Source organism: Arachis hypogaea, chromosome 9 (assembly GCF_003086295.3).
Source record: "Arachis hypogaea cultivar Tifrunner chromosome 9, arahy.Tifrunner.gnm2.J5K5, whole genome shotgun sequence".
NCBI classification, from domain to species: Eukaryota; Viridiplantae; Streptophyta; class Magnoliopsida; order Fabales; family Fabaceae; genus Arachis; species Arachis hypogaea.
In genome coordinates, this window is record NC_092044.1 from 4527284 (window position 1) to 4671462 (window position 144179).

Here is a 144179-nt window from a genome sequence, read left to right on the forward strand (position 1 = left end):
GGACGTGAGGTTTCTCGCTGAGGCATGCTGGAGACTTCTAGATTTGCGAAGATCCTTTGTTCTCGGGGCTATGTTTTGGTTTTTATGTTTTGCTTAGATACTTTTATCTACATTAAATAATACAAACTGTGATGACTCCTCTTATGGGAGAATTTTGGAGAATAGGTTTTATGTATTTGTGTCCCTTTGGGTTTCCTTTGGGGTTTTCCTTATTATATCATATGTATATATTGTTATGCTCGGATCGGTTATCTTCGCAGCCGGATCTTGAGCCTTGATATTCCTGTTTTGACACTCCTTTGTATATATATAATCTCGCGTTGGTTATCCTTGTTCGTTACGTTATCGAGCGGAGTGTTGCGCTTTTGAGTTGCGGTTTTTGTTTATCCCTTTTTCTACAAAGGCTCCTAGTTATAATCAATTATTCCTACTACTATATGTATTAAATTTTTTTATTTTAGAGGTCGTAATACCTTGCCATCTCTGAATTATGACTTAAGCATAAGACTCTGTATGGTAGGGTGTTACATTATGGTATCAGAGCAGTTCGTTCCTGTAGAGCCTGAGGGATGGACTGATTATGCTTCTGTGCATTCTCTGTGTGTGTGTGTTATGTGCTATTAGTATATCTGCTTGATATAATTGGCATAAACGTTCATGAGCATGCATTTGGGACTTTGAAGCACTAGACTTCCAATATTGAGACTAATCAACTTAATATCGATTGTTTGGTGTGTATAGGAACCAGATGGCGCCTCGTGGACGCGGTAGAGGTATTGTGAGGGGTCGTACGAATGCTCGTGCGCCGGGGAATAACCCTCATGACCTGGTGAACTTTATGACTGCGTTGGAGAACATGGCTGCTGCTATGCAAGTCACTGCTGAGGCTCTTGGTCAACAGATGAACAACCATGGTAATGATGGAGTTGGAGTTCAGGGCCCGATGACACTGGCAAACTTTTTGAAGGTTAATCCGCCTGAGTTCAAGGGAACTGATAGTCTGACTGAGGCTGATACATGGTTTCAGGCTATAGAGCGAGCACTGCAAGCACAAGTGGTGCCTGAAGGGCAGCGTATCGAGTTTGCTACCTATATGCTTGTCGGTGAAGTGTCGCATTGGTGGCAATGTATCTGACGTCTTCTGCAGCAGGGTGATGACTATATCACTTGGAATGTCTTCCAAGAGGAGTTCTATAAGAAGTACTTTCCGACTTCTGCTAGGACGGCTAAGGAACTTGAATTGTTACAGCTGAAGCAGGGTACCATGTCCATATCAGAGTATACTGACAAGTTTGAGGAGCTGTTCAGGTTCTCTCGTATGTGCCAAGGTACTCCGGTGGAATATGAGGAATGGAAGTGTGTTAAGTATGAAGGAGGACTCCGGAGTGATATTTTCAGTTCAGTGGGACCAATGGAGATTAGGACTTTCTCCGAGTTGGTAAACAAGTGTAGGGTTGCTGAAGAGTGTGTGAAGAGGGCAACCGCTGAGAAAGGGAGTCAAAGGGGATCATTCTCACATAACCGAGGGAAGAGCTTTGCACCTAGAGGTCCGTCTTTCAAGAGGGGAAGCTCTTTCAGGAGGCCCAGCAACAACAACAATTTCCAAGGGAAGAAGTTTGGGAAGCAGCCTCAGAATGATCAAGCTTGTACTAGATGTGGGAGTCACCATCCGGGAGCACCATGCAAGGCCGGATGGGGTTTGTGCTACACTTGTGGAAAGGCGGGGCATAAAGCCGTAAATTGTCCTGAGAAGCAGAAACAAGGTGCTGGAAAAGCACAACAGACTGGTCGGGTGTTCACCACTTCAGCTGTAGGAGCTGAGGGATCTGAGACACTTATTCGAGGTAACTGTGAAATGGCTGGACAAACTTTAAATGCTTTATTTGATTCGGGAGCATCACATTCATTCATTGCATTTGAGAAAGCCCATGAGTTAGGATTGAAGATTGTAACTTTAGGTTACGATCTAAGAGTGTACAATGCTACCCATGAAGCCATGGTAACTAGGCTAGGATGCCCGGAAGTTTCCTTTAGGTTCAAGCAGCGTGATTTTGTTCATAATTTAATCTGCTTACCGATGATTGGTCTTGATCTTATCTTGGGATTGGACTGGTTATCTAAGAACCATGTTCTGCTAGATTGTTCTACAAAGTCGGTGTACTTTATGCCGGAAGATACTGAAGGGCCGGTAGTGGTGAATAATTATTATTTGAATTCGATGATGGTGAACTGTTCTGGTGTTGAATGTCAGGGTATCCTGTTGTTAACCGCGGGTGTTTCGGGTGATGATCAAAGGTTGGAGCAGATTCCGGTTGTGTGTGAGTTTTCGGAAGTGTTTCCTGATGATATTGATGAGTTTCCACCTAACCGAGAGGTTGAGTTTGCTATTGAATTGGTGCCCGGGGCGGGACCAATCTCAAGTGCTCCTTATAGGATGTCACTGTTAGAGATGAACGAGCTAAAGTCTCAGTTAGAGGATTTGTTGGGAAAGAATTTTATACGCCCAAGTGTATCTCCGTGGGGTGCTCCAGTGTTACTGGTGAAGAAGAAGGATGGGAGTATGCAGCTCTGTGTGGATTACAGGCACCTGAACAAGGTTACAATAAAGAATAAATACCCATTGCCGAGAATTGATGATCTCATGGATCAGTTGCAAGGAGCTGGAGTTTTCTCCAAGATCGATTTGCGATCCGGTTATCACCAGATAAGGGTGAGGGGTGAGGATATCCCTAAGACCGCTTTCAGGACTCGTTATGGTCATTACGAGTACACTGTAATGTCTTTTGGGTTGACGAATGCTCCTGCGGTATTCATGGATTACATGAATAGAGTTTTCCGTCCGTTTCTGGATAAATTCGTTGTTGTCTTCATTGATGACATACTGATTTATTCCAAGACTGAAGAAGAGCATGCGGAACACTTGAGGACCGTGTTGCAGATTCTAAAGGAGAAGAAACTTTATGCAAAACTATCGAAGTGTGAGTTTTGGAAGAGTGAGGTGAAGTTTTTGGGCCATGTGGTGAGTAAGAAGGGAATAGCCGTAGATCCAACTAAGGTGGAGGCTGTGATGGATTGGAAGTAACCAACCACCGTAACAGAGATAAGGAGTTTTCTGGGTTTAGCTGGCTATTACCGAAGGTTTATCAAAGGCTTTTCACAGATAGCTTTGCCAATGACAAAGTTAACCCGCAAAGACACTCCATTTGTTTGGACTCCTGAGTGCGAGGAGAGCTTTCAGACATTGAAGGAAAAGTTGACCACTGCACCTGTGTTAGTGTTACCCGAGCCGAATGAGCCATTTGAGGTGTATTGTGATGCCTCATTGAAGGGTCTAGGGTGCGTGCTGATGCAGCATCGTAATGTGGTGGCGTATGCCTCACGACAGTTGAGACCTCATGAAGTTAGTTACCCTACGCACGATTTGGAACTCGCTGCGGTTGTGTTTGCCTTGAAGGTGTGGAGGCATTATCTCTATGGGGTTAAGTTCCAAGTTTTCTCTGATCATAAGAGCTTGAAGTACCTCTTTGATCAGAAAGAGCTTAATATGAGGCAGAGAAGGTGGATGGAATTGTTGAAGGACTACGACTTTGAGTTGCATTACCATCCGGGAAAGGCGAACGTAGTGGCGGATGCATTAAGTCGGAAGTCGTTATATACGGCTTGGATGATGCTTCAAGAGGAGAAGTTGCTCAAGGGATTCGAGAGTCTAAAAATTGGTGCTCGAGAAGTATCCGGAACCTTGTGTTTGAGCCGATTAGAGATTTCAAGTGACTTTAAGTCTGAACTCCTAAAGGCTCATCAAAATGATGAAGCGTTATGGAAGGTGTTACCGGCTATTGAGCAAGGAAAACGGTGGAGAGTGTCGGAAGAAAAAGATGGGTTGTGGAGATTCAAAGGTAGGATCATTGTGCCGGATGTGGGCACTTTGAGGCAAGATATTTTAAAGGAGGCACACAAAAGTGGATTCTCCATTCACCCGGGAAGTACTAAGATGTACCATGATTTAAAGGCAATGTTCTGGTGGCCGGGTATGAAGAATGATGTGGCGGAATATGTTTCAAAGTGCTTAACTTGTCAAAAGGTGAAGATTGAACATCAAAGACCTTCCGGGATGTTGCAACCTTTAGAGATTCCACAATGGAAGTGGGAAAGTATTGCAATGGACTTTGTGTCGGGATTGCCAAGGACTAGGGCTGGTTTTGATGATATTTGGGTGATTGTGGACCGACTGACGAAGTCAGCTCACTTTTTGCCCATTCGTATGACTTACACCCTAGAGGAGCTAGCACGGTTATACATAAAGGAGATTGTGAGACTTCATGGTGTACCTGCTACTATAATCTCTGATAGAGATCCTCGTTTCACTTCAAGGTTTTGGGGTGCATTTCAGAAAGCTTTTGGAACCCGATTAAGCTTGAGCACGGCTTACCATCCTCAAACAGATGGTCAATTCGAGAGGACAATCCAAACACTAGAGGATATGTTGAGAGCGTGTGTTTTGGACCAACCGGCAAGTTGGGATCGGTATATGCCATTAGTGGAGTTTGCATACAATAATAGCTATCATGCGAGCATTGAAGTGGCTCCGTATGAGGCCTTGTATGGGAGGAAATGTCAATCTCCGCTATGTTGGTATGAAGCTGGAGAGAAAAGCTTGTTAGGGCCGGAAATGATAGCTGAGACTACTGAACAAGTCAAGAAAATCCGTGATAGGATGCTTACGGCGCAGAGTCGTCAAAAGAGTTACGCCGATCAGAGGCGAAAGCCCTTAGAATTTGAGGAAGGAGATCATGCTTTCCTTAAGGTTACTCCGACCACGGGAGTAGGTAGGGCGATTAAGGCAAAGAAGTTGAATCCTCGATACATTGGTCCATTTCAGATCCTGGAAAGGATTGGGCCGGTGGCGTATCGGATGGCTCTACCACCTCATCTTTCGAATCTGCACGATGTGTTTCACGTGTCGCAGCTTCGGAAGTACACTCCTGATGCTAGCCATGTGTTGGAACCAGAGTCGGTTCAGTTGAGGGAAGATTTGACGCTTCCAGTGGCTCCAGTCAGAATTGATGATACTAGTATCATACGGTTGCGTGGAAAAGAGGTTTCATTAGTCAAAGTGGCATGGAGTCGAGGCGGTGTTGAGGAACACACTTGGGAACTTGAGTCGGAGATGCGAACGGACTATCCGCATTTATTCTCAGGTAATTGCATTTGAATTTTGTGGGCAAAATTCCCAATTAGGTGGGTAGAATGTAAAACCCGGTTAATTAACGGCTAATTAACCCATAAATGAGAATTTATTCTAGAAAGCCTAAAATGTGATTTTTATGGCTAAATGTGGTAGAGGAGATTGAGACAAGAATTTCGGTACCAATTTTATAGAATTCGGACCAAGATTGGACCGAACGGGCCAAACCGGGCCAATGGGACCCAAAGTGGGCCCTTGGCCCAACATAACTTAACCAAAACCCTAGTTTTCAGCACTCTCTCTCCTCATTTGTTACACACACAAGCTGAAATTAGAGAGAAAGGGAGGAAGAACACTCTCTCAAGTTCTCTCCCTTGGTTGATCTTCAAACCACCATAACTTTTGATCTAGAGCTCCGATTGCCGCTCCGTTTGCGGCCACGCGTTCACCGCGGAGAGCTTTACAAAACCCATACAACCAATCTTGAGGTAAGCCACGTGTTGCTGTTCGAAATCTCAGCCCTTATTTTCGAGTTTCATGGGTGAAATGTTGAGATTTTGGGTTCTTTGATGTTATAGGACCCAACTCTCTTGAAGGAGAAGGTTAATCTTGTCTCCTTGGACCTTGGGTGTGGTAAGGTTCTTAACCCTAGTGTAATTTTGTTGTTTTATGATGTTTGGGTTTTGAGATGTTGTATATGGGTATGATGGTTGTGGCTTAGGTTGTGTGTGTGTGGATATTGGAGCTTGATTGGTGATTTTGAAAAGCTTGGAAAGGGCTTGGTGGTGAAAAATCTGTTCTTGGAGGTATTGAGGCCTTGAGAGCTTGTGGATAAGTGGTTTGGAAGTGCTCCGGTGGAGCTTGGGAAAATCGGCTAAGGTATGGTTTCGGTTTCCCGTATCTAATATGTAATGTGGTAGGAAATACTTAGGCTAGAGGCCCTAAGATAGGCATTGAATGGTTGATGTTGTTGAATGATTGAGATATATGATGTGGTCATATATGTGATGATGATTATTGATGCCTTGGTAGTATGATGTATGAGAAATATGCATGTTGTGATATATGCTTGATTATTGGTTATGGTTGAATTGTGGGTTGAACCATGTTGATGGTGAGTATAATGTTGATTGTATACCATGATGATTTAGTGGAATTGGTGTTGTTGATAATTGGCATGAGAAAGAGTATATGATATGTCAATATGTTTGAGTTTGAGCCACTTGGGTGAAGTGGGTTAAAATGATGAGATAGTGATTTTGTAATTTGTGATAAAGTGTCAATGTGTGAGTTGAGGAGGCTTGATGTTGAATTTGATATATTTTGATTGATTTCAAAGAAAGGGATGAAAATGGCATGTTTTGATTGATTTTGAAGAGAGTTGGAAATGGCTTGTTTGAAAATGGCACTTTGTGGTTTTTATGAAAAATCTGGTTTTTGGGCATACTTTAATGGGACATAACTTGGACTACGGATCTCTGTTTTGTGCCAAATCTGTTTAGAAATGAAATTGGATCCAGGATGTCCATGCCGTTCGAAGAACGGGTGAAAAACGATTTAAAATGAGAAAGTTATGTCCGTTGGAAGATTGGGGTTTAAATTGGTGAATTCTGCAGCTTTTAACTTAGAAAATTTTTAGCAGAATGACCCCTTGCGCGTGGGCGCACTTGGCGCGTGCGCGCCGTTCTTCCCGAAAATGCCATCCACGCGTGCGCGTGATGTGCGCGGGCGCGCCGATTGTGCTGCACCCAATGCCCGGCCATTTTCCAGAGAGTTATGCCAGAACTGTGCCAGTGTTGTGCCTGGGGCACGAGGACGCCCACGCGTACGCGTGGTTGACGCGTACGCGTCGATTGGCAAATTTTTAACCCACGCGTTAGCGTGCATGACGCTTGCGCGTCGATGAGTTTTGAAGCCATCCACGCGTGCGCGTGGAGTGCGCGTACGCGTGGACCTGTTTTCATCCCAAAGTTGATTTTTGAGTTTTAAAAGCCAAATTTCATACTTCTAAGCCTCCGATCTCACCACTTATATCTTAAATCATTATGATATGTCTAGCTATGAGAAGAAAGGCTAGTGAATGTGGTAACTTGCGAGTGAAGCAAGGGAAAATGAATGATCATTGAGGATCACGCATGATTATGTTAGATGCGGAGGATGGTAGTGGAAGTGCTTGTATGCCATTGGCCGAAGGGCCGTAATTGTTTATGAATTGGCTGGTTCTGGATTGAACCGTGAGCCGGAATAGCTGTGTATGCTATGAATATTGGCTGGTTATGGATTTAACCGTGAGCCGGAATGGCTGTGTATGATATGAATATTGGCTGGTTCTGGATTGAACCGTGAGCCGGATGGCTGATATGGATGTTGATCCATGGATGAGAATTCATGCATGTTTATGCTGAATTATTGATAATTGTGATTTGCACTTCCACTATCGGAGATAAGAGTTTCCCTGGGTAGTAGCAGTGACTAGCCACCACGTGCTCCAGGTTGAGACTCGAAGCTCTTTTGACCCTATGTCATAAGTGTGGCCGGGCACTGTGAAAGACCCGGATGAGCTCGCCCCCGTAAATATTCACCAGTGAGGGTGATGGATATAGATCATGATTATGATCAAGTTTATGACGAGTATAACTCGAGTTGGGGATGCATGACAGAGGGACAGTCCAATGGTTAGCTACCAGGACTTGTTGGGTTGGCTCTATAACCGACAGATGATATCATCAGCCACTAGGGACAGGCATTCATCATATGCATATTATGTGAATTGTTTGAGATTGCCTATTTGACTGCATATTACTTGCTAATTGTCTAAATGCCTTACTTGTTCCTAATTGTATATTTCTTGCTTGATATAACTGTGTTTGCTACCTTATACTCCTGTTGGTGGTTGGGAGGTCTGAAGGAATTGGAAAGGGAAGTATTAGTTAGACTGAAGTATCTTTAGTCAGATGCCCTTTTATGGTTTAGTTTGTTTATAAGCTTTGATGCTATTTGGAGGAAGTTCTAGGATTGCCTTCGGCTTTCCTCCATTATTATGTATTATATATGTGGAAGCTGTTACCATGCTGGGGACCTCTGGTTCTCACCCATGCGGATTTTGTGGTTTTCAGATGCAGGACGTGAGGTTTCTCGCTGAGGCATGCTGGAGACTTCTAGATTTGCGAAGATCCTTTGTTCTCGGGGCTATGTTTTGGTTTTTATGTTTTGCTTAGATATTTTTATCTCCATTAAATAATACAAACTGTGATGACTCCTCTTATGGGAGAATTTTGGAGAATAGGTTTTATGTATTTGTGTCCCTTTGGATTTCCTTTGGGGTTTTCCTTATTATATCATATGTATATATTGTTATGCTCGGATCGGTTATCTTCGCAGCCGGATCTTGAGCCTTGATATTCCTGTTTTTGACACTCCTTTGTATATATATAATCTCGCGTTGGTTATCCTTGTTCGTTACGTTATCGAGCGGAGTGTTGCGCTTTTGAGTTGCGGTTTTTGTTTACCCCTTTTTCTACAAAGGCTCCTAGTTATAATCAATTATTCCTACTACTATATGTATTAAATTTTTTTATTTTAGAGGTCGTAATACCTTGCCATCTCTGAATTATGACTTAAGCATAAGACTCTGTATGGTAGGGTGTTACACTTATTAATGGTCATTGCAAAGCATACTGTTAATAGAAATTGTCTCCGTTGGAACTTAAATGGCAACCCTAAATCTGAAGGGATCAAGTTCATTTTTGGAATATACACTTTATCTCCAATATTTTTACCGGTCACTATCGTCGCTCCAATTACGTTGCTACCAAGTTCGTTAACTATTAATCTTGTCCCGTTACATAAACTTGAAGTTTGGTCTATGTTTCGCAGTAGCATTACAGCGACTCCTGGCTTTAAAGTCAACTTGTAATTGGGTAGTCCCGAATATTTGATGTCATTTAGGAACTCTGATGTGAACCACTCTTGTTGTACATCTTCATTCTCATCAACTTGACATGTTGTGTCATAACTCATGCTCCTTTTCCATTCCTGAAAAGATTGTCAAGACAAAATCGTTTACCTTCTCGACACTCTTAAGCGTGGGTGCAAGAATTGCCTTACTCTAAAAATATCTATAATCTGACATGTTTTACAATAAATTTGGATATGCAAAGTCTACCAAATGAGAGAGAGGGTCATCAGTAGTTATAATCAATAGATCATATAAAATTTCAATTTTTGATTCATCACCAACAACAGAACCAATATTTCTATTTCCAACATCAAGTATCCAATTAGCAAATCTCTTCATTTCACCTTCATCTTGATCTGAAAAAAAACATTAGAAGTCTCATGTTCGTATGCAATTTCAAAACCTTACAAAACGACCACAGATGGGATGAGTTAATAGCTGATGTCAATATATCGTGTCTACTCCTTTTTGGAATCACAGGAAGTATCTGTCTGAAATCACCTCCTAGAACAACAACCTTACCACCAAAAGGTTGATGTGTCTTATGTTGATTGGTAATTGACATAAGATCCATGAGCGTCTGATCAAGTATTTCAAAGCACATTTTATTGAGCATTGGAGCTTCATCCCAAATTATTAAGCTAATTTGGATGAGCAACTCAGCCTTTAAACTGTCATGGTTGATGTTGCAAGTAGATCCATCAGTAATTATAACGGGTATTGAAAATCTAAAATGAGCCATTCTGCTTCCAGGTAGGAGTAAAGATGAAATTCCACTGGATGCGACATTTAAAACAATCTTTCCTCTAAACTGAATAGCAAAAGAAAGACTAATCCAAATAAATGTCTTACCACACCCACCATGCCCATAAATAAAGTAAAAACTACCAGAGTTTGTAATAACAGCATTGAGTATTTCATCGAATACTAACATTTTCTCATGAGTCATCTTTTGTTCCGTATATAAGTTTGTATGAGTCAACTCATTTGTGTCATATGCTAACTCCTCCTCTATTAGCTTATTCTGAAAAAGGTGAACATCAGACATCTCAGGATATGGCATTAATTGATAGTCTCTTAAAGATCTCACATTGCTATTGAGTATCGTTTCAATCTCAATAAGACAGAGGTTTTTCAATTTGTCATTAGTCATGTTTAGCCTAGCAAAAGCACATGATGGTTTTATGAAATATTTAATAAGTAATTTCAAAATAAAACTATTAATATTATTAATAAAAATAAAAATAATAAGACAATCTTGATATAAAAAAAGACATAGTAAAATACCTTGATTTTTCAAAACTTTTCTCCTCTCATATAGTATTCTATCAGCTAATAATGTCCAAGTTGCATTCCAAACACGTTCTAGGTTTCTAACGCTATTAGATATCAGTAGCAGCAACTAGTTTTCTTAATTGATGACCAGATGCAAGTTCAACTACTTCATTAATAGCTGTAATAAATTCTCTATCATCGCACAGTAGTCTCATGGAATAGCAAGCATCTTGGAAGGTAGAATATGTAATTCCTTTAACTGTCCTAATAAACTCATATGTTGTGCAATCTCTCTGAACAGCTAACAAAATTCTCATATAATAAATATCACTCGTACTTGGTGGAACATAGTTTAACATCCCGACAGAATACCCTCTTTTGCGTGGATGCCATTCCCTTGCTTTTCTATCATAAACAAATTGATTTGAAAACTCAGCATATGTCAAAATTTGACCTGATTCAAATTTTTTATTGGCCTCCATCCATGCTAAGAACATCGTACATTTTCCTTCCTTTTCTTCCACGGTTTCCTCAAGATCGTCATCGTCTTTAAAGATGATATTTTGCTCTCTAGGCAAATGAAAGGTTAATCTTATCACTGAAGGCCACCTCTGATGAATATCATAAGCTAAAGTTCTCCACACAGCCTCACATGCAGGCAAATACCTGCAATCGTAAAATTGTTTGATCTCGTCAATAACCTGAGCATCCTCTCTTCTGGAAGCTTCCTTTGTAACTCCAACTGCTACCCTATCTAGACCTTTATTCACGTACTTGAACAAATATTTGATAGCATTATTTGATTTGTTGCAATACTCTACATTAACATGCGCTTGATAAGACATAAGCAAATATGCATTATATGGAACCACGTTTCTATTATCCATATGGACTCCCTTCTTCTTAGTAATCACTCATGTGTCTCGTTTTCTATATGATAGGTATCCACTATCATCGATAACTGTGGTTCTACTGAATATTTTGAGATAATATTTAGTGCAGTACCCATCTTTCATACAGGGAGATTTTGAGAAAGCTCTACCACATGGTCCATGAATCATATATGTAGATACAACTTTAAACAATTTTGGGTGTCGAACAGGATCTGGCAATTCTGAAGATATTAACCGATCAATTTGAGTTGTCATTGTTATCTTACGGTCTCCACTTAACCATAAAAGAATATGAGCATTTGGTAGACCTCTTTTTTGGAATTCCACCTATACATCCCTTATACCAAAAAGACAAAAAAATATATGTTATAAATAAACTATCTATTTTATATATGTGCTTTCATAAATTAAGGGTGATAATAAAAAATCAATAATATGTTAAGTAAGAAAATATTTTGGCATTTATTTTATAACAATCTGAAGGAATATTTCTCTAAAAATAAGGTTGGATGATGAGCAATACCTGCATCTAGCAAATGGAGTAAAGAGAAAATTTATTAGTGTGACAAATAAAAAAAAATTAATTTAAAAATCAAAACGGTTAAGAAGTCACTTAATTAAGAATTAGTATTAAAATTTTAAATTTCAAATTTTTAAATAGAGTTTTCTAATTAGCTAGTACAAATTTTAAATTTTTAAATAAAAATTTTTAATTAAACGCTCGTTGTTCATTAAGAATATAGGGATTTGTTGATTTAAAAATTATTTTTATTAGTTTTGTCATAAATAGTATCAATCTTATTATTTGTTGATAAATATAAATAAAATTAAATACAATAAAAAATTAATAACCTTATAAATTACGTAAATTTTAAAAAATATTTAAAAAGAGAGAAAAAATGAAAGTACTTCTATTGTGTAGAAACAATTTAAAATATAACAATGTAAATTGAGTAAAGAGAAAATTTATAAATGTAACAAGTAAAAAAAATTAAATTCAAAAATCGAAACGGTTAAGAAGTCACTTAATTAGGAATTAGCATTAGAATTTCAAATTTCAAAGTTTTAAATAGAGTTTTCTAATTAGTTAGTACAAATTTTAAATTTTTAAATAATTTTTTTTAAATTAATTCAATTTTGTCTAAACAACATTAGAAACAGAATTAAGTATAGAAGAATGTCAAATTAATTTTTTTAAATAGTATAAATAACCTCATATTTTAATAAGACTGGTAATTCTATTTACTAAAATTTTAAAAAATATTCTCAAATTCAATTGCTTACTTAAAAATTAAAAAAAATTATTTGAATTTAAATTTAAAATTTTAAACGTAATACTTTAATTAAAAATTATAATTAGATTTTTTTAAAAAAAATAAGTACACATTAAAAATCAATAACTAACTTAATTATATCAACAATAATTTATATGAGAAATTTATAACTTTATGACATTAAATACTAAATTAGAAATTAACAAAATATCAACGGTGTGAATCGAATTAAAAATAAAACCACAAGTAATAATCAAATAACTTCAATTTATATTTAAAAAATTCTAAATTCCAAACATGAAAATCGAAAAGAACCAAAAGAAAAATAATAACTCAAGAAAAGATAGTGTTTCCACCAAAACAAACATATGCTTGGCATTATTCTATTAGATAGACTCTAAAAGGAATTCTAAAACATATGCATCCAAATTCTCAAGTTTCATTCTCAATCTTGATCTTCTTGCAAGTGGTATCTCCTTACACCTTCGAATCTTCCGACTCCGAGAATAGTCGCTTGGTTGGTGTAATAGCATTTTCCAACACTTCGGATTCATCATTATCCGCAACTTCATTGGAGAATTCAAGCAACAAATTCTATACAAAATACTACGTTAAATTAAAGATTTCCTTCTCACCTTTGATTTTATCTAAATAATATTTTTTGAATAAAATAAAGATCTAACTTTGAGAAAACAAACAAACAAAAAATTATTTTTTGAACAAATACCTTATCACCTTCTACTTTCCCCCTTCAATGATTGAGAATACCTTTGAAGTTGGAAGCAAACCACGAGTGTAGTCAACATCTTAAAATTATAATTAGTTATTAATTATTATTTATAAATTAGATACTACTAATGACCAAGGAAGAGTCAAATAAACTTATTTTTAATAGAAAGTACACTTATAGCTGTACTCACAATTTGAATAGGGTGAGCCTCTTTGAATTTATTTATGAGATCCACATTATCAATCATCTTCTTAACTTTATAAGAAGGTGAAAAATGTGAATTATCAGATATTTGAACTTCAACGATAAAGAGAAAGGTCTTATCAATTAGGTTGAGTAAAAGTGTAGGTGTATTGATAGATCTCCTTTCTGCAGGGTATTACATAATATATTAATAGTAAATAATATAAAAATATAAAAATTACCATTAAAAATATCTTCACTAATATTTTTAGAAATAAATATTAGTTAGAACTTACCAATAGGAGTGGATCAAGTATCTCTATACAGTTCTTTTCCAAAACTTGTTTTGCCTTCTTATCAAAGACTACGAAACATATACAGTCAGAGTCATCAATGACACAAGCTTTATTCGATACCTGCTTAATAAAAAAAGTATAAAAAAGGTTAAACATAGACTTATTCAATATCTAATCCATTGTGATTAGACTTTAAATTAAAAAATAAATAAATAACTTTGGAGTTATGGATAAAAGGAGACGGCCACAACTTAAACATTTGAAAGTTTTTGTAAAAGCATATGTGGACCTGTTGCATTCACATTGACCGTATCACCAGTCTGGAGTATCTATAATATGACTTATAGTAGCCAAGACAACACAAACAACATTTAAAAAAAAACTTAATGATTTAAATTTCCTGAATTCGGTAGGTTTTTAAATCTAAAAGATATATATAAATAAATAAGATGAATAAACAAAAATAATCAATGTACAACAAATTTAAATTAATTTTTTTCTCAACTTTTTTACAAAAAAAAAAATTACCGTATCTAATTCTTTTAACTGCTCAATGATTTTGCCTTGATAAATTTTTAAGAAAGCAGCCTCATTTGGAATTCCGCTAATATTATTCTTAGGTTTTTCAAATCTTACAAAGATAGATAAATAAAGCAAAAAAAACTACGTTAGATAACACACAAAATATTAAACTAAAAAATTAAAAAATATATATATACCCACCTATTTTTAAATTAGATGACATTTACTTCTTTAAAATTGAAGAACATCTTTGTGTCATACATGAAATTCTATAAAACAATTTTTTCTAAGAAATTTAATTTAATACAAAATGAGTAAAACTCACATAAAAAATTAGTAAAAGCTCACATATAAAAATTCACATAATTATAAATAAATATTACTATTATATAACTTCACTCTAACAAATTGTAAGATGATACCAGCTCCATCTTTATTATCGGATCCCAAAAAAATATTTAATTCATGTGCATAATTGTCAAAAAGTGCATATTCCATTATTTTTTATTTCAAATAAAATGTTTAATATTAAATATATTCTTTATAACAAAATAAACAAAAAATAATTACAACTAAAAACGTAACTACCGATAAAATAATATCAAATTATATATTATATTTTAAAATTTAAAAATTAACAATAAAATTAAAATGTCAAACACAATTTAAAAAATTAATAATTAATTTATTAATTATTTTAAACTCATAAAAAACTAACTACGAAAAGAATGCTTTCTATTAAAATTCTTTTTAAAAAAATTAAATAATTTTTTCCAAAATTAATCTGAACATATTTTTCAAAAAATTTAAATACTATTAATAAAAAAATGTTGCCTTTGAATAAAATATTTGTTACCTATTAATAATAGGTTTAATTATTCTGCAGGTCCCTGTAGTTTCACCGAATTTTCAATTAGGTCCCTATACTTTTTTTTCTTTTCAATTGGGTCCCTGTACCTTTTTTTTTTCAATTAAGTCCCTATTAACGTTTGACGTTAAAAAAAACGTTAGTGAGCTGTGGAATGACTTATTTACCCCTGTCTTCTCCCTATAAACACTCGCATTGCAGTATCTGAGGTTTCTCTTCTTCTCCCTTCTTCAATTTCAGTTTTCATATTCTCCAACTTTATGGCTCATAGTCAAGGAACCTCATTCATTCTCTCTTCGGGAAGCTGTGTTTCCAGGAGCTCGTACTCGAAGGAAAGAAGACACCTGTGTTTCTGTGGAGAGGCAGTAACCGTCCGCCTTCCTCAGTCGTTTCTGACCATGGTAGAAGGTATGTTACTTGTGGGAAGATACCAAAATGCAACTTTTTTTAGTGGATTGATGATTTTGATTGGATTGAGGTTGATGATGGTGCAAAGAATGGGTGGCCAAAGGAAAAGGAAAGGCGGGTTCACTGTTTGTGTGGTGACATTCTGAGTCTTTAAATTTCAGGAACAACAAAGAATCCTAATAGAAGATTTGTTTCTTGCCCTAACAGAAGATGCAAATTTTTTGAGTGGGTTGATGAAGTTGGTGCAAGAAGTAACGTGTCTGCTGCTACTGTTGGAGTTGTTGGAACACAAAATTCTGCTAAGCTGGAAGCTGAAATGTGGAAATTGGATGCACAAGAAAGAAAGATAGAGAGGCTAAACGTGGAGATGGAGAGATTAATTGTTGAAGGCAAAGAAATAGATGCTTGTGTGGGTAGATTATATGATGAGTTGAATATTCTCCAAGAACAAGTTGGGAGGTTGGATGACAATATGAAAATTCAATGTAAAATGCAATATATGCTATTTATGTTTTTGCTAGTCTTAATAATTGGAATGTGGTTTGCAAGAGTTTAGAGTTATGTGTGCTATGAAGTTGTAATATAAGAGATTGTATGGCTTCAATCCAATTAAAGTTAATTAAGTTTAGTTTGAATCAATTTTACACTTTGATGTATTTTGTGTGTATAACAAATGATAGTTGGGAAGCAACTTTATCAATCTGAATAGTTAAATTTTCACAATTGACAACAACTTACAGCAAGAAGTGGCTAGAAAATATGCTACATATATTTTCATTAAGTGTTCCTGTAAACCATACTTACACAAAATATCATAACATAAGTGGTCATATAATATGCCACATATAGCTAAGCCAAAATAAAGATCCAAGACTGCAACAATTAAAAGTGGTCCAATCTGATTACAAAATATCAAAATAGTGGTCCTATCCACATAATAAACAGTGGCCACATAGACACAATTCATCACAAGATATACTATTTAACAGCAACCCCAACAACCCTAACTATAAATATAAAGAGACTTCAGTCATCACTTAGGTCTATATGTAGACTAGGTGCTCCTTTTTGCTTTATCACTCCTAACTTCAGCCGCCCACTTCTCCTCACACCAAACACCTTTGTCTTTGGTAAAGGTTGAGAAGATGCTTTAGGTGCTTGGTCAGATTTTGCAGTTGCCACAGCTAGGAGAGGCTGGGAGGCTGGCCCTTCAAGAGGTAAGGCTTGTTGTGAGGTGGCTGTGGTTGGAGCACTGCACCGGTGGATGTGGTTGGAGCCTGAGAAGCTGAAGTTGCAAGTATGGGAAGTGGTTGAGTGGAGGCAGCAACAGCAGGTGTGGCATGTAGCTGTTGGGAAGATGCAGGTGTGGTGGGAAGTGGTTGTGAAGATGTAGCTCTACCCCTTCCTCTACCCCTTCCCCTGCCCCTTCCTTTGCCTTATTCGCTCAGATCTACGGATATTCACACCGGATCTGTTGTCGGCAGCAGGATCAGTGTCAACAGCAGCTGCAGGATCAGCAGCAGCAGCAGTAGGCACAGTGTCAGCAGCGTTCGAACCTTCTCCGTTGGTGGCAGCAGCAACACCAGGTTCTAAAATCAGGTAAACAGCAGATTGCAACATGAATATTCAGCTCTTTTTTCAATGAATTTATAATCCATTTACAATTTATTTATAACACAGCATAATCAATTGATAATCATCTTATAGTCTATTTATAAGGCAGCATAATCTGTTTGCAATCCAAATCAATTCACAACAATTTATAACACAGCATAATAAATTTTCATACACCTCAAATACCCTATAATTTCAAATTTTAAACAGTAAAACAACAGTTTGTAGGTTCAGATTTGCATGATACCTGACACTATTAGATTGGGACAATGCCTTCTATTATGTCCATATTGGCCGTAGTTGCTACATGTAACAGATGAACCCGTCCTCCTTAGCTTTGTCTGAGAACGGTTCTCATCAGGTTCTCTGATCCTCACCATCCGTGGTTTTCCTGGCTTCATCCTAAAGATGGGAGGTATGATGGTGTCACACTCAACCTTCGGCCACATATTTTCTCCATTGTTTGGAGAAACTAAGTTACCATAAGTTACAACATAGGCTGCTGGGCTATAAAAGTTGCTGCAATAATCTTCTGGACTGTCCCCTTTCTCGAATATGGCACAACAAGCATGCGGGCAGGGCATTCCACATAACCCCCAAAATCTGCAGCTACACGTTCTAGCCAACAAGTCAACCACAAACCTCTCAACAATCATCCGGTTCTTATGAAAAACTTCGTATTTCAGTCCTCCAGCCCATCTTGCTTGCCACTCCATAGCTCGCATAGCAATGACATCAAACCTCTTTTTGGGTTTAGGCATGATTGTACCCTCATATTTTTCGGCCTTCTTCTTTTTTTCAGCAAACCGAGACATCCAATAACATCGAATCCACTCGAACATAGTAAGTATGGGCTTGTCTCTTGCCTCCAAGATCCTACCATTGAAAGCTTCAGATATGTTATTCATCAACATGTCACTCTTAGCAAGAAACGTGAAATGGCTCTTGCACCAGAGCTTTGGATCCAATGATGACAACTTTTCATAGCATTGACGGTTGATGTTCATTAGTTGCGTCATCCTCCTCTCCCATTCCTCAACATATGTAGCTTTAGCTATTGATAGAATTAGATCCCGCAAAACAGTCCCACCTCCATATGCTTTTTTGCAATTCGCATACAGATGTCTCAAGCATAGTCGATGCTCTAACGCCGGCATCATCTCTTGAATAACTTGCATCAAACCCTACAGCACAGCATATATAATTCAGATTCATATAGCTGCATCATATCATATATAATAACTTTTTATAGAGCTGCAACATAGCATATATAATTCAGTTATAAAACGCAGCAACATATGAGCTAAATTTCAATTTTCAGTAGCTACAACATATCATATTAAAAGTAAATAAATAAATAAATAAATAAATAAAAAGGTAAATTCTTATATCACTGTTTTTGTTTTTCCCCATGAAAATAACTTTTCAAATTTAGACATAATCAAATGATGAATCGATGCAAAAGAAATGAGACTTGTGCATCTATGATTTAAGAGTCCACCATGATTACTGACAGAACATTTCAATAATCTCAAAAATCAAATAAAGAAACTTGATAAGAAAAGTGACATGCATTATTTTGGTGCTTAATGAGGTCTATACTATAGATATATTTTAACAGCAATATTTATTGTGTGGCCAATGAGGTCTACACTATAGATATATTATTCGCATTCCTTTTTCTTTGTGGCTTTCTTTTCCTCATTGCATGCTCTGTTTTGACTTTTGACTATGAAATTGATTTTAAATTTAGGCAAATGTTCCCCATCATTTCCAATTCTTATCTATTCTAATCTGGAAGTTAGGTTGTGTTCCGTTTTTTGTTCAAACACAAGCAACAAATAATACATCTAATTTTATGGCATAGGCCTTTCTTTGCATTGTTTGCTAACTTATACTATAGCATTCAGCATGGGAGGATATATTTGAATTGTATTAAATGGAAGAAAAGTAAATGTTAACAGAAATTTAAGAGGCCAAAGAGACAAGATCTAACATCTTTTGTTTTTTTTTTCTGCACACAAGTTAGAAAAATCACATTTACCAATGGAATTATCAAACACAAATACAACAGGACAAAGATATACAAAGAATATATATATGTGACATTTTGAAAGCTTGCAGCATGTGCCCGCCTACAAGATTTCAAGAACATAAATCATACACATGCTACATTGTAGCTTTTATAAGCCTATTAAAATAGATTTAAATAGCAAATGCTAACCTTTTGTTGGTCGGACATGAATACCCACTTTCTTTTACTGACATCTCCAATATCATCCAATAACAAGTTTATAAACCAACCCCAACTGTCTCTAGTCTCAGCCTCTACAGCAGCAACAGCAATTGAAAAATAGTTATCGTTTGGATCTCTTCCGACAGCCACCAATAGTTGTTGACCATGATCACCCTTCAAGTGGCAGCCATCTACTGCTATGATAGGCCTGCAACCAGCCAAAAAGCCTTGCTTGACAGGATTTAGACACATGTACATCCTCATAAACCTTGGTTGGTGTGTAATTGAAGGCCTGTCAACCAAAATCTGAGTAGTAGACCTGAGATTTGTCCTTATAATCTCTGCACAATAATCTCTGAGCATGCCATATTGTAGAATAGCCCTGCCATGTACTTCTTCCCGCGCCTTTCTCCTCGCCCAATAAGCCTTTGTGACTGAAATATTAGCCATGTATTTATCCTGAATAGTCTGAATTACTGTTGCAATCTTCATCTCCTCCCCCTACTAATATTGGTAACAATCTTCTGAGACACCCAACTACTTGATGTAAGCCTACCGCTGTAATCTCGTCCACAAGTGTGCTTTCCGTTAAGGGTCTTCAGCCGAAAGCAATCGGAACCACCAACTTTGGATGCAAACGCCATCCACCTACACTTCCCTTTCTTTCCTCTACAGCCCACTCTACATCTAATCTTATCATTCTTGATATACCTAATATCCCTTCCATTCAACAGAGCATGCTCCCTAATAGCATCCTTAAACTGACCAAGTGACTTGAACTCCAATCCCACCTTAAACACATATTCCCTACTCATCTCAGCCTCATTGTATTTAGGATATCTTCTCTTCTTAATCATGTCATTCGAATCTCCCTCATAGCTATCAATATCTTCAGTTTCATAACCCTCGGAAATCTCTCTAACCTCAACATCATCCCTAACGGCTGCGTCTTTCACAGCAGCATCAACACCACCAGTTTGAGCATTGTCATGTTCATTTAAAGGGCCATCAAATCCCCCAAAAGCATTTCCAACTCCACCATCATTTCCATCTTCAACGTCAAATCCAAAATGATCCTCGTGGTCTCCATCGTCTGCACTGTCATCAAATCTATCCTCCTCACTAGACGCTTCTGATTCACATTCAACCTCTACTTCTACGAAACCACTCTCATTGTACTCAGCTTCAGTTGGCACATAGTCCTTATCATTCGAACATATCTCAACACCGTTACCTTCCCTACAGCCATCAACAACATACACCGAGCAATGCTTAACAGTTTGCGACATTAATAACCTACCCATTCTCATGGCATCTCCATCACTCATCAACTCTTTGAGACCCGAGCTCAATTGACAGCCTGGTTCACAGTACCAGATCCTGGCATTCCCTTTGTACACTAACTTTTGCAACTCACTAACTATTTCTTGCAAACTCCATTCATCGAGCTCATAATGCATATCTTCCAACACCTTTCCCCCCAAATATTCTAGCCCGTTCCCTAAATCATGAAACTTGCCACCATGGTGTATGTCTATGGTAAAATCCTCCTCCCCCATCCCTACAGATATTAAAAACAGAAACATAATCTATTTAAAGCAACATCGGCACAGCCACAATAATCAACATTCAAGAATAAACAAAATTCATCATCCAATGCCATAGTAGCTCTATTCAATCACATAATTTGAAAAAAAGGTCGAGACTTTCATAAGCTGAAACCATCAGCATACATTACACTTTTACAAATCTCCCATTGAAAGCAAAATCTATTTAATAAAAATAGAAATAGAATCAATTCAAAGCACCACCATCACAGCAACAACAGTCAAACAATGCCATAATTTTTTTTTGCAAAAAATTAACATAAATATCAACTTTTAACATTGAAAAAATTAGGATTTTTTCTTTGTCACTTACTTGCAGAAACTTCTACTGCAGGGAGATGGAGCAGAGGCGTGGTCGGAGGCTCGGCAACGTGCGGCACGGTGACTCCAGGTGAGGGCCTTCACTGCGACGGAAGGAAGACGCCTTGGCCGGACAAATCGTGGAGAAGACCTCAGAGAAGAACAACGATCAAGGGCCCAGCACAGAGAGAAGGCAACGGAGGGGACACCAGCAACCGTCTGTCGCAGTCGATGGCAGACACACACGCCGTCGACGGAGGCAGGAGACGGAGAAGACAGGAGAAACTTAGGGTTTCTTTTTTTCTTAGGAATGAAATGTGAAGGGTTATTTGGGTATTAGGAAAAAATTCAGATTACTTCACCAAGCCTCTACAGCTAATTGCCAAGAATATTCCTTTTTTATGAAGAATATTCTGTTATCTCAAACGATACACCGACGACAGGGACTTAATTGAAAAAAAAAAGGTACAGGGACCCAATTGAAAAGAAAAAAAGTATAGAGACCTAATTAAAAATTTGGTGAAACTATAGGGACCTGCAGAGTAATTAAACCTTAATAATATTAATAAAAATATTCATAACAATTTAAAAAGATGAAAATATTAAAATTTTTAAATTTATAAAAATAAATATATAATTACCCATCATCAATTTCTAATTCAATAACAGTGTACTTGGTAGATTTGCCATCCTTTTCAAGAGTCCTTTCACTTTCAATTTCAGCAAAATATTCAAAGATTTTGGATGTATGTAAAGAAAGGATTTGATGTACTTTTGAATTGTTGTGTTTCACATATCTCATAACTTATATTTTTGTAGTTAACTCATAACTAAAATTTTTTAAATTTGATTGATTTTAATTTAAATTTAAATTAAATTTATAGATAAAGTAAATAAATATATTAATAATTTTTAAAATTTTAAATTAACGTAAATTTACATATGTAGCTGTAATTTTTGAAAAAAATCTACAAAAATTTTAAAAATATCTAAAAAAATTTTTAAAAATAGTGCTAAAAAGAATTAATAAATTTTTATAAAAATAGTGTTAAAATTAAAAAAATAACAACCTAAGTAAAATAATTTAAAATTTAAAAAATAACAACTTAAATAAAATAATTTAAAATTAAAAAAATAATAACTTAAGTATAACAATCCAAATAAATAATTTAAAATTTAAAAATAACAACTTAAGTAAATAATAATTTATAATTTATAAATATAAATTTAAAAATTTCTAGTGACTATATTTAAATAAATAAACTCCTAAACTCAATGTATGAGCACCACAACGTCAGCATATGAACTACCCATTAAAGATGATAATTTTGACCTTTGACTATAATTCTTTAATAGTTTGCACAACTCAATTACTTATCCCAAAACTTGACACGTAATTGATTTGAATTAAGTTTAATTATATTGCTGATAAAAATTAGTTACATTAATGGTTTACAAAATTTGATTAAAAACTTGAATATAATCAAGTAAAACACTGGCTAGTCATTTTCCCTAGTATACTCGAGTATGGGGGCACATGCTATTGTGAAGGTGGTGTTTGGAGCCGCCACCAAGTGGTCCAAACTACTTTCACTCCTGCTGCCGCCGCCACTGCGCCCACCGACACTACCAATGTTGCCGGCTGAGCTCATAGAGCTAATCCTATTGAGGCTTCCGGCCAGGTCCCTTGTGAAATTCAAGAGAGTTTGCAAGTCATGGAAAACCCTAATCTCCAGCTCCGACTTCATCAAGAACCAAGTTCAACTTTCAATAATGGCGGAACCAGCCATTTCCGAACTACACTTGGTCTATTCCAACCTTCCCTGATTAATCAACAACGAAATTGGATTTATCCCCATTCAATCTCTGTTCGAGAACCTTTCTTTCGGTACCGAAGTGGTTTACTTCCCCGTGGGCGGTTATTACGTGAACATCACGGGCACCTGCAATGGGTTCCTATGCTTAACCGATCTTCCAAGCTTTGATTTCAAAGTGAGGTTGTTGAATCCTTGCATTGGATTGGCATCCGAGTGGTTGACACTTCATTCTGAATATGACCAACAGAGACCTATCTCCAATTTTGGGTTTGGCTATGATCATGTCAATGACAAGTTCAAGATTCTCACGGTTGTTGAAAGTTCCACCAGAATATACACTTTTGGCGCATATTCCTGGATAACCGTTCAGGATATCCCTCTCCATCCTCTCGAATGGTAGGGTAACCCTAACTGCGATAGTTGTTCTTTCTTTCAACCTTGGAAATGAGAGCTATGGTTAGGGCTGGCAATGGGTAGGGTAGGGTAACCCTAACTCTATCCGCGGGTAGAAAATCTCAATAAAACTCTATCCTACCTTACCCGCGGGTTGAGAATCTCTCAACCCGTACCCTACCCGCATCCTAAATTACAAAACCATATTCTATCCTATCCTATCCGCAAAAATATGAATTTTTTAAAAATAAATATAAAACTCAATCATTCTAAATTTCATACATATTAATAAATAAAAAATAAATAACTAAATTCAAATTAAAATAAAAGACAATAAAATCTTAAAGAAATTCAACATAAAATTACAAACATACATATTGTTATATTAATAAAATAAAAAACTAAGTTTAACTTAAAATTAAATACAATAAAGTCCTAAACAAATTCAATATAAAATTACAAATAGCATAATTATCAAGTTCTTAATAAAATTAAAATAACATAAACAAACCAAGTTTTTACAACATTATTCTTCCGTCAGTTCAGAAAATGCATCATCATCTTCATTAGCAGTTTGATAATCAGGTTTTCCACCTAAAAATCAAATACAACAATTTTATTATATATAATTTTAACACAATTATAAAATCTAAACAAATTAAAAAACTTGAAAACATAAATAACCTCTTTTATAATATTCTGCCCACAACCAATTTTGATTGCACATAAGAGCTTCTACCGTATCTTCATGAAGACTACCACGATGAGTAGCAATTATATGGCCACTTGTGCTAAAAGAAGACTCAGAAGCAACAGTAGACACAGGAATGGCAAATATGTCTCTTGCAATTTTCTGAAGAGTTGGAAACCTAACTCCATTTACCTTCCACCAAGCTAATATATAAAAATCAGGAGTTAAAGGATGAACATCTTCCTCTACATAGTGATCAAATTCCGTCTTCACAAATGAACATTTTTCCTTCTTCTTTTGTCTAATATACAATTGATAACCAACATCTTCATCCTCATCTGCATTAACCCTAAGCTCTTGTGTAGATTCCATTGATATATTGCTTGAATTAAATGTATTCTTTTGATATTCATGAAGTAACTCATAACATGCCTGTTTGATTCTCTCAACTTTCCTTGTGCATTCATTAGGATCTTCACATATCCTAGCAAATTTATATTCAAGCCCATCAAACTTATACCTAGGATCTAGAATTGCAGCAACACCCATGGTGCCATGAATTTCTTCCCAATACTTATCAAACTTTCTCTTCATCATACATGCCATGCTACTAATAACTGGATTAGGAGAAACAGCCCATTTTTTCAATCCAACATGTATCTCACATACTTTATTAAAGTAAATGTTGGCCGTTGGAACTTGAGTTCCAGAAAACAAATGAGTCACATCATAAAAAAGTTTTAATTTACCACAAATTTCTTTCGCAAGTTCCCATTCCTCATTACTTGGCACACTTTTATAATTGGAGTCTTTTTGTTTTAGTCGAGCAAAGACATCTCTGTACAGCCATGCAGTTTCTAACATCACATAAGTGGAATTCCATCTAGTCATACAATCAAGAGATAGTTTTTTGGTAAAGGGAACACCTGACTTACTACACCAACTCACAAAGGTTTCATGTCTTTTACTAGTTGAAGTCCAATACACCACACTATTACGAATTTTCTCCACACTTTCTTTAACTAAATTGAAACCATCCTTCACAATTAGGTTTAAAATATGAGCACAGCAACGCGTATGCAATAACTTACCCCCCTAACAACAAATAATTTGAGTCTAGACGTCCCCCCTAACTTACCCTCTTTATATCTACTAAAGTATTGTCAATAAACACTTTTCAATAAAGATTTGTTGCTATTTTCACCCGAGACAGACTCGTCTGGAACAAAATTAGCAGTTTCTTCAACAGGAGTTTCTTCTTGTTGTTCTTGAGCCACTACATCCATGTTGGTACTATCCATTATTGCCTACACAATAGTAAAATAAATAATTAAATATTAAAAATTCAAGCCTGCTGAAAATTCATTAAAATTCAGAAAAATTATTTATACATAAAAAATTTAGGAATCCAATTTTTATACATAAAATTTATACAAGTTTCTATCCTTAAAAAAAAGAAGAATATATGTTTTGCATAAGCTTAAATACACATTGCAAATCAAATAAATAAAGACACAATATCATATAAAGGACTATATATGTTTTGCATAAGCTTAAACTTACACCACTGTATCTTATTCCTCACCCTTAAGAATAACATCACATTCAAATTAAATATTTACTTCTTGTTATTTTCTTTCATGTATTATATATGCTTCACTTGCACACAATAACAAAAGCATCACTTCAAGTTTTACTAAGAAAAAGCATCACAATGGTCAACACTTTTACATTATAGTCATAAGGCTCAAATATATCGTTACATTAACTTATCAAGTCAAAAAGGCTAATCAAATTCTCCATTATCACATTTCAACAATATAGAGTAAGTAGAATTAAATATATTATGATCCTTGAAGTGAGGATTTCACTTTGAAATGTAAATTAAATAGAGAATTTCAGCCTCGAGCAATTCATGAGTAAGGATTAGAAGACAATGAAGTACAAAAAATAATGAAACACCAAGTAACACTACCCATGGATAATGACAACTATTTTCTCCTATAAGATTCACATTGGTAACCAAAGACAACAACCAACCTCATGTTTCTTGCTCTTGAAATTTCAATGGAGCAAACAATAGAACCTCTAATATACTCATCTCTGTTTCTTTGAGGGGAAAAAATAAAAAGAAAAGAAGAAAAAAAGAATTACTTAAATTCAAGTACATTGACACCTACGTGGAACAAGAACACCAAGAGGTTTTCTTTTTTCGCAAATTATAGCTTCCTTAATTATGGGAAGCTTTTCCTGAACTTTCTTCCAGATATGATTCACTGCACTGTCCAAAGGTATTGGTTCAATGCCACCTGGATGACCATTATCATAGACAAAAATGGGTTGTACCTGATCAATTCAAACATTTACATTCCAAGAAAACAAAACTGAGTTGGTTGGGCAGAGGCACACAACAAGCATTGAATAAAACGAAATAATATAGCTACTCCACTACAGCTACCAATCACATCATCTAACCAAACTCTAGCATGAAAGACTTATGATTCACCACCAGTAAAGCCCCAATTTTCACAGATTCAAACAAAAAATACATACCAAGAAGAACAGAACAGCAGCGTAGAGAAGAGAGAAGGTCACGAATCAGCGGCGTTGCGAGGAGAGCACAGAGGAGGAAGAAGAGTGGCGGCAATGGAGGAACGACGAACGAGGAAGGAGAGTTGGGGCAATGAAGCACTGAGGTCCGAGGCTTATGGCTTCGGAAGAAACTTGGGAAGAAAACGGCGCTACCAGAGTACCAGCCTCCCACTTAGTTTTAGGGTTTCTAATGAGCAATGAGTGATTTCTGAATCTTAAATTATATATGATTTTTTATTTTGTTTAATTTTTATTTTATGTAACTTCATAAATATACAAACGCATTATACTATCAAAGTAAGTAGCTAGCTTAGTGGTTACTTGCTTGTTACACATGATGGAGGTCAAGGGTTCAAGTCTCACTTCTTTCACTATGTATATAAATTTTTAAAAACATGTTATATATGGGGGGTGCGGGTAGGGTAGGGTATTTTTAAAAACATGTTATATATGGGGGGTGCGGGTAGGGTAGGGTAGGGTACACCCTAAACCTGTACCCTACCCGTAGCGGGTCGGGTAGGGTACCCGCAGGTAGAGTATGTATTGCCAGCCCAAGCTATGGTCAAATAGGCCTACCCGGACCTCACTCTACCCTACCCGCAGCAGCAGGTCAAATAAGGTCAAATAGGCCTACCCAGACCTCACTCTACCCTACCCGCAGCGGGCCCTAGCTATGGTCAAATAGCATTGCCTAACATTGAAGGCGGGTTGATCCATCGCGAGCCTGGCTAAGGAATTCTCTGTGTGTTTGTCATGGATACTTCGAGGTGGGATTTGTGGATGATGAAGGAGTATGGAAATAAAGATTCTTGGACTAGAATGTTGGTGATCCCACGTGAGGAGCTTATTCCTCATGCTATTGCCATAAGACCATTGCACATAATGGAAAATGATCTTCTTCTTGTTTTGGTAAGACATCCTGCTTATGCTTATCGTAAATGTTTAGAATTAGTTGTGTATAATTCTGCAAATAAGGGTGATAAGTTAGGATATCCTGTGATCAACTACTACTCATATGATGACATGCCAGACTATGATAATCCTCGCAGATACTTCCGTCTTTATCGTGAAAGTTTGGTTTCACCATCACACTATGGTCTTAAAACTGACCATATGTGGCTCTAGGTTGATGATGATGACAATTGATCAACCATTGCTTCCACTTTACAGTCTTCAAAAGGTGTTGCTTTTTATCTTGATTCTTAGAATAATATAGACTATGTTGTGATTGACTGCTGACTACTCATATGAAAATATTTTTGTGTGAAGATTATAATTGAGTAAAAATTTAGATGCAAAGTTGGTGGTTTTGGAGGTAGCGTTTATTTTTGGGACAAGACAAAGAAATATAGATAACTAATGTTTAAAAAGTATTTGGAGGTAGAGACATGTACACTGAATATATTGTCTTTGGGATAATTTTTTATATTATATTTTTGTGTCCACTATTTTATGAAGGACAACGATTGACACAAGACTTAAAAAGTGGATATGGACTTTTTTATTAATTTTTTTTGTCTATAAATATTTTTTATTATTCCACTATTATCCCTTTTTATTTTTCCTAATTTGAGATTAGTCGTTCTCAGGTATTCTTTTCTCTCTATTTTTTCTTTTTTTCATTATTCTCTTCTTCTTGTAGAATTTTTATTGGGCTGTATAATTTCTTCTCTTTTATCATTCTTACTTCAATAACATTTTGACCTTGATAGTTCATCGACCAATTCTTCTTGTAATCCCTCTATACTACGTATTCTTACGTATTTTCTATTTAATTAGTTTATACTTGATACAGAAAATTTGAAATCATATGGCTATTTTAGTTATTTTATATAATATTTAATTTTAGTCTTGTCTATGTATATCCAAACATAATACTAGACATTACATTAATATTTTATACATCGTATTCAAATACAATATACAAAGGATCATTTTTAATATTTCTATTATATTGTCTCTGTTTTAGTATCATTTTATCCTGTCTCCAAAAATAAACGCAGCTTAATATATAGTACGTGAATTTTTACCTAATAATTGAAAATGATGAGATGATTTAACATATTTAATTAAATTGTTAGTTGACACACCAAACGTTTATATATTAATTATCATCTTTGTATTGTGAATCAATTGATTTATTGATGTAGCCTGTGCATACTTGATTGGGAATTTACTTGAAAAAAAATCTGTTTAAAAACAGATTTATTTACCTAACACCAAATTAAAATTAATAGTTTTCTATTTGTACAAGTAATGATAATTTTGATCTTTGACTATAGTTCTTTAATAGTTTGCACAACTCAATTAGTTATCCAAAATCTTGACACGTAATTGATTTGAAAAATGAGTCATAATGTCAGTTTCTTTTTCTGTAAATATATTATTTATCATCATGCTCTTGTAAAATGATTCAGATTATTTAAATGTGTTTTATCGAGTAAATACCGAAGTCGTCTCTGAGATTTGCGTAAATACTCAATGTAATTCTCAAGATCCCGATTTTTTCATTTTAGTCTTTCAGATAGAGTTTCGAGTACTCAAAGTGATTCCTGGGCATATTTCTAGTGATAAGTGATCTCTTATTTTTGTAGTTGTAGATTCCTTTAATTCTTGCATTTAATAATGATTACTTCTATTGCACTCTATGTGTTTGTTGAAATGTCTCTTTTAGTTTTAGTGTAGATTTTGCGCCATTTTGATGATTGGATTTTTGATGGTTTAGAATTTCACAAATGAATTCTCGTTGCAAGTATAGTTTATAAACCAATCACTAATCCTTTCATACAAAAGATTGTTTGTCACAAGTAACAAACCCCTAATTTTATAAACCGAAGTATTCAAACCTCGGGTCGTTCTCCCTAGGAATTACAATAAAATGTCTTGTTATTGGTTATGAGTTATTTTGGGGTTTTGATAAGAGGCATGAAAGATAAATGGCAAGAAAGTAAACTAACAACTATAAAAGGCTCTTGGCAAGGTGTGAGAACTAGAAGTCCTATCCTAGTTATCCTTCTCAATTGTGATCAGAATTGTTCATTGCTACCACTTAGTTAACCCTTACTAAATAAAGGAAAGTCAAGTGGATGAATTGACTTGAGCCACAAGTCCTAGCCAACTCCCAAGAAAAGACTAGCTTTAGTGCACTCCAAACCAATTAGCAATCTCTCCAATTATCAATCAACAAAGGAATTAGATAACTCAAGTGTCACTAATTACTCTACCTAGGCCAAGAGGAACAAAATCTACACTAAAACTAAAAGAGATATTTCAACAAACACATAGAGTGCAATAGAAGTAATCATTATTAAATGCAAGAATTAAAGAAATCTACAACTACAAAAACAAGAGATCAACAATAGAAAAGCAAAGAAGACACATTTAGTATGAATACCTCTTATTGAATTGGAAGAATGTAGAAGGAACAATACTAGATCTACAACAAAATATAAGAACAACATAAAGGAAATTACAACAAAAGAGTAGAAGAAGATGAATGTAGCAACAAAGAATTGAGAAGTAGAAGTGGAAGAAAGCAAAGATTAAAACCTAGATCTAAGAACTAAACCTAATCCTAATCCTAATTCTAGAGAGAAGTGAGAGCTTCTCTCTCTAGAAACTACTTCTAAACTGATCCTAATGAGTGTGAATGATTGGAATCCCCTTTGCTCTTCAATCCTTGGCTTTAAATAGCAGTTTAGGCACCAAAGTTGGTTGAGATTGGGCCCCACAACCCTTCAGAATTTGTTGGCCACGTTTTCATTAAAAAATCATAAAACGGCACCGACGCGTACGCGCACAGCACGCGTACGCGTCTATGGGGTCATTCGCAGGTGCGCGCAAGCGCCAGGTGCGCGTGCGCATCCATGGGCGAGTTCAACTTCTTTGACTTTTCATGATTTCTCCACTTTGCATGCTTTCCCTCTTCACTCCTTTGATCCATTCCTAGCCTTTTCAACCTGAGATCACTAACAAACATATCAAGGCATCTAGTGGAATCAAAGGGAGATTAAAACCATCAAATTAAGGGTTGAAAAGCATGTTTTCACTTCTAAGCACAAATAAGGAGACAATCACAAAACCATGCTATTTCATTGGATAAATGTGGGTAAAAGGTCATAAAATCTCTTAAAATCAATACAAGATAAACCGTCAAAATGGGGTTTATCAATAAGTCATCACCAGAATGCTGATGTGGCCTCTTTTGCCACGCTAGAGGGGTCCAATAGCTATATGAGCTGGCCAATTTTCAATTTGTATCTAAGTTGGTCCCTCCCTTTATATTAACCCTAAATCCCCAAATCGTAAACATCATCTCTTCTTCTTGTTCATCACACTCTCTTCATTCCACAGCAATCAATTTCCATTGCCGAATTGAAGAATGTGGTGAATGGCAGTGAAGCTTTGATGGCAAGAATGTCTGATAAAGATGGCATTGATTTTGTGATGTTGGGTTGGTCGTTTGATGAAGTAGACGAAGATACAGTTGATTCCCAGATGGAAAGAGATATACTTGACAAGTTACGACCTCACGCTAATTTGAAACAGTAACTGATCAAGGGTTACAGGGGTACAAGATTTTCAGACTGAGTGGGACATTCTTCCTACCACAACATCACCAAAATATCAAAGAGTGCTCATCTTGACAACCGGGCTGAAGGTTTTAAAATAATCCATTCCAGCAGTTTGAGTGAATTCTTGAGCAACTAGTTTGGCTTTATGTCTATTTATACTCCCATCAGAGTTTAATTTAAGCTCAAACACCTATTTACATCCTACCGATCTCTTTTCATTGGACAATATGGTAAGTGATCAAGTCTTATTTTTTTGTAAGACAGCAAGCTCTACATTGATTGCATTCTGCCATATCTTATTATTGATAGCCTCAGCATAGGATCTAGGTTCTATGTGTTTAGGCTGTGATGTGAGAGTGATAGACAACTCAGAAAAAAGAATGGTAGAAAGTTAAATTTTTAAAATAATCTTGTGTCAATTGTTGAGAATTATCAATTGTGTCAGTAAAGTTTGATTCATAGAAGTTATATGAGAAATTCAAGTCATTGTTGTGCAGCTCATATGAGGTAGTCATGCATTGAAAGTCCTCTAAGTATGCAGGTTTTCTCTTTTTCCTTAATGATCTTCTAATATCATTTAATTTAAGGTTGTGATATGTATGCAGCATTGTTGTTGTGACATGATGGAGGTGATGATACAGATGCTTGCTCATTGGGTATAACATGCAATGTAGATGTAGTATTGGTGTTAGAATTTGATTGGGTGAATGAGGATTCATCGAATATATTATTAATAGTTTATGCATATGAGATGGTTGAGTGATGTCAGTAACAATGTTTAATTTGGCATTATGCATAGAATCTTGTAATGTGACCTTTGAATTACTTTGATATTGGTATAACAGTCAATATTTACTTCTGATGTAAAGTTAAGGCTCTCATTAGACATGCCTCTGTATATTGATGAATATTGAAATGTTCTATTGGATTATGATTTCAGAAAAAAAATGGCAATGGTGTTGAAGAAGGCTAGTGCAAATGGTCAGATCATGAACTGTTTATTTTCCTCTTCATCTTGGTGTTTTTCACCTAAACTCATTTGAGATTGGCCCTTGTTTGTACATGAAAAGAGAGATACAAGAGTTTTTGCAAGAGGATACAAGATTCTTGGACATGCTTTAGTGTCTATTAATCAACTGGAAGCCATTTTGGTATTTCAAGGCAGTAGAATTTTATATATCGTGCGTCTTCAAATCTATTGTGGTGTCACGCTCTCTTTCATGTCTTCGTTTTTTATATATCGACAATTGTGGGAGTTTGAAATCTGTGGCAATGCTATGGATGGCAGCACCTCAACTTGAACAACTCTCATTAGTGGCTTGCCCAGAGATTGATTTGTCTGATACATGGCATCCACATTGTAGCCTCAGATTTCTTGAAATCAGCAACATCGAGAAACTGGTGAGCTCTGCAACATTCATGCAAACAAAAATTTGAAAATTTAGGGTTAAATATAAAGGGAGGGACCAGCTTGGGTACAAATTGAAAATTGGTCAGCTCATATAGCTATTGGACCCCTCCAGCGTGGCAAACAGAGGCCACATCAGCGTTTCGGTGATGACTCATCACTAGAAATATGCCCAGGGACCACTTTGAGTACTCGGAGCTCTATCTAGAGGACTAAAATAGGAAAATCGAGATATTGAGGATTACATTGAGTATTTACGCGAATCTCAATGACGACTATGGGTATTTACTCTATAAAAGTGCTTAGAACTTTTTTAGATATTTTTTTTCTAAAAAGAAATTATTTTTTTAAAATTGAAAAGTAAAAATAATTTGATACTTAGATATCTATATAAAATATTTTTTGTTTATCAATGATATTTTGGTACAAAAATATAAAATTACTTTTTGTTTATTAATTATATTGAAATATTTGTTTTCATACAAGTTAATTCCCTACACACTTACTTGAATAGTGATGTGGTGTTTGGTAATAAGAAAGTTCTTAAGAAAGAATTAAGTAAAGTTCTGTTTGTACCTTTACAAGCTAAAAATAGAGACACAAAGAGAACTATCTCTCTATGACTAGATGGTAATTAAGAACAATACAAAAATATTTGAGTTAATAGTTAAAATTGTTTCTAAAAGATATTTTGATCTCTATTTTCATCTTCAAAAAATAAATTTAATCAAAATCGTCCTCGAAAGATTTAAAATTAATTACGTTAATCCCTCCGTCTATTCTATCACTAACAACGTTAATTTTGCTGACGTGACATGTTAATTTTTTTGTGTGTCTTTTTTATCATGGGATGTTAAGCCCAAAAAACAGAAACAGAACCCTAACTACCCAGAACCTGACCCACCCGTACCTACCCCGAAAATCTCTCCTCAACTCATCTGAGTAGCTTCGAGACTCCATTTCTGTCCCGCTGCAACACAACCCCGCAATGGTGGCTCTTCAAGCTTTACGCTGCGCACCGTCTCCAGTAACCACCGCCGTCGTCGCCAGATGTTGAAGAGATACCACGTCTATCAAGCGTCTTAAATCCCCTGCTCCATAGCTGCTGCCACCGCCGCATCAATGGTATAATGCTCGCTTTCCACCCCTAATCCAATTCGTTGCCCTGTGGCTTTTAGCGGAAATTTTGGACTTGGGGTTTCCTCAGAAGTATGGCAGGATTACTGGAAGAATCATGTGATAAATGAATAGGACAAATAATTTATCTATGCTTGAGAGAATGATAGATGAGGCATGGACATTGGGCTGAAGGCTTGGGAGAACTAGACACGGCTGATGACATGGAGTCCAGAGAAAAATCTATCATTAAAGGAAAGCTTGAGTCCCGTCTTTCTTGGATATCAATGACTGGGGATGAATTGCAGAAGAGAGATGGCTTATTGTTTCTACCTTGCGGGCTAGCAACAGGTTCCTCAAGCACTGTGGTGGAGACACCCCATTTTGCTCATAAGGAATATGTTCTTAAGCTTGGGAATTGAGGAAAAATGATGGATTGGTTGCAATTTCATAGTTCATGGTTGAGTTACAAGGACTAAAGTCAGTTGAAGGGGAAGATCCTCCGAAGATTCTTCACCTGAATCCTCGGTTAAGAGGGGATTGGAGCAAACGACCAGTTATCGAGCATAACATTTGCTATCGAATGCACTGGAGAACAGCTCAAAGATGTAATGGCTTGTCAATTGAGGATGATGAAGGAATGCTTGAAGAACTATCATTGCAAGAGCTGTGTTGCAGCGACAGGAATGGAGGCTCGAAGCTACTCAGACGGGTTGAGGAGGGATTTTCGGAGCGAATACGAGTGGGTCGGATTCTAGGTAGTTAGGGTTCTGTTTTTGCTTTTTGGGCTTAACAGCCTATGACCAAAAGGACAAAAAAAAAACTAACGTACCATGTCAGCAAAATTTACGTTGTTAGTAACAAAATAACCGGAAGGATTAACGTGATTAATTATAAATCTTTTGAGGACAATTTTGATTGAATTTATCTTTCAAGAAAATAGAGATCGAGCCACAGACAATTTTGATTATTAACTCAAAATTATTTCCATTTTTCAATATTGTCTCTTATGTCCCATTCATAACTCAAAATTATTTCCATTTTTCAATATTGTCTCTGTTGTCCCATTCAAAAGAACAGAAATGTAACTTCGCCCATGTCTTCACACTCATACTAATAAATTTGTGTGTTCACTGAGCCAAACACAACTTAATAGATCGTTTTATCATATGTTATTATTTATACAAAGAATTCACGGGTTTTATTTATTTTTTAATAAATAGAGAAGTTTTTCGTTGCAGCACTTTGCAGAGAAAAATACATCATATAACAAACCATTTACTCTTACTATTTCATCCTTTTGGTCTGATTTTTGGTTTATAGAATAATTAAATTAAATTACCATTTTCAAAGCATATATATATATATTCTTTCCTGATAAACTGATACACAACATCCAAACTAAATTCTCTTTTTAGATTATTAAAGCATGATAACCATTATCCACATCCATAAGGGAAGAATGTGAGAAAAAGAAAAGATTGGAAGCTATAGCATGAGTTCCAGTTTCATATAAATGTGTTTCAAAAACAACTCAAAATCTGAAAGAGTTCTACAAACACTAAAATAGAAAGGAAACACAAACTAGGGTGTAATGCAAAACATCTTGATTCACTTCCACTTCCTGCCACGGATCTTCAAGCCCTGTCTGTTCCTCTTCTTGACACCAGACTTGGCAACTCTGATGCTTCTATTGACGGCACTCAACCTTGCAAGAGCTGCATTAGTGAGATCAGGCCTGTAGTGGTTTTTTGACACCTGCAACACATTGCATAATTCAGAAAAAGAAATCAGGAAAATATAGACAGATGGACATGTAACGTGAAAACTTCAGAATATTCTTCAAAGTCATAGTAGAAGTTCAAAGCGAAAAAATTGCACAATTAGTTAAACATAGGAATAACACATCATTCATACAAGGCCAAAGAAAGCTTATATGCCTTTAAAGGCGAATTAATATTTTGCATAAGAAACATTGGCAACGAAATTTTGTTCGAATAAAACCAAATACATGAAGTGAAAACAATACATTCAAAATACTTTTACAATGATACAAACTCAGATGCCAAGCATAACATGTATATTTCATCGAATAAACCAGACAAGGTTTTTCTTACATATTAGAAGCTCATCACCACTACACACTAATTACAAGTATCACAAGAATAAGCAAAATATTGGTGAAAAATCCCACCTGTCCAAACAACATTGTTTAAGCTAATGATTAATCAGCACATTAAAGAGAAGTAATCTTTGACCTACAACAATGCAAGACTATGAAGGGATCAAAAAGTGTACACTCATGAAAGAATTTATGACCTATATAAGCTCAGAAGCCAAGCGTAACATGAATATTTCATTGAAGAAACCCCACTGGGGATTTTTCTTACATGTTAAAGGCTCATCATCACTAAGGAGAAGACATGTACAACTCATTAAACTCATCACAGGAACTACGGTGAAGCAAACTTTTATTGGAAACTCAATATACCAAACATAATCATTTAATATAATGATTAATCACCAAATAAGAGAGAAGCATCCTTTAATTTATAACAACTCAAAACTCTGAGGAGATCCAATGAGTATAGTTATGAGGCATGAAAGAATTTCAGAATGACAGAAGCTCAGAAGCCAAGCGTAACATGACTATTTCACTGAAAAACCAACAATGGGGTTCTTCTTACATGTTAGAGGCTCATCACCACTAGGGCGAACACGTGTATATGCTCAATTGGTCAATAAGAAAAAATAAAAGGGAGGCAGCCTTTGCTCTATTAACAACTCAACAGTGAAAAGATTAAAAGAATACACTCATTCATGAGGGAATTTCAGAATGATGTAAGCTCAATAGCTCAGAAGCCAAGCGTAACAAGAATATTTCATTGAAGAAACCCAACTTGGGATCCTTCTTACATGTTATAGGCTCATCACAACTACATGGAACAGGTCATGTCAGCAAAGGTTCAAAAAAAGTTTAATTTCAATAAAAAGGGATTCAGAACAGATTCTTGGAACACCAACATATCTAGAAAACCATCTTAAAAAAGTACAACTGATCCAAACAACACAAAATAAAATAACACATGAAGCTTTGCTCCATTATTAACATAGCATTCATAAAGAACTTCTAATGAACAAACTAACAAACGATGTAACATGTAGATTTCATTTTAGAAATTAAAACAGGATTCAGATTACAAGTCGGGCTCCAGATCTCTGGAGAGCACAGCCTGTTGTAAACAGAGCATATATCATTACAACATACAAATGCAAAGCAAACATTCATTTTCAGGACCACCATGGACCTCAACAAACTAATGTAAACATACAACTAAAACATAAAGAAACTATGCACCAAAACATACCCTATTCAACATCAACCTAAAAGGCTTCCTTTAAAATATATAAAAAAATTTCTTTCAATCATAAAAAAATACACAAAATTTTCAGCTAGCGAATGGTGAATCAGTATATAATGCTAGTGAATAATCCAGCATTTAAGTATCAACGAAAAAAAAACTCAGGATATTTTTAATATCCAACCTAGGAAAACAGGGACAGATTAAATCAACATCCTTTTACGGTTTTACCTGATTTTGAACAGCCTTAGCCATCCTACTGAACTCCTTCTTCATCAGAGACTTGTGAAGAAGAGCAGAAGGCTTGTTCTGCTTCTTGGTCTTGGTTGTAGCCAACAACACACCCTGATCCTTACCAGCAGGCTGAATGGTAACAGTTTTCTTGTTTGCCAAACCTACCATGACCAACATAAAATGAATTTTGAATCAACAAACAAGTGAAAAAGAAAGGTTTGATAAACATACCCAACAATAACACCACTTTACTTCTAAACTAGCCTCAGTATATAAACACTATACACATAGCCATCATCATAAAAATTAAATCATCTAAGTAGCAACGCAAGCTCTACCTAAGCAATAATCATCCAATTATTCTTCATTTTATACTTAAAAAAAATTGGCAACTAAAACTACAATTAATCTTTTTCAATTACTCATTTTTACTGTCCCGAATTCTTCTCAGAAAGGAGATTCCAAATCAACCAACAAAGCAAAAATCTTCTTTTTTTTTTCCAATTATGATAATGGTGAAAGGTACCTGAGTATTTAAAGGAGTTGAGATTGTAGAGATTGTTAGGCTCTCTGCTGAATTCAACACTCTGAGTGCCCCTTCCGAACTCTTTCACCAAGAAGCAGTTGTTCTTCTTCACGATCTCCCACACCAATTGCCCTGGAACAGTCGTCATCTTTTCCTTTTTCGACTGCAACACAGAATTAGGGTTCTTATAGACCATTATATAGTACGATGGAGAAACCCTAATTAACATGAATCGGAGTTGATCAGGTCGGTAAGTTCGACCCGTTTATCCGGTTTTAAAATGTCCATGGTCTAAGACTACTACTGATCCAGTTTAGCGGCCCACTACACAACAATACAAAAAATTAGAAGGATTTAGTATTAGGCTATTAGCAATTACTTTTTTTTGGGTAAAAATTCGCATAAAGTTGATAGTTGAAAAATTTTTAAAATTTTGACAAATTTAATTAAATTATTACCTAACAGTTATCAACTATAAATTTTAGATAAAGATAACTACATGTGAGATTCTTCTTTTTTTTATGATGTATTTGAGATATAATCTTACTTTTCTTTAGTATTTTTGGGATTTACATGTTTTATTTTGACGATAGATTACAAAAAGGAGTGAGTATTAGCAGATTGTTATTTATTTACTGCACGCAGTTAGCTAGCCTTATTTAGAGAGGAATCTTTTCCATTAGATTAGGGGTTTGTTAGTTTGTTAGCTAGTTTGTTAGCCTAGTTTGTTAGTTTGTTAGACTGATGTGTATGTGTATATATTTCACATAAAGCTAATAGAGATGCAGCAGAAAATTATTTTTCAGTATCAAGTTCGGAGCCAAATTCTCTTGATGAAGCCTTTGCCTAGCATCTCTGAAGTTTTCTCGTTAATCGTTCAAGAAGAGCGGCAACGAGAACTGACTCTTGCTCCTCCAACAAGCAATGAGACGCAACTGGCTTTTGCCGTGAAGAACACACACTATAACTCCAAGATCCGTCCAGGGAAAAAAGATAAGCCGCTCTGTGCTCACTGCAGTTTACTCGGCCACACCAAGGATAAATGCTACAAGTTACATGGTTATCCACCTAATTACAAGAAACAAAGTCCAGCCACAGTTCGGGTCAATCATGTGGACACAAGTAAGGACATTCCTCTTCAGCTCACTTCTCACTAGTATCAACAATTAATATCACTCCTATCTACACAAGTCCCATCCACAATGCCCCCTATTATCACTGCTGAAGCTTCAAGCGCAGGGGAAGGTAAACTTTTCTCTACTGCTTTAATTTCTGCACTTGGAGTTAAATCATGGATCTTAGATTCTGGCGCTACTTGTCATGTGACCTGTACTTTGGACAATTTCAAACCTTCAATTTGGTTTGCAAATAAATTTGTAGTTCTCCCTGATCATACTCGCATACCTGTGCTTGTTTCTGGTTCTGTTTCATTATCTCAAACCCTCACACTCACTGAAGTTTTGTATGTGCCTTCATTCAAAATTAACCTGATTTCAGGAGTTCCTTGTTGTTAAAGCAGCACCTATATATTCTTCTTTCTGATGTTGGTTTTGTGATTCAGGACCACCTGAACTCCAAGATGATTGGGAAAGGTGAATTGAAACACGGATTGTATGTTTACACACACACACACCAGCTGTCAATGTTAATGAACCTACATGTAATAGTGCAGATTGTGTCAATACGTTAGCCATTTCTGATTCTTGTAATGCAATAAGTGCAAAATTGTGGCACCATAGATTAGGCCACCTTTCTTTTCCTGTTTTGCAACATTTGCCCTTGAATTGTAATTCTTCATCTTCTAATAAAAATTTCCTTTGTGACATATGCCCTTTGTCCAAGCAAAAACGGTTGCCATTCGTTTCCAACAATAATCAGGAGTCCTAATGCTTCTCATTGATACACTGCGACACTTGGGGTCCTTATCATGTTGCTACGCATTTGGGGGAGCGATATTTTCTCACTTTGGTAGATGATCATAGTCGATATACCTGGATTTATTTGTTGAAAGCCAAATCTAATGCTACGACCATCATTAAAGAATTTTTTGCTATGGTTCACACTCAGTTTGGCGCTGTGATTAAGAAGATTCGGTCTGACAATGCACCTGAGTTAGCTCTTACTGATTTCCTAAAATCAAAAGGTTCTCTTCACCAATTCAGTTGTGTTGAGCGACCACAACAAAACTCGGTGGTGGAACGGAAGCATCAACACCTTTTGAATGTAGCAAGGAGCTTGTATTATCAATCCGGTGTCCCACTTTATTTCTGGGGTGAATGTATTGCTACTGCAGCCTTTTTGATCAATAGATCTCCCTCTTCTACTCTTGGCTGGAAGTCCCCTTATCAATTACTTTACAATAAGGCACCCGCATATGAAGACTTGAAGGTGTTCGGATGCCTTGCCTATGCTTCGACTTTACCTTCCTCTAGGAACAAGTTCTCACCTAGAGCCGTTCCAGCAGTTTTTCTTGGCTACCCACGAGGTTACAAAGGGTACAAACTCTATGATCTCAAGAATAGAAAGTTCTTTATTTCAAGGGATGTGATTTTTCATGAATTGAATTTTTCCTTCAAGCTTGGCAGCACTTATTCTTCCTTACCTGATCCTTTTGATGATCATGTCCTTCCTAAGCCAATTGAAGTTTCCCTTAACACACCTCAACTTGTTGCTCCAGCTACACCTGTCCCTGTTGTGACACAGCCACGAGCTGAGAACCCACAGCCGTTGAGAAGAAGTCAGCGACTCCATCGGGTACCTACCTATCTTACAGACTACCATTGCAACAATGTGGTGAATCCTTTGGCGATGGTGCATTTTTGTTCTTATGAGAGATTGAGTCCATCATACAAGGATTATTGTATGCAAGTTTCCGATTTTTATAAACCCCAATTTTATCACCAAGCTGCCAAGTATCCTCAATGGCAACAAGCTATGGCTGAGGAATTACAAGCTATGGAGAATAACCGTACATGGGAGGTAGTTCCGCTTCCGATTGGAAAACATTGTATTAGTTGTCGATGGGTATATAAGGTGAAGCGCAAGCAAGATGGGTCAGTTGATAGATGCAAGGCTCGTTTGGTTGCTAGAGGAAACACTCAACAAGCTGGTGTAGACTATAAGGAGACTTTTTCACCGGTTGCCAAACTCACCATTGTTCGTTTACTCCTTGCTGTTGTTGCTGTGAAGAATTGGAAATTGTTGCAGCTAGATATTAATAATGCCTTCTTGAATGGTGATCTTGATGAGGAGGTGTATATGCAACTACCTCAGGGATATGCCAGCAAGGGGGAGCAGGGGGAGAAGCTTGTATGCAAACTAAACAGGTCAATTTATGGCTTGAGACAGGCTTCGAGGCAATGGTTTACCAAGTTCTCCACTGCTTTACTTGGTGCTGGTTTCACTCAATCCAAATCAGATTATTCTCTATTTCATAAAGGAACAGGTGATTCACTTGTTATGGTGCTTGTATATGTCGACGACATCATTGTTGCTAGTAAACTTGGTGATATGGTTGCCCAAACTCAGCAAACTTTGCAGGGTCTTTTCAAACTCAAGGTGCTTGGCCCCTTAAAGTACTTCCTTGGATTGGAGATAGCAAAATCTAAGGAAGGCATTTGTTTGTCTCAACGAAATTACACCCTGTCTTTGCTTGAAGACACTGGTTTTTTGGATTGTAAACCTGCCTCTGTACCCTTGGATCCAAACATAAAACTTACTGCCACTGACGGGGATTTGCTCGAGGATGCGGGGCAATATAGGAGGTTGATTGGCATGTTGCTTTACCTCACTATTTCAAGACCGGATATTTGCTTTGCTGTGAACAAGCTGAGCCAATACATGTCTTCTCCTCGCACTACCCATTTGGATGCTGTCTATCATGTTTTGAGGTATTTAAAGGCTGCACCTGGACAGGGCTTGCTCTTTTCGGTTTCTTCCCCTTTATCGGTCTAGGCATATGGGGATGCTGATTGGGGAAGCTGTACCGAAACCAGACGATCCACTACCGGCTATTGCGTCTTCCTTGGCGATTCTTTAATCTCATGGAAGTCGAAGAAACAAGACACCGTTTCGAGGTCCACGGCTGAGGCAGAGTATCAAGCACTTGCCAATGTCACGGCTGAAGTTGTATGGATTATGCGGCTGCTTCAGGACTTTGAGATACAAGTTAATCCGCCCTTCATTTTATGTGACAGCAAAGCTGCAATTCACATTGCAGAGAATCCCACCTTCCATGAGCGTACCAAGCATATCGAAATGGATTGTCATTTTGCTCGAGAACGTGTACAGGACGGTACCGTGAAGTTGGTGCATGTGAAGTCAGGACATCAGCTTGCTGATGTTTTAACAAAAGCTGTACAGCCTACCTTGTTTAAGAACTTGATCAGCAAGTTAGGAATCATTAACATTTTTTCACCAACTTGAGGGGGAGTATTAGCAGATTGTTATTTATTTACTGCACGCAGTTAGTTAGCCTTATTTAGAGAGGAATCTTTTCCATTAGATTAGGGGTTTGTTAGTTTGTTAGCTAGTTTGTTAGCCTAATTTGTTAGTTTGTTAGACTGATGTGTATGTGTATATATTTCACATAAAGCTAATAGAGATGCAGCAGAAAATCATTTTTCAGTATCAATTTTGGTTCCTACAGTGAAGACCTTTCCACTTCTCATTAACGATATTTTTACATAGTTGTTTAAAAAGAATAATACTATATATTCAAATTCTTTTTGTTAACAAAATCTAATTAACTTAGTCTAATATAATAAAAATAAGTTATGGCTAACATTAATTTAAATTTTATTGTTTAATTTAGTTAAACTTGATTCATAAAAAAATTTAAATGTGTATCATTACTTATTTAAAATATAACAATTTCTCTGGAACCTCTTGTAACATGGAGAGTAAACCATTTTTTGATGTGCTATGTTATAAGCTCACATTTAACTCAAAACATTATAGTTTAGTCTTTATAAAATATAAACTAAAATTAAAATCTAAACAAAAATAAACATTATTATCAATTATCATTTAAAATTTGAATAAAAATAATCACTATTATCAGTTATCATATTTTACATAATAAACTTTTCTTTTTTTTTTTATATTATGCAAGAAATTTAATCCACGAGAATTTACAAAATCATGCCTTTATATATATATATATATATATAAAGGCATGATTTTGTATATATATAAAGGCATGATTTTGTAAATTCTCGTGGATTAAATTTCTTGCAGAGTGTAAAAAAAAGAAAGGTTTATCATGTAAAATATGATAACTGATAATAGTGTTATATATATATAGTATTTTTATATTATGTTAGAAAATTAAAAATATTTTTAAAATTTAATATTTATAAATATTTACGAGTATCCATCTCTCATGCACCGCTCTTGCGGGAGAGGGGTCCGTGGCCGCATGAAAACCGATGACATCACTAAAAATCAATATGATGTCAAGTTACTAACAAAATCAGAATGATAATATCTATCTCAAATTCAAGACATTTTTATTTGGTTAAATCCTTTTTTCATGATTATTCAGGTAATAAAATAACAGATAATTCTTTTTATTCGATAATCTATAGAGGGTGATTGCGTGGAAGAGATTCACCATCCTTTAACCAAATGACAAAGGTTTGACCTTTACTTTGAAAATCAATACGAGATTAATCATTGTAGTTGATAACAAATGCCCCGTCTTTGAACTGGCAAGAAGAGGAAGAAGGATGGCTTGATGGAAGTTATAATTTATTTTGAACATACAATAATTTAAAATTTTAAAATTCAGACAGCTAAAATCTCAGTCTTATTGAGAGCATCAATTTCGGTCCATGAAAACAGAAGTAATGGGATTTAATCTCATGTATGCCTAGACATTCAATTTAAGCCACTATTTAACCTTCTCAGCCATATCTTAAACATAAACTAAAATAACAAAATCATTATCATTGGCAACTAGAATACCAAAAAGATTCCAACCCAAAGCATAATTATCAGTTGATCACATTTCCAAAAAGACAGTCGTCATCATTAATCATAGAACAATAACAATGGCGTATGGAACAAACAAAAAACATTCTCAACTTCCAGTAGTTCCTAACATAGAAGTTCTAGAAACCTTTCCAACTCCCCCTTTAATAGTAGATTCTGCAATAAATTTTTGCGAAACAGAATTAGAATAATGACAACCGTAGCTCATAGACAAGCAATCTTATCGCTGATTACAAAGCAACCTTGAGAAATGATGGATGTAGGAAGAGCCTGAATCCACTTACATCACAATTTATATTTTGTTGAAAGCAACAATGTCACAACTCTGGACATATTCGTTGATCGGCTCGGCAGTAAGTTGCTCCTCGATGAGAGAATCGACAGATACCAAATCATCCACAATAGTGAGCATAATTTGCAGTTTCTTGATACCATACCCAACAGGAACAAGTTTGGCTGCAAATCAATAAAATAAATCAGAACCACAAATAGGAACAATAAATGAGCTTTGAGATGTAAAATATAAAGTAGACTACAAATTCACAATTACAAAAAAAAATACAAGATTTTACAAGAATGATGCTCATCTCATAATTTGTATTGAATATTTTATGAAATCTATAAGAGTGCTGTTAGCAGAATAACAGAACTCTACAAATATTAATAACAATGTGCAAACTAAAATAAGAAACATAAAGAAAATGTTACATACATGCTCCCCAAAGCAATCCTTCCATCTGAACACCTCTCACTGCTTCTTCAAGCTTTTTCATGTCAGTTTCATCATCCCATGGCTTGATATCCATCAAAACAGATGATTTTCCAGCTGAAAATGAAAACAGCAAAAACAAATGCTCACACAAGTGACAAACTGCTGCAACAAAACTAGAATGGAGGGCAGATCGAAATGAAATTCAGTGAATTGCTAGCTTAGTACAAGAGAATAACTTACACTCTTTCTTCTTTCCAGATGCCTTTAGCGCAGCAGCACGTTCCTCGGCAGCCTTCTTCTCCTCCTCAGTCTCTTCACCAAAGAGATCCACATCATCATCATCGTCATCATCAGCCGCAGCAGCCTGTATTGCATTCTGTCAATTATCATCCAAACAAAAAATTAACAATGCAGCCTGTATCTATCATTATTAAAATACATGCCTTAGAGTCAGCTGGTGGAGGAGTGGCAACAGCTTCCGCGACGAGAGAAGACTTCACAGTGACACCAGATCCCTCACCAGAAACACCCCTAAAGTATCAAAATCACGGAGAAAAGTTACAAAATACAGGCATTACGCATAGAAAATCCAATATTTAGCAAACAATACAACCAAACCACCAAATTGTCACACTCATAGATAACAATCATTACACTACAAACAACAAAGAACAACCAAACTTATCCGGGAACAAATTTCCATTAGTTTAACATATAAATGGAAAAATATATCGAGGTGAAAGTAACTTACGAGATTCTCAACAATGCATCGATATGCTTGTACCACCTGGACACATTCACATATTCATCAGATGGAACTTTTGATAAAGCTGCATACACTGTAAGGTCATCCTTTGAAGCTTGGTACCTAAAAAATGTAAAAGCACAACGCATAAGATACAGTGGTATAAATAATAAATAATTATGAAAAACTACAAAATAAAAAAAATATAAAAGAGACATGCAAAACAGTAACATACCCAGTGATGTAACTGCGGGTGAGAAGGTACTCATCAAGCTTCTTCAACCCAGATGCAGAGCCAAGGTCATACAATGTAACTGCCATCTGCAAAACATGCAAAAATTGTGGTTAATTATTGATAATATTATCGAAAACAGCTCACAAAACAATAAAGCAGTGAAATCAAACGGTAAAATTAGAAATTCGTGAAGATATTTCAGAAATTGATGACCTACAGATCTACTTGGTAAGTTAAAGAAAGCAATTTTTTCCTATCTTCACGCCTGAATCACTACACACTACGAATGACTTGGAACAATTCTTACTAGTGTGAATTATCAATAATAAGCATAACAACGAATAATATTTAAGAAGAAAGGTTTAACAGATTTGCAAGTAGCAAGAAGAATTGACCTTAAAGAAAAGGAATGGCTGCGGCAGCTGCGGTTTTGAGTGAGTGTGAAGAGTGAAGAGTGAAGAGGCAGATCGAGAATGCGCTTGTGAAGGAGGCAAAACAAGAAAGCTCTGTATCTTATATATGTATGACACCCGTGTATGATACCTGTGCTAGGGTTTTCATTTTTTGGATCAAATTGCAGTTACACTCCTATAAGTTTTTGAAATTAAAATCGACCCTAAAGTGGCAAAAAATAGCATAATATGATATATCCCATTTTTTACTTTTATTTCAAAATGTAAACCACTAAAAAAGCACGTAAATTATTTTGGCGTTAACAAAAATAATTTTAAATTTTTTTAGCAATAAAAATATCTTCAAATAATATAAAAACATACCAAAAATACACCATAATAAAAATTTGCTCCATTAACAAAAAAACATGGCGTTTCAATTACCAATATTTCAGTCTCATTTATCACATAAAAAGTTTTATTTGTTACATTATTCTTTTTTTAACGTAGAATATCTCAATTTACATATGTATATTTTTATTATATTTTTAAATAATTTAAAAAGTTTTTATTAATAATAAAATTTAAGAATATTTTTATTAACAATTAAATTATTAAAATGTAATTTTTAATGGTTTACCCTATTTTAAAAACTACATACACAACTACTTCAATATTTGTATAATAATTTTTTTACAAAATACACTAAAAATGAAAAATGCGAGTAAGTTAGGTAATATTAGTATAATTTGAATCCTCTTCTATTTATAACGAGTTGAATTATCAATTCTACATGACAGATTAAAATATATTAAATGTCTACAGATATAGTTAGTAACGAATCTAAAAAATTTTTTAATGTGAAGGTAAAATATGCAATATAATAATATTTTTTACAATTATACAATATAAAACAACTTTGAGCTACCAAGATGCAAGTTTCATATTGTTCTTTATCTGAAAGCATCTTGTAATAAGAAGACCCACAGTTAAAGTTATTCAATTTATTTATTTATTTTTTTATTAAAAATAGAGAGATTCGAATTCACGATCGGATGAGTATAGAAAAAAATTATGCTATTTAAATTAGTATTCATTGACAAAAGTCATTTAATTTAATCTTTAACAGCAGTAAAAGAATATATCAGTATAATTTTTTACTCCAAAAAATCTTAAAGACTTAAACTCAATTGGAGTAATGAGTTTGGATTTAAAAGTGTATAAATTAAAAATTCTTTGTGGATGGTTAATTTTTTTTTACGGTAAAATAAATTGGTTGGTCAAATTTGTAAATAAAATAAAAAATTCAAAAATAAAAAATCAATGAATTAGATTTATAAAATTTAAAAAATTGACTATCAATGAGTTAGATTTATAAATTTTTTTAACGACCCAAAATATAATTATTTTTTAATATTAAAATTAAAAAAATACTAATAAGATAAAGTTGATCATGACTTTATTCTTACAAAAATATAATTTTTTTAAATAAATAGCAGCTTTTTAACATGTAAATGACATCTAAATAAACATTTCTTCCAAAGAATTATTTGAATAAAATTTTAAGGGTGTTTGAATACAATTTTTTTTTCCTTTTAAAAAAATTGTAAAGAGATTTTGATAAATTAAAGCTTTTTATATTAACATATTATATTATATTTTATAATAACAATGACTAAAACGGTGCGTTTGGCTGCTTAGGTTTTAGAGCTTTTCAGCCACTGGAAATGGTGCTCTGAGACTGTGTTCTCTGTTCTTTCTTTACATTTCCACACGCATCTCTCTACCAATTTCCAACTCTCCCAAACTGCAACCATGACCGGTACTCATTAATTCATTCATTTACTCATTTTTTCTTTCTTTTTTTTTTTTCTAATTTTTCATTCGTACAGTGATTAATGTTAGCTTTAATCTATTGTTCTCGTCGTGCATCGAATCATTCATCTAAGTTTCATTAGAATTACTTTGATTTGTTTCACAGTTATGCGATTCTTCGATGTTATTATTTTTTTCTCCTATGATGTATGAAAATGCATCAAACGAGTTATTGAGTTTCTTCTGTTACTGAATTTGAGCATGTGCATTGCACAGACTATACTCAAGAACAGGAGATGGAGATCGAAGCATTAGAAGCTATACTTATGGATGAATTCAAAGGTTTGTATTTTATCCTTTACTCTCTCTTTTTCCAATAATAATGATAATAATATACTTTTTTTTTTATAAACCAATTTTTCGTTTGCTTGTTTTCATTGTAGAAATACACTCCGGTGAAAGTGGCCTAAGTACTTCTAACCGCTGCTTCCAAATAACGGTCTCTGCCCAGGTTAATGTTCTTTCTACTTTTACTTACACTGCACTTTTAAGTAAGTGTAAGACATGAATAATTATGAATGTTGCTTTGTGTTTTAATTGGTTTGTGCAGCTTATATATTGTGGAATATCATTGCGTTTGATTCAATAGTGTTGCAACCAGTGAGTTTTGATCAATGTAGTAGAATTTGACTTTCTTTATTCTTAGTTTACAAAATTATTCTTATTTTAGATAATAGCAAAACATCTTTTTCTTTGTTTGTGTGTGCATGGGGTGTTGTGAATACTGCTTAGTTTAATGTAGTAAATTTGCTACTCGGACATTTTTCTGATCAAATAATTTACCCTTACATTTATCTATATGCTATTCATTTGGTGCAGGATGATGATACTGAGGGATCATTTAACAATCCAGGTTATTTCTCTTTCTCTTTAATGTATAATTTCCCTTCCCTCTGTTTCCGTGAAAGAAGAATAATACACGATAGGAGGATAAGAGATCTTCTTTACAAGAGCAAATGAACAAAAGAAAAAGAGATCTATGAAGGATAATATTCTAATCCTCCTCATAGTTGAGAGGGAAAGTCCTCCAAAACGCTCATTAGCTTTACACTAAATAGAGGCTAAATGCCTAATCTATGCCCAAAACTTGCTTGTTTGAAAAGCTATCACTGAAAGTGTGTAAATTGTGTTCCAATCAAATAATCCAAACCATGGGATATACTGCATTGCCCCAGATTTTGCCTCTTTTCTACTTCCAAAAACCTGAAAACCTAGTTGGGGAAACTGATCTGATTCAGAGCACATCCAACCCTCTCCAAACTTTTTTATATTTTGGAATTTCTTTTATTTTGTCTTCCTAAGATACTGCTATATTTTTTGGAGTGTTAGTTACCAGCTTTTGTACATACTGTCATCTGATTTGCAATTTACAAAGGATGTGATTGATTCTTTTTAACCATTTTGCATGCAGCTCAACTGGCTTTGATCTTCTCACATACAGAAAAGTATCCTGATGAACCTCCTCTTCTGAATGTGAAAAGGTCACTATTGCTATTATAATGATCTATTATTATTATTATTGTTGTTATTGTTGTTGCTACTGTTGTTGTTTGTATGTTCAGTTGATTTCAACTGCAGTACTTATGGTTTTGTTTTGTTTAGTATACACTAACATTAATATGCTAATGTTGTGTTTCATTTATGCTAACAGTTTACAAGGAATAAATACTGAAGATTTAAAGAATTTGAAAGAGAAACTTATACAAGAGGTGGTCTATTTTCCATGTTAGTTTTTTAATCTGTTACATGATTAGGCATTTATGCTATTATAGCATTGATTGGTAGCCATCCCATTGAAAGACTTTGTAGTGCTCGCTTTGAATTAAATACGTTTCTAGTTATGAATGCATCTGTGCACAATAACTGATGGTGATGGAATTGATGACTACTTGTGGATGAATATTGATGCGCCCCATTTTTTTAACAGGCATCTGAAAATCTGGGAATGGCTATGATCTACACTCTGGTTACCTCAGCTAAAGAGTGGTTGGCTGAGAAGTTTCAAGACACTGAAGCTGCAGAGGCTGAAGCAGAAGAGGCAGCCAAGGATGATGTATGACTTTTCAATTTTATGAATTTTGTTTTGAAACTTTTACTAGTTAATTGCCTTCTTCATTTCAAGTATTAAGTATTATAGGTTTGACTTTATATTTATGAGATAACCCTTACCTCTGAAACTAGTATTTGGGGTGAGTTAGGCCCACTTACTTGATTTCCAATGTGTTTTACGACTTCTGATACAACTTGAATTACTTAAAACATCAATTTTGTAATTCTTAAAATTTCTTGCAAAATCATGCATGTCTTGCACATGGACTGCATTTTTCTCTTTTCCAGTTGCCTTTTGTTTAAATATTTATTTATACAGTTACTTGTATTCTATTTGAGTATGCTCTGAGGATAACCTTTTATTCTTAAAAATTGTAGTAGTAAAGGCATTGGTTTGTATCTTTTCATGTTTTTGCCTTAATATCAATTTAAGATTTAAGATGAAAAAGCATTTTGTTCAGCAATATATTCATTTTAAGGTTCCAAGCATTAGCCTGTTAAATTTTGTACTGAAGAAGCTATTTGACAATCTTATCTTTCCACCTCTATTAGGTAGTGGTACCCCATGGGGAACCAGTTACCCTTGAGACATTTTTGGCATGGAGAGAAAGGTTTGAAGCTGAACTGGCGCTGGAGCGAGCCAAGTAAGCCCTTCAGTTACTTTTCTTCTGCGGGATACATTTCTAAATAAGTTTTTAAATACAAAGGGTTTATGCAAACAGATGAATATTCTCCATTTATGAGTCCTGATTATTATTCAGGGTGGAGATTTCAAAAACTACGTATGGGAGGGGAAAAAAATATAAAAGAGAGAAGGGTGGAGGGTTTAATTGAGTTGTAGGTCCTTATAGTTTAGTTGGACTAATTTTTAAGTAGGCCTCTATAGGTTTAAAATGTTTAATCAGGTCCTTATATTGAAAAGGATTTTGTAATCAAATCCCTAGAGCAATATATTGTTGCGAATTTTTGGTTGAATTGAATAGATTTTTGTGTTTAATCTTACAAACTTTGTTAGTAGTCTGTAGAGTTATTTGAAATCCCAAGGATTTGAGTTCAAAATTATATTCATATTAAGACTTGGTTAAAATTTTTAAACTATAGAGATCTAATTGAAAATTAAGTTAAACTTTAGGAAGATGCAATATGACAACCACCTTTTATCAAATAACATACTCCTAGAGTAGAGGAGATTTACAAAGGATTAGTCAACACAGTAATTAGTGATTTTATCTAAAAAAAATAGTTTAAATTTTGATGTAAAATTAAATTGTCCTAATTGCAGGTTAATGCCAGAGTCTGCACTTACAGCTCCCAAGGAAAAGAAGCTCAGTGGTAGACAGTGGTTTGAAAGTGGAAGAGCGGTATGCTTTTGTCTTTACAATAGCTATTCCTATCTTTCATGTCTTAAACCTGAATTTTATTCGCTCATAAGTTCTTCAAATCAAGCATCTAAGTTCCCTCTAATAACTAAAAGTGTATGATCAAGTGAACCTTAATTATTTAATATTTAATCATATAAAAAAAAGCAAGTAGGATATGATATTGTAACAGAAAAGGTCTGCTAGCAATCTGAAAAAACAAAAAATTTATCTTGGTACTTCAACTCTTCAAATTAAGAGAAGTTAAGAGTGACTTGGTTAAAATTAAGCCGTATCCACTGGTTCACTGCATGTCAAGATTAATGACACTTGAATATGTTTGAATCTTAAATATCATGGTACTAATCGCAATCTTAATTAATTTGTAAATACCGCCTCTACCAATACTTGTCAATAATTCTCCTTAAACTTTCTAAGTATATATATAATACCAGTTATTTTTTTCCCTTTACAGAAAGGTGCAGTGGCTGTCAATGAGGAATCTGAAGAGGAGGATGAGGAAGATATTGATTTTGATGATGACGATTTTGAAGGTCTTTGATTCTTCCTCCCCATCGGAATCAAACTACTTTTCTTGAAAAAAAAAATTTATTTTTTCTATTATTTATAAACAAGAATAGAAATTGATGTTTGTTTTGGGTCATGGCAGTTGATGAAGAGGATATGCTTGAACATTACCTGGCCGAAAAATCTGATTCATCCACACATTCTTCCAAGAGAGCTAGTTAAACTGTGTGCACAGCACTATCAGGCATTGTTTTACAGTTCAACTTGCAGACTTTGGGGATTTTCTACCATCCTTGTAGGATACAAGAGTATTTGGTTCAATGATATTATTCAGGGGAAAATGAGTATTCATCACAAAATGTTAGATGTGTGACATTTCCTCTCACTAAAAGCAGATCTCAATCTGATAAATCATTTTTGTTCGTAGTTGTCACCCTTGAATTTTTATAAAAGCATTAGTAGCTGATGAATGCACAAACATTCAACTCATCAATTTGAAGTAAAAGAAATTGGATGCATTTGGTTCATTGTGAATGTGTGTATCAATGTAAAAATGATTCTGTTAAGAAACTTACGAATCCGTGTTTGCTCTTTTTGTTTACTTTCTATTCTACATGCTTGAAATTTAGATTTCTTAGAAGTTTGGAATGGGATAATTGAACCTCGAATTTTAAGATTGTTTCTCATTTCCCTCTTGAAAAATGTTTAGGAAATGATGTGGCATGACATGTTACTGACTCTTGAATGAATAATGGGTTTTATTATCTCATTTTATCTAACTAGTATTTTCTATTTAAAATTTTGAAAGGTTCCATTTTTTGAAAAAAAAATATAAATTGCATTTATAACAAATGAAATTGATTAGTACTTATAATAACATATGAATTGAGTAGTACACTAGTACATATAATGAACTACTTCCAAATTTATGTTCTAGTCGGTTGAAATTAAATTATTGAATTTAATTTTGATGTATTGTTAATGTAAAATAATTTATATATATATTTAATTATGTAATGTCACATTAGCAAAAGTGATAACTAATTAACTATCTTTTATATTGACCGCTTAAATGGTTATTTAAAAGAAAGAATGTAATTAGACGATTGTGTAAAATATTTTACACTGATACTGCATTAAAATTAAATTCTAAATTATTAATGAAAAATGGGATATATTAACCACCATGTGTTTATAACTTGGAAAGAGTCTTATTAACAACCGTATTAGCAAGCCCCCTTTTTTTATTAGAAGATAATTTCATTAATTGAAAAAGAGTTATTACGCAAGACAGATCAATATGGAGAGCACTAAAATTAGGATATCCCACCAAAATTATAAAAATTTAATTTACTAATAGTTCAATATGATTTCTCTGCATTAGTGTTTGAATTGGATGCCATTGGTGATAGTTGGTATTTGTGAAGTAAGAAGTGTTAGATGAGATTGGTTTCGTGTGAATTGTAATTCCGAAGTCCACTAAAATAATAGTTTCCGACTCTCCTTTGTAAAGAAGCACACAACAATCTCATAAATAACACAGATCCTCCTAGAATTAAAGAGCATGATCATCCCCATGAACAAGCACTAAAAGGGTCACAAAGAATATAATAAAACATTAAATATGACCACTTTAATGAAGATTTTTAAACAAATAAGCATGCTCAGTGATAACCTTTTTTTATTTCTTATCTCAAAAGTCCTAATATTTCTCATGTTAGGAACAAGCAACACAGCTTTGGGTTAAATAAATGGGGGGGAAATCACCATTTTCTTGGCAATAATCCAAATACCCTTTTTTTAATCTTGTACAACTAAAACTATATCAGAGGTTTCCTCTAATGGTACAGCTTGTCCTCTAAATCTTTAACCTTTTCTAAAGTCTAAAATTCTTATGTTACATATGTTACATTGAAATATCTTTGATAATTTAATGTCCATGGTAATAAAACTTTATCAGCATGATCCTTGGCTTGCAACTATTAAGTGCATTCAGATTTTCCCTCCATAGAGGCATAAAAATATGAACTTCTATACACAGCCTTGATCAGTCATTGCTTGAGCAATGGTCAGAAAGGAAGAGATGACTGATCCATGTACCAGAGCCCTAACATAATAACAAGCATATACAAGTATTAACTAGGGTTCCATGTTTGACGGGAGAAAAAGAGAAAAGAAACCATTGTCAACTTGAAGGTTATGTATCATTTCAATAAATCCGCGTCGGAGAATAAAAACACATCATTGAACATAATTAAAAAAATCTATCAGTATGTCGAGTTGGGGGTAAATATCGGGTGGAAATTTTCATGGATCAAGTCTGTGTAAATTGTAAACATCAAACTCAACCGCGAAAACTTAGATCCCCCTTTTACCCCCCAACTCAACACCCTGGAAAATTCCGCTACATAATTACAGAATTACAAGAACCTAGCTTCTACCTTAATAAAGAAATATAAGAATGTATAGCAAGCTAGATCGTTGCAATTTGCCTTACAATATGCAGAACAGAGAACTGAGATGTCGTAGTCAAGAAATCAAGCCTATTTACTTTGGCATCCTAGTCAATTCAAATTGATCCCAAACAACAGTAAATTGTGGTCCAATCCCTAATGCATGAGAATCCCACATAATGAATTGCTACTTGTAGGATTGAAACTTGTAAGTTCGGGTCAAAAGGCAGAAAAGTTATATGGTGATGTATGACGTTCATCGCTATTGTGCATATAACTATATAAATATCAGTATCATAATTAATCATGACTAATTAACATGTCCATTTCATGAAAGAGGGAGAAGAGAACCAATCAATTAGGAAGACTAGAAGAATAGCATTGAATTTGGAAGGTAGATCACAAGAAGTTACGAGCTTTCAGCAGTGTTATGTTGTTTTCAAGAAAGCACTTACTCAGGATTTTCTTTTTGATAACCGAAATCAGTTGCAGCTTTCAAAGCTCTCTGATAAGTCTGTTTCATTGCTTCCTAATAAGTGGAAATAAAATAAACGAAAATTTGAAAACAGAAGTTAGCTTCAATCAGTAACAATGGGAGGGAAAAAAAAAAAAGAGGAACAACCCAGTGCACAAGCATCCTGCATTAGCATTTGTCAAATCTATATGAAGTATGAACTCTGATTCTTGCTTAATGTGCACCATATACACCATAATAACATGGACATGATATTATAAGGCTTGATAATAAAATTTGATCGGCAATACAATGTATAAGCTTTAATACTAAATGTTTGATGCACTACTTATGATTTTATAATTTTATACTATCCAATGCAGGTTTGACCTAGAAATTAGGTAACTGAATTTAATGTGCTGTGATTTAAAAAACATCTTGAGCTCATATAATCACATCTTATGGAGATATGATAATTTTATCTCAACATTATTGGATAAAAGGGTAGGGGTACTGAATAAATTTAGCTTATCATATGTCACACCATATATATATATAAACTGCATACTATCAAACCTTATTCAATGTAACAAAAACATCAAATAGTGACTTAAGATCATAGAAAAAAAACTATTGTATTGGCAAACTCACATTAGAGGAGATATTTTCTTTATTTTCATAACTCTAAAAGGTGCACAGACATGTATACATGTAAAATATAGTTTAATTTAATGGAAACTGTATTATATTTTTCAAAATAAAATCGGAGAATATAGAGTTTAATTCGATTAGTATACCCAAAATATTAGATTAAAAGAAAAATTACATATCACATTAAGAAGAAAAGTACATGATTTGTAAGAAAAGAACTTAAAAGAACCACCTGCAATTTAGATTCAAAGTCCTCAGGTGACCAGTGCATCAAACTGCATTCATGATTCAATTCAAGTTCTCCAGCCACAACCTATAAGCAAGGAGAACGAAAGATTAAACAGAAGTTCCTCTATCAACTGTCATAATTAAATGTTGATATCAAATTTGCCCTAAGCTAAACAAAAATAGCAGTTATAAATGTGATGCTAATCAATTTGATATAAACTTGATGTTTTAATTTGAAAATTTATTTTGAAATGATAAATGTGTGAATAAGGCTATTCAAGAGTAGCTTGACTAAAGCTTAATAAGTTATTTATGCAGTTGCGTAAAAAGTAATCCACAAGCGCATCACACCATAGACGCCACCAAGGGGCTAGATAACAAAATAAACCCAATGAAATATAAATACAATGAAACTAATGTACATAGGAGAAAGAAAGTAAATATCTAACCCCTCCAGCACCAGCTGCCATTGCAGGAGCAACAAGAATATTAGCTTTCCGTAGAACTTGAATTGCCTCTGGGGTACAAGGCATGTTTGAACCTAGGATTTACCAACAAGTGGCTTCCATAAGTATATAACAAGTGGCTCCATGAGTATATATTATTAATAATATTACATTACATATGAGAATGAGAAAAAGAGGGTAAAGACCCAAAAATATATTACAAAAACAACTACCTTCTACTAGTATACGACAACCTGAATTAACCAAATTCATGGCATCGGATTGATTAATTTCATTCTGTGAAGCACATGCAAATGCAAGATCACACCTTTCATTCCAGGGTTTTGCTTCATCATAATATTTGGACCGAGCATATGTCTTTGAATAGTCTCTATAAACAAAATCCATAAAATTATGTACAGTTTTACAAAAATGAAGCACAAATGAATGAATAATAGAATTGATACAAACCTCAAACTTCTCTGTTGAGCTTTGATGTCTCTCAGAAATTGTATTTTCATGTAGTCAAATCCATCCTCATCAACCAAATATCCTTTAGAATCTGAAAAATGCTTTTGTTAAGAAATATTCATATTTCTTGACAATAATGAAATGGAGTTAACTAAGGATTCTTAATTATGATTGGTATTAAGATGAATCTAGCAAGAAATAGTGAGGTGAATGGTTATGTTCTTGTTAGAATAAAAGAATTCATGCAGCCTCACAGCCAGTGCAGTAACCTCCTAACATCATAATACAGCAAATCACCTGATACGGAAACGGGAAGAGCACCATAAGCAATTAGCTTCTCCAAAACATGCATTGCAATCTTTCCAGAACCACTCACCACGCATCTGCAGGAAATAACAAATTAGATAAGTATTCTAGAATCAAGAAAGCATTAAATCAGTTTAAGAAAAACCAAATTCAATAGAGTCTAGAAAAAAAATCGAACCTTAATCCTTTGAGTTCTTTATTCATGTCAGAAAGCATGAGCTGGGCAAAGAAAACCTGCAGTTGGATCACAAAGTTGTCTTTAAGACCTTCTGAAACAATAGTTTATGAGAAAACTATTTATAATTCTTGATCATAATTAGGAATAATGGATGAGCATGTTATGACCCCCCCCCCCCCTTCCTCTTTTTTTTCTTGAAATGATAAGCTGGCAGATATACATATAAGTAATAAAATATTTCAAATCTCATTGAGAAGAAGTATATGTAGAAATTCGATATGAACTGTCACAAAAGGATATGTCATTGAAAAGGATATCAGGGAGAAACATTTCATACATAGTCACCCATTTTCGAATCTCAACATGCACTGCACAAAGTTTAAGGATTGAAAGATAAAATTACCAGCCCATAGCCAGTAGCTTCAGTTCGAAGACTGGCACCAGACCAAAATATCCTTGGCCCTGTAAAACTTCCCTGCATAAGTAAGGCATACATATGAAAAATGCATAAAATAAATTTTTTTTTTTTTAATGAAGAGTGTTTTCTGTCATGAATCCAAACTTAATCAATATCTCAACATTTCATGTTCCTAAACTGATTAGATATGTTACACACTGCACTGTATTCAAATCATATTGAGCAAAGCAAAGAACTATATACGTATACCAGGGGAGGGAGGGGAGATGGTGGAGTAAATTTATATCAAACAACTTCAAAGGAGATAATAAGAGAGAATAGTATATTGACAAAAAAAAATGTAATCGAAAAAAATATTGATGCCCACCCTAGGATTGCTGATGCATATTATAACTCCAAATTTGAGGAATAATGGTAATGAATAAACCATGAGAATTCTGCCAACTAGTTAGACAGGACTTGAGAATGCTTTAAGTACCTGAAAATTACCGGCTAGGCGTCTATACTGTCCAAACAGATACCCCATTTCTCGAGTACCAACACCTATTTCCTCTGATGGAAGGTCCTAATATACATGCATTATGGACAAAATGTGAAACATGGCTAGAACATGAATAGTTAAAACTTAATAAAGCAAAAATGGTAAGGGGGGACAATCTACTTTAACTTACCCTGTCAGGACCCAAGTATCGATACATCTCACTCATGAAACTTTGGCAAAATCGCATAACCTGCCAAATTATCGAAGGAGCATTTAGAAACTTAAATATTTGAGTAGGGACTAAATAAGTTGGTACTTTTACCTCATTATCACTTTTTCCTTTTGGATCAAAATCACTTCCACCAGCTGCTCCTCCCAATTTGTATGGTGATAAGGCATTCTTTAATGCCTGCGGAGAATGAATTATGCTGTATAAGATGCTCCAATACATAATTGTATCTCACAGTATAGATTGTTAACTTTGGTGGTAATTGATTGCCAGCATGTGTGTCAAATTATGAATAAACAGACTAAGATCCTCTACATCATTATTCAATTAAATCAAGAAGCTATTACAAGAAGCATGTGTGTGTGTGAGTGCGTAAAATACATACGAGAAACAAAAACAAAGTATCTTAATAGAAATTTTCAAACATTAATACCAAAGATCTCATAATACCTGTTCAAAACCAAGGAACTTGGCAATACTTAAATTCATTGATGGATGAAAACGAATACCACCCCTACATGGACCCATTGACTGGTTAAATTGTACACGAAATCCCCGATTAACATGTATCTCGCCCCTATCATCCAACCATGGAACTCGAAAAACAATCATTCGTTCAGGTTCCAACAAGCGCTCCATGATATTGACATAACTGAAACATAGTAACATTAAGGAGACGTGTAGCATTAAAACTGTGATCTATGGATAAATAAATATGTAACAAAAACCATTTGAAGAGAACTCACTGAGAACTTTTCGCTATGACTCTCTCTAGAGCTTGAATTGCCTCCTGGACTGCCTGAATGAATTCAGCCTCATGAGGATCCCTTTTCAGTGTAGCTTCAAGAATGGATCCCGCTGTTTTTGACATAACAGCTTCAATAATGAAATTGTCAGATAATACTCAGAAATCCAAATAACATCAGCATCTTTTAAATTTATAAGAACAAATAAGATTTCTTGTCATTTCCTCATGATTACCTAGTCTGCAACCAACTAACTTAAAGATATTGGTACATAAATCATAAAAAAGTATTATCACAGAAAAACACAAAGGAAGAGCTAAACTTCACCGGAATAATAATAATCTTCAGCTGGAATCTAATATGCACCTTAAGAAACTTTAAGGATTATTACAATATTATTCTGGACAGCAGCAAAAATGAAGCAATTAGAAAGTGTGTAAAATAACTAATTTATGCAAAGTGGCCACCAAATTAGTGGAGGGATCAAGTTGATACAAGAGAAAAGACAAAGAGGAAATAAATGTGTGCCATATGATCCTCCCAAATCACTAAATAGTTTAATCTTGAAAGAACAAAGAAGTGATATGGCTCCACAGTTACAGTCAGATTTGTCCAAAAAACGTGATGTTTGTTCTTCACACAACTCAAAGGATCAGTCAAACTAAAGAACCATATTCCTATTACCCTAAACTATTGATTAATTACATTTTTGTATCCTTCCAATACAAAACAATATCTTTGTCTTTAACCAGAGAGAACTAATTTAAAATTATTTCGGGCAAGAAAAGCAGTTTACTGATCACCAAATTGTTCATATATATTAAACTCAGTTTAAAACCATCAACATTTCCAAATAACCGAAAATATTATCTACACATGTTAGTTATCATAGCAAGCAAAGATGGCCAACCTTTTACATAAACAGGCTTGTCAGCGACAATTTTCTCTTTCGAGGCCATTTGAAGGCGAAGAGCCTCCTTGTGAAGTAAGCTGTTATTATGTTCTTCTAAAGCACTCATCTGCATATTTCGACTGCCCTCATTCCCATAAGGGTTTCTTCTGTGCTTCCTGCCATACTCCCTGCAGACAGAGCAAAAAATCCTTGCCGTCCCCTCTTTCACATCAACATATGCCCATTTGTAGGTGTCTGCCCATTCCTCTCTCCATCTTTTAACAACCTTCTTCTTACGTTTCACCGGTTGATTCTTCGACATATCTTGAGCATCATTTGGAAGCTGAGAAACCATCCCCATCTGTTTGCTCTCACCATGTTCCTCAACAGAAGATTCCCGCATCGGGGCAACAATTATAGTGTTACCAAACGAAGGATCGTCATCCCCAGGCCCAATTTCTAAGTCAATCTCTTCACCAATCTCCCTCACAACCAAGTGATGCCTCTGGGCATGCTGAATTAAATTCATATCATCCATTGCAGAATTCATACCTACTCCACTTGTTGGCAGCTACATTCAGCATGACATGACTATCCTCAAACCCGAAACTCTCTGATTACTGTTGAGACAAACATGCCAAATCACCAAAGTACCCATTTCACAGTTAATGAAACAATATAAACTTATATGTAAGATAGTGACAAAAAAGAGAAAAACTTTCTGCCACATAAGTTTTAGACAAATTCAGCTACATAACATCATTGCTTGGCCTGAATTCAATGGAACTAACTCTACAAACATAATGCATAAAACTAACTGCCACTCTACTATAAACCAGACCAATGGCATTGACTAGGTAAGCCATCAGTTCTCTAAAACCATAATAAACAACGAACACCATTTCACAGAATCTCTCAAGGCCAGATTTAGTGAATATCCATTTGAATTGTCAACTATTTAAACCCAAAAGGACATAGGAAATACCTCAGAATCTCTAGAAAAGAAAAAAACAGCCCAAAAATAAAAAGAACTTCTTTTCCAAAAGACCCACAAAGTATAATTCGTAGGAGTACCTTGAGAATTTTGGATGAAAATAAAGGACTTGAAAAGTGGAAGCTATGCCTTATAGACATCTCTCTATACTCCCTTGAACTGAGATGATGGGAGGGGCATGAAGGGTATTTTGGAGATTGTAGCAGAGGAAGGAACAAGGAGGAACGAGCGAGGGGGAAAATTGTGAATTTTAATTATTGTTAACTGGGAGTTAATGTTAACTCGGATTGTTCGATGTTGTGGATTTTGCTGGAAAATTGAGAGAGAGAGAGAGAGAGAGAGAGAGAGAGAGAGAGAGAGAATGTGATGTGATGTGTGATCAACAAAATAACTTTGGCAAAGTCTCTTTTGAAGTTTGCAGGGCCAAGTGCCATTAACGTAATTGGTTGTAGAAAATATTGCATGTTATTGTAGGTTTTCAATTTAAATTAAGAAACAAATATTATGATGTGTTTGATATGATTTGAGCTTTTTATCTTCATAATTTCCTATTGTTTAGAATTTTGTGAAATAAAAAAATACGAGGTAAGAATAAAAATTCATTATTCTTTTTTTACAAAATTTTAAAAACAAAAAATATTAAAAATAAAAAAAATAAAAACACAAATCAAACATATTCTTAATATTTCTAATTCTAAGTAAAATTGAGAGTAATTACGCTGCGCATACATGCATGTAAAATTTGATTACTTTCTCTGTATATCTTGACGTGGTATAAGAGAAAAAAACATTTTGCAATAAGACATTCCATTTCATGAAAGTATGGAAGTGAAACAGTTAGGTTTTACAACAAAGTTATTATACAGAATTTAGATCCTCTAAAATAAAAAAAATTAATAAAATAATAAAATGAGATTAATTATTCTTAATTTTATAATTTTTATAAAATACGTGCTATACTATTTTAATTTAAGAATAACTTATTTTTTATTTTATTATTTTACTCATTTTTTCACTTTAAAAAATATTGATGTATCATAATTAAAAGTAATAATATCATTTTTTTGTAAATAATGAATTTTTACGATGTCTATAACTTAGTGTCTAACTTTTATAATTTTACCTAATTTATTTTTTATGGCAAAATTTAAATATATAATAATTATTTATTTTATATTTTAAAATTAAATATTAATTTTTAATTTTTTTGATAAGTTAAACAAATATTTTTAGACGCGGTAACAATCACCTTTGTAAATACTAAATAGTCTTGAAACTTGAAAGCAATTTCTCAGTCTTTAACAAATCTAACTCTTATATATGCTTATATTTTTATAAAATATATTTAATCATTTAAAAAAATAATTATTCTAATATAATTATTTTATTAAAAATATGTAAATAATATATAAGTATATGAAGTTAATTTTTTGTGTTAATGGATTTTTTTTTAAACTTACCTTTGAATCAAAAATCCCAATCCAACAGAAACCAGACAAAACCGAAATCAATCATCTACAAATGGTGGTGGGCAAAAATGAGTTGCTATAGACACAAGCCCAACAAGAATAACATTCGTTTGTAGACTGTAGAACACATAAAAATATTCACACCCAAAAAAAAAAAAAAAAACAGTATATAAAAATATAGGTGGTGGTTGGCTGCAACATTCTAATTTTATTCATGCTTTTTATTTTAGAGATAATTCAAGAGTATATACCAACATTCTTAAATCATCAATATGAAATAAGTGATCCTCATACTTATATTAGTTATATTTCATTCCCAACCTACCATAGAAATCCTATTTAAACATGTAGCTTTATGTATAACTAATATTTTCAAAACATTTAACCCAAATAATTGCTCAGGAAATTAAACCTTTAAACAAAATCCCTCTATCATTTCCACAGTCAACACCTTCGTTGCTGGTTAATACCCATCACTGTTCTCAAGTAAGTTCACTGCAACCATTCTTTCTTTCTCATTTCTTCTATATACAGTTCTATGTTTCGATCCAACAAAATAAAAGGGTTCCATTCTGTCTTGTGAACTAATAACTCCTGCAACTCAGATTTGAAAATTTTCTAAGTGTTAACGTTGAAGCAAGCTGGAATATTCAACGAGCCTAAAAATATACAATTTATGCAGACATGAAAACAAAATTAGGGTCAGGCTAAACCAAAAAAAAATGCCAGACCTATGCACAAGAGCAATGTACAAAATTTAAATATGTACAAAATTTACGATTCTATCAAAAAAAAAAAACAAGAAAACAAAAAAAGCTAATGCACATCCATAATCTACATATGCATTCGTCTACTCTGCTGTTGCTTCATGAATCACCCAAAACTTCCAAAGGTTGGTGGAGCAGGCTAGAATTTTATGCTCAAGAGTGCTCTTGTATTGTTTACTCTTTATTGTATGAGTCCGCAAATTCTCTGATCATTCGCTTAGTATGCTGCAAGTAGCAGAAAAGGTTGGGTGAGGAGCATGTAGAAAAATGTAACAAAACCATTAGTGAAAAATAAGTGACCAAGATACAGCCTTTGAAGAAGATTTAATTGATTACCTCCAGTTCCTCGTGGAGCACAAGGAATATTTTCTTCAATCTCTGGTGTCTCTGCAACTCAAATTAGGTCCAGAAATTTAGTATATACCAAATACAATGATACAACATGAAGTAAATAAACCAGCAATTGTTCAGCAAAAATTGCACCAATTCAAACTAGACAACTAACAGAGTCAGTCAGTATCCATTGGTGACAATTCCTTATAAGGAAGCTAATTATGATAATAAAATCAACCAGCTTAAAAACATCTATAAGACTTGAATCAAGGATTTGGTCTCTGTGTCTTTTGTTTTAGAAATGTGTGAAGTAACAAGTAAAACAATAAAATTTTGTTCGCTACTTCTTTTCTTTTTTTTTTTTTTGGTTTTACAATTTCCTTTAGACTGTTGCAATCATGAAAACTAAAAATCCTGAAAATGAAAACAAAAACCGCTCCTAAAAGAATAATGCCTCCCAGCACATGCAATATGAATAAAGACACTAGACTGTACATACTGCTACTAAGTTATGCTAGAAAAGTGCAGAAATTTTAAAACCTAAAGGGAAAAAATGTTTAAAATGCTTTATATGTCTTATACATTCTTTAGATGCTGTACGAGTGTTACTAAAGTTTATCCTCCAAAACAGACAAGGAAATGATTTCTCTGGCATTTGACCTCTATAAAATCATATTAATACTTCATGCCTGGTTGGAACCAAATAAAACATACCGCTCCACAACGTCGGTAGGATTCTTTCATCTGCCCCAAGAGTTCATAATATCTGTCCATATCCCTACCTTTAGCATTTTCTAAATCCTTGCCCAGTTTCATAAACTCATCCCTACAAATTATGGGCGAGATGTTAGACAGAATCAGACAAGTGATTGAAATAAACATCTAATACAAAGCAACAATAAAACACCGAATTGGAAGACTGTTTACCTGTAACTCTCCAGGATCTTGTTCAAGGAGCAGTAACTATCATATTTATCCCTATATTCCTGCACATATTCTTTATACCTAGTATTGCATAGAAAACATGTATCAGATACCTAAAGTCTAAGTGCTTGACTTAAAAAAGAACCCTACCAATAACATCAGAGACTGCAACAACAATAATAAGGCACAAAAATAACTGCTTACTGGGTGAAATTTCTTATCGGCCCCTTCAGTTCAGGCTCATCCTTTTCATACTTCGAATAAGAGCAACTATTTTCATCTGAAGATGATTCTCTCTTCTTTTGATCGCTGTTATTTATATCTACCAACAGTAAATCTTTTCCTCCATCAGCCATATCTTCCAACAAATTAGGTGTTCGCCTTTTATTTTCTTTGACAGTGTGCAAAACTGTTCCACGTTTATTGTCTTGCTGTTTAGATGCATTAACAGGTGCTCTTCTATTGCTTTCACTGCGACCTTCCAAGTCAGTATCTTGGCTCGCCCCAAAATCATTAATTCTGAATTTACTGCTCCTCTCTGCGAATTTGTTTTGAGACCCAACTTCCACATGGTCAGATTTCAAATGTTGTGATTGAGATGGAATAACTCTAGAATGAGACCTTGTTGTATCTTCAAAATGATTGTCCGAGTTCTTTTTATTGGTGCTTTCCAGATTGGTGGGGAAACCAGAACTAACAAGGGCTGGGGACTGCTTCCCTGAGTCTAAAGATGCTTTTAATGAAGACCTTGCTTTAGAAATATCTGCATTCCTGAACTCTGAAGTGCTACCTTTGTTATCCACATTTTTAAACGAACCCTTTCGATCAAATTGCCTTGCAGCAGGGGCTTCATCAGGAGTGGACTCACGGAGTTCACCCAATTCCAAATCTGAATGCTCTCTCTGAAGAAGCGTACCTCTTCCATTAATTACGGGGGATTTATCAAGACAAGTTCTGTTGTTTTCATTGGGAGATGTTATTAAGTGTTGCTGTGCATTTTTTCGTCCTTCCTTATACTTACCAACCATATTGCCTTGTTTTTGGTAATGTGAATCCATGGATGGTAATTGTTTACTTCCATCACTACCATCTCTGGAATTCCTGGGGACTTTTTTCTCAGTGGCGTGAATGACTTCATTTTGGGCATCTCTATGAGATTTTTCTTTTTGCATAGAAGAAGCTTCAGGCACATGAAAGTCCCTTCCTGGGTGTTTTTTGTTGTGCCTTACGCTTTCTGGTTTTTCCAATGCATTGGTTGGGTTTACTACAGGAGTGTGATCAAAGGTCCTTTGAACTGTATGGGGTAAATCTGAAGTAGGTTTTCCAGGAAACGCTTGATTGAATCCTTTTTGTAAACCAGTTGTGTTTCCTTGTCTATCAGCTCTATTAATTAATTGTGTTGTGGGGCCCTTAGAATTGCCTTCAGCAAATTCAGGAGGAGACAAATTGTGAGAACTCTCCAACATTTGCACATCCATGTCAGGAGAAAATGATCCTTGAGCCAAGTTTCCTGCTTTCAACCTCTTGGTCCGTTCAGATTTCTCATCAATGTTCTTCACATTAGAAGGCCTCTTCTTACCCATCGATAGCCTATCAGAGCTGTCAGACTGTTCATGCCTATAGCTATCCTTAACATCACTTTCCCTTTCATCAAACAAACTCCCAATATAATTTTGGCGCTCTTGGAGCTGTTGCAAATCAGGTGAAAAAGGTTTTGTATCATCTGCAAATTTGCCACTTGCATTAGAGATGGCACCAGTAGTTGGAGCAATTTCAGCTTCTTCTTCTTCAGGTAAGTCTTTTTCAATCTCAACTGCATCAGATTCATTACCATCCTGCTTCTCATGAAACTCATTCTGCATAGATCTTCCATCAGGAGATTTTACTGGACCGGGTAACGATATTCTTGGATCAGAGGCTTCTGGTTTGGGCCTTGACTCTTTTTCATCATCACTAGTCATAATATCTACATCCTCATCAGAACCGTCCTGGATGTCCTTACTGCTGGAAGATGCATCAGTATCACTGTCACTACTACTCCCACTCCCTGTTCCAGCAGGACTTCTACTTCTGCTCCTACTACGGCTTCCACTCTCACTTCCGCTGTCACTGCTGTCACTTTCACTGTCACTGTCAGTTCCACTCTCACTAGAGCTGCCTGCCTGCCCTTCACTATTATCAGCACCTCTTTTTTCATCACCAATATCAGGTGAAGTATGTAGAATGTCAACCTTTTCCAATGTGTTTAATTCTTCTTCCACTTTGGATTTTCCTTGCAAATGCTCCTCAAAATCGTCATTTGAGACTTTCTCTTCAAAGCCACCCTGTGGAGCTGACGTTGAATCATGAAATTCTTCACGTCCATGCATTTGGGGATTGTTATCATCAGGGGAGCTGAAAAATAAGATAATGCACCATAAATGCATGAAAGGAGTCTGTACAAGCAGAAAACTTACACCATTGGTATTCCAACGATATTGTCATGTGAAAGTGAAACTAACAGGTACCTTCCGCATTCATTCTGAGGCTTTTTTATGCTTTCCAAATCCACTCCCGGCTTCAAAATATACTTCCCTGGGAACTGGTATTTTGCAATCTGATGATCATGATTAAATGAAAAATTAGATCAAATATACATCATAAAGAATACCCTCAAGATTCCCAATGCTTACTTTTTTATAATGGGCTCAATTTTCTTTACAGAATTCGGAAGCATGTCGCCAACAGCTTTCTCCAACGCCTATAATCAAAAGAAAGGGGGGGGGGGGGTTTAGAGGGTAAAATTAGTTTAACAAAAAGATAGATACTAGAAAGAGGCCAAGCAAGAAAAATATTATATTCGATATGTATCACAGACCTTCAAACTCATTCCTTTAGGTTTATCCATGAGAAGAGAAACCAACATGCCCTGCAAATCTGTTGGTTTAGATCCATTATTTCCCTTGCCTCCTAATGAATTCCTCATAGCATTGTTTGCCTTGGTGGGGATTTCTTTCTCAGGAATTGCATTTGTATCTTGCTTACCCATCATTTGTGATGGTACAGCATCATCATTTACCTTAGAAGTATTTACTGCCCCGAGTGGAGAGGAAGCAGCAGCAAATGGATCAGGTGGAGATGGAAGAGGGGAAGGAATTTTGCTCTTAGAAGTAGTTGTTGACATAAATCCAGATTTAGGGTTATGGGTAGTTTTTGGGGGGCCTCCGACTGTACATACATTCAAAAGATTAAAGATATACAACACAAATAAACAAAAACTTGTAGGAAAGGTTCCAATACTACTTAGGTCAACTAAATTTTAATACCTTGAAGAGTCTCCACTTTCCTTTTCTTAAGAGCAGCCTCTTTCTTTTTATTGTAGTTCTTCCATGGTGTAGCTGGACAAGTTCAGTATAAATCTCTTCAGTTGGATGATTCAATGTATAAACCTTATTAAACTAAGGCTTTCGGTTAACATAATAGAGCAATGATAAGCAGAAAAACATTCCCAATATCACAAAGAAATAAAATCTTCAAGATTTTCATCTCAATGACAAAATATATATATAGGCCATGTTTCTGGTGGCTTTGAAAATGGTGGCTATAGGTGACTAAGGGTTGACCATTAAATGAAGAAGTGACACTTGTCTTATGTCAAATTATAATTAACTTTTACTGTATACATGAAATGCTGGTTATCATTAATTCTGTGTTGGTAATTTAAAATTTTACTGTATAGACAAAAGTGAAATTTAAGAAAATAAAAAGTGTAAGTGTAATTTTTAATGTCCATTTCTTTAAATAAAAATAAGTTGTTCTCTTTCTTTTTTTACTCTTGGCTGGAATGAAGCCCCAGAAAAAAATCCCCTTCTCTAACTAAAGCAAGAAATCAGAGAACCATAGAATCAAAGAAAGGGAGCAGGGGTGATATCTTCTTCTTATTCTCCCTTTTTATGGAGTCAAGTCGCTAGAGACCACCATCCTTCTAACGTCGAGATAGTGGGTGATGTTTTCTTCTCCCTGGACCTCCAGGGTCGTGAAAGTGACGGCAAATCTGGGAACCTGCTCCTCAACTCAGTTGCCAAGTCTAACCTCAATGGCCCGATCGAAATTCGACGGGAACGCATCTCAATACCAACACAGAGGGTCTTCCACGCCTTCGTCGTAAGTTCTCCACCACCCTAAAGCGGGATCAAACCCTAATTGTTTTTCCAAATATTACACATTCAATCTTTCGAGAAGAAGAAATCTGTGGTTTTTATTTTCTTCTTTTATTATTTTATTCTTTCTTTTATGGAAGTAATTAAACAAAGGAAGAAAATTATTGCACCTGGTTAAGAAAATTACCGCACCATGTTAAAGTTCTTGGAAATTCATTAACAGGATCAACTGGGTAATTTTCTTCCACGTGTCAATGTATGATAGGTGGGTCATATGTAGCCAGCTTAGCCACCAAACATTAAGAGCCACCATAGACGGCACCATATATATATAAGGAAAGTTAATACATAAAGTATATGAAGTCAAAGAAAGTTACCCTCCACAGCAGCTAATTGCTTAATCTGGCACTTCAAAGATGGGTTTCCAGGCTCTAAGACAATGGCTCTGTTGTAGAGAACATATATAAATCAACTTTCAACTTGCCAAAAATAAATAAATAAACTGCAAGAGATATCCACAGATCAAATGCTTGTACTAAAAAGTGATGACGTAATATCTGAGCATAACATCATCAATGGTTCATTTACGTCATTAAATGAGAAAAATTGTTATCCGCATGTTGCTGCCATTGTTTATTGTATCAAAATATTGTATAAAATTAACAAACTCTTTCACTGTTCATGAAACCGCCATCTAAGTACAAGTAATCTGACACACATGTTTGTCTGGTTAAACAATGTGACTTCATCATAATATTGTACAAAATTCACAACTCCTTTGTTAAACAATGTGATCTAAAGAATTCACCACAAGTCATTGAAGCTAAGCTTCACTTGTACTACCTTGGTAAGTGCTTGTAATTCATGCATTCTCAATTGCTTGTGTACGCATACAATAATTAGCATTCATACACATTCAAAATTTTGAAATTTGCATAAAACTTTCCATGAACTGTTCAAAAAAATAAGACAAACATGTAACAGATGGTGAAAACTCAGGTGCAGTCGATTTCATGTGAAGTTGATAACTGAAAGTCGTTAGATAATTTGACTGATTTGACAAAATTTTCATCTAATGGCTCTCAACTATCAATTTCACGTGAAGTTGACTGCACCTGAGTTTCCACCTTCAGTTTTTTTTCTATTATTAATGCCTGGCTCATCCATACTGCAAGCAGCAACAAATTTTAAAGGAAATAGAGAAAAAGATTGTAAGATAATAACAAAGGCAAAGCAAAAGACAAAAACTTGAAGAGTGCATTATATGGATGTATAATGATAAGTAAGGTATATCATCAATATCAGTTACATACTTCCGTTGCTTTGACTTCTTGTCGGCTTCGACTGACCGCATTTTGAGATGATTTTTAGTCGACTCATCCAGGATTCGCTGCACGTTCAGCTTGCGCCATGCAGAGCCAGATTCAACAAACAAACCATTTCCATCTTCACCACTCTGCCGCTCCTCATAAATATCACAAAGGTCACCAAATTCCCTTGACCATGTAAACCTGAATTCCTTTCCACCAACATCAATAATCTGGTACAAACACAACCACATTCCTTTTAAGCTACAGATCCAAAATTTATTCAATGTTCCCTCCCTCCCTCCCCCCCCCCCCCCCTAAACCAAGACAAAAAACTGTACTCTATAAACCAAACCAAACAAACTTCGGATGCACAATTAACCTTTTTGAATGAACTAAAAAAACATTTAGAACTCCACAGTTTAGTAATTATCATCACAATTGTATCGAATTAAGCACAATATTCAAAATATAAAGTCCCTTAGTTCCTAGTAACATAACTCAGTACATGATACAGTGCTAGTCAAAACGAATTTTTCAACACCATCAACACAAAAATTTAAACAATGAAAAAAATAAATAAATAATAATAAATTAGGAAAAGACTAGTCCCAATTCCCAAAGAACAAGGTAGCATTTCAACTAACAACAGAAACCAATATTCTTTTTTTCAAAAACCCTGAAACAATCCTCAATTACTATTCAGTTAAGAAACTTACATTCCCGTTGGGATTGTGAGGATTGGGGTCGAATTTCATACGCGCCCTACCACCTTGTGCCTCTACGCGCCTGATCTCGTCGACGAGGTCAGGCGCAAGTCTTATGATCATCGAGAACGCCAGCGCGTCGCTTCCCGCCACCAGATTAAAGGTCTCCTCCACCGCCGGCGGAGTCTTGGAGGCGGTTGCGGCGGCGGGTTTGCGGGCGGAGCCGCCTCCGAGGGAGAGTCTACCGGGGCCACCACCAGGGCCAGAGGGACGCGGGGGTGGAGGGAAGGATGAGTGGGGGCGCTTGTTGTGGGCGGCGGAGCGGCCCAGCTTGGAAGAGAGTCCGCCGTACATGGTTTGACAGTTGGGATCGTCGTCCTTCCTGGAAGGCAATGGAAGGAAAGCTAACGAGTCTATGACCTCGATGCGCCGAGACAACCTAAACCATTATGAGAATTTCTTTCTCTATATTTACTTTTTGGTCCCCTTTGACGTTCGAATAATTGCAATTATGCCCTGGTCAGTTTTTTTATCTCTGTTTGGATTTGGCTTCTGCCAGCTGTAGCAATTCATCTCAATCTCCCCAAAAAAGAAAAAAGAAGGATATGTACTTGTTACTAGTACTCGGCTGGTTAATGCAAAGTTCTAGAAACTTCGAGCAAAATTATTAACACAGGAATATCATGGAGAACCACGATGGCTCTTCTAGGGTTTCTACTTAAGTCTTCGATCTTGTTTAACATAGTACTAAAAAAGTTAAGGCGCGAGACGTCAATCTCAACCAGCCGGAGGTCGGCATGAAAATCCTTGCCGATAATATAGGGGAGAAGGTCACGAAACCAAAGTTATCTTACAAAGAGTCTTTTTTCACTACACCAAGTTCGATGGACAAAGATAATAATTTTTCAAATAAAACTATCAATGAGGATGAATAAAATCCAGAAGATCGGTGGTATAAAGAAGACGAGGACTTATTGAAAAGAGAGAAATCTTTTGATCCTTGTCCAGAGATCAAAGTACCGAAAGAAAAATTTGATGAATGGTGCAAGCCCTCGCATGCTATTCTTATTGTCAAAGTTCTTGAGGAAAAAAATTCATTTAGGAGTCATAGAGCAACGTCTGAATAGATACCTAACAAATAAATGTAAAATTAGTATTATTGATATAGATCGTGATTATTTCTTGGTTTATTTTGTCGAAGAAGAAGACTATTCTTATATCCTTCTTGTAGGACCATAGATGGTGGCGGGACATTATTTAATAGTACAAAGATAGAGACCGTTTTTCTTATCCTTAGAGCAACAAGTGAAAAAGATTGTGACGTAGATTCGTATCCCATATTTGCCTATTGAACTATACAATCACCACTTTCTATGGAGAGTCGGCTCGGCCATCAGAACTATGCTAAAAGTTGATAGAACCACATCTATTCACTCGAGAAGACGTTATGCTAGGATTTGTGTGAAAATTGACTTATCAAGGAAGCTAGTGTCGAGAATATCAGTGCTTGATAATACGCTTAACATTGAATACGAGTGTCTCTACCTCATTTGCTTCAATTGCGGGGTCTATGATCATCGATCAGAGTTATACGGAGAAACACCGGCGGCCGGGGAGGATCACAGGGCAGAGGTGGCGCAAGGAAAACAGGTGGTGTCCGAAGGAGATTTGGAAGCTGCTAATCATGGGATACGAGAGAAGATCACGGATAAGATGATTATGGATGATAAATCGGGTAATAATCAACATTCCTCAAAATTTAGGCCTTAGATGATGGTCCAAAAATTCTATAGAAGGAAGCCAGAAAAGTCGCAACATGCTAAGAGACAATTTAATCAAATCAAAGATCTTGGTACAAGTAAGAAAGAATCTCATAGTAACAGTAATCAAATAATGGATAAGGGGTCAAGGTTTAATGTGTTATACAATGATAAGGATGAGAAAATCTTGGAGGATATTAATGCATTCATTAATGAGCAAAACAGCCCCATACCTATTAGGCCAGTTATGGAATCGATGATGAATGAAAGGGGGCCAATAAACCCGGTCCAAGTTGAAAAGTCGGGAGTAGATAAAGCCAACGGGACAACATTACAAGAGTAGAAGCAGGTGCTAAAGCTAGGCACAGGAAAAAATCCTTAAGTTTAGAAGAAAGGCCTCTCTTTTAATTTTGGGCCTCAAAAAACTGGGAAACCAACTAAGCCCAAACTAGGGGTGTGTATGGCCCGACCCGGTCTAAAGACTCGACCCGGATCTAAACACTTTAGGAACTAATTTGGTGTGATTTCACCGGGTTTAGGACCAGGTAAGAATCTCAAAAATAGACTCGGTCATTATTTTTTGTCAGGTCCGGGCTATGGCTCGGGTCACCAGAACTCGGCCCGGTGGCCCGGTCATCATACACAATTAATATTTTGTGTTATTAGTGATGGATGATAGCTATTCTTATATGGAATAAGTTATTAGTATAGATATAAGTTAAGTTAGATTATATGTTTTATATTTAAAATGCATAAGATTTTAGACTAATACATAATATTGTGTTATTTGTATTGATTTAAATATTTTGTGTTATTAGACAATATTAGTATTGATTATGGTTATACTTTAATTTTAGAGAAGAGTTGGTTCTTGTTATATTTTTCTAAGTGAATTTTACCATGTCAAATAATGGTTGAAGTCTTGAAAATTTGGATATTTTCACATGCTCGCTTATAAGAAGGTATCAAGGTAATTTAATGTTAACGGCCTAGTTTTCACCTGGTTTTTACCCGGTATAATCGTGGCCCGAAAGTGTATAGGTTTCATTGAGTCTAGGGCCGGGTTCAGGTCTAACAAATAGGCCTGGTATATATTTCGGACCGGAGTTGTGTCACATCAAACCCGATTTCACCCGACCCATGCACACCCCTAGCCCAAACTAAAGGAGACTGATAAAAAAGGCATTAATATTGGGATGTCTCAGAAAGGCTTTGCTAAGGTTTCGTCACAAAAATACGATCTGATGCAAAGAAGCACAAAAAAAGTTAAATCTCGAAAAGCTTTAGATCTAAACAATAATGGTGATAGTATCGAGGAGATTAATGAGAACCATGCAAAAAAAACTGTGATGCAGACCGTGTCGTATAAAGATTCTCTACTCTCTTTTCCAGAGTATCCAGTAGAGAACATGTCGAACCACTCTAATGAGATGGATGAGGACACACCAAATCCTGAAGATATGTGGTATAAGAATGATGATGGTCGATTGAATAGGGAAGAATACTTTGATCCATGCCCAACCATTCCAGTGTCAAAAGAAGAATTTGATGAGTGGTGTAAACCTTGAAAATCGGCGCTCCTTGTTAAGGTTATCAGCAAAAGAGTGCATATGGGATTTATGGAGCACCGAGACTGGACTAAGAAAGGTAAGATTAACGTTATCAATATGGATCGTGATTATTTTCTTGTTCATTTTTCTGATGAGGTGAACTATTTGCACGCTCTCATGGAAGGACTATGGATGATTGCAGAGCATTACCTTATTGTTCAACGATGCAGACCATTTTTTCTATCATCAAAAAATGGGGTGAAAAAAATTGTAGTGTGAATACGCATTCCTAATCTGCCTATTGAATTATACAATCATCACTTCCTCTGGAGGGTAGGATCTGTCATTGGGACAATGTTAAAGATTGAAAAGGCTACTTCTGTTTAATTACTGGAAAAATTTGCGAGAATTTGTGTAGAGATCGATTTGTCCAGAAAGCTTATCGCTAGAATCTCGGTTCTCGAAAGCATCCTTAAGATAGAGTATGAAGGACTTCATTTTAATATGTTTATTGTGTGGTAAATATGGGCACAAAGCAGATGGTTGTGTGGAGACCGTGAACTGTAGCAAGGATTAGCCAGAATTTGCCACCTGTGAAGCTATGGTCATGACGGAGGTAAATCAGAAATCTGGGAGCAATCAAGGACATCAAGCCAATAATGAAAACCAAGGCAATCAATAAAAGATAATTGAGAATCAGGATCCTTCTAATTTTGGTCCTTGGATAATGGTTAGGAGACCTATCCAAAAAAGCAAGAGAAATTCACGATGGGAGAAAAGATGTCATGCATGATACGGGATCTCAATCAATTAGGAAGGAGGTTAATGCGAATCATAATATAAGTAAATAAGGCGAGTCCAGATTTATTATTTTGAGTGATGATACCAGTAATCATGAAGCGGAGAACCATAGGAGTGAGGAAACTAATTTGAAGATTCCCATGCAAAATGGATCAAATGGTAGCCAAGCCCATGAACCTTTGAGGCAAGCTGACAAAGTCTATAAAAAGATCTTAAAACCAGGTGCGGGTAAGAATTCACAAGGAAGCAAACAAAATATACCCATTAGAATTGGGCCAATAATGCCCAAGAAAGGCTTCAAAGCCAAGGCCATGAATCCAGAGAAGCCCATTATCATTACTGACCCGAAACCTTCATCTTCGAAGGCTATGGTATCTTCCTCAAGAGATCTAAATGTGCAATCCATAGAGTTGGAGATGCAAGATAGAATGAAATAAATGCAAAGACAACAGTGGGAGATGTTCGATGTTTCGAAGAGAGAGAATGCCCTTTTTGAAGAACATATTTGCCATGATTCCTTTAAAACTCCAAACCTTGAAAGGTTGCTTTTATTGTTAGGTTCTGAGTAAAAGAGTCAGCCTAAAACTCATGGAGAAACGACTGAAAAGAGATTGAATGAAAAAAGGTAAGATAAATATTATCAATATGGACCATGACTATTTTCGTATTCATTTTTCATATCAGGAGGACTATGAATGATTGCAGGACATTATCTGATTGTGCAAAGATGGAGGCTTTTCTTACTTGAATCAGAGAAGGAAGTAAACAAAATTATTGCCTGAATCTGTATACTAAATCTACCTATTGAGCTATACAATCCTAAATTCTTATGAGTGGTTTCATGACATAGTATCAGAACTCTGATACCATTTTATAAAACCACTTCATGACATTATGGAGAGTGGATTCTGCTATTAGATTTATGTTAAAATTGATCGAATAACATCTATCTATTCTCGGGGTAGATTTGCCAGAATTTGAGTAGAAATTGACCTATTAAAGAATCTTGTCCCTAGGATATCTATTCTTGGGAGCACTCTGAATATCAAGTATGAAGGTCTTAGTTGCGAAAAATATGGGCACATGTCAGACTTATGCACGGAGATGTAGGATGCCATTGGAAATCACTGTAATAGAAAACTTGCCAAAGAAGGTAGAGGAGATACTCAGATGGTAGGACATTTCATTGAGGGGGCTTACGTCAATATTAAAGAAAATTAAGGAGATTACCATAAACAATAAAATAATCAAGATTCTACCCCGAATTTTTGGCCTTAGATGATGGTGAAAAGGCAAACCAAAAGGAGGAATGATAGGGGAGGAACAAATATTAAGGCATCATCCAACAAGAAAGAAATCCATGCTAATGTGGAAAGAAATATCCATGATTTAGATCAAATTTTAGAAGGAGGATCTCGCTTTAATATCCTCTAGGAGAAAAAAAATGTGGAAGGTACATAGGAGAAGGGAGATAAGTTGCATGTATTAAATGACCTAAGCAAAATCATGCAAGATGGGACTATGAATAATAGCCCACAAGAGATTCAGGAGAAGCCCATCTACAACTAGAGAGTCCTAAGAATTTAAGTTGGAAAAAATTTATAAGGAAATAAGAAGATAGCCCATTTGAAGTTTGGCCTTAATGTACAAGAAAAAATCAACAAACAAAAAAATGAACAGATCATGAAAAAAATTACCAAAATGTACTAAAGAGAGCTCTACTAGAATTTTTATTCAAGAGGAAGATATGAAAAAACAGAGTACAAAGAAATACACGAGAGGCCCTTCAACCCGTGTCCGATGATCCTGATACCCGATAGGAATTTAAAGAATAGTGCAAATCTTGAAAAGTTGTTGTTATTGTTAGGGTTCTGGGCAAAAGAGTCAATTTAAGATTCATGGAGCAATGACTGAGAAGAGATTGGGTGAAAAAAGATAAGATAAATATTATCCACATGGACCGTGACTATTTTCTTGTTCATTTTTCATATCAGGAGGACCTTGAATGATTGCATGATACTATCTGATTGTGCAAAGATGAAGACCTTTCTTTCTTAAATCAGAGAAGAAAGTAAAGAAAATTTCTGCTAGGATCCGTATACTAAATCTACCTATCGAGCTATACAATCCTAAATTCTTATGAGTAGTTTCATGACATTATGGAGGGTTCGTTCTACTATTATATCTATGCTAAAAATTGATCAAACAACATCTATCCATTCTCGAGACAGATTCGACAGAATTTGAGTGGCAATTGACCTATCAAAGCAACTTGTCCCTAGGATATCTATTCTCTGGAGCACCCTGAATATCGAGTATGAAGGTCACAGTTTAGATCTGTCTATTTTAGCTGCGAAAAATATGGACACAAGTCAGACTTATGCACGGGGATGTTGGATGCCACCAAAAACCACCGTAAAAGGAAACTTGCCACATATGGTAAAGGAGATACGTAGATTGAAGGATATTCCATTAAGGGGGCACACTCCAATAATAAAGGAAATTAAGGAGATTATCATAAACTACAACATAATCAAGATCCTCCCATTGTCCAACAAGAAAGAAATCCATGCTAATGTGAAAAGAAATAACTATGATTCAGATTATATCTTAGAAGGAGGATCTCGCTTTAATATCCTCTAGGAGAAAAGAATGCGGAGGGTACGTGAGATAAGGGAGATACGTTGCATGTGTCAAATGATCTAAGCCAAACCATGCAAGATGGGCCTATGAATAATAGCCCACAAGAGATTCTAAAGAAGTCCATCTTCAAATAGATAGTCATAAGAATTTGGGTTGGAAAAAATCCACAAAGAAATAAAAAAAGTATCCCATTTGAAGCTTGATCTTAATGTACAAGAGAAAATCAATAAACAAAAAAAATAAACAGATCATGGAACCTCAACCATGACTATGGAGCAGAACCCGATCCCAAAATTAAGTAAACCCGTGAAGGAAAAGAAGGTTGATAAGGGCGTAGAGATTGTGGTGATGGAGATGATGAGGGAGATGCAGTGTCAACAATATGAGGCTTTCAAAATCTCAAACCCAGGAATGACAGCAACTACCCTGCGTTGATGCTACTGAAGGTCGTTTTAATCTCGTTCATATACCTTATTCTAGTTTTGACACTAGAGAAACGAACAAGAGAGCAAAAGCACCCCCAGGTAAGCCGCCGAATGATGGAAAGGTTAGCAATGGTGAGGATGATGTGGGAGCAGGCCATGTTCGTTTTGAACAAGTTTTTGGATCGTCTAAGACCTCAATTGATTGTGTTGCTGTTTGGATTTTATATCCGCACTCTTTTCTATGTTTCTTAATGAATTTAATCTCTTGGAATTGTCGTGGAACTGGAGGAAGAAGGTTCCCTGTCCTCATTAGGGATTTGAAAAAAAAGTATGATATTGGGATGCTCATCCTTCTCAAAACCCATATCAGTGGCGATAGAAGAAGAGATATCCGAAACAAATTAAGTTTTGACAGCAGCTATTATGAAGAAGCTAGAGGCCACTCAGGGGGTATCTGGTGCATATGGTATTCGAGCATCTAGGAATTTGTGATAATTAGTCATAATTTTCAATTTGTTCATCTTAAAGTTGCTATTAAAAACTCAAGTACTAGTTTTATCATGACTGTCTATGGAAGCCCTCAGAAGATTAATAATAATCTTTGGGACAACCTCAGGGCTCTTAGTGCGGGTATGAACTCTCTGTGGTGTGTGCTCGGAGATTTTAATTCTATCCTACATGGCTTTGAAAGAAGGGTGGTAGCATGAGTCAAAATAGACGTGTCTGTAATGAGTTTTAGTTCTATGTCTCTGATTGTGGCTTTATTGATATGGGATATTCTGGATGGTCTTTTACTTGGAAGGACGGCAGCCTTGTGGAAAGGTTAGACAAAGTTTTGAGTAATTTGGATTGAAAATATCATTTCCTAAGGCTATAGTCAGTCATTTGTCTATGATGAAATCTGATCACTCACCCTCATACCTTCAACTTCGTCCTAATCACCCTCCCAATCAAAGAAGACCTCCTTTCAGATTTATAGTTGTGTGGCTCACACACCCTGATTTTGGCAATCTTGTTAGTAATAATTGGAAGATGGTCAACTTATAGTCTAACTGCGTAAATGACTTTACTGATTCCCTCAGACACCGGCATTATGCAGTCTTTGGAAATGTTATGAAAATGAAAATTAGAATCTTGAGAAGACTCCAAGGTATTGCACTGTCTTTGAATAATAATAGCAATCCTTTTTTAGAAGATCGTTAAATTCGACTATGGAAATATTATGAAGATATCTTAATGCAAGAAGAGCTCATTTAGTACCAAAAATCGCGGTGTAAAAAAATTGAATTCGGGGATCAGAATACTAAATACTTTCATGGAATGACTATGGCTAGAAGAAGAATAAAATCTTGTCACTCCAAGACTATGCTGGGAATTGGGCCTTAGATACTAACCAATTGGAAACTATGGCTAATTCCTTCTTTTATAATTTATATCATGATGAGCTGCCTGATGTTCCTTATGTTATTAATCAAGTGTTTCCTTCTTTAAACTTTGATGAGCTTAATTTTATTGGAGGAAATGTGACTCCTGTTGAAGTCAAATAATCTCTCTTTAGCATGGGTGGGATTAAAGCCCCGAGAAGGGATGGAATCCATGCCATCTTTTATTACCAATGGGAAAAAGCCAGGCCTGTTTTGTGTAGCCTGGTGGAGAAGATTGAAGAAATTAATGAATATCTAATAACTTTGATTCTCAAGGTTGATTCTATCACTAATCTTAGGCAAATCTCATACAAAGTAGTCACAAAAATTCTGGCTAGGAGATTAAGGAGGTGTTACGGTGGGTAACCGGAGATTAATTCGACGGATGGCGTTCGGCGGCCCAAGTGTGTGATGGAGGAGATCTCCGGAAAGGTCCGCAACTTTGGAGGCTCCGTCCGACTTGTGCTCGCGCGTGAATGGGGGGTGGTACCTGCAAAGACACTCCGATGCTTAAGTTAGCAAGGGTGTAAACAGGTCTTAGAGAGTATTGGACTTAGAGATACCTGAGGGGTGTCAGTGTATTTATAGTGGTGAGCCAATAACCACCGTTGGTGTAGTGCCGTATCTTTAGGGTGGTAACCGTCCCTATTATCTTGGGGAGGTTAAGATATGGCTTTATGAGGCGGTTAGAGAGATTTTAGGGGCGGTTACTCATTTGAATGAGTGTTTGTCTGCCAGCTAATCTCACATCCGACCTCTTCAGACCAAGTCGTGGTTGTCACCGACTTCTTATGTGAAGGTCGGCACTTAGCAAGGCTCTAATCCTTTAGATTAGGCCTCTTAGTTGGACCTGGGCCTTTGCATTGGGCCAGGGTATGAACAGTGCCCCTACTTGAGCCCAAATTTTCTTTAAAGTTTGGGTTCAAGTATTTAACTCGGGTGTGTAGTCGACTTGTTTGAAAGAACACGGATTTCGGAAACCGACGTGATTTTCGCGACTTTTAGTTTCTGACAGTTACGTCAATTCAAGCGTCGTGTCCGTTGAGGGATCATTTAGGGATCGAGGGCTTTGGTAACGGTGCAGTCTCATTAATGACTGCCGCGTTTTTTACCATTATGCCCCTTAGCCTATTTATAAATACTTTCCCTCTCTTTCCATTTTCCGTTTCTGCAATCTTTCAAACTTCTCCTTATTTTGTTCGTGCTGCATCCTTGTGTTCGAAGATTTCAGTTCTTCTCCAACCTTCATTTTCGGATAAAGGTTAGTTTGCTTTTTCCATGTCATGCTTTTTGTTTGCATGTTTTGTTTTGCGAGTAGATAGGTTGACCCGTAGATTCTAGTTTCGAGTCTTTCTTCTTTAGGGGCCGTGTTTTTTGATTTTCTTTTTCTTTTTTCCCTTTTGTAGGTTTCTGCCACTTTTCTTTGTATAAAAATGGCTTCTGTAGACGTTCTTTCTCAGTGGGTTGACGATACGGTCCTTGGGAGGAACCGTTGGTCGACGCTGAGTTCATCACTCACCTTCGTACTCATCATAGGCTCTGTACTTCGGACGAGGACGAGCCCAAATATGAACTGATAATCCCGGGTCCTGAAGACCGGGTCTGTTTTGGGAGAGTTAATGAGGCGGCCCCTCATTTTTTCTTCATGTATGAATGTATGATCACCCGTTTGGGTGTTTTTCTTCCTTTCTCAGATTTCGAGATATCCGTTTTGCACCACTGTAAGGTTGCCCCTACTCAACTCCACCCCAATTCTTAGGGTTTTTTGAAGATCTATCAGTTTATAAGCCATGCTCTGGACTTCCCGACCTCTTTGAGGATTTTTTTCTTTCTCTTTCACATGACTAAGCCCTTCAGTGGGCTAAACAACAAACAACAATGGGTATCCTTCCGAGCCATTCAAGGTCGGAGGATTTTCACCCTTTTTGACGAATCTTTCCACGATTTCAAAAACTTCTTCTTCAAAGTTCAAGCTGTAGAGGGTCACCACCCCTTTTTTCTGGATGAGCATTCCTCCCCCCGCTTTTCCCCTTTACTGGTTGCCGGCCTCCCCTTGCGAAAAGATTCGTCTAGATGACCTAGACGAGGTGGAAGCGGCCATTGTGGGGTTTTTCCGAGAAGCATGGGGGAGGGTCCCATACTTAGATACGAGAAAAATCCTTCAGGGGACGTCGACTTTTGTTCAATCTTGCATAGGTAGTGCATGCATTTCTTATTTCCGAGTTGTTTTTCGCCGACTTGTATTTTGCCGACTTGTAATTTGCCGACTTGTAACTTGGTTGTTTCTTTTGTAGATATGGCAAAAAAGAATGCTCAAGAGTCCTACCAGAGGGTCCAGGAGGCCAAGGCGAAGTCCCGGGCTAGGTCCGGGGGTGCCAAGGCGGTCGTCTTTCCTCCTCCTCCTCCTCCTCCTCCTAGAAATGTGGGTACTCCCTCTCAACCTATTATTATTTCCTCCTCCTCAAGTTTGGCTCGACCACTCCCTTCTGCCCAACTACTTTCCGAGCCGGAGAAGAAGAAGCGTAAGACTTCAGAGTCTGGCCCTTCTTGGGAAGGTGGTGTTAAGGCGGATGCTCTTGCATTCGTCCGAAAGAACATCTATCCTCTTATAAGTATGGATGATGTTTCTGTTCGGAACCACCTTACCGCTCTGGCCGAGGAGAGCTTTAGGGCGGCGGGAGTTTGTGGCAAACTTTTGGATATATTCGAGAAGACTCCCCTCAGCTCCTTGGGGACTACCTCAAAGGTTGCGGAGCTGGAGGAGAGGCTTCTTTTGTTTGAAAAACATCAAGGGGAATTGAAGGAGGAGAGGGATAAGTTGAGGAAGGAGAGAGATGACCTCCGGGAGAAGGAGAGCCAGCTGCGAGCCCAATGTACTATGGAGGTGAATCTGAGGAAGGCAGCCCAGGAGAGTTATCAAAGCCTATTTAAAGATATGGTGGAGGTGAAGAAGGATTTGCTGAACTCTCGGAATGCTTATGCTGACTTGGAGGACTCTATCGCCGAAGGCGCCGAGGAGTCTTGGAGAATTTTCCTGGAGCAGGTCAGGGTTATAGCCCCCGACTTGGATCTTTCTCCACTACATCCTGACAAAGTGGTTATTGATGGCGCCATTGTTTATCCTCCTGCCCCCGAGGTCCTTTCCGAGTCAGACCTAAAGACTCGGGGACAGAGGATTATAGAGTCTCCTCCTCATTCCAAAGACGCTCCGAGTTCTTCAATCCTTGCCCCGACTTCCTCTTCGGCTCCTTCTCCCGGTCCTAGCGGTGCTTCTCCTGGTGGTGGTGATTCCTCTACTCCACTCAAGAAATGACTTCTTTATTTTTATGGCTATATGGGGGCCCGGCCTGTGGGTACCCCCTTTTTTAAACTTATTTATTTGTTGGTGGTTGTGAACAATTTCCTTCTGGCCTTTTAAGGCCGTAAACAAAATATTTTGTTTGGTGCCCTTTTTGGATAAGGGTTTTAAACAAAATAAATGCCCTTTTTGGATAAGGGTTCTCTAATCGAAGTAGGTGCCCCCTTTTGGATAAGGGTTTAAGTTACTTTGCGCGTGTACATGCTTTTCTGTTTTGAATATGTTTGACCTTTTCGGAAAAACCTTTTGTTAGCTTGCATTGTTTTCTTGAGCCTTTTTCGTGCAAAGGCTTGTATGCAAACTTTAAACTTTTCAGGTTTTCATATCTCTTTTGTTATCCTTTATACTCAACTTTGCTTTAGTGAGTTTTTATGACTTAGGTTACTTTTGTGATGCGTTTTTCATCTACTCGGAGCTCGGTTTTCTTTTACTCGGATTTCCTTTCGACTTAAGAGTCGGATAGTTTCCGAGTTTAATACGATCAACTCATATAACCTCTTTACGCCGACTTGTACCTCGTCGTTTCATCCTGACGACCATGTTAGGTCGGTTCATGGGATTTTCACGCTTTGTCGAGCTTAAGTCGGCGCGTTTCGTAGAAAGGCTTAAAAAATAAAGGAGGATATTAAGAGAGATGTTGTAAAAAAGATCTTTATTAATCGGGAAGGTACCTTTTTGCTACTAAGGGTCTTGACAACATATTTTCCCTTAGCCTCTACTATGATGCCTCGTTAAAAACCCCTCTTCAGAAAAAACCCTTTTTTTGGGAAAAAATCATAAAGCTGGGAAAAGAGTACATCAGGGAGTAAAGTTCGCTTCTAACTGTAGTACCTTTTCATATTACAAGCATGCCACGACCTTGGTAACTCAGTGCCATCCAGGTCGGTTACTTTATAATAACCTTTCCCTAACACTTCCTTGATTTTGTATGGCCCTTTCCAATTTGCGGCGAGCTTTCCCTCTCCTGATTTGTTGACCCCAATGTCGTTTCTGATTAGGACCAAGTCATCCACAGCAAATGTTCTTCGAATGACTTTCTTGTTGTATCTGGTAGTCATCCTTTGCTTTAATGCCGCTTCTCTTATCTGGGCGTTCTCTCGGACTTCGGGGAGCAAGTCGAGCTCCTCTTTGTGCCCCTGTACATTCCCGACCTCATCATGGAGAATTACCCTTGGGCTTTGCTCACTGATTTCTATGGGAATCATGGCTTCTACGCCGTATACTAGTCGGAAGGGTGTTTCTCCTGTGGCGGATTGGGGGGTTGTCCTATAGGCCCACAGCACTTGAGGGAGCTCTTCAGCCCAAGCTCCCTTTGCTTCTTGTAATCTCTTCTTCAAACCTGCCAGTATGACCTTGTTAGCTGCCTCGGCTTGCCCATTGGCTTGTGGGTGTTCTACCGAGGTGAATTGATGTTTGATTTTCATACTGGCTACCAAGCTTCTGAAGGTGGCGTCGGTGAATTGGGTTCCATTATCTGTGGTGATGGAATAAGGTATCCCATACCTTGTTATGATGTTTTTGTAGAGGAACCTGTGACTTCTTTGAGCGGTGATGGTGGCTAATGGTTCTGCTTCTATCCACTTTGTGAAGTAGTCTATCCCCACGATCAAGTATTTGACTTGCCCTGGTGCTTGGGGAAAAGGACCTAACAAATCCATTCCCCATTTTGCGAAAGGCCAGGGGGAAGTTATACTAATGAGCTCTTCTGGTGGAGCCACGTGGAAATTCGCATGCATCTGGCATGGCTGGCATTTTTTCACAAAGTCTGTGGCATCTTTCTGCAAGGTCGGCCAATAGAATCCTGCTCGGATCACTTTTCTGGCCAGCGACCTTGCTCCGAGATGGTTTCCGCAGATCCCACTGTGTACTTCCTCCAACACCTCGGTGGTTCTTGGGGTCGGTACGCACTTCAGCAATGGTGTTGATATCCTCTTCTGTAAAGGATATTTCTCACCAAAGTATAATGTTGTGCTTCCCTTCGGATCTTTTTGGCTTCTTTCTCCTCTTTGGGGAGAATGTCGAATTTCAGGTATTCGACTAAGGGATTCATCCATCCGAGGTTTAGGCCGATTACCTCAAGTACCTCTTGTTCATCTTCTACTTTTGATACCGAGGGCTCTTGGAGGGTTTCTTGAATCAGGCTTCTGTTGTTCCCTCCGGGTTTGGTACTTGCTAACTTGGACAGGGCGTCAGCTCTGCTATTTAGATCCCGAGTTATGTGCTTAACCTCGGTTTCCGCAAAGTGCCCAAGGTATTCCAAGGTTTTTTCCAAGTATTTCTTCATATTGGGGTCCTTCGCCTGATATTCTCCACTTATTTGGGACGTCACCACTTGTGAGTCGCTGTAGATCATCACCTTTGTAGCGCCAACTTCTTCTGCTAATTTTAATCCGGCAATCAAGGCCTCATATTCTGCCTGATTGTTTGAAGCCGGAAATTTAAATTTTAAGGAGACCTCTATCTGGGTTCCTTTTCCGTCCACCAATATTATGCCTGCGCCGCTCCCTGTTTTGTTGGAGGATCCGTCTACGTAGAGTTCCCACGTAGTCGGTTTTTCCTCTTGTTCACCTGCGTATTCTGCAATGAAGTCAGCGAGGCATTGGGCTTTAATTGCAGTCCGAGTTTCGTATCTCAAATCAAACTCGGAGAGCTCTATCGCCCATTGAACCATTCTCCCTGCAACATCCGTTTTTTGAAGGATTTGCTTCATGGGTTGGTTCGTACGGACTCTTATTGTGTGAGCCTGGAAGTAAGGTCGTAGCCTTCGTGAGGCTATCACTAAGGAGTAAGCAAACTTCTCTAGTTTGTGGTACCTTAGCTCAGGACCTTGTAGAACCTTACTGGTGAAATAGACCGGGTGTTGCCCGACCTCGTCTTCTCTGATCAGGGCTGACGAGACAGCCCTGTTTGCGACGGATAGGTATAGGACGAGGTCTTCTCCCGGTACTGGTCGGGTCAAGATAGGAGGTTGGCTTAAGAATTTTTTGAACTCTTGGAACGCCTCCTCACATTCCGGAGTCCATTCAAACTGGCATCCCTTCCTTAATAAGGAGAATAGTGGAAGGGACTTTAGTGCCGATCCTGCCAAAAATCTGGAGAGGGCTGCAAGTCGGCCATTGAGCTGTTGGACCTCTCTCAAACAAGTCGGGCTTTTCATTTCTAGGATGGCTCTGCATTTGTCGGGATTGGCCTCAATCCCTCTTTGTGTTAGCATGAAGCCTAGAAATTTTCCTGCTTCTACTGCGAAGGCGCATTTTGCGGGATTTAGTCTCATCCCATGCAACCTTATAGTGTTGAAGACTTGTGAGAGGTCGGCCAAGAGGTCGACTTTTTGCTTGGTTTTTACTAACATGTCGTCGACGTATACCTCCATTAAGTTCCCTAAATGTGGGGAAAACACTTTGTTCATCAGCCTTTGGTACGTGGCTCCTGCATTCTTTAGTCCGAATGGCATGACCACGTAGCAGTAGTTGGCTTTTGGTGTGATAAACGATGTTTTCTCTTGGTCGGGTTCATGCATCGGGATTTGGTTATATCCCGAGTAGGCGTCCATGAACGATAGGTATTGGTACCCTGAGCTGGAGTCCACCAGGGTATCAATACTCGGTAGGGGATAAGGGTCCTTAGGACATGCCTTATTCAAGTCGGTATAGTCGACGCACATTCTCCATTTACCATTTTGTTTTTTGACTAGCACTACATTGGCTAGCCACGTTGGGTATTTGACCTCTCTAATAAAGCCGGCTTCCAGGAGCGCCTGTACTTGCTCTTCTACTATTGAGGCCCTCTCTGGGCCGAGCTTACGTTTTCTTTGCTGTACAGGTCGGGACCCTGGGTAAACCGAGAGCCTGTGAGACATGAGCTCGGGATTGATCCCGGGCATGTCGGAAGCCTTCCAGGCGAAGAGGTCGGAGTTAGCTCTTAGGAGTTCACCCAACCTTTGTTTTAGGGTTTCCCCTAGGTTGGCTCCTATGTAGGTGTTTTTTCCTTCCTCCTCACCGACTTGTATCTCCTCGGTTTTTCCTCCCGGCTGGGGTCGTAGCTCTTCTCTGGTTCTTGCGCCGCCTAGCTCTATGGTATGGACTTCTTTGCCCTTCCCTTTCAGATTTAGGCTTTCGTTATAGCACTTCCTTGCCAATTTTTGATCTCCCCTCACCGTTGCTATTCCTCCTGGAGTCGGGAATTTCATGCAGAGGTGAGGAGTTGATACCACTGCTCCAAGGCGATTAAGGGTAGTTCTGCCGATTAAGGCGTTGTAGGCTGACCCTTCATCGATGACTATAAAGTCTATGCTCAGAGTCCTTGATTTTTCCCCTTTTCCAAAGGTGGTGTGAAGGGGTAAAAATCCCAGTGGCTTTATTGGCGTATCCCCTAACCCATATAGGGTGTCGGGGTAAGCTCTCAATTCTTTTTCATCTAACCCTAGCTTGTCGAAGGCGGGCTTGAAAAGGATGTCCGCCGAGCTTCCTTGGTCTACTAGGGTTCTGTGGAGATGGGCGTTGGCTAGGATCATGGTTATTACCACGGGATCGTCATGCCCGGGAATTATCCCTTGCCCATCTTCTTTTGTGAATGAGATAGTGGGGAGGTCGGGTGTTTCTTCCCCGACCTGATAAACTCTCTTGAGATGTCTTTTGCGAGAAGATTTAGTGACTCCGCCTCCCGCAAATCCTTCTGAGATCATATGGATATGTCTCTCAGGAGTCTGTGGCGGTAGATCTCTTCTGTCCATATCGTCTCGCTTTATTTTTCCATGGGTGTCCGACCTCTCCATGAGATATCTGTCAAGCCGACCTTCTCTAGCCAGCTTTTCTATCACATTTTTGAGGTCGTAACAGTCGTTGGTGGAGTGACCATATATTTTATGGTACTCGCAATATTCGCTGCGGCTTCCCCCTTTTTTATTTTTAATAGGTCTTGGGGGTGGCAATCTTTCAGTGTTGCAAATCTCTCTATATACGTCCACTATAGAAGTCTTTAGAGGAGTATAAGAGTGATACTTTCTGGGCCTTTCGAGACCGGGTTCTTCCTTCTTCCTGACTTCTCTTTCTCTTTCCCTAGAGGAGGAAGTAGGTCCAGGCCGTGAACTCGGGTCTCTTAGTCTTGCGTTCTCTTCCATATTGATGTACTTTTCGGCTCTTTCTTGTACATCACTTAGGGAAACGGGGTGTCTTTTAGATATGGACTGTGAGAAGGGACCTTCTTTAAGTCCATTGACTAACCCCATTATTACTGCCTCTGTGGGCAGGTCTTGGATCTCTAAACATGCCTTGTTGAACCTTTCCATGTAGGCTCGCAAAGACTCTCCGACCTCCTGTTTTATTCCCAGGAGGCTCGGTGCATGTTTTACCTTGTCTTTTTGGATTGAGAACCTCATCAAGAATTTCCTCGAGAGGTCTTCAAAACTAGTGATGGATCTCGGGGGGAGGCTATCGAACCACTTCATCGCTGCTTTCGATAAAGTGGTCGGGAAAGCCTTGTATCTCGTAGCGTCGGAGGCATCAGCTAGATACATCCGACTTTTGAAGTTGCTAAGATGATGCTTTGGATCCGTAGTTCCATCATAGAGGTCCATATCAGGGCTTTTGAAGTTCCTTGGAACTTTTGCCCTCATTATGTCCTCGCTGAAAGGATCTTCTCCGCCCGGGAGTTGATCTTCTCCTTCATCGCGGGAGTTCTTGAGGGAGGATTCTAGCTGCAAGAGTTTTATTTCTAACTCTTTTCGCCGTTCCATCTCCTCTTTAAGGTACCTTTCGGTTTCCTTTTGCCTCTCCCGCTCTTGTTCCAATTGCTCCAGGCGGCTATGGACCAATCCCATTAGTTCAGTTACGTGAGCTGGTCCGCCTTTTTCTGATTCGCGCCCGTCTGAGGAATTTACCTTCGGATTCTTTACTCCAGAGGTACCCTCTCTGTGTTGGTCATTGTCTTCGTTGTCATTGCCCACGTCCAGATTCTCTTGTTCAGAATCTGTTTCCACATGGCCTTCTTCGTGGGATCTTTCCGCCATCGATGGATGATCTCTCGGGTCCCCGGCAACGGCGCCAATGTTACGGTGGGTAACCGGAGATTAATTCGACGGATGGCGTTCGGCGGCCCAAGTGTGTGATGGAGGAGATCTCCGAAAAGGTCCGCAACTTTGGAGGCTCCGTCCGACTTGTGCTCGCGCGTGAATGGGGGTGGTACCTGCAAAGACACTCCGATGCTTAAGTTAGCAAGGGTGTAAACAGGTCTTAGAGAGTATTGGACTTAGAGATACCTGAGGGGTGTCAGTGTATTTATAGTGGTGAGCCAATAACCACCGTTGGTGTAGTGCCGTATCTTTAGGGTGGTAACCGTCCCTATTATCTTGGGGAGGTTAAGATATGGCTTTATGAGGCGGTTAGAGAGATTTTAGGGGCGGTTACTCATTTAAATGAGTGTTTGTCTGCCAGCTAATCTCACATCCGACCTCTTCAGACCAAGTCGTGGTTGTCACCGACTTCTTATGTGAAGGTCGGCACTTAGCAAGGCTCTAATCCTTTAGATTAGGCCTCTTAGTTGGACCTGGGCCTTTGCATTGGGCTAGGGTATGAACAGGAGGGTTATGGAGAAACTTATTGCTCCCACTCGGTGTAGCTTTATTCTTGGAAGACATATGTCTGATAACATTATTATAACTCAAAAAGTTATTCATTCTATGAGGAGTAAGAAAGGTGAGAAGGAGTGGATGGCTATAAAGATTGATTTGAAAAAAGCCTATGATAGACTCAAGTGGAGCTTCATAAAAGATACCTTACAGGATATAGGACTTCCTCCCCACTTTACGGATATGATCCTTTGCGCTATTTCCACTGCAAAGATGCGTATTCTTTGGAACAGATAAGCCTTAGAAGAATTCAGACCCTCTAGAGGCATTCAACAAAGGGACCCCATCTCTTCCTACATTTTGTGTTATGCATGGAGCGTCTCTCTCGTTTTATTGGGGCTACGGTGGAGTACAAGTTCTAGAAACTGATTAAATTACAGAAGGATGGTCCCCTCCTTTTCCACCTCTGCTTTGCAGATGATCCTCTTTTCTGAAGCCAACATGGAACAAGTGAAGATTATCAACAAAGTTTTGGAAGCTTTTTTGTCAAAACTCTAGAGAAATGGTTAATACTGAGAAGACTCAGATCTACTTTTCTACCAATATGGGAAACAGCGTGCGAATCAAAGATTAGTCTCTAAGGATACTTACAGTGACATCATCAATAGTATAAATTCTAGAATGAATGGATGGAAGGCATTTTCCCTGTCTCTAAGAGGAAGGTAAACTCTGGTGAAATCTATCCTTTCTTTTATACCTAGTTATTCTATGCAAATTATTTTTCTTCTAGTATCTACTTATAACTTTATTGACAAAAAAATACAGGGACTTTCTTTGGGGAGAAAAGGAACAATAAAAAAAATCACCTCATTAATTGGAGAAAAATTGGAAATACCAAACCATCAGGAGGTCTAGGCATTCGACATCCTAAAGATATTAATCATGCTTTTATGATAAAAGTGAGTTGGAGACTTATCGAGAAAAAAGATTCTTTATGGGCTAAGGTTCTTCGAGCTAAATACAGATGTGAGAACGATATCCTACCACATATGATTCAAAGAAGAAAGGATTTAAATTTGTAGAAGGGTATCTGCTCTGCTTGGAAGGATGTGGATAGAAACTCTATTTAGCATATCGATGATGAGTCCAATATCAAGTTTTGGGACCACCAGCGGGTGCCAAATAAGGGTCGGCTTGAGCAAGCTGCTAACCAGGTAATCATTACTTGTGAAAAAGATTTGCTTCTAACTGGTTTTTTGTTAGTTTTAGGGGATTAGGACAAGGAGAAATTGATTGAGAAGCTCCCTAAAGAGATAGTTAAGGAGATTTTGGCTTTATCCCCCTTCGCCTTGAAGGAAGCTCACAATTTAATCTAGGCTCGATCATCAGACAGATCCTTCACCCTCAAATTAGCATATAAAGCAATCCACAAACCCTAGAAAACAAGTTTTCAAATTTGGCTGGAGATGGAAAGGCCCAAAAAGAATTCAATCCTTTATTTGGCTCGTAGCACTTGAAGCCATCCTCACAAATGCAGAAAGGAGAAGAAGACACTTATCAAACGACCCTTACTACCCCATATGCAAAGAAAAGGAGGAAAATGTGATCCATGTTCTTAGAAACTGCCAATTTGCCAAGATGGTCTGGAATCATCTTCCTCAACAAGATTATGTTAAGAACTTTTTTTAACAGTGACATTAATGAATAGTTGTTTGACAATCTTCCTGGGAAAATAGATTGGCCATGCATTTTTGGAGTGCGATATCATCACTTTGGTTTTTTAGAAACAATCTCATTTTTTAAGGGAATTTTAATCATTCAAGTGTAGTTATGAAATCCATCAAAATTCGAAGTGGCGAAATAGTAAAGATGATGAATAAAATGTTGATGTGGGAAACTAGAACTTGGAGTAGGAGCACCTAATTGCCTGGGTTCCCCCTCTCGAACATTACACCAAGCTTAATGTGGATGGAAGCAATTTCAAGAACGTTAATGGAGTAGCTTGTGGTGGTATTCACCGAAATTACCTTGGCAGACTCATTAAGAGCTTCTCATGTAATCTGAAAAGTTGCACCATAATACATGTTGAGCTTTGGGGTATTATCAAGGGCCTCCAAATAGCTGTGGCAAACGGATACCAAAAGCGCTAATTATTGAGATGGACTCAGCTATGACTATTTGTTTCAGTAAGGAAGAAGTCCTTTCTTCCCACCCTTGTGGAACCCTCTTGGATGATATCAAAATTCTAGCAAACCGCATGGAGCACACATAATGGGTGCAAACCCTTTGGGAAGCCAACTTCACAGCTAACACTTTGGCAGAGAAAGGCCAAGATTTACCTCTTGAAATCCCCATATATGATGCGCCAACCCCTGAAATATTGCCTATTCTTAAAGAGAACTGTCCTAGAATGCTTAGAAAAAGAGGCAATAGCTAGCTTTAATGTTTTTATTGTCAATTTTGTTTTCTTATTTTTTCTATGGGTCCTTGACCCCCTCCCCCACAAAAAAAAAAATACAAAATGAGAAGAATATGAGATTTTTTCTATAGATGAAATGATGATCAAAATAAAAGAGAAAAATATAGTTTATTTTTAGGTTTAATTATTTTGTTGGTCCTTATGTTTTTACTACGTTTGTAATTAAGTTCTTATACTTTTTTTAATTAGTCCCTACACTGTTTTTGATTTTGTCATTACATTCTTTTCGTGTTAAAAATATTAAAATTAACGGAATATTTTTCTCAAAAAAATATTTGGTCAAAATATTAGTTAGGTTCTTAATTGTAGGTACCTTCAAAGTTAAGCATCAAAGTCTCTTACAAGTTACAAGTACTACCCCATCCCCACTCAAAGACTTCGAATGGTTGCATCTCAGTTGGAAAAGACGTCAAAGCTTTTGAGAAGTTTAAACCTCATAATTAGGTCTAAATCCTATCAATTTCTGATAACTCTCAAAATAGGAACCTAATTACAAAATTATAAAAACTAACAGAATAATTAACCCATTATTTTTCTATATTTTCAATAAAATAGTGAAGAAAATATTTGTATATATTTATGTATATAATTCGACATATTGTTTGATAATGCATAAGAGATAAAAAGGTCAAAACTCACATGCAACTATTTTTATGTGAAGTTAATAACTGAGAATTATTAAATAATTTCACAGATTTGACTAAATTATTATTTAACAATTCTTAACTATCAATTTCACACAAAAAAAATCATAAACATATAAATTTCTACTGCATAAGAAAATATTATTCCCTAATTCTCTAAGTAATTTTCTCTTTGAGATAATGTTAATATAAAGTGTGTATAAATAAGAATTAATTTTCAAATGTTGTTTATCCAATATTATTCATCTAAATTCTTACTTTATTAGTATCTTATCATAATCAAATAGCAGTTCTAAAAGGTTGCATGAATTAGTATGTTTAAAAGGCAGCGTTTAGTTATTGTTCATGTCTTAGATATTTAGACACACATTTTTTATTTAGTTTGGTGAAACTCAAATATTTAATTGACATAAGAATATATAAAACGAACACAAATACAGCAAGTCATCCAGCCCAGTAAGTTACAGACTCGCAGTGTCGTCCAGCCCTCGCGACCTAGTAAGTTACAGTGTCGTCGTTGTCCACCTCTCGCGATGCAACAACAACTCCATCGCCTACTTGCCTTCCTTTGTTTTGAAACCGCCATCGCCTTCCTCCATTCACAGTCACCATTGCCTTTCTTTGTCTTTCTGCTACTGTCTCCCGCATCTCTCATTCTCTTTTGATTTTTCTAAATTTAGTTTATTGTTAATGTGATTAATGTATATGTCTCTCTTTTTATTTTGGAAATAAGTAAATAGTGATTATTAAAAAATTTTATCAATTGTAATTTTTTTTGTTAGTTATAGATGATGATGGCCAGGATGAACTTGATAGTGATAGTGGTCATGGTTGTAGATGATGGTAGTAGTTATAGATGATGATAATAGTAGTGACAATAGTGTTATTAATGAGGATAAATATGATATTTTGATATAAACTATAAAGTAAATTTAATTGTTGTGTATATATATTGTTAACAAATAAAATAAAAAATTGTGTATATTTATGTCTACTAGCGGCTCAACAGGCACTATCGTGTCTGTTCAGCCGCTTTTCTATTGTTTTTAAAAAATTAATTTTATTTTTTCTTAATATATTATTCACTTTTTAAATTTATTAGATCATTATTGTTTTTTATTTTAATATTGACGTGACCTTATTTATATCATATTTTAGTATTGGTGTTAATATATCATTCACCCTTCAAATTTGTCATATAAGTATTTTTTCATCATTTCAAAATTAACGTAGCTTTATTTATATAACATTTTGGTTTATAGGGATTGGAGCATCAAATCTTCTCCTATATTGAGGATATGAGTCATCACCTCGTCGTGTCTCTACTACGAAATCTTTTGGGTAGTTGCATTTACATTGACCATTTTTCATGTATGGTGAAGACTGATTAAGTATTTCGCAAGGACCATGGACCATATGCCTTAGCATTGCCTTATGTAATTGTGGTTCTGCTTCTTTACATGGTATTTTTGCCCGGACCAAACTATCATATTTGACCAATACACCCTTGGTAATAACATCCTCCTTTAATTGTTTGAATTTGGCTTTGAAAATCCTAGTTGTTAGATCCGAACGATCCTGTGGAGTTTGAGAAGGGCTGAGCTTCGAAGCTATTTCTTTAAGAACAATAGTCATTCCATCCTTGTACTGTTGGCTCTCAACAACTGCCCACGAACAATGATGGTAATATCGTTCTTTTGCCAACATTTTCTGAAACCAATTATAGAAAAAAGTATTATTAGTTTGAAATTTTAACTTTGGAAACACGTAATGATCAATCGTGTAGCTATTAAATCAAAAAATATTTACCAGCATTAGTCTCCCCTGTGTGCAAAGTATCTTGTAAGTCTTGATATAGTTCAGCTTGAAGTTTCTGTTGTCTTTATCGAACCCATCTTAACTTGCCTGTTTCTATTTTCACATAGTTGTCAACAACATATTGTTGAAGAAGTCGCGCCGCTTGCAAAACTGTTGAGTGATTATCGGGGCAGATCTATGAATATTGAGGATATTAGAAAATAGTTAGAAATTGTGAAATGATGTATTGGTTCAAACTATCATTTAAGGAAGTCAATAAATTATGTAGCAAATATGAGTTTGTACTTGGAGCACAAAGCTATAATATGTCTGGCATGATACTTTATTCCCATTTTGAGTTCGAGTATTCATATCCCATTCATGCGTTCCAAATGGAAAAAGAAGAGGATATTGCAGTGGATTATAATAGCCAATAAATTCCTGAATCCTTCTGAGGTTACCAGCATGAGTTTGAACCTTGATATCTTGTCCACGCACCATTATTTCAATGTCATCACCGATTATTATGGCTGCTACTTGTGAAGCAGTTGGGAGACTGTATTGTGGTTGATTAGCAGGTCGCTCTCTAATCACTAAGCTACATTCTTGTACATCTAGTCATTGTGCAAGTTGGCAAAATATATAGATAAAAGAATTATATCGGTGCAACAATTGTTGTAGCTTCAAAACCAAACTTTCATGCAGTTGTGTGTTCTCCAGCATCCTATTTTGTAACTCATGCTCAGTATCATATATACAGTTGCAAGAAGCGTGGCCACGTCCCTTGATCCGGATGAAATCCTCCTATACTATGGAACATTGATCCTTGAGCACAGAATGTATATATACCATGACTTCCTGTAGCTAATTGTTCGTCTATATGTACACCGCACGAAGTGAAAAAAAAAGCATGATTGTTATCACGAATGTGTTTCCTGAAATGGTTCCCTTCTGCAGAAGGGTCTAAGAAGATTTCAAATAATTTCTAAGGAGCATTTACTTGTGGTACAGAGACTTTTTCCCCACTGTAACACATGTCAAATGTTTCATGGTGAAATAGACGTTCATTATATAGTGGGTACATGTCCTTGGAGTAGGTAGTGTAGTTTGAAGCGCTGATCTTAAAAATTCTGAGTACAATTGTGGAATGTTTGGACATGGTATCTAATTTTTGCACTTGCATAGGTAAATAAAATATTATATTATAGTACATTTTTTTTCAACATGTGCCAATAATTGTATGATTAGGTACTCGGGAAGAATTCGTTAATTATTTCATATATTTTAGATAGTGGAATCAAGAGTGAACAAAGAATATGTATACAACTTCCCAATTGAGGATTATTTTTTAAAAAATAAACGTAATTTTTAAAGATGTAGTGTCTTTTTATAGATTTTTTTGTTGTCTAAAAATCATATAAGATTATCAAAGTTTAAAGTTCTAGATAATATATGAGGTAAAATATTTAATAGAGCATATTTTTATTATGAATTATACTTAAATATACAAAGAGTATTTTTAAAATGATATAATTCTATTGTATTATAATTCTATTGTATTTTTTTGCTATTTAATTTGTTGAAAATTTTGAATGTTGCCTATTAATTTGTAATAATTTTAATTTAATTTTTTAAATTTATTATGATAAAGTAACAATATGATAAAGATTTTGTCCATTAAAATTGCATAAATATTTTAAAAAATTTCTTTGTTTATTGTACTTTATTTTGTTATTTTTTTGTGTTTATGTTAATATTTCTTACATTATTAAATTTATTTTCCATCACTAAATGATGTTATATATTTCATAATTATTATTATTGGATAATAGTTGTAGTAGCATTTTTTTTAGTTTGTACTTAAATTAGTTATTCAATAAAAATTTATCTAGTAACTCACAAAAATATATACGTTATCTATGTTTTTAATTTAAAATTTGTTAATTTATTTACCTATTGACTAATAATATTTAATCTAGTATTTAGTCTTTTTTTTTTTAAAGAAATTCGAACACATTGTGTCATCACCAAATTTTACCATTTATTAAAATTTTAATTGAATAAAGACATGATAATAAAAAGAACCTATATAATTTGTACAATATATATTTAAATACATGAGATAAAATATCAATATTTTTGTACTATCTTTCCATTGTATAGTAGTGTACAATAACAAATTTTTATATTTATTCAATACAAAAAATATTTTAAAAAATATTATATGATGATGATAAAATATTAGAGATATAAATAGAGTATTGACCATTCATATTTGTATGGCTTCAAGCATTGTTTGAGATTGGTTCATGATAAAGATTTGGTTGAGGTATTAAATGAGTAACAGCAGTGGTCGACCTACACTTATACAAAAAAAATACAAACTTTATATGTTGTATATTTTTTGGGAAAAATAAAAAATTAGTGCTCAGCAATAAAATAAATCATGTAAATTAAGTTAGTTAATTTTGTTAATCCTCTGTGTTAAGAAGATTTAATTTGTAGGTAAATTAACTTATATCGACGTTTTTACATGTTTTAAGCATATATGATACTAACCAGGTAGGAATCTGTTACTTGAACCAGCTCTATTACCATGTATTTTCATACATATATTTTTAAAGAACAATACAGATAATAACCATAATTTAAACTCATGAGAAGCTTATTAGTTATCATAATAAAAATTAACTTTAATTACGTAAAACAAAATATCAATGATTTTAATTATTTTAATTTTGTGTAATTTTAGTGCGTTCAATATAATAGATTTTTATTATAAAATAAATTATTTTTTTCTATGATTTTATTGTATTTTTATATGTTGACTTTTTCACAAATTTAAATATCGTCCATTAATGTATAACATATTTTAATTTATTTTTAAATTTGTTATCATAAAATGATGATGATGGTATTTTATTAATTAAGAATGCAAAAATATTTTTATAAAATAGTTTATTTATTATACTGTAATTTATTTTTGTGTTTACGTTGTTATCTCTTTATCTTATTAAGTATTTATTATTTATTTAATATTATTAAATTAAGATATATTTTTTAGTAATAAATGTTGCTAGGTGTTTCATGATTATTTTCACGGGTTAATATAGTAATATTTTTTAATAATTAGTACTTGAATTAGTTATTCGATAAATGTCTTTAATTCAAGAATTTAAAAGTTGTTTATCCATTAACTTGTAACATTTAATATAGTATTTAGACTTTTTTTTAAATTAAAATACATTTTACCATTTAAAAAAAATTTATAATAAAAAGAATTAATCTTATTTATGCCGTGCATTTTTAAATACATTAAAAAAATGTGAATATCTTTGTATTCTTTTTTAACCGTTGTGTTTGTATTGGAGTGAGATATATCCTGGTTTTATTTTTAGATTTGAGTAAAATATCGTTTTTGTCCCAACATTTGGAGTAAGTTCCAAAGTTGTCCCAAACGTTTCAATCGTCCTATTTAACTCCCTAACGTTTCAAAACTGACTCAATGTTATCCTGCCGTTAGGGATTTGTTAACAGAATTGATGGCGGGACAAAATTAAGACGATTTTAAAACCTTAAGGTAGCGTTTGGTGGAGAGACAGAGACGGAAAGACTGAGACTGAGAGACAGAGATTGAAATAAATCTCAGTATTCTGTTTTATACAAAGTAGGAGACAGAAATTGAAACAAGAATGAAATTCTAATTTAATTTGTATAAAGGGTAAAATTAGAATTAATTAATTGAAATGAAGGTATTTTAGGTATAAAATGTTATTAAAGTTTCAGTTTTCATCTCTAAAAATTTTAGTCCACTGTGTCCCCATTTTTTGGAGGTACTGACTGAAGTTTTGGGGACAAAGATAGAAATTTTAGTACCAGTCTCTAAACCAACAAACATGATACTGAGTCTCAGTCTCCCAGTCTCTGTCTCAGTACCTCAAAACAAACGCTATCTTAGGGACTTAAATAGGACGAAAACGTGTAAGACCTAGAAATTTTAGAAGATCTTATTAAGAGCTAATTTAGATTTATTTATCATTAAGTATTTTAATCCTGAAATTATTCTATTAAAGACAATTAAAACAAATTCTAATTAATTGAGTTTAAAATAATTTAAGATTTTATCTGATTTTATAATTATTGAATTATTTTTATATTTAAATTATAAAGTTTAGCAAATATAAAATAATAAAAAATTTATATGATTTGGTTTAAATAATTTAGATTTTAGAATTTGATACTTTAATTTTTATAAACAAAGAAAATTAATTATATTACCTTATATTTTAAATTAGAATACTTAATTAAAAGCCAATAAACAAATTGACAATTAAATAATATTTTCAAAATAATTTAAAGAAATTAATCTAAAAGTTAATTTAATACAATATCTCTTAGTTTTATTAAAATTTAACAAAATCTTAATTTACCTAAAAATTTATAATTTTACATTTGCCCTAAATTAGACCATAATTCTAAGATTAAACACACAAAACTCTAACCCCTTCTAACCTAACCTTCCACCGCCACACTCCCTTTCCCCAATACCCAGCAATACCCAACATAGCTTCAAAAGAAAAACCAAAAGAAAGAAAAAGAAAAGGGAAATGGAATTAGGAGAAAAGAGAGAAGAGAGTTGCGATGTAAATGAAGAAGATAAGGGGAAGAGGGGGCTGACCACACCACCAGCGCAGGAGAGAACCGAGGGGAGAGAGAGAGTGATGCGTCTGAGAAAGAGAGAGAGAGAGAGAACCGAAGGGAGCTGCTGCGCCGTCGCGAGGGAGTCGCCGTAAGCTTTGCGTCGAACTCCTCACGAACCGTCGTTGTCCGTGGAGCCGCTAGGAGCTGTCGGTCGCCGTCACCGATTGATGGAAGAAGAGGACGCACAAGAGGAGCCGCTGCTGCTGGGTTACCGTTCTTCCACCGTTGCCGTCGGGAACCGGGTTCAAAGAGGTAGAACCGCGACAAGAAAGGAGGGTAGGAGCTGTCGCGGTGGTCGCCGTCACTGTCACAGCTTCTTCCGCCGCCACTGGCTTGCCATTTCTGCTCGGCTGTGCCCTTATTCGCTGTTCTGATTGTCAAAAAGAAATGTTGTCGAAGCTATAGCTTCTCCGTTTTCCATTCTCTTGTTTCTTTTCCGGTAAGACAAATTCTGTTGTGCTTTATCTTGCCATAATACTCCATTTCGACTCTGTTTTATTAGTGCGTAATGTTCCTCTTTGCCTTGCTTGGTTGTGTTTATTCTGTCTGTTACCTTGAGCTACTGTGTTTATGGATATTCTTTTTGCTTGCCGTTCTTCTCCGCTAGCAGAGGGTGCTTAGAATACAAATTATGATGTAGCTATGGCAGAATAAGGTGAAAAGATGCGGGTTTGATTCTTTGAGGTAGGGTTTTTCTTAAAATCTATTTTTTTATTTCAGAGTTATTATAAATACATATTGATGCAAAAGGATATATTTATGTGATTATATTTGTCTTGTAGATGTGATGGTTTGTTACACTGAATTATTGGTTGCTTGATTGTGTAGTGGTGTATAGTTATTGATAAGAAATTGGTTTGAAATATTATTTACTTGATTATTATGAAAAGTGGATTTTCTTGGTTTTGGAATTTATTTGGTAACGTAAATGAATCGATTATTTGAAATGGTTTGAGATATGAAAATAAATTGATTCTCGAAGCGGTTTGATTTTTGAGTTAGTCTGATTTTATAAATGATTTAATATTTGAGCTGGTTTGACTTTAAAAGGAGTTTTATTATTGGAATTGGTTCGATTTGAAAATAATTTGATATTAGAACTAGTTGAATTTTGGAAAATGATTGAGATTTGGAAATGGTTGAGAAAAGGTTTGAGAAATGTTTGGATGAGACCCGAAAAGGGTGGCAGTGTCTGAGTTTTAGCGAGATGTTGCCGAAATTTTATAAAATTAGAAGTTTCGTTTGAAATAATTATTTAAAAAGATTTGGTTTTAAATATTATATGGTTTAGAATTAATTTATTTATCAAATAAAGAATTATGATTTGAATTGGGATTGTTGATGAACGAAATGGAAAGAAGGGATGGTGAGGTTTGTCTTTGAAATATGATTTTTGAATGAATTTGGAAATGAGATATGGATTAGCGAATGATGATGATATTGAGAATGACTTAGATATTGATGAATGTGAATGAATTATTCGTATGGCTTATGAATTTGAATTATCTGAGATATGAGTTTCCCTGGGTAAATGCAGTGGCTTGCCACCACTTATTCCAGGTTGAGACTCGATACTCTGTTGACCCTACGATGTAAGGGTGACCGGGCACTATAAATTCCCGGGAATGTTACCCCCATTGAGCAATATTGATTATTTGAGAAAAAGCTATGCATAGACTCTTGGGGATGCACATCGAGGGACAGTTTAAGGTTTTCGGACTTGTTGGGTTGGCTGGATAACCAACAGATGAGCTCATTAGCCATAGGACAGACATGCATCATATGCATTTGTATGCTTTGCTTGGGTTTGAACTTGTTTTGATTTGCCTAATTGTTAAACTGTTCTTAACTGCTACCTGAACTATTTGCTATAACTGTTACCTAAACATGTGCTTTCCTTGTCTGTCTTGCATGTGTTTGTCCTGGTGTGCTACATTTGAGAATGAATTTTAGTGCTGAATTGATGATTGTGTTGATTGAGTGCGTGGTTGGTTTCTGATTGAAATTTTCTTATAAGAAAAAAAAGATTTTTTATTTCTAAAAGATTAAACATTATTTTTTTGAAAAGATTTTGAACGACTAGCTATTGGTTTTTAAAATAATTCATAAGGCAATGATAATCACTAAGTTTGAAAACAGTTTTCTTATTAAATATCTTCTTATAACAATTCTGAAATTCCGTGGTAAGACTGTGTGATTAGGTTCTCACCCCCTACAGCTATACCTTTTCAGGAATCAAATAAAGAACTACTATGAAGAGTTATAATGCGTTTTGGTTTATATGATGTTGTATTAATTAGATTATTTTTCTTCTCTCGTCTTTGTTATTACAATTCTGTAAGAGGGATAGGAGTTTTGTGTTTTATATGTATATTATTTTATAAGCTATTAGTTAAAGAAATATTGTATATGAATCTATGTGTTTGTTTTTTTAGATAAATTATTTATTTCCGGTTTTTAAAGAAATCAGCAATACGGTGTCGAGTTACAGGCTCCTATTTTAATATTTAGTATATAAAGTAGTCCTAATACTTCTTGTTATCATAGTGGCGCAGCCGGAAGCGTGATATTCTGGTAGTGAGGGTGTTACAAAACATTGGGGACAAAAATGATACATAGAAATAAATTTTAATTTTATCCTTCAATAATATCAATTTTTTACTATACATAGTATTCAATTATTTTTTAATCACATCTAAGTAAATTACACTTAATCATATTACTTTTATTTTAAATAAATTAATTTTTTTATAATTTTACTCTTACAAATTTTTAGTTATCATGAAATGTTTGTAAAATGACTAGTATATAAACTTGCAGAAAAAAAAAATATATATATATATATACAATAAAATATAAATTAAACCTTTTGTCTCTAATGTATCAAAATTCTTTAAAATTATAAAAAAAATTAAATTTATTTAAAATAAAATTAATGTGATTAAGTGTAATTTATTTAGATGTAATTAAAAAATAATTGAATACTATGTACAACAAAAAATTAATATTATTGAAAGATAAAATTAAATTAAAATTTATTTTTATGTATTTTTTTTGTCCCTAACGTTTTTGTCCTATTTAAGTTTCTAACCTTTTAAAATTGTCTCAATTTTGTCCCGTCGTTAATTCTGTATGTCAACAGATCCCTAACCACAGGATAACATTGAGTCAATTTTAAAACGTTAGGAACAATTTTGAGACTTACTCCAAATGTTAGGGACAAAAACAATACTTTACTCTTTTAGATTTAAAAAAAATGTATATCATTACCAAAATTCTAAAACATGAGAACATAAATAAAAATAAAAAAATACAAAAACTAAATTAAAATATATTAAAAATTCTTATGTTATATTGATTTATTATTTTAATATATATATTTCATTTTGATTATAAAATTATTTTGATAAACTTTAATTTAAGACTACGGTTTAATATTTTATCAAGTTTTGTGTGTTATGTGTGGTTGAGAGATTTTTTATCTTATATAAAATAGTATTTGTATATGAAGGAATTTTATTTATTTTTTTAATATAAGAATGCAAATTTATATTTTATAATTTTTAATTTTTTAACTCGAACTCTACGTTAATTTAAAATATGAATATATTTTTTCGTAATAAACGTATAATAAATAAAAGCATGAGTTGAAGAGTACTCATTAAATTTTTTTTATAAGATAGAGTAATAAATTTATTTTCATTTCATAGTTGTTACTTTATAAAATATATCTATTCATCCAAATTTAAAAGTACACAGCAAAAAATAAGAGATTTATATTTTTTTTTTTATTATATTTGTTATTATTAGTCTTATGAATATGTTTTTATTTTATCTTTTTTTAAGTATTTATAATTGTTCATAATCTTGTTTGTTAAATAAATATAATATAAATATTATATATTACATTATATATTATATTGTACGATGGAGATAGAATATTAAAAAAATATTATTATTATTATTATTATTTTGATCATTAAATTTAATTTACATAATAAATTTTATAAGGATAAATGATATCTTAAAAAGTTAGACACAAAATTTTAATTTTAACGTTTTATATTATTTACGTTATAACTCTTTTATTATTTGATTAAGGAATACATTGCTATATGTATAATTTTTTTATCTAAAATTAAACATTAGTACTAAGATATATAATAAATAATGTATATTAATTTGATTAATTTTTGTTACAGAATATAAGAGTACTAAATACCAACCAACGATGTTATTATGATCTCTATTACTTGCGTCAGTTCTATTGTTATGGCATTCTATTCTTGTATTTTTCAAATAGTAGAATATAAATATTAAAATTTAATTGAATTCATAACAAAAAAAAGTATGTTGACGTAATTGTTGATTTGTTGAATTTTTTATTTTTATTTTTCTATGCAAATATAAGTGAAGGAGATGAAAAGAAAAGCAAACAGTTGCAAGTAGAGGACTTTTTTTACTGTGTGAGTGAGCAGTTGAATAACTCTCGCCTAAGTTAATAGAGAAGTTACATGATTAATGGAGAGTTTATAAAACTTGTTTTAATTTATAAAGGGTAAAATAAAAAAACAGAATTGGATATCAAACTTTCTTATACACTATATATATTGTTATAGATGACCCCTGCTTTATATCTATTGTAAGATATAATAAAACAGAGCCTAAAGTTTTCGTAACCTTTTCTTTTTACAAAGATGCGAATTTAATATATTTTTTTGGTGACTATGCAAATTATTTTTAACAACACGAGTAGAATTTCTTTCTCTTGATACTGGATAAGAAAGAGAGAGGAAAATTTGGTGCATAACATTTTATTTTTTTAAGATCTTTGTTCTTTTATTTATTAAGAAAACATTTTGCTGTTCCCAACATTTAAAGTATAACATTTTGATTTAAGTTTTTTTTGTTAATAAATTTTGAAATATTTTATTTTTATGCAAATATTTTATTTTAATCTTTCAGTCAAAATTAATTTTTCTTTTAAGAATATTTTTTTTCCTTATCATATTCTTCTAACCAACTAATCATCCTAATTGTTCTGACAGTAATTATAATGATAGATATTTGAGAATAAAATTGACAAAAGAATAAGAAAAAAAATAATATAAGACAAAATACATTTTGGGAATAAATTTTTTAAATTTTTATTATACGATAAAAATAAGACAATAAAATATTTATGATAAGAATATAATGTTTTAAATATTAAGAATGAAAATATAATTTATTTCATATTTAAGTGATTAGAATAATATTTTATTCTTAGATTAAAATCTTTATCAACTTGATTATCTTTCATTTTTTCGTATTTTACATTATACATACTAAGTTTTATAAATAATTGTGATTTAGTAAATATATTAGTGTCTATTAATTTATTAATAAGTATTTTATTCATTAAATATGTATAAAAAATAACAAATGCGAATATGAGGAAATTTGGAGATGAGGATTTGGGTTTTGAGATGGGGTGGGGTTGGGGTACTATGGGTTGACTTTTGAAAGTTGTATTTGACATTAAAGTTGGGGTTAAAGTTTTGGGATTGAAGATGATTAATAGGTAAAATTAAAAATAAAAAGTTGACTTATGGTTAATTATTATAAAAAATTTAACTATAAAGGTATTTTTTTAAGTTATAAAAGTATTTGAAACTAATTAAATATTAAAGATAATTTTATTTTTTTAAATATCTATTATTAATTATATTTATTATATATTATTGAAATTAAATTTCACTAATTAATAATATATTTGATCTGATATATTCTTAATGGTGTTCTTTGATTTATTTCATTTGATTCATTTAAATGCGTTAATTAATTATCTATTTATTTGATTTGATTGAGATAAATATTAAATTATTTAACATTTTGTTTGACCACATTAACTATAATTAACCAACTATATTAATTATTTGATTTGACTTAAATAAATAATTTGATTTTGTTTTAATTTACACTAATTTTTAATCTTATATGTTTTCATTAATAATTTGTAAAAGTGTTATAATTTATTTATAAGATATTTTTTAATTATTTAACTTATTTTATTGAGCTAAACAATTATAATTAATTTATTATACCAATTATTTAATTTAGTTCATTTAAATATATGTTATTTGATTCAATTTAGTGTCATGCTGATGTTTAAGTTGTTATTTATCAAAAGATCTTTTTTTTTAAATTACCTGTATCAATAATTATTATTTTAATATGGACAATTTAAAATTCTAGACACAAATTATTTTTGTCATTCCAGAAGAATTAAGACAATATATTATGCATTCAATTATATATTTAACTATTTATCTTATCTTTAACAGTTTTGATAGATGTTTAAACTAACAAAAAACATAAAATCGTTTTTAGGTAACATTATAGTCGCTTCAACTCAAGAATAGAAAAATATAATAGTGAGTGTCAACAAGTAACAATGTTAATTATATTACTTTAATTCTAAAAATGAATATAATACTAGAGTATAGAAAAGTTTTAGGTAGATTTTTTAAAAAAAATTATAATAATTTCTTTTGTTATAATAATAAAGAATATAATATAAAGACAATTTTTATCTCATATTATATTATACTTTTTCAAATCAATTTTAATATAAAAGTAAAAAAATTTACAAATTTTACTTACGAATTATGAGAAAATATCTATACATTTAACTACTAATATTATTTAAGAATGATATTTAAAAAAAAAGATTCTAATGTAAATATTTTAATTTAATTATAAACTATATATTATTTTTAGTGAATAATTTTCATACTTTGAAAATAAAAATATTATTTTTTATTGATTTTATTCTTTTTAATATTAAAAATAGTTAAATTTTAAATTTATTAATTTTATAAAATTTTTATAACAAAAATTACTATGCCTTTTTTATCCCATGTAGAACACGATATAGTCTATTTATTTATTGATAAAAATTAGATTTTTAAGAATTGAATTTTGGTATTTAAAATAAATAAGTAAAATTACAGAATTAAATTAAACTTCAATATTTAGAATATTTATTAAATGAATTAAAATTTTATAATGAATAACTTTATTCTTTATTAACGTAACATTATACTTAAATAATAAATATAGTTATTTATTAAATTATATAAAATAATTAAAATTTATATTTTGTAACTAAAATTATTTTTAACTAAAATTTGTTCATCTCTTAAAAAAATTGGATTAATCTAAAAATATTAATTTAAAAACAGTGTTATTATTTATTAATTAAAAAATTAAATGATTCTCTATGGTTGATTTTAACGACAAATCCAACAAAAAATAAACTATCAAAAACTAATTTGTTAAGTAATTCAATGACATAATAAGTAAAAAAAGTCAATTATTAACAGCAAATTATAATAAATTAGCAACTAATTAATATTATTAAAAAAATTATATCACTTTTTGTTAGTATCATGATTGATATAATTTCACTTGAAAATATTCAAACGAAACAGATTGACAAATACTTGATGTTATTAGTCTAAGTTAAACACGTAAAATTATATACGTGGAGATATATTTTTAGTTCTATATAGGAGACCTTAAAAAATGGTATATGTTAATTATTAAGTGAGTTGAAGAGAAGAAAAAAAAAGAAAATGTGAGGAAATAAAAGTGTTGAGAGAAAAGAGGGTGTGTGTCGAAGAGCGGGAGGTGTTGAGAAAAAATAAAAAAGTAATTAGATTATAAGGACATTTTAGATATTTTAAATTTTAAGTGAAATTCAATAAAATGAAATTTTAAATTAGACCTATTTGAATTGGAATTAATTTAAAAAAAATAATGGAATTGAATTGAATTCTATCTAAACTAATTTAATTATTTTTGTTTTAAACCTGAGAAAGAAATTGAATTCTATGAGGTATTGAAACATCCTGTAAAAAGATTCCCTCGTTGGTAAAAAGATATCTAAAAATTATTATCGACAAGAGTCTATAAATAATTTGAAAATGCAACAAAAATAACCAATAATTATTATATTTTTTATGAGTGACAAAATAAACATTTTTATTTAACAAATAATTTATCCATTTAATTTGATTTTTTGTGCCAACATTTGAATAAATATTTTAAAAGGGAAAAAAATCAAAACAAAACCCGAACTCGCGGGTATCCACCCTGCCCCTAGCTACCTACCCCGCTCCAGGACAGGTTTTTAGCGGGGCGGGTTCTTGAGAGGGGCGGGCGAGGTCGGGTTTAGGTAATACCCGCCCCATTATATATATAATATATATAAAATAATTAATAAATAATTAATAATATTGTATCATATTTAAATTTTTACTTTAATTTATGTTATGTATGTGATGATGGTTATATAAATTTTGAAATTTAATTTTTTTTATTGGATTTTAATAATTATATTGGCGGGTAGGGGCGGGGCGGGTTAGGATTTAACGTTTTACTATCCGCGGGTAGAAGCAGGACAAGTTTTATGCGGATTGTTGTACGGCAGAGCAGGTCGGATAGAGAAAAAGTCCGCCCCTATCCGCCCGTTGCCACCCCCTAAATCTGATCTCTAAATTTTTTTATTTTTAAAAAATATGATAATTCACAATAAAAAGCTTTTTAAAAAAAATCACTTGACATAAATTACCAATTTTTATAGATAATAATATTTTATTTTTTAAAATAATAATTAAAAACAATTGCATTAAAATACGATCTCTAATTTTTAAAAAAAAATATATTTAATATCTATTTTTTTTATTGCGTCCTTAAATCTTTCAATGATTTATTTGTTATTACCATGGTAAGCATCATTTAAAATTCTTTTTGTCAAGTATATAAATTTTTGAATACCATTTTAATAGTTTACTCTATTAATTTACTATGGTGAACTGGTGATCACTTATTTTTCAATTTATTAAGAAGAGATATAAAAATATCATCATTAGGAAAAGCATGAAAAAAAGGGAAAGAATTTGAAAATGTTATAATATGAATGTTCATAATTTAATGATTCATGACCTTCGTTAATCATTCAAATTCATCTTGGGTGGCTTAAATTTTCAAAGGTAGGTGGTTTAAAACTTTAAATTTTTAAAGGTGGACTAAACATTAATAATGTTGAAGATAGGTTCACAAGCCCTAAGACACGACGGAAAAGAAAAACAAAAGCAAACATATATTTGTGCTCTGGTAAACAATATATGTGCATATAACAGCTAATATATTATTGAGTATAATATAAATTTTCAATTATAATAAAATACATATATTAAAGAATATTAATATTAAAGTTTTTAAATTTCATTTCTCTATTTTATAATTATTCTATCTTCTCTATTTATTTTTGAATAAAGTATCGTTTTTGTATTCAACGTTTGGAGTAAGTCTTAAAGTTGTTTCTAACGTTTGAATTGTCCTATTTAAGTTCCTAAATTGAAATGATTTTGAAACGTTAAGCACTTAAATAGGACGAACACGTTGGGAACAAAAACGATACATATAAATAAATTTTAATTTTATCCTTCAATAACATTAATTTTTTACGGTACATAATTATTCCATTATTTTTTAATCACATCTAAGTAAATTACACTTAATCATATTAATTTTATTCTAAATAAATTTTTTTTATAATTTTACTCTTAAAAATTTTTATTCATCATAAAATGTTTGTAGAGTGACTAGTACATAAACTTGTAGGAAAAAAATGATACATATACAATAAAGTAATGTAATTTCTGGTCATTTTATAAATATTTCATGATGAGTAAAAATTTTTAAGAGTAAAATTATAAAAAAAAATATTTAGAATCAAAGTAATGTGATTAAAAAATAATTGAATAACTATGTACAGTAAAAGATTAATATTAGTGAAGGATAAAATTAAAATTTATTTTTATGTATCGTTTTTGTCTCCAATGTTTTCGTCCTATTTAAGTCTCTAATGTTTCAAAATCGTCTCAATTTTGTCCCGTCGTCAATTCTGTTAACAGATTCCTAACGGTAGGACAACATTGAGTCAATTTTGAAACGTTACGGACTTAAATAAAACGATTCAAATGTTATGGACAACTTTGAGACTTATCCCAAACGTTGGGAAAAAAAAATACTTTACTCTTTATTTTACAATAGAAAATACATCAAAGTAGTTCTCAAAATATATATAAAAAGAGTTTTATACCTACATTGAATCATTTATTGTCGTATTAAAAAAGATAAATTTTTCTTCGTATATAAGCGTTTTACCTATACAAGTCATATAAGTCTATATATTCTATTTCACATCAGACGTGCCTCTTATAGCACGTCGATTTCACGCGCTTCATAATTTAACAGATTTTTCAATCAACGCGTGCACGCTTCTATCTTTCGTTATCGTCATCACCAATACCACCTCCTCCTTCTCCTCTTTCTCATTCTTTTTTTCATTGAAATTTTTTCTCCTCATTCCTTTTCCTCCTTCTCCTTCTTATCTTGTTGTTGAAAATAATGAATAATTCAAGTTCAGATTATCAATTGCACAAAAACAAAATTGATTATTGTTTTGAATCCAATCAAGTAGCTGAGGTATGGTTTGATTCTAGTTAATTTTTCGTTAGTAGTTTATGATCCTGTAGATGAATAATGTTTCATCGTTGATGGTTTGAATTGAATGTAATGTAAAAGTTCTGCATTGAAGAAAATATTTTTCTGTATTTGCATTAAATTTGGGTGTAACACGAAGATATTTGGGTGTATTCTTTAAGAATTTTCAGTGTATGTGTGCTGATAAATTCTGTATAATTCAAAACTCTTCTTCTCTCTCTTTCTCATCTTCTGCTGCTTATTATTCTTCTTCTTTTTTTATCATCATTATCATCATCTTTTTTTTTTCTTATTCAACTTTTTTTTGTTTTATATTCTCAATTTTTTTCTTATTTTAATCTTTTAACAATAATAAAAACAAAATATCAAATAAAAAAGAAGAAGAAACACATAATGGTACAAAATTACTTGAAAGATGATGAACTTACATTCATTCAACTAAAAGAAAGAAAGAAATAAGGAAAAAAAGAAGAAAAAATTTAGTATTAGAGGAAATATTTTTTTATATTTGTAGCAAATTTGGGCGTAGCACGAAGATATTTGGGTGTATTATTTACAAATTTTCGGTGTTTGTGTGCTAATAAATTCTGCATAATTCAAAACTCTTCCTCTTTCTCCTTTTCATCTTCTACTGCTTCTTCTTCTTTTTTTCCATCATCATTGCCATCTTCTTCTTCTTTTTTTCTTATTCAAATTTTCCTTTTTGTTTTACCTTCTCAAGTTTTTTCTTATTTTACTCTCTCACCAGTACCACCACCTCCTCCTCCTCTTTTTTCTCCTTCTTTTTTTCATTGGAATTTCTTCTCCTCCTTCTTTTTTTTTCCTTCTCCTCCATCATCAGTTATCTCGCTGTTGAAGATAATGAATAATTCAAGTTCAGATTGTCAATTGAATTAGAACGAAATTGATTATTTTGAATCCAATCAAGTGGTTGAGGAGTGGTTTGATTCTAGTTAATATTTTCGTTAGTAGTTTATGCTTCTGTAGGTAAATAATGTTGTTTTTATTTGTGAAAATTATTGTTCATCATTGATGGTTTGAATTGAATGTAATGTAAAAGTTCTGCATTAAAGAAAATATTTTTCTGTATTTGAGTGTAACACGAAGATATTTGGGTGTATTGTTTAAGAATTTTCGGTGTACGTGTGCTAATAAGTTCTGCATAATTCAAAACTCTTTTTCTCCATCCTCCTCATCTTTTGCTGCTTCTTCTTCTTTTTTTCATCATCATCCTTTTTTTCTTATTTATCTTTTTTTCTTGTTTTATCTTCTCAAGTTTCTTCTTGTTTTACTCTTTTAACAAGAATAAAAACAAAAAAATCAAATAAAGAAGAAGAAGAAACACATAATGGTATAAAATTACTTAGAAAATGATGAACTTACATTTGTTCAACTAAAAGAAAAAAAGAAATGAGGAAAAAAAGAACAAAAAAATGCAGCATTAGAAAAAATACTTTTTTGTATTACAGCAAATTTGGGTGTAACACGAAGATATTTGGGTGTATTGTTTAAGAATTTTCGGTATATGTGTAACAACCCAGACCTCTATAACAGCCCAAACCACCCGCTAGCACGATATTGTCCACTTTGACACACAAGACCTCACGGTTTTTGCCTTTGACGATAGGGATGATATCAGAAACCCCCACACTCACTCGTCAAAATGCGTCATGATAGGGAGATGTATCCACACCTTTATAAGGCATGCTTCGTTTCCATTCCCAACCGATGTGGGACCTTACAATCCACCCCCTAAGGAAGTCCAGCGCCCACGCTGGCACATCGATTCGGGTTCCGACTCTGATACCATCTAAATGTAACACCCCAATTACCCTAAATTGTACCTTTAGCCGTAAAGTAAAGGTTAATCAGATGTTACGACAAGGAAGTCCAGCACCCACGCTGGCACATCGATCCAGGTTCCCGCTTTGATACCATCTGTAACAGCCGAGACCATCCGCTAGCACGATATTGTCCGCTTTGGCACACAAGGCCTCACGGTTTTGCCTTTGACAATAAGGATGGTAGCCGAAACCCCCACACTCACTCATCAAAATGCGTCATGCTAGGAAGAGGTATCCACACTCTTATAAGGTATGCTGTTACAGATGGTATCAGAGATAGAACCCGGATCGATGTGCCAGCGAGGGCACTGGGCTCCCTTAGGGGTGAATTGTAAGATCCCACATCGGTTGGGGAGGGGAACGAAGTATGCCTTATAAGAGTGTGGATACCTCTTCCTAGCATGACGCGTTTTGACGAGTGAGTATGGGGGGTTTCGACTATCATCCCTATCGTCAAAGGTAAAACCGTGAGGCCTTGTGTGCCAAAGCAGACAATATTGTGCTAGCGGGTGGTTTGGGCTGTTACAGATGGTATCAGAGGCAAAGCCCGGATCGATATGCCAGTGAGGGCGCTGGGCTCCCTTAGAGGGGTGAATTGTAAGGTCCCACATCGGTTGGGGATGAGAACGAAGCATGCCTTATAAGGGTGCAAAACCGTGAGGCCTTGTGTGTCAAAGTGGACAATATTGTGCTAGCGGGTGGTTTGGACTATTACAATATGTGTGCTGATAAGTTCTGCATAATTTAAAACTCTTCCTCTTCTTTCTCCTCATCTTCTGCTGCTTCTTCTTCTTCATCTTCTTATTTCATATTATCATAATTCTTCTTGGGAGGAAAAAATCAAACAAAGAAGAAAAAACACATAATGTTGCAAAATCAATAGAAAGAGAAGGAGGAAAAAAAATGTAGCAACAACAACAATAATAAAAAAATGACGATAAAAATGAAACACACAAAGTAAAAGGAGGAGAAGCGGAAAGAAGAAGAAAGATGAGAAAGAGGAGGAGGAGGAACGCGAAGCACGCTATAGAAATAGTTGAGTAGCGCGTGTTAGCACGCTTATATGAGTGAGCGTCCTTTTTATAGGTTTGGCCCAATTTATATGACTTGTATATGTAGTACTTCTCAAAAAAATTAGTTTTTAAAGTTATTATTCAAAAATTTATCCAAATAAATGAATCTCATTAGATGACAAATTTATCAAAAGATAAAGTACATTTTTTTCCTAATATTTACAATTCTTTTTAAAAATATCCTTAATATTTAGTTGCATTCAATTTTATTTTTAATATTTTTTATTTTTATCAAAATTTTGTCTAGATGTTAATTTTATATGAAATATTAGAGAAAAAAATTAAAAATTTTGAGGAATAGTTTTCATACAAATTGAAAACGTTAAGAACAAATTAAATAAATCGAAAATATTAAGAACAAAATTAAATAAAATTAAATGTTAAAAAATATTTTTAAAAAAATCACAGATATTAAAGAAAACAAATATACTTTGTCTTATATCAAAATAAATCTTACATTGATAAATTAAAAAGACAAAATACAAAGATTATAACCATAGTTTAAGAACCAGTGTGACTATTTTACAATTGATGATAATTACAGATAGTCTAGTAAGCAATTATACAATAAGTCTAATTTTTCAACTTACTCTCACTTTTCCTATATTTTCTTAATTAAAAAAAAGACCTCTTAAACTAGTCGCAAAATAAAGGGTATAATATAAGAAAAAGTACTAAAGAATTTAATTCACAGATTTAATTAATTTATTTTTAAAATAAAAATATCAAAACTTTTATCTTTTCAATGTTTTTGAAAAAACTTTTATTCAAATTTTTTTTAATTATTAAAAAGATAAATTGATAAATTAAAAATTTTAATAATTATTCATAATATAATCTCTTACGGGTCTTTTTTTTATAATATTTTTCAATTTAACAGATTAAAAATTAATCTATCCTAAAATTAGATTTCTATTTAAGAATTTGTAATTAGTTAAGAGTCAAACATCTAATACTTAAAAAAAAATAAGTAAATATCTATCTTGTCCTTGACTTTTTTTTTGAGAGACAAAACATACCTTAATCATCCCAAAATCTCAACCACACTTCCATCCATTTATAAAATTTTATAAATAGAGCTCTATTTTCAGTTGATAAACAGTGACTTATTTGATGTATCCGTTGAAATTTGATGTACCATATCAAGTGACATGTGTCAATACCAATTTGTTAAAGGGATTAAAAGCTCAATCATCAAAAAAATAAAAATAAAAATAAAAAATTCTCATCTTCTTCTCTTTTTCCCTTCTTTCGTCTTTTCTTCTTCTTTTTCTTCTTTCTCTTCAGGCACCATCATCTCCATCACCATCATTATCGAATTTCACCTTCACGACCATCACCATAGCACCACCATCGCCAAATCCTCTCTTTTCTTCTTCCTCTTCTTTTCCTCTCATTCCTCTTCTTTTTTTATTCTTCCATCATGTCATCTCAAAAACTACCATCTTCTCCCTCTGTTTTGGCACCAGCAGCCACCACCACCATGGTTCCCTCTTTTTATTCTCCCCAATTTTTTCCGGTGTCACCAATATCCTCGCCGTCTTCATAGCCTTTCGCGCCACTACTATCGCCGCTCCCTTCTCTAAATGGCTTCTATTCGCCAATTTTATCTATCTCTCCCTCATAATAGTGATATATTTTCAATTTTTACACCTTAAATCATAAGACAAATTATCATAACTCTAACTATTTGCCTATTACATCTATTTTCACACTAATAAAAGAAAATAGAAAGAACAAATCATAATATAGTTAAAGAGAATCTAACTTAGAAACACGGACGAAACAGTCAAATAGGACAACTAGCAGTGACAAAAACAAAAGAGGACACAGGGCGATAAACGAAGTAGACAGAGAAACCAGAGGCAGATACAAAAGTACAGACACAAAAGGCGAACTAATTCTCTCTTTTCTGATCTCTCTTGAAAGCCAATATAACTGTTTGAGTTTGAGGCAAGGGGGAGTTGAAATACAGATAAGGAGAAAAAAAGGGGAGAAGAGAAAGGTAGCAATAGCAAGAGTCGAAGGTAGTTAGGGTTTTAAGTTTTGACGAGGGATTTTTAGTTCCTTTAACAAATTAGTATTAGAGTGAAGTACCAACCCAGTCCCTGTCCATTTTTAAGAATGACAACGCGACCCCTCAAAATAAAATCGATCCACTTCGGTCCCTGTCCCCTGATTCCGTCACACAACGTGGTCCCTGTGGGTATTTTTTCGTCAACTCTAAATGGAAAATGCCGACGTGTCAGGTTCAGAAATGGATAGGGGTCTAATTGTCTCTAAATTTAAATTGGTTAGAGGTTTATTTGTTCTTATAATTTTTTAAATAATATTTTTTAAATTATTTTTTTATTCATTATATTAATATTTTTTTTCCAATAAATTATTAAATATATAGTATAATAAGTACAAATTAATTAATAAATTATTCAAATTTAAAAACATAATTTATTATGAAACTAAATAAATAATTCTCAAATATAATTTTTACATATATAAATAATAAACATTAAAATTCAGCTAATACATTAATAATAATAACCATATGATATATTATTAGTATTATGATCTAGATAATTTTTCACAATAAAGTGAAAACTAATGAACACATTATTTGATATATAGTAAAATATTTTTGAGTAATAACAAATTTAATTTTTTAGCTCTTTAAACTAAATTAATAAATCTATTTGATATCCTTGTACTAAAATACACTATGAGCAAGCTACTAATACTAAATAAAATAATTAAAATATATAACCTTTAATGAAATAATTAAATACTAATTGAAATAATTCTATTTTTTATCTCTTTAATTAAATTTTAATATACTTAAAATTTTAATTAATCTATATTATTCTTATATTAATAAATCTTTATCAATCTATAACCTTATGACCATATGTATTATTAATAGATTAATTAATAATATTATTGATATTTTAAATTTGTTGAGTTTATAAATGGTCTCTATAATATATATATATAAAATATTTTAATTATTTCATTTAGTATTAATAGTTTACTCATAGTGTATTTTAGTACAAAAATATCAAATAGAATTATTAATTTAGTTTAAAGAGATAAAAATTAAATTTGTTATTACTCACAAATATTTTACTATATATCAAATAATGTGTTCATTAGTTTTTACTTTATCGTGGAAAAATATCTAGATCATAATGCTAATAACATATCGTAGGGTTATTATTATTAATGTATTAACTGAATTTTAATGTTTGTTATTTATATATTTAAAAATTATATTTGAGAATTATTTATTTAGTTTCATAATAAATGATATTTTTTAATTTGAATAATTTATTGATTAGTTTGTACTTATTATACTATATATTTAATAATTTATTGGAAAAAGAATATTAATATAATGAAAAAATATTATTTAGAGAATTATAAGGACAAATAAATTCCTAATCAATTTAAATTTAGAGACAATTAGACCCTGTCCATTTCTGAACCTGACACGTCAACATTTTTCGTTCAGAGTTGACGGAAAAATACTCACAAAGACCGCATTGTGTGACGAAATCAAGGGATAGGAACTGAAGTGGATCAATTTTATTTTGAGGAGTCGCGTTACCATTCTTAAAAATGGACAGGAGTTGGGTTGATACTTCACTCTTAATATTAATATCTAGCACCTCATGGTATACATTAGATGGGCACCCATTTATTAACCGAGAATAGAAGTCAATTTGTATAATTTTATAGATGTATGGGGTTTAATTGAAGTTTTGCGAGATTAAAGTGCGTTTTTGTGCTTGCTTAGGTGTTATTAAATTGATAAAAAAATATTTTTTAATTAAAAAAAGATATTTTTTATTTTTTTTGTGTGTTTGGAAAATTTCTAATAAAAAAATAAAAGTATTAAAAAAATAAAGGAAATATCTTTTTTTAAGAAGTTATAATTTACATTCTTTAAAAAAAGATATTTTTTATATAATAAATAAATAAAAAATATTTTTATCTTATTTTATTCAAACATAATTGATAAATAAAAAAATTTTCTAATTTAAAATATCTAAACATAAAATCACTTTTACCTTCATAAAAAATTCTTTTAAAAAAATATTATTTAAATTTTTTTAATAATAACATTCAAACAAATTCTTTATCTCTCCAAAAAAGATAAAAAATCAAATAAAATATTTATTTTAAAAAATTAATAAACTAATGACTAAACTAAACTAAGATAGTTATCTCCCACGGTCTATCTTGAGAGAGTTATCCAACGTTAAGAGCAACCCAAACGAGAAGAAGTGGGCCATGCGTTCATCCTCCATCTTCGCCTCAGCTATAAAAACCCACACACGAAACAACAATAATACACCGTCCAAAAAAAGAAATTACAATAACACGTTTCGTATCGTTTTTCGTTTTGCCCTTTGTTCAAGCCAACTTCGTTCTCTATTTCTCTGTTCACAAACAAATAAAAGTATAAAACTCTTATTTTCCCTTCTTCCGTCACACTTTCCTGCTTTTCGATCCTTCTAGCCACCATGATTCCAGGTCAGAAAAATTCCTTCTCCATGCTTTCGTCTATGCAGTTATTTTTAACAACTATCATCATCATCATTATTATTATTTGTTTTTTTTCTTCTTTTTGTTTTTAATTGTTTGCTGTGCGTTTGTAATCGGTGTGATTTAGGGTTTTAGTGTTACCGTGTTTGTGTAGTATACCAAATGGAATGAAAATCTGTGTTCATCGGTGATGTTTTAACTGGATATAGGGATTTGAGCTCGATTTATTTGTTTTTTTTTGGACGAGTTACTGAGTGTCATATATTCGTTGGACTAGGCATCACTGTTTTTTTTAGTATTTTTTTAAATGTTTTTGTGGTTTGTTTATTATTATTGTTTTGTATTCCTTGGTGTATTGTGATTGTGTGAACCTTGGGCTGTGGAGATGTAGCTGCATTTAGCTTCTTTTGAAGTCAATCTGTTTCCTAGGAATAGTGACAGTAATCTATGCTGGCACATTGCACCTGCTGTATAGTTGTTTTTAAAGTAGAAAACGCATTGTCTTGCATTTCTTGAAGACTGCAGGCTATGAGCCGAAATTGTATTCTGTGGATGACTACGTAGGTCTTGGTTTTTCCATAAGATTTGAAATTCTGTTTACCACTATTATTGATTATTGCTTCATCAATTGTTGTTTTGTCTCCTCACATCATGCTTTACATATATTTTATTATACTTCTCACTACCAAAGTAAATATTTGTCTGCAGTTAGTGTAAAATGGCAAAAGGAGCTTTTCAAAGATGTAGAAATTGATACTACCCAGCCTCCTTATGTTTTTAAGTGCCAATTGTATGATCTAACTGGGGTACCTCCTGAAAGACAAAAAATTATGGTCAAGGGTGGTCTGTTAAAGGTTAGTATATGAATGTTAGATTGTGACCAAACCAAACTGATGCTGAAGCCTGAATATGCTAAATCTTTTTTTGCTTAAGTTGACTTTGAATAGATCTTGTGAAAGTATATCTACTATAAGTTGGAATGGAGTTGTTTTTGAACTCCCTTTTTGTTCCTTTATTTCCTTTTGTAATGCAGGATGATGCTGATTGGTCAACATTAGGAGTGAAAGAGGTTAGTGGTGCTGTAATGTAATTTTTAGTACTATTCAACCATTTTTTATGCTGCTTTTATCTGAAATTAGCTACATGATCTATTTTCGCAGGGACAAAAGTTAATGATGATGGGTACAGCAGATGAAATTATTAAGTCTCCAGAGAAGGGAACTGTTTTTGTTGAAGATCTTCCTGAAGAAGAACAAGTAGTTGCTGTTGTAAGTTTAAGCTGTTTTTGTCTATACTCTATGTTTATGAATGGAGGAATGCTTGTGTTTGTTAATAGTTTAGCTCTAAATCCTCTTAATATCAGCCATTTATAAAACTATGTGCATTGTTTGCCAATAGCGCCTTCATCTTCAATTTGTTTATGACAATAGTCTCTTTCCCTAAATACTCCTTTTTTTTTTAAATTTTAAATTAGCTCCAGGTCAAGTAACTATGATCTTCAATTTTGGAAATAAATAATTGAGCAATATTCTCGTTTCTTTCCACTCATTTTTGTTTTCCTAAGAATGTCAACTATTTCATGGTCTATAAATAATTTTGGTGGAGCCTTGTATTGGATAGTGGTGTAAAAAGTGGTTGCAGATTGCAACTTCTCCTCAGTATTCTGGTTGTATTATGATTTCTTGTTTTGATCATCTTGGACTTTGTGTTATCCTACTTAAGATAATTAGATGAAGATATGCTAATTTTTCTTATGTTCACATCAACATAGATCTTCTTTAATCCTAACATAAATAGTCCGTAGGTCTAATTGCTGGACAGGTGCTCCTCCCCCCCCCCCCCCCCCCCCCCTTTTCCCCTTTTTCCCAGTTGCAAAACACAGAGCAATTGTGTTTATGGTATGATAAAGTTTTATGTAACATCATATTAGTTGTCCCTTTATGCATGATACCACATTTTTCCTTAGATAGTTAAATGTCACTTTTGTGCACTCGAATTTCTTATTAAAATGATACCCGCTTGGATTGATTACCATTGAATGAATGTTTTGTTGTTATTAATAACCGAGGGTCCAATGTGATGTCACATTTACCCATCTTAAGACCAAATGGTTGTTTTTATATCTATATTCTGTTATTAAACTCGAGTTAACTCTGATAATTAGGTTCTGTAATCGAGTTTACAATTCTAATGTAAACGCTTACAAGCTTCTGATTCCTCATGTAAACTGTTATGAGTTTAGTTTTATGATTCATGTGTTTGATTACTGGACTATTGAGGCCGAGTACTATTGGTTGAGCCTTATTGTCTATGGAACATTTTTTATTCTTTTATTTGTTCAAATTTAACTTGTGCTTATTTGAGTCATACACTAGTTTCATTCTTTAATATCTGATTTTTCTTTTCTTTCTTTTCTTTCTTTCCAGGGACATACTGCTGGCCTTTTCAATTTGGGAAATACCTGTTATATGAACTCAACATTACAATGTCTCCATTCTGTGCCAGAGTTGAAGTCAGCTTTGATTCAGTGAGTCCTTTCTGAGGGAACATTAGTTGACAACTTTCTTTCATGCATTTATGGCCTATACCTGAACAACTTATGCAAACTCTCTTGGACTCAGGTACTCACATTCAGGAAGGAACAATGATGTTGACCAGTCTTCTCATCTGTTGACAGTTGCTACCCGTGACTTATTCAATGAGCTTGATAAAAGTGTCAAGCCTGTGGCGCCAATGCAATTTTGGATGGTACATTATCTAACTAGACTGCTGCTATATTTTTTAAGAATATTTTTTATTTCTATCCTTATATGTTATGATGTCATACGATTTTGGGATGACCTTTTTTCCTTTCTATATTGGAATGTTACAATATCTATGCACAATAGTGCATATTTGAAGTGCTAGTAACACATTGGTTTTGGATAGATATCTTTAGAATTCTGGTTCAAACTTCTGGTTTCAATTCAGTTGAAAGCAATTTGTTTATGATTTTATAATAGTACATTTGAAATTTCATAATATGTATTAGGTTGATTATTGTTGAAATTCTGATACAAATATTTGGATACTTGTTATTGTGGTACTTTTGTGATGAATTGATTTCTATTTGTTTGGTATACATTAGACCTCTTGAAAGAGTAATATTGCTGTTTTTTGTTTCATTATTGTAAGATTTTATAATCAGTTACTCTTTGCTTCATGGGAAATAAATTGTGGGATATTCTTGAATTATCCAAAGTAGTGCTTTTTCCATTGAATAGGCATTGAATGAGCCTTTCCTTTAATGGTTGGGAGAAGACTCCGTTAAATATGATTTCTGCGTACTGTCTATCCTTCAGGATGGAAGTCTTTCTGTAGGACCCGTCTTTTATAGTTCCCCATATTTATCACCTCTGCTTATGTTTTGAAATCATTGTTTATCATTTTCCATTTCTTGTGACATTTCATGAGGATAAGTTGCTCTCATTATGAATTGAAACTCTTTCTTCATATATTATATGTATTTTAATACCTGGTTATTGTTTTATTCATGTTTCATTATGATTGATGGAAAGTGATTTTGTTCTGATTTGTTAATGCATTTCCAGTTATTGAGGAAGAAGTACCCTCAATTTGGCCAGCTGCATAATGGAGTGTTCATGCAACAGGTTTATATGTAGAATGTCACTTTGTTAATTTAGTTTAGTTTAGTTTTTTAAAATAAATGACTCTATGTTATTTTCCATGTCAAACAGGATGCTGAAGAATGTTGGACACAACTTCTATATACACTTTCTCAGTCTCTAAGATCTAATGGATCTAGGTAATTTTGCCCTTGCTTTTCAGTAACTAAATGCAATTGCTGCAATTCTTGTAACCATATTTATTTGTGACGAAGGTCAACTTGTAAAAATTTAGATTTTATCTAGAATCAGAAGTTGTAAAATTGTAAATTGTAGAATTGTGACACAGATGGAAAACATGAATAATAAATGAACAAAATACTACATTTTTATACAAGATATCATAAATAATCACGTTTGACATGATTAAACTTGAAATAAAATGCACAATTCTTCATTAATAATTCCATTGTCACATAGCTTTCAACACAGGTAATAAAACAGAAATATATAATTATCCAACAAATTATCACTTAAAAATAAGGAGTTAGGAGTGATAATATAACATATTTTTGAGGAGAAGGATGGTATGAACAGAACATAGCACAGCCGAGGAACAAAGGCGCAGAGCATAAGAAAGACTACAGCAATTGCACAAATAATGGTGGCGATTGAGCTGCTACCAAAGAAGATATAGTCATGTAGAAAAGAGAATTCTTGCAACCCTGCAACCAAAGGGGAGAGATAGGAGAAGAGAGTTGCCTTGTTAATAGTACTGTTTCTTCCCCCAAAGAAGTTTTATATTAGTATATGTACTATTGAGGCTCTATTTTTGTAAATGTTCGGTTTCAAATCCTTGCCCTTCTGTCTTATAAATGAACTGTCTGGTCCGACTAGCTTAAAAATGTTATGTGCTACATGTTTAAAAGAAGTCTTCATTTGTATGTTACTTGTTTGTTTTCCATGCACCTATTTCTTTCGTGAATACTCTACTTCTATTTACATGTTATCTTTTCTCAGTGAAAATGCTGATGCTGTGAAGGCTCTTTTTGGCATAGAACTTATTAGCAGGTATACATAGACCTTATTGTGGAGCGGTTGGCCTCTAATGTTCTATAGTAATCGTATTCGTAATGTATTGTGTGATTATTTTTTTTACCTCTTATTAGGATTCATTGCCAAGAGAGTAACGAAGAAAGCTCAGAAACAGAATCTGTTTATTCACTTAAATGCCACATATCTCAGGAGGTGAACCATTTGCATGAAGGAATAAAACATGTAAGTGTTATTTAATAAATTGCAGGGATGAGGCCTCTGTTTTTCCATAGACAATCCTGTTCATATTTTTAACTAAAGAATGTTATTTTCACCTTGCAAGTCTGTGCCCTCTTTTTATGCTCAACTTGTTCTGTCAACCATGATAGTGTTCTTGATCTGTTTATCTCTTCTCTCCGATTTCCTTGGAGCCTCTTTCTTGCTTAAAGCTACTGCTGATAATTTTGTTTTTGATTATTAAGCTGAATACTATTTCATTGTTTAAAGTGCAAAGATACAGGGGGTTTCTGAAAATTACATTAAATTCAAGATCTTATTATTTTTTCTATGGTTCTGTTCAATCTTTACTGCTGTTGGCCTGTTGCTGTTCATCCATGATTTTTGCTTATTATGCCAAACAAGTAACTTCAAATGTAGACATTCATGCCAAAATTAAGAGTACACTTGCATCAAGAGATTTCTAGTAAAAATATTTCTTGGTCATGAATAACCCAAACAATGATTGTGATGTCGACTGATTAGAATTAGAAATGCTATAGTTAGAACAACATAATTCGTGTGTACAAATTTTAAACTGTTTGAATGTAGTGGATTCTATGCAATTTTTCTTTATGATGAATGATTCCTCTATTTGTTAACCCAGCTGACTTATGTAGGGATTAAAATCAGAATTGGAGAAAGCTTCCCCTGCTTTGGGCCGTAGTGCTATCTACTTGAAGGAATCACGCATCAATGCCTTGCCAAGGTTGGCATTCAGTTTTGGATATATTTCTTACATTTTGGCTTTTTGTTTACTTTAGTCAACATTTTAATGTAGCATAATTTAGCCTCCATTGTATTAGGGTGTAGTTGTATTTTCCCTTGGTATACGATAGTGCATCTCTTGGTTGAGCTTCATTTCTTCATTGCTAATTGCTTAAGGGGGTATATCTGAGATCAATTTCAACTCTTTCTTTTTGAAGGTATTTGACAGTTCAGTTTGTCCGTTTTTTCTGGAAGAGAGAGTCCAACCAAAAGGCCAAGATTTTGCGGGTATGCTCCTATCTTTCCCTTTTTGTGTACTTATGGATAGAGCTGGTGCTGGTTTGATATTGTTAACTAATTTACATTATATTTGTGAATGTGCTTGGCTATCTCAGAAAGTGGATTATCCTTTGGAGTTGGATGTTTATGACTTTTGTTCTGATGATCTTCGCAAAAAGTTGGAAGCCCCAAGAAAGGTTTACACACTGTTTTTTTATTTGAAAATTCTGGTTGTTCTGATATTTGCTTTACGAAAATGTGTGGTCTATGTTCTCACTCTGGGCATTTTACTTTAGCTCCTAAGAGATGAGGAAGGAAAAAAGCTTGGTCTGAAAGGCAGTGAGAAAAGCTCAGTTCAAAAGGATAACGATGAAAAAATGGCAGATGCAGAGGTGAGGAAAGTTAGACTCGCATTCCATACCATATGACACACATACCTTGTTGTGCATAAGTAGCTACAAGCCATATACTTAATTTGTTCCATTGATTCAGGGATCTTCAAATGGAGGAGGCGAGCCATCTGTAGCTCCAATGGAAGAGGGTAAAATTGACCACATTCCTCTTTCTGCTATCTTCTTCCTTTCCTTTTTGTTTATTTTTCCCTGTTATCAATCCTCTATCTGCTTCTGACACTCATTGTCTGTGTCTATAGGTGAAAAAGCAACGGAGATGACTGGAATATATGATTTGGTTGCCGTATTGACCCACAAGGGTAGAAGTGCTGATTCGGGACATTATGTTGGTTGGGTCAAGCAAGAAAATGGTGTAGATCTTGGATAACACATTATGTTCTTGATTTTTTTTTCCTCCATGTCTTTTCAAGGTAACTTAATAGTTATTTTGTTGTTTGTAGGGAAGTGGATAGAGTTTGATGATGACAACCCCAAACCCAGAATAGAAGACGACATCACTAGACTATCTGGAGGAGGTGAGAATATGCAGAATTAATGTGTGGATATGGATAATATGAAAAAATTATCTATCATCCCCTTTTACAATTGAGCCTATCATACCAAGTAAAAACCGAATTTGCATGATTTCCTCTTTCTTTTTCTTCCTTCACTGGCTTAGCTCAATCATTATAGTTTAATCCATCCTTTTCTTCTCGTTATTATTTGCGGTGTGAGATAATAAATTAATAATAAATTTTTATATGATGTTTGTCTCTAGGTGATTGGCACATGGCTTACATAATCATGTACAAGGCTCGTGTTGTATCTGTTTAATTGTTCGGAGAAAGAGTCCATTTCCTGTCTTTTGTGAGATTCAAGGATTGGTGTAAAAGGATGGTATACGGTTGTTTATATTTAAGATTCAAGGATTGTGTAAAAGAATGGTCTCCTGTTCTTTGCTTGTATTTTACCCATGAGGTTGATATTAGTTAGTATTTTTTACTTGTTTGAATTAGCTATTGTATTTTTAATTATTTATTTTTAAAATGGATATATAAGGATTTGAACCGAAATTTTGTTGGTGACTGTTCTCCTTAACTCCTGAGAGCTCTGATAGCTCGTAGTTATATCTCTAGGACGAGCATGTTTGCATCTCAATATTTTTTTTCCCTTCCAGTCAAGGTCACCATTTCATTTCATAAACAAGGTGTATATAATCAACATTATAATGTATCAAAGTCGGTTGTCAGGCTTGGGTTTTGAAGGGTTTGACTTGGTTTGGTGTTTTGTTTGCTGTCGGCAGAAGGGGGAAAAGGGAGAGTACATTATTGACAAACTTGATGGTAGCTACCACTCTTCTATATTGCATCACTATCTGATACCAATAGGGGTAGATTAACACTTGACAAGAAACAAAATCATACATTTTGAACACATCCTTTTTTTTGTTACTTTTTATGGTTCCATTGTTAGAAGGTGCACCGGTTCGAATCCTAGCCATCACTAGAAAGTTGATATATAAAATTCATGGGAAAAGGGAAGGGAGGTATAACCTGACCAAAAAAAAAAACCTAAGTGGAATGTGAATTACAGAATAAGATAATTGCAAATGAGCAATTTTCTAGTGAGAAATTTGTCGTTTTTAGCGAAGTATCTGGTTGGTTTTCCTTGTTTTTAGGTGCATTCTTTCCTTGCTCAGTTCGGCTTCTCACTATACCATTGTCCAAACATTCTTTACAAAACCAAAATTTAGCGGGTAGTCATGTTGAAGACTGAACCTCACTCTTAGTTTCCCTAGGCATTTCGGGTTGAACCTCACTCTCCAATTCACTGAAGCATAGCCTACTTTTGGCATTTGGACAAAGTTAATAACTTAAGACTTAAGAGTTAGTCAAATATTGATAAAAAAAAAGATAAATTTTATTGGTAATATAACTTGGTTTATTTATAAAAATACTATTTCAAGTTTTGATTAATTCCACTATCTCCTCACACTCCTTCCTTTTACTGTTTTACATGCAACACAAGTTTCAAACGGAAGAAAGTTCATTAAACCTTAACCTGAAATATTTCATGACTCTTCACACCTTACCAAAATCTCAATGCACATCAACTATCTCAGTCTCAGCAATATTAGGGGAGTAATCTTTTATTAATATAAACTAATATTTTATTTTTGTACTATTATAGTATTTAAAATTTAAAATTTAAAATTAGCCAAATATTAATAAAAAATAATAAATTTTATTAGTAATATAACTTAGTTTATCTTTTATTGTTAAATATAAAAATACTATTTTAAGTTTTGATTAATTCTCTTAGAAGTGCACATGGGTCGGGTGAAATCGGATTTCATTTTGACTCGGATCTGACCTTAAATAATGATCGGTTTATTTTTGTGATCCTTATCCAACCCTAAATCTGGTGAAATTACACTACTTTTGGACCACACTAAAACCAAGTCTCCACCGGGTGAAGTCCAGGTCTTGATAAATGTTATGTTAAAAAATTATAATGCACTCATTTATAAAGAAGGAAAAAAAAATACTTATTGCAAAGAAGTTGATAACTATACTTAAATTTGAATTTGTGAATAAATTCTAATTTCATACTTCTTTTATCTATTTTCTAATTCAACAAATGTAATTAAAAATAGAATAATAAACTTATAATTAATATAACATAATATTAGAATTAATTTAAATAAATATACTTTTTTTTAGTCTCTCTAAAATACACATGAGGTGGGTGATGCTGAGTTCGTTCTAATCCGAATCTGACTCTAAATAATGATCGGATATATTTTTGAGACAAAAATTAGTCCCAAAATATTCGAGGACCGAATCTTCATGCCATACCGGGTCATGTACCACTATCTCCTCCCACTCCTTCCTTTTACTGTTTTACATGCTACACAAGTTTCAAACGGGAGAAAGTTCTTTAAACCTTAACCTGAAATATTTGATGAGTCATATTTGACATGACAAGGCACTGGCAGGGAAGAAAGAAAGATAGTTGCTTGAAAAATATATTCAATAATTCATAGCAGATGAAGATCTTGATGAGATAGGTTTTTCACACTTTACCAAAATCTCTTCAGTCTCAGCAATTCTTCAACACACTGGTATGCATTTTACACTCAAACAACTTTTTCATACACTTGCATCCCACTACAACTTTGAATGTAATTGAAGAACATTATTTAATCCTTAGTAATTGTTTCTGTTAGGGGAGCTCAGAGATTTTATTAAGGAAATGGACAAAATTTCTGATCTGCCAAAGATAATCCTGCATGACATTCTTTCAAGGTTGCCTTACGAAGATGCTGCAAGGACCAGTGTTTTGTCCAAGGCTTGGCATGAAACATGGTCCTCATTTCCCATCTTGGTCTTCGACGGCTCTCAAGGCGTGCTCATGGACTGGAAGGATAGAAAAGATCCCCTGAAGATACAAGAAAACAGGAGGAAAGCGAACAGCTTCCTCAAGTCTGTGGATAGGACACTTGTTAGGTTCCACCACCACGGCTTTGCCATCAAAGAATTTAACCTGAGTATGATGTTCTTTCATCCTCGGTTCATGCCACATCGCGTCGACCGGTGGATGAAGATAGTAGGTGAAAGTAGCAGTATTCAGGTGCTAAAGCTTGAACTTGAACTTGCTGACTGTTTCTTTGGATGTGAGTTTGACTCTCACGCGGTTGATAATTATTACTACTTGCCACCAGATGTACTGAAAGCCAAGTCATTAACTGAGTTAGTGTTGTTAGGGAGGATTAGAGCAGACAAATTGATTGTAAATCACAGAATTAGGTTCCCTATGTTGCGGATATTGTCCTTATTTGAAGTTTATTTGGGACATGAACAAGCGCTTGAAGATCTCATTTCTGGTTGTCCTATGATTGAGCACTTAATATTGGAGCACTGTGTTGGATTGGAAAATGTAAAGATACATGATTTGCCTAAGCTAAAGTCTGCTAAGTTTTATGGATTTCGTGAAATTCATGTTGATGTGCCGAGTCTAGAGTATCTTCATCTTCGTAATGACGAATTAGAGTTCCCTTGTGATATCAGTATAGACAAGTGCAGAAATTTGAAGGTGTTTTTTTTAGGGGCTGCGAGGTCTGTTTTTGTCTCTAACCAATGGTTGCGTGAACTTTTTGACAAGTTTCCTTTCCTTGAGAGGTTGGAATTAAGTGGTTGTGTTACATCTGAGAGCCTAATGATCTCCAGTTCTCGCCTCAAGGTTTTGTCCTTCGAGGCTTGTGTAGAGTTGAAGGAAGCTAGGATCGATGCGCCGAATTTAGAGTCATGTAGATATTCTGGACAATCCAGCCACATGCCAGCAGCTATGTCTTTTGTGAACTGTTCAAATCAGGTGGATTTTGATGTTGTCTTCGCAACAGAATTTCGTATTATGGATTTGAAAAGGCTTAGAGCATTTTTTCAGAACATGGCACCAAGAAATGTTATGGTATCCTTGTATCTTGGAATCATGAGAGGTTCATCTGTAAGTGTACATTACCAAATTATGTTTTAGTCGCTAAAATAAAAGTTTACATGGAGAACTTTGATGTCATTTGTGTTGGAATTGTATTTTGGATGAGCAGATTGTGTTCAATGAAGATGTACTACAAAATGTTCAAGTCCCTTTGCCAAGGATCAAACAATTGAGGTTATCGGTAGCTGAAGAAACTGAAGAGTTGTGTGTGCTTCTTATCAATGATTTGTTTTGGAGCTTCCGTCCTGCTATTATTTCTTTGAACGTGAGACTTTGCAGCAGAATATTCCTTAAGGTTTGTCATTGATTCATTGCCCCTTAACTCCTGATTTGATTGTCTTTCAGTGGTTTGAGAAAGTTTATGAACCAATTCTATATAGCCAACTTTTTAAAAAATTCTGATTTTTAAATTTTAAAAACTAGTTTTACACTTAAAAAACACTACTCTCCCACCCCCTTCACCTCTCTAATTCTAGTTGTGAATTGGCCAAATCAACAACAGCTACTATTGGAGAAGCTAAGGTGCAACAAAGAGGAAGAGAGATGCTGCAGTTCAAGTCAAATGAAATGTTGGTGGCATGATTTGAAAGATGTCAAAGTCAGAAGCTCTCCTAAAAAATATGAGAACCTGCGTGATTGTGAAGCATTCTTGGATTCATTGCCAATAAATTTTTCTTCCCCGACTCTGCATCTTAACTTTGAGTTAGAGTGGGACTCATTACAGTAAGACAACTTAAAATATAAAACTACAACTGCAATTTGTTATGTCGTTTTTGTTTTCTTGCCTACTTTGTGTTAAACTGTGGATGAACCAGTTGAAAGTAATTGATATGTTCTGCTTTAACATTCAGCATAAAAAATAAGTTATTATAAAAAATAAGTTATTTCACACAATTTTAACATTTTATATCAGAATAATCAAGCTTGCTTGTCAAAGATTTTTCATCAAAATAATTAAACTTATAAAAGATTTTATATTAAAATAATCAAATATCTTGTTACAGAATGATCAAATACTTTTTACAGCCGTACATCCAAACTATTTTTTGTAAATAACAAATAAATACTTTTATTTGTTAACTAATTAATAACTGATTTCTGATTTCTAATATCTATGTAGTATTTTCTAACAATCATTTTACGTATATATAAAAAAATTGTCACTAATTAACTATTAGATATAGAAATATATATTTAACAACTCATTTTTTTTTATGATACAACTATAAACAAATTTTATTATTTATTTATTGCATATTTGCTTACTCTGTTATGAGTTTATGACATTTGATTATTTTAGTAGTTAATTATTTAATTGAATATATATATATATATATATATATATATATATATTTGATGGTTATTTTTAATATATATATATTCGATCTCTCCTTGAGGTTTGTTATTCCCTAGACCTGTTAAAGCTAGAAAGGTATACTTAAACTTAAACGTGATGATAGAATTATAAGCTATATAATTGTAATTCATGCAATGCTACAACATTACCTGGTAGTTATTTATTTGCTTGGCTTGGATTTATATTTTCACCTAAACTCATCTCTTTTGGCGGCAGTACTTCTGTGTCCGGCGGCGGCATCAACGCCGGTCCCAGCGTCAACTAATTCATGCTGCATTGAGGATTCATGATTGGTTTCCCAACAATACATTATGAAGATACCAGGTCCAACTGCAATGGAAGACCTATTATGAATTATTGCTTGTGGTTGTTGCATCCCTAATGTTCTTCTACTATGACTAAAAGCAGAAAAATTAGCATAATAATTTTGCATATTAGACTGAGATGGTGGCTACTAGTATTATCTGATGATGGCACCATGTTGATTCCATACTCCTCTGTAATTTGAAGTTTTAAAACTCCTTTATATTATTAATATTATAATTTTATTAATATAATTTTTATTAATATATTTAAAAAAATATTTTATTAATATAATTTTTAATGTACACTGATAAGATCATTAAAAAATTAATATATTTTTTTTGTAAAACTACAAAGTACAAACACATTAATTATACTTCTAAAATATATTTTCAATAAAATGACACTTATGATTATTATTGAGTTTTTTCTTATGACTTACTATTAGAAATTTAATATTTTTTTGGTGACTTATTAAAAATTTAATATGTTCTATTAGTATATAAGTTATTAAAATTATTAAATTCGTTTATAAATTCTAATTAATTAATAACTTTTATTTTTATTTATTTTAATTATTTATTTGATATTATAATTTATCTCATAAAACTTGTTTTATATATTACTCTTTTTTTCATCTATAGCATTATGATTTTAAAAATTAATTATATTATAACATACCATTTAATTAGAATATATATAAGGAACAGAATTAATATTTTTTAAAGTGTTATTTTAAATTAATTTGTCAAAAGATACTTCAAAAGAAAAAAGAGATATTAAAAACAAATTTAAATGTATTGAAGTACTGTATAATTTTTTTAAAGATTTTATTGGAGATGATTATTTTAGGTTATTAGTTGAATATAATTTTAGATTTTTATAGGTTAAACTAAATTCAAAAATAATTTTAAGTAAGTAGTCACAAATCAAGGAGCAAAATAGTGTTACATTATCGTCAGATTTGTAACAACAAGTTTTGTGATTTGTAACCATCAATTAATTATTACTAATGTTTTTAATGATGTAAAATTTTTTGTAATAATCAAATACTTTTTACAGCAAGTACCTCCAAACTATTTTTTGTAAATAACAAATAAATATTCTTATTTGTTAACTAATTAATAACTGATTTCTGGTTTCTAATATTCTATGTAGTATTTTTTAATAATCATTTTACGTATATATAAAAAATTAGTCACTAATTAACTATTAGATATAGAAATATATATTTAACAACTCAATTTTTTTTATGATACAACTATAAACAAAATTTATTATTTATTTATTGCATATTTGCTTACTCTGTTATGAGTTTATGACATTTGATTATTTTAGTAGTTAATTAATTATATATATATATATATATGTTTGATGTTTATTTTTAATATATGTAGAATATTTTTTGTTTCGGCCCGGCCCACCTCTTGCAACGTTCCGGCCCGAGTGGCCGATCTGGCGAGCGCTAGACATCCGATCCGAGGGGAACACCCGAACGTTCTTTCTCTTCCTGCAAGGCACTTGACAGTTGGGAAGGAAAACTTCTTGGAAGGCAGGTCTGACCCCGTGGGGACCGCCCTAGGCACAGAGTATATAAGGGGAGGGTCTTACCCCCTCTCTCACGGTACATCACTATCCACTCACTTTTACTGCCATCTGTATGGATTCTGACTTGGACGTCGGAATTCTTTTGTCAAGTGGCTCCCCCTTTACACCACAACAGCTCGGGAGATCGCGAGGCTCCAGCTCTTCACTCTTCGACACCGACCCAGGAGATCCACTCATTTCCCAACAGCCAGATCCAGATTTTCTCCATCTCGCTCACCTTACCAACCGACCTGTTCGGCAACCGAACTACCGAACATTGGCGCTGTCTGTGGGACCTCAAAACTGGCCTAAATGGATTTTCTGTTAGGTCCTGTGGAAGGAGAAGATAGAGGCGAGCCATGTGGGGAGGACTTGGTTCGCCGCGCCAGTAGGGTAGCCTCCTTGGCTTCCTCCCGTGAACTCACGAGATCCCCCCTCGGCGAGATGAACTACCCACCCATTCCCAGGAAAGGCGTCCCTTCGGGGGGACGGGGAGCAACAACGCTAGAATAATGCAGGAGCTGCGTCACAGGATACAGAACCTGGAGTGGGAGCTAGCGAGCAGAGAGCGCTACCAGTCTGTCCCGAGGCAATCTCGGTCCCGATCCCCTCAAAGGAGGGGGAAACTAGAGGAAGAAGCCCTCGAAAAGACCGCCTTAGACGCACACTGATCCCCCGGTCCGAGCCCGAAAGCCAAGGAGAAAGCAGAGATGTGTCGAGTAGACGGCAAGACCCTATAATCTACACTCGACCTCCAGCGAGACGTATCGAGGAGGAAAACCGAGAAGATAACAGAGAAAGACCAAGGAGGCGGCAACACCCTGTAATCATGGGGGCAACCCCTTTTCACCACTCCATTCTCTAGGTCTGGCTACCGAAACATTTCGATAAGCCAACAGACATGAGATACGACAGAACCCAGGACCCTCAGGAACATCTAACGGCCTTTGAGACCAGCATGAATTTGGAAGGTATGGGTGCTGAAGTGAGATGTCGCGCCTTCCCCGTGACCTTAGCAGGGCCGGCAATTCGTTGGTTCAACGCTCTCCCCCAAGGCTCCGTGACAACCTTTGCGAACATAACCTGCACTTTTCTGGCTCAGTTTACCACGCGTATTGCCAAAGCTAAGCACCCGATCAACTTACTAGGAGTGACACAAAGAAGCGGGAGTTGACCAGGAAGTATCTGGACAGATTCAATGACGAATGCCTGGAGATCGACGGCTTGACCGACTTGGTGGCCAGCTTGTGTCTGACAAACAGGCTATTGAATGAAGACTTCAAGAAGCACCTTACCAAAGCCCGTGTGGATAATGCAAGAAATCCAAAATGTGGTTAGAGAGTACATCAACGACGAAGAGGTCAGCCAAGTCATGGCAGCCAACAAGTGGCAGCCCGCCTATCACCCTGCCCGTCAGCCCGATAACGGGAAAAGACCTAGGGAGCACTCCAAGGAAGGAGGGCCAGCTAAAACCTTCAAGCCATTCCCCCGGGTAGGGAAGTTCACTAACTACACTCCCCTGACAGCCCCGATAGTCGAGGCGTACCAGTAGATAGCCGACAAAGGCATCTTGTCGAAGCCTCGCTAGTTGAAGGATAGAACTGGAGGGAACAAGAACCTCTACTGCGACTATCACAAGGCCTTCGGCCATAAAACCCAAGATTGTTTCGACCTGAAGGACGCTCTGGAGCAAGCGATCCAGGAAGGTAAACTAGCGGAGTTCTCTCACCTCATAAGAGAGCCAGGAGGCGAGATCGCGACCGATCTGGCGACGACAGGAGCCGCGTCATGAAACCAAGGCAAGATTCTGAAGAGGACAATGAACGTGGCCTCACCATCGTGAACGTTGTGGTCGGGAGAGACGCTGCACCAAGGTCGAAGTCGGCATACAAGAAAGACGCCAAAATCTTGGCCGTGTCATTATCTACTCCTACGCCTCCCTCCAGGAGAGTCCCGGCAATATCATTTGGATCGGAGGACCAATGGTTCCACGACGTTCTGGAAAACCCTCCTATGGTAATCACAGCAAGAGTGGGAACTGGTTTGGTCAGGCGAATTCTCATTGACAATGGAGCCGACTCAAACATCATGTTCCGAAATGTGTTTGACGCTCTGGGCCTCAGAGAAACCGACCTAAAAACTCACCAACACGGTCTCCATAGGAGGAGGTCAAGGAAAGAGGTCGTTAATGGCGGAGTTCGTTGTCCTAAGAGTCTCCACGACCTACAACCTTATCCTGGGAAGGAAAACAATCAAAGAGTTCGGAGCGGTAATATGTACCAAGCTACTGATGATGAAGTTTGTGGCTGACGATGGGTCGGTAGGATCCATCAAGGGAGATCTGGGAAATGGCGGTCGCGTGCGACAACGCTAGCCTCTCCCTAAGAAAGAAGTCAAAAGAGGCATCCGGGGTCTTCCTAGTTGATCTGGATGCTAGGATCGACGACAAGCCAAGATCGGAACCTGAAGGAGACCTTGAGAAGTTTAGGGTCGGTGACTCGGAAGACAAGTTTACCTTTGTGAACAGAAACCTCCCCCACAACTTGAAAGAGCCGTTGGTGGAGATTATTCGAGCAAACGGCGATCTGTTTGCCTGGACACCAGCTGACATATCGAGGATTGACCCCCAGTTCATGTCACACCACCTGGCTGTGAAGGCAGAGACCAAGCTTGTAGCACAAAGAAGAAGAAAGATGTCCCAAGAGAGAGCTGATGAGGTGGCCAGGCAAACGGCCAGCTTGCTAGAAGCGGGGTTCATCCAAGAACTGGACTACTCGACCTGGATATCAAACGTAGTCCTGGTTAAGAAGGCCAATGGGAAGTGGAGGATGTGTGTAGACTATTCCGACCTCAACAAGGCATGCCCAAGGACTCCTTCCCCCTCCCTAACATTGATGCTTTAGTGGACCCGGCCGCAAGGTACCGATTTCTGAGTTTCATGGACGCATACCCTGGCTACAACCAGATACCGATGTACTGGCCAGACGAGGAGAAAACGGCGTTCATAACGCCAGGGGGTACGTACTGTTATAAGGTGATGCTGTTTGGACTAAAAAACGCAGGAGCTACATATTAAAGGCTGATGAATAAGTTTTTTAGCAATCTTATCGGCAAAATGGTAGAAGTGTACGTGGACGACATCCTTGTGAAGATCGCCTAGGTCGAAGACCTCATCAGTGACCTGGAGATTGTGTTCGCGTCCCTCCGACGGCACAGTACGAGGCTTAACCCTCTCAAGTGCGCCTTCGCCATGGAAGCCGGGAAGTTCTTGGGTTTCATGATAACCCAAAGAGGAGTGGAAGCTAACCTAGAGAAATGCGAAGCAATCTTGCAGATGACGAGCCCGGGATGTGTTAAAGACATGCAGAGACTGGCGGGAAGACTCATGACACTATCCCGGTTTCTCGGCGCGTCGGCTGCCAAAGCTCTTTCGTTCTTCAATTTGATGAAAAAAGGTATAGTGTTCAAATGGACCCCGGCGTGCGAGGAAGCCTTCAATCACTTCAAAAGCATAATCTCGGCACCCCTGTCCTCGACAAACCCAGGAATGGCGAGATGCTGTTCTTATACTTGGCAGTAACTGACGAGGCTTTGGCGACCGTCCTGGTACGGAAAGAGGGAAAGATCCAGCAACCGGTCTACTTTGTGAGCAAGGCCTTGCAAGGGGCAGAGTTGAGATATAGTAAGCTGGAAAAGCTGGCATATGCGCTCCTGACCTCCTCCCGAAGGTTGCGACAATTCTTCCGAAAACACCAGATAATCGTCAGGACGGATCAAGCGATCCGCCAAGTCCTACAAAAACTCGACCTGGCATGGAGGATGATGACTTGGGCAATCGAACTGGCTCAGTACGACCTGCAGTATGAACCCAGACATGCAATCAAGGCCCAAGCGATGGCCAATTTCCTGGTGGAAGTAACGGGAAACCCTCCCGAGACATCGAGCACACGGTGAAAACTCCATGTTGACGGAGCCTCCAACCAAATGCTTGGGGGAGCGCGGATCATTCTAGAGAGCCCAACTGGAGTCGTGTTTGAGCAATCAATTTCCCGGTGTCCAATAATCAAGCAGAATATGAAGCCCTTCTTGGCGGCCTACTCTTAGCAAGGGAAGTCGGGGCCACCAGAGTGGAAGTATGCAGCGACTCTCAGGTCGTCACATCACAGATTAGTGGAACGTATCAGGCCAGAGACTCATTGCTGCAAAAATACTTGGAAAAGGTCAAAAAGCTGAGCGAAGAGTTCGACGAAGTCACGGTGCAACATGTTCCAAGGGAGAGGAACACCTGAGTCGATCTCCTATCAAAGCTGGCAAGCACGAAGCCAGGAACCGAAAACCGATATCTAATTCAAAGTTTAGTGAAGAAACCAACACTGACTTTACATATAATCCAAGCGGCCGACTTTCTTTCATGGATGGATCCGATCACCGACTTTTTGAAAAACGATAAGCTCCCCGACGATGACAAAACAACAAAAGCACTGAGAAGAGAAACGGCTAAAAAGTCGGGGAAAAGATAAGCGGCCAAATATATAAAATTAGACAATCAGAAAAAGGATTTCCCCTCCCTTCTATTGAATTCAATGGAACAACCTGCCTTAAATACAAAGATCTCCAAGATAAAGTGGTATTATGTGCTTTTTTTTTTTGGATTTTTTCTTTAAAAAGAAGTACTTTTTAGAAAAGGTGAACAATCAGTACTTTTTAAAAAATAAATACAAAACTTATAAGGACAAACACAAGTATAATATTTTTTAAAAGTATTCTTAACTTTTGAATTTTGTAAGTAAATGTATATATTTTTTAATTATGTTATATGTACACGAAAATTAGTTATTAGTATAAAATATATATTAAAATATAAAACACATTAAAAATTAGTTAAACAATACATATATTTATACATAAATATATAGTGGTTAATTTTAGTGACTGATTTTTGTGTATAAAAAATATTTTTGTATTTTTTCATTTACTAAATATAAAAGAAAGTATTTATATTAAAAAAAATCGCTTACTAACAAACTAATCTTAAAAAAAGCTTTTTAATAAACACAAATAACAATAGTTATACTTAATAAAATATTTTTTAAAATATAATGACCATAATAATCATAAAATAGGAAAAAATTTTGATTCTAAATGAAGCTTTACATTTGAATATTTATTATATATTTTAGACTTTTTAATATTTTAAATCAGTATAAACAATTTTCACAAAATATTCTTACGTGATTTCAAAAACTTTTAACTTTTTAAAACTACAAACACATATATACAATCGTTTTCAATTTATCATGTAAAAAAATGATGTATTTACCAGTACAAATATATTTTTAAAAATCTTTAATATATCAACCATACATTAGAAAATTACCACACATGGATAGTCATTTCGATCTCTCCTTGAAGTTTGTTGTTCCCTAGACCTGTTAAAGCAAGAAACGTATACTTAAACTTAAATGTGATGATAGAATTAAAAGCTGTATAATTGTAATTCATGCAATGCTACAACATTACCTGGTGGTTATTTATTTGCTTGGCTTGGATTTATATTTTCACCTAAACTCATCTCTTTTGGCGGCAGTACTTCTCTGTCCGGCGGCGGCATCAATGCCGGTCCCAGCGTCAACTAATTCATGCTGCATTGAGGATTCATGATTTGGTTTCCCAACAATACATTATGAAGATACCAGGTCCAACTGCAATGGAAGACCTATTATGAATTATTGCTTGTGGTTGTTACATCCCTAATGTTCTTCTACTATGACTAAAAGCAGAAAAATTAGCATAATAATTTTGCATATTAGACTGAGATGGTGGCTACTAGTATTATCTGATGATGGCACCATGTTTCAGCTCTTGATAATCAAAACAATGTATTCACAAATTGTGCTTATCTAGTATATGATATTGTTGCCTTTTTAGTTCTCCTTAATTTTAATTTGGATTATATATATACTTTCCAATTATAGTAGTGTTTTGATTTAATTAACTTAGTTATCATGCTATGTTATTATATATCTAGGCTTTCAATATCCAAACAATTTGATTCTCACAAGCATGTGGTCTCTTGAACTTTTCCATACATTTTATCGCCTTGAGAAACTGGAATTAACGAAATTGCGTTCTATATAAAGATATGCATCTTTCGAGTAGTGCAACTTAAAGTTTTAAAGATTGCTTGGTGTTCTAATTTGGAGAATGCATCGATTAATGCTCCGAGTTTGATTACTTTTACTTGTCAAGATTCTAAATTTGATGTGGCATTGACAAATATGTCCTTGGCTAGTATTAATCTTACTTGTTTCGAATTTAACGTGGTGGTTGACAATTTAAAAATAATACTCTATTTTATAACAGTTATACTGCACATACAAGTTTTTTTGGGTCAAATTGGGTCAAATTCAACAAAAACTACTCTCACCCAACTCAAGTGTGTTAAACACGCGCGATACTCAACCGTTTCCAAAGTGCGCTACTCACGATTATGAACGACTCTTCTTCTTCTTCGATCAAAACTGCAACCGTCGAGATTCAAGGCACATTCAAAAACTTTGAAAAAACTTTTAACTCCTCGCCAACATTCGACGAAATCAACAAGCAAACATCAAAATCTCCATAAAAAAACACCAAAAAGAAAGAAGAAACATTATTCAAGGTACTGTTTCGGTAATCTTTTAAAATTTTCAAATTTTTCCTTCTGATTTCGAAGAGGAAGCATTATATCATCGTATTTCTCTTTTATTAAGTAGATTCATTATATATTCTTGGTTTAAAGTAGATATTAAGGTTCTGGTGAAACTGCTCAAGTCGGTTATACTGTTTTACGTACTTTTAGTGAATGGTTGACGTATTTTTTCATCTGTTTTTGTGCATGTTTGGAAGTTTGGAAGTGAGTTTGTATACATATAAACTTTGTACTGTATTTCAAGTGAACTCATATTTGGGTGTATATGGCAAATTTTTTAGTGTTTATCATCGAATTCGAATGTGACTGATTCTTATAGTGAAAGTTTGAACTTAAATATCATTTTGAACTCATCATATAATGTTATGTAATTAAAAAAAAATACAGGTGTATGTGTCTGGTATATATATCAAGAGTATTCAAGTGTAACTGGTGCTGTTGTACTTGTGCTTGAGCTTGTAGTGTCATTGTATGCATGTTTCGTTGACTTGAATATCATTTTGAACTCATATAATGTCATGTAATAAAAAATAATAAATATATATCGGATTAGATTTGAGTGTATGAAACTGGTATTTAGGTGTATGGAACTGGTATTTAGGTGTATCTGGCAGTTATTTGGGTGTATGTTGCTGGTATTTGGGTGTATGTGGCTAGTATTTGAGTGTATGTGACTGTTATTTGGCTGGTATTTTTATCTATTGATAATATTTTTTATTCCTTACAATAAAAATGACAAGCAAGAGCCAAGGTGAAAAAAAAATACAATGTAAGCACATATATATATTTTAGAACAAATCAATTTTTTCTAGTATAAATATAGGTTATTTAAAGGACTCTCATTTTACTTTGTTTATAGCAAACCAAGGATTTGAGATGTTCCACGCGATTATTGAATGAAAAATTTTAAAAAAATGAGCAAGACAAAGAAGGCCATCGTTCACAAATTAGGATTTGGTGGTCTGATGCACATCCTGCCGGTGAATGTGACACACAAACTGTTGAAGAAGTTGGCTAATTCCTTTAATTTGGACAAAAAACAAATTGAACACAAGGCACGGTTCGTTAAAAATTAAACCCAAAAAAATAGGAGTTGCCCTTGGCCTCAATGCATCAGGTAATTGATTATAGAAAACCTTTATACTTGCATTTTGTACTATCTTATTCTGATCTCATGTAATCAAAAAATAAATTTAGATATATATGGCTGGTAATTGGGTGTATTTCAAGTGTAATTTGTTTTTTTTAGGAGACCTATTTCTTGATAAAGTGAGGTTTAAGGAACTTTCTGAGGAGAACAAAGATTTTTAGAAGGTTCAAGGGGAAAACATTAAAGAATTTGACCGATCAGAGAATGGATATCAGTGTTGACAACGATCAAGATCGCCTAATGTTCAAGAGGATTTTCGTCCTCTATATATTCAAATGGCATTCTTATTACCAACTACGATAAACAAAGTATCTCTTGTCCACCTGGCTCTAATTTTTCGAATGGACAACATAACGGAGTGCAACTGGAGCAGCCATGTCCTCAATTTCATCATCAAAGGCATAACCGATTACCGCTTGAAAAAGAAAAAATCAATTGATGGCTACTTCTATGCCTTGATGATAGTTTGTTTTCATCTAACAAAATACACAGACAAGAAAGGAGAAGCAATCCTTGGACTGCCCTGGGTTAGCCATTGGAAAAGGGAGCTACTGGTTGCGAGGATCAGAGCAGAAATTGATGGTCATATGATAACTGAACAGAACATCTTCTCTAATTTGGGTGTATTTTAGTTATGTAGATGGTGTAAACTAACGTTTCGACTATTTCAGGGCATCGTCAAGAGAGTGGAAGTGAAAAAGAAATTGAAGAAAATGAAAGAGAAAGAAAAGAAAGAAAGAAAAAAAAAGAAAAAGACAAAAAAGAAGAAGGTAAGTTCATCCGAGAGTAATTCATCGAAGAATGAATTTGTTTTTTCCTCTGAGTCTGAGTCTGAACAAAACTCAAAGGAAGCAACAAAAAGAAGGAAACAACCCTCCAGGACAACTAAAAAGTAAGTAATATTTTTGGGTGTATTTTGTCATTTTTAGGGTGTTTTTTCTAACGATTGCTTGCTCTCCAAAATGGTATCCAGAAAAAGAAAACAGATTGTGGAGGATTCCACTTTAGAAAGTGAAAGTGAATCCGATAATGAGTAAGATTTTGAAATTTTGATTGCATTTCTTTCTTTTTTGTTTATTATCAAAATTTGATGTATTAATAGAGTGTTTCTCAATTAATTTTAGAAGTAAAGAATCGTCACCAATCATTAAACAAAAATCAAAGAAAAAAAATTCAAACTTCACCCAAAAAGTATGCACTGGTTTTGGAAGTATTTTATCATCAGTTTTATTGTATTTGTCTGATTCATACTTTTTTTATTTTCAGGATGCAATCCAAAAAAAGAAAGCACATTGTTGAGGATTCGTCTTCTGAAGAACAAATTAAATCTTATGATGTGTAAGATACGTTGTAAAGCTATCTAACCCTTTATCATCAAAATATTATTTGTTAACATATTCTTTTGCATGTACTGTCATAACTGATGTAAGAACTGAAGAAATAAAGGAATTCTTCAGAGAATCAAAAAAGAAGAAAACCAATAAAAAGGATGCTGCACAGGGGTATGTTGAATTTGGGTGTATGTTATCTATTTTAAGGTGTTTTTTGTTGCTGATATTTTTTTTTGCTTTCCCAGGATAAAGAAAACTGGGGTCCCATCGACGGAAGGTTACTATGACTCATCCGAAATGTAAGATCCTTTATTTGATAGAATTTTGAGATCTTGATTTAATTAAATAATATTTTTACTGAATGATGTTTATTCTATGCTTAGAATGTCAGAGGTGAAATTAGGAAGTAAGAATGATCCTTTGTTTCAAGCACAAACAGATCAAAGCAGCGTAAATAAACCCACGGATAGCATGTAATTTTTGTTTCTAATACCAGTTGTTTAATTCTTTTGTTACCATCTTCTTCTAATTCTGTATATATTGTTTTTAGAAAAAAAGTCTTTTAATGTTTTATTCAAGAAAAAAAAGGCAGGAAAAAAAAGAAAAATCTGCAACTACGTAAGTTCTAAAAAAATAAAGGCTGTGTTTCTTTTTAATGCTTCAGGTGTATTTTGACATTATTTTGGTGGATTTCAGACTGGGTCTGAAAGAAGAATCGGTCAGTGACGCAGCTCAACATAAGATGATCATGGTTCGGATGGAGACACATTCAAAATTTGAACCGCTTGATATGTGAGTTTTACAACTACATTTCAACCTTTTAATCATCTATTTAAGGGAGTTTTTTAACTTTTTATTTTTGTTTTGTTTAGAGTTCCGATTCAAGTATACATGCCTCCATCGCAAACAATAGCAGCAAGCCTTGTGCAAATTGAACCATCCCCCTTAAGTCCCCGAACAAGAAAATTAGCGAAGAAACAATTAAGGGGTGAGGAATAATATTCGAGTGTATTTGGTTATTATTTGGGTGTATTTTTTTCTTATTTGGGTGTAGCTCATCTGAATTGAGGTAAAATTGGTTTTTTATAATTTAAATCCTTTTTTCTAACCCTGCAGCATTCCGCAACCCCAGCAACCTGCTGAAAGCACACCCACAGTGCTAGTAGCTCCTTCGAAAATGTAAGTTCTACATAATATAACCCTCTTTCGATATCATTCGTCTATTCTTATTCTTATAGTATCTTATATGTCAACACGCAGTAATCCGTCCTGTGAAGCCACTGCTGCATTGATGATGATCGCCAATATAACATCCTATGTACCAAAACAATATCCGGCGCCATCATTCACCCTCGACTTCACTGATTCGAGTCAGGAAGAAATGCTGACTCAAAAGGGGTGACCAGGATCTGAGAAGGGAAAAAGTCCTGAGACACCAATACTAATTAAGGAATTATAGGAGATGGTAGAGCAAATTGAAAACATTGGGGTTAAGGCAGCATTGAATTTTTCAGAGGCTAAAAGTCCCCCACTCAAAAAGTAGCTTGCCGACCAAATTTTTGAAAAGTTTAAAACTCCTGCAAGGAGGAAGGAATTGTCGGCCGACATGAAAGAAAAGTGCTACCTTTGGGCCACACATGTAAAGACATACGGGGATGGAGGTACTAATGAGTATGAGTCAGTGTGCATCCTTGATAAACCACTATTTCATGGTTCATCTTGTGCTCAATTGAGTGATTTTTATCAACTCTTTACCCATTTAGTCATACTAATCGCATGTTTTACGTTTTTCTTCCGGAATTTGTGCTATGATTGAAAACATGTTTCTTTGGACTTATATTTGCTAATATTAATACTCTCTTATTACCATTAGATGCCTTGATATGTGTGTTAAGTGATTTCAGAGATTACAGGGCAAGAATGTCTTAGAGGATGGAAAGGAAACATGCAAAAATGGAAGGAAAGCTTGAAACGGAGTTCTTGAAGAAACTGGTAGCGACGCAATCGCATGGGCGACGCGGTCGCGTGTCAGTGCGAAGATCTGTGCGATGCGAATACGGGACTGACGCGATCGCGCGCCTTGAGAGAAACGCATATGACGCGAACGCATGACTGACGCGGCCGCGTGACATGGAAAACTCCAGATGGCACGACCGCGTGACCCATGCGGACGCGTGATAGAGGCCACGCACCAAAAATTGCAGAAAATGATCCCAGCATTTTCTGAAGCCCTTTTCGGCCCAAATCTAAGTCCAGAAGGCACAGATCAGAGGTTATGAAGTGGGGAATGCATCCGAAAAAGGGGGGAGCCAATTAGTTACTTTTGATAGTCGAGATGTAGTTTTAGTGAGAGAGGTTCTCTCCTCTCTCTTAGGGATTAGAATTTAGAAATTAGGATTTTTAGAAATTAGGATTTATTTCAACTCTTCATATCAGGTTCAATATTCCTTTATTTTGATTTCTCTTCTACTTTGAGATATTTTAATGCTTTTATTTGTGTTTGATTTATGTTGTCCAATTGGCTTATGAATACTTTCCATGTTAGGATTATACATTATTGAGATGTTTTCAGATTTATGATTTTAATTCAGCTTTTTATATTCTTGGCTTGGGTTAAGAAATCAGTAACTCTTGAGTTATCAACTCAACTTGATCGATAACCGCTATCTTTGCCAATTAACTTAAACTTCTATAATCCCAATCTTTTTCTAGGAATTAACTAGGATTTGAAGATCAATCTAATTAGCCACTTGACCTTCCTTTGCACCAACAGAGGTTAATTAAGTGGAATTAAGATTTAATTTTCATCATCATTGATAAGGATAACTAGGATAGGACTTCTAATTTTTCATACCTTGCCAAGAGTTTATTTTACAGTCATTTATTTATTTTACTTGTCATTTATCATATTTGCTCATCGTTCTTAAAACCCCCAATTTACAAAACTCATAACCAATAATAAGAACATACATCCCTACAATTCCTTGAGAAGACGACCTGGGGTTTAAATACTTCGGTTATCAATTTATTTAGGAGTTTGTTACTTGTGACAACCAAAACGTTTGTACGAAGGGATTTTCTGTTGGTTTAGAATCTATACTCACAACGCGACTATATTTTTATAAAATTCTTTACTAGCAAAAATCCTGACGTCAAAATGGCGCCGTTGCCGGGGAATTTCAAACGTGTGCCTTATTATTGGTTATTGTAAATATTTAAAAAAAAATTTCAGATTTTTATTTTAAATTTTTTTATCTTATCTTATCTTATCTTATTTTTCAAAATTCAAATCTTTTTTCAAAAATTATATCTTTTTCAAAATCTTATCTTATCCTTTTTCAAAAATCATATATTTTTTTAAAATATTCTCTTTTTGTTAATTTTTGTTTTTATTTTTCTCTCACTACTATGAATTCTCACCCCTCTCGCTTTGAGTTTAGTTCTAATTTTGTTGAAAGGAATGGAAGCTATAACAGGACTATGCATCAAGGTCTAAGCAATCAAAGATGTGTGGAGCTAAAAGGATCTGATCACCCCTTTAGGCAACAACACCCTCCTAGATATCATGGACAGAGACCATTCTACAATGCATACCAAGCTGATAGATATGGTGGACCCCCTTGTAGCTACCAACAAGCCCCACCCCATGCTCAGAGACCATCCTTTCAACACAACCTTCACCCATCATACTCACAAGCTTCTTCTCACCATTCACCACCATATGATCCTTATCCACCCCAACGCCAATCCAATTACTCCCAAGAATCACCACTCCCCCATACACCACGTCCATATCCATCAAAGCAAGAATCGCAGGTTCGCCTCGAAGAATTAGTAAACCAATTTAATGCAACCCTTCATCAACTGGAACAAGCAATAATTCAATTATCTTCCAGACGTTCAGACACTCAACAGACTCCCATGGCTTCATGTGGAGAATCTAATGAAGAATGTGTTGTGAAGAAGACACGAGAAGCTCCAGTGGACAGTATAGAGCATAACTTCGTCCTGGAACAAGTAGAGGATGCTGTCATTGTAGAAGAGAAAGAGTTGGTTGAAGATTTAGGAGATGCTGAACCTCCATGGGAACACAGAGTCATGAAAGACTCCGTCGAGGATGCTACAATTGACGCTGAGGAGGATTTTGCACCGCCTCCAGTGCAAATATCTTATGAAGAACTGGACGGAATAACCCAAGACGCATGTTTCCTTGATGATGATGATCACGAGTCCTGTTCTCTTAGTGACGAACTTGCATCCGC

General features: G+C 34.7%; 9 protein-coding genes, 1 long non-coding RNA gene, 4 other non-coding genes and 1 pseudogene across 16 annotated transcripts; 4 read left to right on the forward strand and 11 right to left on the reverse strand.

The window, feature by feature from the left end:
- Nucleotides 1–10525: 10525 nt before the first annotated feature.
- On the reverse strand, nucleotides 10526–11305 carry LOC140175019 (uncharacterized). Its single transcript, XM_072201912.1, has 2 exons — nucleotides 10914–11305; nucleotides 10526–10823 (listed from the first exon to the last, which is right to left on the reverse strand). Exons 1-2 carry the CDS (start codon nucleotides 11303–11305, stop codon nucleotides 10526–10528), a joined length of 690 nt encoding a protein of 229 aa, XP_072058013.1.
- Nucleotides 11306–16999: 5694 nt separating this feature from the next.
- Nucleotides 17000–19892, reverse strand: LOC112708738 (uncharacterized). The gene is made up of 3 exons (XM_025760678.1): nucleotides 19431–19892; nucleotides 17454–18390; nucleotides 17000–17181 (listed from the first exon to the last, which is right to left on the reverse strand). The coding sequence occupies exons 1-3, from the start codon at nucleotides 19890–19892 to the stop codon at nucleotides 17000–17002; spliced, it is 1581 nt and encodes a 526-aa protein (XP_025616463.1).
- Nucleotides 19893–24085: 4193 nt separating this feature from the next.
- LOC140175020 (zinc finger BED domain-containing protein RICESLEEPER 3-like) lies at nucleotides 24086–25551 on the reverse strand. The gene is made up of 3 exons (XM_072201913.1): nucleotides 25455–25551; nucleotides 24244–25272; nucleotides 24086–24153 (listed from the first exon to the last, which is right to left on the reverse strand). The coding sequence occupies exons 1-3, from the start codon at nucleotides 25549–25551 to the stop codon at nucleotides 24086–24088; spliced, it is 1194 nt and encodes a 397-aa protein (XP_072058014.1).
- Nucleotides 25552–35335: 9784 nt separating this feature from the next.
- LOC112710039 (large ribosomal subunit protein eL28y) lies at nucleotides 35336–38398 on the reverse strand. Its single transcript, XM_025762115.2, has 3 exons — nucleotides 38063–38398; nucleotides 37534–37697; nucleotides 35336–35698 (listed from the first exon to the last, which is right to left on the reverse strand). The coding sequence occupies exons 1-3, from the start codon at nucleotides 38289–38291 to the stop codon at nucleotides 35552–35554; spliced, it is 540 nt and encodes a 179-aa protein (XP_025617900.2). The 5' UTR covers nucleotides 38292–38398; the 3' UTR covers nucleotides 35336–35551.
- LOC112713731 (small nucleolar RNA R24) lies at nucleotides 35994–36081 on the reverse strand. Its single transcript, XR_003158701.1, has one exon. It is a non-coding gene; the product is annotated as a small nucleolar RNA R24 (small nucleolar RNA).
- LOC112713728 (small nucleolar RNA R24) lies at nucleotides 36265–36354 on the reverse strand. Its single transcript, XR_003158698.1, has one exon. It is a non-coding gene; the product is annotated as a small nucleolar RNA R24 (small nucleolar RNA).
- Nucleotides 36563–36651, reverse strand: LOC112713730 (small nucleolar RNA R24). The gene has a single exon (XR_003158700.1). It is a non-coding gene; the product is annotated as a small nucleolar RNA R24 (small nucleolar RNA).
- Nucleotides 36791–36880, reverse strand: LOC112713727 (small nucleolar RNA R24). The gene has a single exon (XR_003158696.1). It is a non-coding gene; the product is annotated as a small nucleolar RNA R24 (small nucleolar RNA).
- Nucleotides 38399–43991: 5593 nt separating the features above from the next.
- LOC112710040 (elongation factor 1-delta) lies at nucleotides 43992–46386 on the reverse strand. Its single transcript, XM_025762117.3, has 8 exons — nucleotides 46144–46386; nucleotides 45749–45834; nucleotides 45520–45636; nucleotides 45212–45299; nucleotides 45009–45132; nucleotides 44769–44882; nucleotides 44341–44512; nucleotides 43992–44212 (listed from the first exon to the last, which is right to left on the reverse strand). The coding sequence occupies exons 2-7, from the start codon at nucleotides 45832–45834 to the stop codon at nucleotides 44349–44351; spliced, it is 693 nt and encodes a 230-aa protein (XP_025617902.1). The 5' UTR covers nucleotides 46144–46386; the 3' UTR covers nucleotides 43992–44212; nucleotides 44341–44348.
- A 1404-nt stretch (nucleotides 46387–47790) lies between these two features.
- On the forward strand, nucleotides 47791–52551 carry LOC112710041 (uncharacterized). The gene is made up of 11 exons (XM_025762118.2): nucleotides 47791–47962; nucleotides 48232–48297; nucleotides 48399–48466; nucleotides 48835–48868; nucleotides 49427–49496; nucleotides 49667–49724; nucleotides 49943–50068; nucleotides 50617–50708; nucleotides 51347–51425; nucleotides 51898–51976; nucleotides 52093–52551. The coding sequence occupies exons 1-11, from the start codon at nucleotides 47956–47958 to the stop codon at nucleotides 52170–52172; spliced, it is 759 nt and encodes a 252-aa protein (XP_025617903.1). The 5' UTR covers nucleotides 47791–47955; the 3' UTR covers nucleotides 52173–52551.
- Nucleotides 52552–53611: 1060 nt separating this feature from the next.
- On the reverse strand, nucleotides 53612–61361 carry LOC112710042 (uncharacterized). The gene is made up of 16 exons (XM_025762119.3): nucleotides 60978–61361; nucleotides 59922–60523; nucleotides 59012–59141; nucleotides 58716–58917; nucleotides 58359–58445; nucleotides 58227–58286; nucleotides 58034–58120; nucleotides 57541–57612; nucleotides 57138–57193; nucleotides 56951–57036; nucleotides 56654–56744; nucleotides 56416–56573; nucleotides 56186–56277; nucleotides 55741–55821; nucleotides 54859–54932; nucleotides 53612–54057 (listed from the first exon to the last, which is right to left on the reverse strand). Exons 2-16 carry the CDS (start codon nucleotides 60451–60453, stop codon nucleotides 53982–53984), a joined length of 1884 nt encoding a protein of 627 aa, XP_025617904.1. The 5' UTR covers nucleotides 60454–60523; nucleotides 60978–61361; the 3' UTR covers nucleotides 53612–53981.
- A 1582-nt stretch (nucleotides 61362–62943) lies between these two features.
- LOC112708739 (uncharacterized) lies at nucleotides 62944–71724 on the reverse strand (annotated as a pseudogene).
- Nucleotides 71725–98478: 26754 nt separating this feature from the next.
- LOC114924397 (uncharacterized) lies at nucleotides 98479–101156 on the forward strand. Its single transcript, XR_003811568.2, has 3 exons — nucleotides 98479–99129; nucleotides 99301–99374; nucleotides 100923–101156. It is a non-coding gene; the product is annotated as an uncharacterized lncRNA (long non-coding RNA).
- Nucleotides 101157–116398: 15242 nt separating this feature from the next.
- Nucleotides 116399–124074, forward strand: LOC112710043 (ubiquitin carboxyl-terminal hydrolase 6). Of its 2 annotated transcripts, XM_025762120.3 has the most exons (18): nucleotides 116399–116694; nucleotides 117415–117560; nucleotides 117740–117775; nucleotides 117867–117974; nucleotides 119133–119233; nucleotides 119328–119454; nucleotides 120297–120356; nucleotides 120444–120511; nucleotides 121332–121382; nucleotides 121481–121589; nucleotides 122243–122331; nucleotides 122549–122618; nucleotides 122726–122806; nucleotides 122906–123001; nucleotides 123102–123150; nucleotides 123262–123372; nucleotides 123463–123537; nucleotides 123780–124074. In XM_025762120.3, exons 1-18 carry the CDS (start codon nucleotides 116685–116687, stop codon nucleotides 123833–123835), a joined length of 1443 nt encoding a protein of 480 aa, XP_025617905.1. In that variant the 5' UTR covers nucleotides 116399–116684; the 3' UTR covers nucleotides 123836–124074. The 2 variants fall into 2 exon arrangements, with proteins under 2 accessions (XP_025617905.1, XP_072059955.1); XM_072203854.1 differs by lacking the exon at nucleotides 117740–117775 and having other exon boundaries at nucleotides 116522–116694; nucleotides 117415–117582; nucleotides 117846–117974.
- A 1757-nt stretch (nucleotides 124075–125831) lies between these two features.
- On the forward strand, nucleotides 125832–129407 carry LOC112710044 (FBD-associated F-box protein At5g60610). 2 transcript variants are annotated; one of them, XM_025762121.3, is made up of 5 exons: nucleotides 125832–126125; nucleotides 126231–127507; nucleotides 127608–127793; nucleotides 128001–128221; nucleotides 129072–129407. In XM_025762121.3, the coding sequence occupies exons 2-5, from the start codon at nucleotides 126257–126259 to the stop codon at nucleotides 129118–129120; spliced, it is 1707 nt and encodes a 568-aa protein (XP_025617906.1). In that variant the 5' UTR covers nucleotides 125832–126125; nucleotides 126231–126256; the 3' UTR covers nucleotides 129121–129407. The 2 variants fall into 2 exon arrangements, with proteins under 2 accessions (XP_025617906.1, XP_025617907.1); XM_025762122.3 differs by having other exon boundaries at nucleotides 125836–126125; nucleotides 126241–127507.
- The last annotated feature ends 14772 nt before the right edge of the window (nucleotides 129408–144179 follow it).

Bases quoted from the DNA above. Each gene is read 5' to 3' on its own strand.
- LOC140175019 (XM_072201912.1), bottom strand. From the start codon at position 11,305: ATGGATAATAGAAACGTGGTTCCATATAATGCATATTTGCTTATGTCT. The intron at 10,824-10,913 runs GTTCTTAGCATG...TGTTTATGATAG, and splicing joins AAGGAAGGAAAATGTACGAT to AAAAGCAAGGGAATGGCATC.
- LOC112708738 (XM_025760678.1), bottom strand. From the start codon at position 19,892: ATGGCTAATATTTCAGTCACAAAGGCTTATTGGGCGAGGAGAAAGGCG. The intron at 18,391-19,430 runs GTTAGCATTTGC...GCTGTGCTGTAG, and splicing joins TCATGTCCGACCAACAAAAG to GGTTTGATGCAAGTTATTCA. The intron at 17,182-17,453 runs GTATCATGCAAA...ACCTGATTTTAG, and splicing joins TCCCAATCTAATAGTGTCAG to AACCTGGTGTTGCTGCTGCC.
- LOC140175020 (XM_072201913.1), bottom strand. From the start codon at position 25,551: ATGGATAGTACCAACATGGATGTAGTGGCTCAAGAACAACAAGAAGAA. The intron at 25,273-25,454 runs GTGAAAATAGCA...GTTTCAATTTAG, and splicing joins TCCAGACGAGTCTGTCTCGG to TTAAAGAAAGTGTGGAGAAA. The intron at 24,154-24,243 runs GTTATTTATGTT...TTTGATTTTTAG, and splicing joins GGCAGAATATTATAAAAGAG to GTGGAAAACCTGATTATCAA.
- LOC112710039 (XM_025762115.2), bottom strand. From the start codon at position 38,291: ATGTTAATTAGGGTTTCTCCATCGTACTATATAATGGTCTATAAGAAC. The intron at 37,698-38,062 runs GTACCTTTCACC...TGGTCATGGTAG, and splicing joins CAACTCCTTTAAATACTCAG to GTTTGGCAAACAAGAAAACT. The intron at 35,699-37,533 runs GTAAAACCGTAA...AATGTGTTGCAG, and splicing joins CTAAGGCTGTTCAAAATCAG to GTGTCAAAAAACCACTACAG.
- LOC112710040 (XM_025762117.3), bottom strand. From the start codon at position 45,834: ATGGCAGTTACATTGTATGACCTTGGCTCTGCATCTGGGTTGAAGAAG. The intron at 45,637-45,748 runs GTATGTTACTGT...TACATTTTTTAG, and splicing joins ACCCGCAGTTACATCACTGG to GTACCAAGCTTCAAAGGATG. The intron at 45,300-45,519 runs GTAAGTTACTTT...TTGATACTTTAG, and splicing joins GATGCATTGTTGAGAATCTC to GGGTGTTTCTGGTGAGGGAT.
- LOC112710041 (XM_025762118.2), top strand. The intron at 50,709-51,346 runs GTAAGCCCTTCA...TCCTAATTGCAG, and splicing joins CTGGCGCTGGAGCGAGCCAA to GTTAATGCCAGAGTCTGCAC. The intron at 51,426-51,897 runs GTATGCTTTTGT...TTCCCTTTACAG, and splicing joins GGTTTGAAAGTGGAAGAGCG to AAAGGTGCAGTGGCTGTCAA.
- LOC112710042 (XM_025762119.3), bottom strand. From the start codon at position 60,453: ATGAATTCTGCAATGGATGATATGAATTTAATTCAGCATGCCCAGAGG. The intron at 58,918-59,011 runs GTGAGTTCTCTT...ACTATGTTTCAG, and splicing joins GTCATAGCGAAAAGTTCTCA to TTATGTCAATATCATGGAGC. The intron at 58,121-58,226 runs GTAAGTTAAAGT...CATGTATATTAG, and splicing joins GATACTTGGGTCCTGACAGG to GACCTTCCATCAGAGGAAAT.
- LOC112710043 (XM_025762120.3), top strand. The intron at 119,234-119,327 runs GTGAGTCCTTTC...TCTTGGACTCAG, and splicing joins TTGAAGTCAGCTTTGATTCA to GTACTCACATTCAGGAAGGA. The intron at 119,455-120,296 runs GTACATTATCTA...ATGCATTTCCAG, and splicing joins CGCCAATGCAATTTTGGATG to TTATTGAGGAAGAAGTACCC.
- LOC112710044 (XM_025762121.3), top strand. From the start codon at position 126,257: ATGGACAAAATTTCTGATCTGCCAAAGATAATCCTGCATGACATTCTT. The intron at 127,508-127,607 runs GTAAGTGTACAT...TTGGATGAGCAG, and splicing joins GAATCATGAGAGGTTCATCT to ATTGTGTTCAATGAAGATGT. The intron at 128,222-129,071 runs GTAAGACAACTT...TTTTGGCGGCAG, and splicing joins TTAGAGTGGGACTCATTACA to TACTTCTGTGTCCGGCGGCG.